The sequence below is a fragment of the Dama dama genome, chromosome 14, assembly GCF_033118175.1.
Source record: "Dama dama isolate Ldn47 chromosome 14, ASM3311817v1, whole genome shotgun sequence".
Lineage (NCBI taxonomy): Eukaryota > Metazoa > Chordata > Mammalia > Artiodactyla > Cervidae > Dama > Dama dama.
The window spans coordinates 38,899,626-39,014,610 of record NC_083694.1 but is presented as its reverse complement, the minus strand read 5'-3'; the positions used below and the strand labels follow the sequence as shown (position 1 = coordinate 39,014,610).

At 50.9% G+C, this 114,985-nt stretch overlaps 3 protein-coding genes and 1 non-coding gene across 5 annotated transcripts; 3 read left to right on the top strand and 1 right to left on the bottom strand.

Annotated features, from left to right (window-relative positions):
- The first annotated feature begins 23,862 nt into the window (after nt 1–23,862).
- LOC133069765 (U5 spliceosomal RNA) lies at nt 23,863–23,978 on the top strand. The gene has a single exon (XR_009695980.1). It is a non-coding gene; the product is annotated as a U5 spliceosomal RNA (small nuclear RNA).
- A 13,212-nt stretch (nt 23,979–37,190) lies between these two features.
- On the bottom strand, nt 37,191–42,802 carry KIAA2013 (KIAA2013 ortholog). The gene is made up of 3 exons (XM_061160384.1): nt 41,755–42,802; nt 39,225–40,078; nt 37,191–37,887 (listed from the first exon to the last, which is right to left on the bottom strand). The coding sequence occupies exons 1-3, from the start codon at nt 42,785–42,787 to the stop codon at nt 37,870–37,872; spliced, it is 1,905 nt and encodes a 634-aa protein (XP_061016367.1). The 5' UTR covers nt 42,788–42,802; the 3' UTR covers nt 37,191–37,869.
- A 5,305-nt stretch (nt 42,803–48,107) lies between these two features.
- Nucleotides 48,108–79,281, top strand: PLOD1 (procollagen-lysine,2-oxoglutarate 5-dioxygenase 1). The gene is made up of 19 exons (XM_061160383.1): nt 48,108–48,642; nt 57,137–57,228; nt 57,389–57,519; nt 58,544–58,707; nt 59,827–59,939; nt 61,670–61,733; nt 62,682–62,779; nt 64,061–64,162; nt 64,699–64,830; nt 66,752–66,873; nt 68,736–68,840; nt 70,084–70,209; nt 70,509–70,650; nt 71,565–71,678; nt 73,395–73,460; nt 74,095–74,199; nt 75,653–75,799; nt 76,657–76,782; nt 78,395–79,281. The coding sequence occupies exons 1-19, from the start codon at nt 48,567–48,569 to the stop codon at nt 78,548–78,550; spliced, it is 2,181 nt and encodes a 726-aa protein (XP_061016366.1). The 5' UTR covers nt 48,108–48,566; the 3' UTR covers nt 78,551–79,281.
- A 7,256-nt stretch (nt 79,282–86,537) lies between these two features.
- Nucleotides 86,538–113,921, top strand: MFN2 (mitofusin 2). Of its 2 annotated transcripts, none has more exons than XM_061160382.1 (19): nt 86,538–86,742; nt 88,097–88,144; nt 92,907–93,085; nt 96,691–96,826; nt 99,684–99,846; nt 100,486–100,610; nt 101,543–101,651; nt 101,764–101,871; nt 103,203–103,356; nt 103,526–103,593; nt 103,736–103,857; nt 105,301–105,427; nt 105,840–105,944; nt 106,204–106,306; nt 106,729–106,949; nt 107,551–107,706; nt 109,151–109,347; nt 110,392–110,526; nt 111,763–113,921. In XM_061160382.1, exons 3-19 carry the CDS (start codon nt 92,911–92,913, stop codon nt 111,830–111,832), a joined length of 2,274 nt encoding a protein of 757 aa, XP_061016365.1. In that variant the 5' UTR covers nt 86,538–86,742; nt 88,097–88,144; nt 92,907–92,910; the 3' UTR covers nt 111,833–113,921. The 2 variants fall into 2 exon arrangements, with proteins under 2 accessions (XP_061016365.1, XP_061016364.1); XM_061160381.1 differs by having other exon boundaries at nt 86,541–86,742; nt 88,006–88,144.
- Nucleotides 113,922–114,985: the final 1,064 nt, after the last annotated feature.

Sequence of the window (114,985 nt, the reverse complement as noted above, 5' to 3'; positions counted from 1 at the left end):
GGAGTGGGTAGCCATTTCCTTCTCCAGGAGATCTTCCCAATCCAGAGATTGAACCCAGGTCTTCTTCATTGCAGGAGATTCTTTAGGACAAACAGAAACAGCGTATTAAGAAGCAGAGACATCACTTAACCCACAAAGGTTGCTATAGTCAAAGCTCTGATTTTTCCCAGTGGTCATGTTCTAATGTGAGAGTTGGACCATAAAGAAGGCTGAGCACCAAAGAATTGATACTTCTGAATTGTGGTGCTGGAGAAGATTTTTGAGAGTCCCTTCAACTGCAAGGAGATCAAACCAGTCAATCCTGAAGGAAATCCACCCTGAATATTCATTGGCAGGACTGATGCTGAAGCTGAAGCTCCAATACTTTGGCCACCTGATGTGAAAAGCCAACTCATTGGAAAAGACCCTGATGCTGGGAAAGAGAAGGCAAAAGGAGAAGGGAGGGGCAGAGAATGAGATGGTTAGATAGCATCACTGACTCAATGGGCATGAATGTGAGCAAACTCCAGGAGATAGTGGAAGACAGAGGAGCCTGGCATGCTGTGGTCCACAGAGTCACAAAAAGCTGGACACAACTTAACTGAACAACGACAGGGATGTGTCTAAGGGTGGGGCTGGAGGGATAGCTTAGGTGGTCTGCCCACCTCTTTGGTGGTGTGTGAGGGGCCATGCACAGCACCCTGCTTTTGCTCCCAACACCCTATTTTTGCTCCCAGTTCTTCAGAAGTGGCAGTTGGAATTTTTTTGTTCATTTTGTATCTTTTTGTCCATAATTTGCCCCCAACTGCTCCTGCACACAGTTATTTTTAGTCCCTTACAGTTTGTTTGTATTTTTTTGCTCCAGGAGACGTTTGTCCAGGTGCAACCACTGCAGCAAAGGGTCCCAGGTCCCAGCCTGTCTCAAGCCCACTTGGAAAAGCCCTGAGCCCACATGAAGAGAGAGAAATGCCCCTAGCTTATCCCCTGTTGCTAAGACAGCTCAGCTGCTGTCGGCCTTAAAAACAAACAAAACTGAAGTGGACTTTTAAAAATCATCCATTTTCAACACTCTTGTTTAAATAGAGAAAAAAACGAGGCCCAGAGAGGTGAAGCTAGCATTCAGGTCACACAGCCAGCTTCCTGCCTCTGTTCCCCGCTCACTTCCTGTGGTCAGACACACACCAGGAGCCTTGAGAGCCCTGTGATCTAGTTAACATTGACTGAGCACATCCCGGGGTCCTGTGACCATGGGAAGCATCTCCCTTACGGGAGGAGAAAGTGAGCAGACCCTGGCTCTGCAGGGCAGCTCAGGGGTGGGAAAAGGAGTTCAGATTTCGTTCCTAGTGCATCGCCCCCACCTCTTCCCTCATCCACTTCCTCCCATCTCTCTCTAATGGGTCCCAATTACACCCCACCCGTTTTAAAATAATTCAATTTGTTTCAGTAAAGAGCCATCAGCTTTGAAATTGTACACACATTTTTAAGTCTGTGAAGGCAAAAAAAAGTGAGGAACAAAGCAAGCCTCTCTGATCATCTCTTTCTCTTCCCCCTTCTCCTCCTCATCCTCTCCTCTAGTCCCGGCAGCGTGCACCTCCCGCCCTGCAGCGGGAAGCCAGGTTTCTGAGCAGAAGCTGTGCTCCGCCGCCGGCCAGGCTCCTGGCTGTCAGCACCCATGGCCAGCAGGATTGTTGCAAACTCTGTCACTCTAACGGCTGATAAAGACCCACAAACCACTCGCCTGCAGCCTAGGCTCCTGGTCCTGATAAGTTGGGCCTGTCAGCACCGCGTCCACACCTTCTCCTGGCTCAGCCTCCCCGGGCCCATCCCTGCTCTGGGCTTCCTGTTGCCTGTTTACAGCCAAGCCCTGGCCACCGTGCCTAGGCCAGGCCACAGTCACCTTGAGATGACCCTAGGGAGCCAGGCTTGCGGCAGCAGATTGGGAAGGACAATTTGCTCCGGATGTGGAGGGGGTCCAACTGTCATGGACACTTTCTGCCCCAAGTACTGTTCGGGCTCCTATTTGCAAACTGGGCCATGTGGGATTCTGCCTGTCTGAGGTGGTTCAGCACCCTCCCAGCCCTTCCTAAGGCAGCCAGCTAGACCAGGGCTGTGATTTCGATCCCAGCAAGACCACAGCTTCCCTGGTGGTTCAGCTGGTGAAGAATCCACCTGCAGTGCAGGAGACCTGGGTTTGATCCCTGGGTTGGGAAGATCCCCTGAAGAAGGGAACAGCTACCCACTCCAGTATTCTGGCCTGGAGAATTCCACGGACAGTATAGTCCATGAGGTCGCAAAGAGTCGGACATGACCGAGTGACTTTCACTCACACACAAGATAGTACTGGTAGTCGTAACTACGGAAGGGGTGCCATCTGCTTCTAGTGGGTGGAGGCCAGGGATGCTGCAAACCACAGGACAGCCCTGTGACAAAGAATTATCTGGCCCCAGGCTTCCCTGGGGGCTCAGTGGTAAAGAATCCACCCGGTGATGCAGGAGACATGGGTTTGATTCCTGATCTGGGAAGATCCCTCATGCTGCAACTAAACCTGTGTGCCGCAGCTATTGAGTCTGTGCTCTAGAGCCTGGAAGCTGTAACTACTGAGCCCACTTGCCGCAACTACTGAAGCCCAGACGACTAGAGCCTTTGTTCAGCAGCAGGAGAAGCCACCACAATGAGAAACCGTCGCATTGCAGCTAGACAGTAGCCCCCGCTCACTGCAACTAGAGAAAAGCCCGAGCAGCAAGGAAGACCCAGCACAACCAAAAAAAAAAGAATTACCTGGCCCCAAATGCCAACAGTGTCGAGACTGAGAAACTCTGAGCTGGACACCATAGGGGGCAAAGCCTGGAAGTGGGGTCTGCAAATGTCTCACCCAGAAATGCAGAAGCCAAGCCCAGGCAATGCCTGAGAGCCAGGCAGAGCCCTATCCTCAGGTACCAAATGACTTGGGACAAGTTAGACTACAGCAGCATCTTCCCGAGACTGGCCCCACCAGGTCCTGCCCTTCCCTCAGCCATCAAACTCCAGTACATCCTGACCTTGCGGCCTCTTAGCTGAGCTCATCCTAGGAAGCACATAGGAAATAATAGCAGCTGTTTTCCTGAGCTCCCACTATGATGTGGGCACTAGGCCAGGCATTTTACTTCCTCTAAAGTTTCTACAAGGGGCTTCCCTGGTGGCTCAGATGGTAAAGAATCTACCTGCAATGCAGGAGACCTGGGTTCGATTCCTGGGTCAGGAAGATCCCCTGAAGAAGGAAATGACTACCCACTCCAGTTTCTACACAGCAACTCCAGGAGGGAGGGGTTATTACCAACCCCTTATAACAGACAAGGAAACTGAGGCTCAGAGCTGTTACCTGATTTACCCGAGGTCACTGTTATGGCCATATTGAAGCCCCAAACCCTAGTACTTGAGAATTACCTGATTTGGAGGTAAGGTCTCTGGGTGCATGCTAGTCACGTCAGTCGTGTCTGACTCTTTGCTACCCCCATGGACTATAGCCCGCCAGACTCCTCTGTCCATGGGATTCTCCAGGCAAGAATACTAGAGGGGGTTGCCATTTCCTCCTCCAAGGGATCTTCCCATCCCAGGGATCAGACCTGTGTGTCTTATGTCTCCTGCATTGGCCTGGGAGTTCTCTACCACTAGCACCACCTGGGAAGCCCCAGAGTCTCTGTAGAGGTGATCAGATGTAAATAAGGTCTTTGGGGTGGGTCCTGACCCCGTAAGATTGCCCTCCTCATAAAAGGGGGAAATTTGGACAGAAATGTGCACACACGCAGACCTAAAGGCAGAGATCGGGGTGATGCACGTACAAGCCAAGGAATGCCAAGATTGCCAGGAAACCACCAACAGCCAGGGGAGACATGAGAGACTACCTCACAACCTGCTGATACTGTGATCTTGGGCTTCTGGCTCCAAAACTGTGAGACAAGAAACTTCTGTTGCTTCAGCCACCCAGTTTGTGGTGTTTTGTACAATAGCCCTCAGAGGATGAATACAGTCACACAGTTGCTAGGGGTGGGCCCCTGTTGGAGCTCTGAACTGTCCAACTAAAGGCAGCCTCTGACCACGTTTCTATTACTCCTTCTGGGCCAGGTGCCCTAGCACCCAGCAGGTCCTTTAAAGCAAGACTTTGGCTGACAAAGGTCCATCTAGTCAAGGCTATGGTTTTTCCAATGGTCATGTATGGGTATGAATGTTGCACCATAAAAAAGACTGCATGCCAAAGAATTCATGCTTTTGAACTGCGGTGCTGGAGAAGACTCTTGAGGGTCCCTTGGACTGCAAGGAGATCAAACCAGTCAGTCCTAAAGGAAATCAATATTCCCTGAATATTCATTGGAAGGACTGATGCTGAAGCTGAAGCTCCAGTACTTTGGCCACCTGATGTGAAGAGCCTACTCAATGGAAAGACCCTGATGCTGGGAAAGATTGAAGGAAAAATGAGAAGGGGGCGACAGAGGATAAGATGGTTAAATAGCATCACTGACTCAACGGACATGAATTTGAACAAACTCCAGAAGATAGTGGAGGACAGAGGAGCCTGGAGTGTTACAGTCATGGAGTTGCAAACAGTTGGGCATGACTTAGTGACTGAACAACAACAACAAATTATGATTACTACTGTGGTATGACCCTGTCTTATGGTCCCAGGAAGACGGAGGGTCAGGCTATTGACGATAATTAAATATCGTCTCTGGGCCCCCCTGCCCTGTTTCCCAGCACCCCATCATGCTTCTCAGAGGTGGGAACAAGAGGACCTTGGAGATTCACCATCGGGGTGCTGGGGCCCGCCCAGCACACTTTCCTTCACATGGTTCCCTGAGGAAGTCACGTGGTTGATCACACGCAGAGCATCAAGTGCTATCAGCAGCTCTGCCACGTTCCAGGGATTCTTCAGCCCCATGTGGGACCCAGGAGAGTGTGCAGTCTGATGAGAGCCTGGGCTGCCATCACACAGGATAGCCTTGCACCCCACCCACCCCCCATGCAGAATAACCTACCCTCATGTAGGCACATCACTCTTGAATCCTATGTCCCAGCAAGTGTCCTCGCCAGGCCCAGGGCTGCTTCCTCCAAAACCTGCTGCCAGATGGAACATGTTTGCCTCCTAGTAGGAGGGCAGGGCAGCTCAGGATGGTCACCTCTAAGAGATCCTCCCAGGCCTCCTGCTTCCAGGAGACAGATTGGGTCCTCCTCCATCCCTGGGACTCAGTAAATATCTGTCAGCACCCACCATGATCCTAACACTGTTGTAAAGGATCCCCCAAATGCCCCTGATTTCAGGGAATTTGTAGTCAAGAAAGAGAGAATGACCAATTCATTTCTTGTGGTATTTTTCTTTGCTATGTTATCAAATGCTAAGGCCAGATCTCACAAATTTTCCAGCCCAAATCCAGAAATAAGTGATAGAAAAATAACCAAGGAGGGACTTCCCTAGTGGTCCAGTGGTTAAGAATCTGCTTTGCCATGCAAGGAATGCAGGTTTGATCCCTGGTTGGGGAACTAAGATCCCTACGCCACAAAGCAACTACACCTGCACGCAGAAACTATTGAGAATACACACTCACTCTGGAGCCTGGAACTAGAGAGTCGGTGTGCCGCAATAAATAAATAAATATTAAGAAAAAAAAAGAAAAATAACCAAGAAGAAATCCCTACACCACAAAATAAAAACTAAAAACACAGGTTGCGGGGAGGGGCTGGATTGGGGGAGGGGTGGCACATGACCAGCCTTTTGTTTTCTTTATTGTTTGAGAAAAAGTAACCCATGTTCACTATAATAAATAAGAAAATTGAGATAACTAGTGGGAACCTACTGTATAGCACAAGGAGCCCAGCCCACCACTCTGTGGTGACCTAAAGGGGTAGGATGGTGGGGGTGGGAGGGAGGGGACATATGTATGCCTATGGCTGATTCATTTTGTTGTATGGCAGAAATAAATGTGTATGTGTGTTACTCACTCAGCTGTGTCTCTTTGCGACCCTATGAACTGCAGCCCGCCAGACTCCTCTATCCATAGGATTCTCCAGGCAAGAATACTGGAATGGGTTGCTATGCCCTTCTCCAGAGGATCTTTCCAACCCAGGGATTGAATCCGTGCCTCTTACATCTACCTGCATTGGCTGGTGGGTTCTTTACCACTAGTGCCACCTGAGAAACCCAAATTATTAGCTACTCAATTAGTAAATTAAATTACTAGGTTTTGCAGGTGGCACTAGTGGTAAAGAACCCACCTGCCAATGCAGGAAATGTAAGAGACGCAAGTTCGATCCTGGGTTGGAACGATCACCTGGAGGAGGGCATGGCAATCCACTCCAGTATTCTTGCCTGGAGAACCCCATGGACAGAGGAGCCTGGTGGGCTACAGTCCATAGAGTCACAGACAGTCAGACGTGACTGAAGTGACTTAGCACTTATAGACCTAATGGCATAATCATGTAACATAAAGTCCAAACCAGGATGCTTTTGAGCATGAACTAGGTGGAGTTAAACCAGATGGTGGACGCTGATGGAGAGTCTGGACACCCACGTCTTAGAAGGAGTCATGAGAGGGGACCAGCTAAAGCTGAGTTAGACATAGATCAACAACTGAACACATCTTTCTGAGTGTTTCATGTATTTCCAAGCAGGTGATGGGAGGCCCTGGGGCAGGAGACACCTCAGGCCGGGATCTGAGCTCCCCTAAGCTCGGAGCCATCAGCCTTCACATCTGAGCAACACCTGGGGAGACCATGGGGGTTCAGAGGTGACCGAGTTCCCAGGCTTTGGGTAAAACTTGCACATCCCCCTCAAGATTATCTCCTAGTTTTGCTTTGAAAATTCCAGCAGGACCCTGAGCAGTGATTCAAGTTTCATCTGCTTGTTTGCTCTAGTCTTAGAGATTCTCCAGAAATCCAGGCTGCGGAGCAAGGACAGGGTAAGGAAGGCCAGGGGGGCTGGCCGGTAGGAGACGAGCTACCCCTGTGAGTGAGCCCAGGAGAAATTGCGCGCTGCCCCACTTCAGCTGCACCCTCCCCTACGTCCCCTTTCAGCCTCCCTCGTGGCCTCCATCCTCCTTTACCCGAGCGGCCAGTCTGCAGAGGGATGTTCCCCAACTTCCAGGATCCTGCTGTCCAAGAGCGACCAGGGCACTGCCCTCTCAGGGCACTGCCCACTGACGTCAGCTTGACTGCAGGTGTTTCGAGCACCTACTCTGCGTCGGACGCTGAGCACCAGCAGCAGCAGCAGCGGTACTATAGCCCAGTTTACCCAGGCTTCCATCCCCGTGGGGACCACAGGCAATGGATGTGATGAGCGTTAGCAAGGAGAGAGGGTCACAGAGAGAAAGGAGCCTTGAGCTAGTGTTGGACTTTTCTGAGGAAGTAACGTTGAAATGGAATGCTTGAGGCTCAGCGGGGCAAGGAGGAGAGGTGAGCAGGTGGGCAGGCCTCGTGGAAGGAACTCAGGGAGTTAGGGAATGGGAAAGAGGCTGTGAGGTTGGGTATGGGGTAAGAGGTAGGTAGAGCTGGACCTTGTGGGCCTTCTAGACTGTATGCCAAGAAGTGTGTGTGTGCGTGCTCCGTTGCTCAATCTGAATCTTTGCAACCCCAAGGACTGTAGCCCGCCAGACTCTGCTGTCCATGGGATTTTCCAGGCAAGACTACTGGAGTGGGTTCCTCATCCAGGGGATCAAACTCACATCTCTTGTGTCTCCTGCATTGGCAGGCGAATTCTTTACTGCTACACCCCCTGGGATCGGGCAAAAACCACGAGCAATTGTTAAAGGACTTCAGACAGGTGTGGAGATAGGATCTAATCTGTCACCTTCCCTGCCCTAGGAAACAGCTTGGGACAAGAGCAAAGGCAGGTGACAAAGCCCTGGATCCCAGACCAGGGCACTGAGGAGGGGGTGAGAGGAGCCATCTCAGAGCCTGAGGCCCACTAGGCCCCATCTCTGGCTTTTTTAGCAGCCACATCACTTAGGGTTGGGGTGAAGTCTCAGGACCGAGGGAGAAGAAAAGGAAAGAAAGCTCAGAGTATGGGCTTCCCTGACCCGCAGGCCCAGGCCCTACACTGGCTCATATTCCCAGCCCAGGTCCAGGAGCCCCAGCTCCAAGATGGTCACTTCTGAGCACCCCCCAGCTACGCTCCCCTCAACACACACCCCCAGGATGGAGCAGAAAGAATGCACTGGAGGCAAAGGGACAGTCAAAAAAGGAAGAATGCAGTTAGTTGGCGCTGGGACTGGGCGATTTCTTCCCCCTTGCTTTCCCATACGTGCGCTGGGTGCAGACAGGAAGCAGCTGGAATCAGCTCCAGAATTTCGCAGGCGGGGTGGGTGGGGGAGAGATGCCCGTGACCACCGGCCGTCGGGCGGTGCCGTTGGTCCCGCGGACTGACCTCACTGCCCAGGCCCGCGGAGCCCCTCCTGGGGTCACATTCCGCGCTGGAGAGCCCCTCTCCAAGGCCTTGGATGGCGCCAATGTCTTTTTAGGAACCAAGGGTCTAATTTTAGTGTCCCGGCCTTCGACACCTTCCTGAAATAGCTCCCTGTTTTCCCTCCCGGCCCTGCCCCTTCCTTGGAGAAGGTGAACCCCCTGCATCCCCGTGATCCGGGCTGGTGAGCGCGGGCCCACAGCCTTGTATGGGTCTCGGTAGAGAGACTCGTGTCTCTGTGGTCTGTTCCCAGTGACCCGACCCAGAGGGCTCTCCTGGGGAGGGCAGCTCAGTGCCCACCAGGCCAGGGGTCCCACAGAGCTCACTCCTGCCCTCTCCCTGTCCATTGGCCATGCTCAGGCATGTCACAGACCCGTGTGGCCTAAGCTCAGGTCCCCAGCCCCCTGGAAATCAAGCCTGCTGAACCCCAGCCTCTGCCTGTGGGAACGGTGGGTCAGCAGACACCTTGACCCAGGGGGAACTTCTGTTTGTCATTCCGTATGTTCTGTGCCATCCTTGTATCCATAACACTTATTAGTAGTATTTTCTGAGCACTTACTATGGTGTCAAGTGCTTCTCATGCATGATGTCATTTAATCCTCTCAACCACCCTATGAGGTGGGTACTGTTACTGTCCCCAAGGTATGGAGCCACCAAGTCAGGGGGCACGTGAGATTGGAACTCAGGAGATCTGACCGCCAGCCCCCTGCTTCACTGTTCCCATGGCATCTCCACCCAAACACCCCCCTGTGCCCTCACAACAGCCCTCTCTCCCCCACCTTAGCCCCAGGCCCCTCCCTGGACTACTCCATTCAGATTCTTCTAGGCTTCCTAAGCAAGCCAGGAAGGTCGTCTTGCCTGCATGAAGTCACACAGTCCACTAGTGGTGGATGAAGATTCAACCCCCAAATTCTGAGAATAACAGGGCGTTTCCAGAAGGAGGCTGCAGCTCCACTAAGAGATACAGATGTGTCGGCCACATCCAGACGAACAAGGTGGTCCCAGTAACCGCTGGGTGTGTGCATCTGGGCTGGGATGTTTTCACCAGCAGCCCACTCCCTGACAGGCCCATGTGCTCATCTGCAGAAAAGCTTCCTAAAGGGGCCACCAGCAGGCTGAGTGATGGGTGGCCAGGAAGCATGATTCAGCAGGCATCCGAGGACATGCCCCTAGGGACCCATAGTCCTGCTAGGAAGTGGACACATGAAAGGAGAAAAGCCAGAGAGGCCTTCCCAGGCCTCCTCTTGCTGCATTCAGAGCCCAAACCCCACACCCACGGGTGTCTGCGAGTGAGGCCCCGAGGCCCGGCTCCCTCCACGGGCTCCCGCCTGCATGCCGACCAGACTCAGCAGTGACCAGGGTGGGGTGGGGGGAAGCAGCAGTGCAGTGAGTCAGGCAGGACGAGTTCATCCTGCCTAACTAACTGCTCCCACCCAGGAAAGCACGTCAGGGCCTTGGGAAGTGGGAAGCACCTTCGAACCCCACACCATCCAGCTTTGTCCAAGCAGCCTTTGACTGTCAGAATAGGAAATGCAATTATTGTCTGAGTGGACCTTCTGAAACCAACAACTTTCCTTACATGCTGCCACCTCCAGAGTCAGGGCTTAGGGCCTGGAAGGTGGACACACATGCAGGGTAGAGGGGGCGATGGGAAGAAGGCGGTTGTTGCTCACGTGTCAGACTTTGAAATGGCCAGAGGGACTAATGATCAAACACTGGTAAGTGGGTGATGTAAGGAGCATACATAGCAAGCCAGGTGACAGACAGGACCTGACCTTTGGGCCAGGTGCTGAGGGTGTAACAGGGATGTGGAGGACTGTGGGGACCCGGAGCACCTTGTCTGAAGGGCAGCTCAGTGAGCCTGCGTGCCGTCTTGGGGGCGGACACCTCTATCATCCTGATGAAAAGAGTCAACTCATTGGAAAAGACCCTGATGCTGCGAAAGATTGAGGACACGAGGAGAAGAGGGTGACAGAGGATGAGATGGTTGGATGACATCACCGATTCAATGGACGTGAACTTGGGCAAACCCTGGGAGATGGTAAGGGATAGGAAACCCTGGCACGTGGCAGTCCATGGGGTCATGAAGAGTCGGACATGACTTGGTGACTGAGCAACAACAATAACAAGCTCTATTGTCAGGTGCAGAAGTAAATTCAAAGTCTTCTGAAAAATCTGATTTTTTAAAATCTGGGCCAACATAATACCAGTAAATTGTTTTATATTTGTTATATTATTAATAAATAGTATAATATGATAAAGTATTGTTATATTTTATTTATTTTAAATTGGAGGATAATTGCTTTACAGTGTTGTGTTAGTAAACATATATATATTCCCCTCCCTCCTGATCTCCCTCCCACCCTCTAGGTTGTCACAGAGCTCTAAGCTGAGCTCCCTGTGTTATACACCAGTTTCCCAGTAGCTATGTATTCTACACATGGCAGTGTATAAATTATTATCACATTTATTTTACTATATTATTAGTATTTATTTATAATGATGCCCTGAAAGTGTTAGTCGCTCAGTCATGTCCCACTCTTTCCGACCCCATGGACTATAGCCCGTCAGGCTCCTCCGTTCACAGGACTTTCCAGGCAAGAATACCGGCGTGGGTTGCCATGCCCTTCTCCCGGGGAGCTTCCCAACCCAGGGATCAAACCTGGGTCTCCCACATTGCAGGCAGATTCTTGACCATCTGAGCCACCAGGGAAGCCCATTGGTAATGATAAGAAATTATTATTGTCATTACCATTATTACCACTGAGAGTTTCTAACAAAAGGTGTCTGCAGCCCTGGAGAGGGCTGGGGAGACGGCCTTTGCTGTGAAATTATGCTTTTCTTGTTTACAAAGTACATTGTCTGGTGTAATTGTCATCCCAAGCCTGGGAGCAGCCTGGAAACATCTGTTGTGCCCATCTGACAAATTAGGGAAACCAAGGCCCATGAGACTGTAGCACTTTACAAGGGTCACACAGCAGTGGCAAAGCAGACACTTCGACTCAGGTCTCTCTGATTCCCAGAGGGTGAAGTCTGTGTAGTAAGGGAAGGTAGGGGGGCTGCCCATAGAAATGGGGGCCACTGCCTGCACTTTCACACCAGCAGAGCTGACCCCACCCAGTTACCTGAACTCCCGGCTCCTTGCTCTCAGCACCCCAGGAAAAGCTAAGGGTGGAGATAAGGTGGCCGAGGTGCTGATGCGGCATGTGACATGCAGATTTTTGCAGCTCCAAAGCCAGCCCCTACCCTCCCTGTCTGGCCAGAGGAATGCAGACGAGAAGGTCAGGTGATGGACAGGGCGTCCATGATGGGCAGATTCCAATGTCAATCCCAGGGGCTCCGGGCTGAGACCTGCCTCACTTCCGAGGCTACCTCTCCACTTGTGCGTTTCGTGTCTCTGACAAGCCCTGGCTCCTCATCCTCCAAAGGGTCCTTCCATCACTGGGGCTCACCTGCCTCTTGGGGTCCCACAACTCTGAGGTCCCAGATGTCTCCCACTGGACTCATCTGTTCTCTACAGCAGGAGCAGAAAACTTGCTGTGAATCCTGCCTTTGAGGCCAGATGGCATTATTGATGTCCTAAAGGAGACTCCAGAGAAGTTACTTGGAATCCCACCAACTCAACCCATCGATGCAGGAGACTCCAGCCTCAGAACACCCAGGACATAGATATTCTTCCAAAACACCTGTCTAGCAGTTTCCCTGGCTCTCTGTCCATCCTTCCTAGTGTAATCACTCACTGCTGTTCCCCGGGTGGGCAGAAGTCTGTCCCAAGTCGATGAGAGTCTGTTTGTCTCGGGTCCTGTCACTATCCTACCCTCCTCCCTGGGATCTCTGACCAGCCCTGGACATTCTGCTGCCCCTGCTCAGAAGCAAGCCCCAAGCCCCATGGTTTACCAGTGGGGCCAAACCCAGCCTTTCCAAAGGAGTGAAACTGAACCCCCACCTCTAGGACTGCTGTTTTTTTCAGAAATCCCTCATCTTTTATATGTTTTAACTTCATGTATTACCACTATGATGTTTGCCTTAAAACATCAAGGGTTTTTTCTAGAAAGCAAATATTTTTCAAGTAGAGTTTCTCCCTCCAACCTACTGTGAGAGAAGCAAGAGTTATTGAATGGGACTCCCCTGGTCCCATTGTACTTGTTTACAAAGTCCAGGGGTTAAGATTCTGTGTTTCCACCACAGGAGTCACAGGTTCAACCTCTGGTCTGGGAACTAAGATCCTGCATGCTGCATGGCCAAAAAAAAAAGGTATGGAAGAGTTACTGGAAAATCAGGGTGATGCACCCAGGACTCCCAAAGTGGGGACAGACATGAGTGTGGCCAGCAGTGGGCTTGAGGAAGCAGTTTCTGGGACATTCCTTGCTTGGCCCCCCAGTTCCCTCCTACCAGGAGCTCAGTTCTATCCTTACTCAGGGAACGGCATAGAGTAGAAAGAAATATAGGCCCCATGCTGGGCTCTGGCTGCTCAAGGGCCACCAACACGAGGCCTGGGAATGCAGAGAGAACAAGCTGACCACTAATTAGGATTTGGTGCTTTTGCATCCTGACCCATTTAATCCTGCCACTAACCTGAGCGTTACCTCCATTCTGGGCTTCCCAGGTGGTGCTAGTGGTTAAGAACCTGCCTGTCAATGCAGGAGATGTAAGAGATGTGGGTTCTATCTCTGGATTGGGAAGATGCCCTGGAGGAAGGCATGGCAACCCACTCCAGTATTCTTGCCTGGAGAATCCCATGGACAGAGGAGTCTGGCTGGCTATGGTCCACAGGATCACAGAGAGTCGGACACAACTGAAGCGACTTAGCACACACACACCCCCACTTTACTGGTGAGAAAACTAAGGCTCAGAAAGATGAAGCAAGTTGCCCACACTCACAGAGCCCATAAAATCAGAGCTGAGATTTGAACTGAGGTCTATGTAACTGCAAGGTCTCTGCCCTTTCAAGGCACCCAGCATGACTCTCGGGGGAGACAGGGTGAGATTGGTTCTGACTACTGTGCAGCTGATCCCAGACCAGAAGAGAGATGGGGCCTCCTGAACTATCTAGGAACTCCCACAAAAGGACTAAAATCTATCTCGCTTTATATTTATTTTATTTTATTAATTTATTTGACTGTGTTGCGGCACATGGGATCTTTTAATCGTGGCATGTGGGAACTTGTTTCCTGACCGGGGATCCAACCTGGGCCTCCTGCACTGGGGGCATGGAGTCTTAGACACTGGACCACCAGGAAGTCCCTAGAATCTCTTGTGAGTTTCCCTAGTCGGCTGGCCTTGGGCGGAGCCACTGCCCTATGTTCCCAACATCTGGCAGGCCTGCTACTTCCCAAGTTCAGTTCAGTCGCTCAGACACATCTGACTCTTTGCTACTTCCCAAAGTGAGGATCAAATAGAGCCGTGTCACCCAGGTGAACAGAGAGCCTTCAGCGCCACCTGCTGGAGATACAGTAGCAGCATCGCTAGTGGACCCTGCAGCCCCAGAACAGCCATCCCTGGCCACTGGGGAAACTGGTTGGGGAGGCACGATGGACAGCAGGGAGCAGGGCCATACTGCTTCTCAGGAGACTAGACCTACTTGGTCCTATAAACAGGTGTGGGTTCCTCCTGCCAGAAACTTAGAAAGCTGCACCTGGCGCTCAAAATACACCTGACCTTGCAAATACAGATGGATGGATGGAGGCATGTCAGCTGCTGAAGGCCAGGCTAGGAGGAAGGCTAAATAATTGCTGTATCATGGAAACAAGGCGATTTTCAGCAATTTTCTGCACAATGCCCTGGCTGTTTAAGTCCAAAGAGATGATTGGAGAGGCCAGCTGGTGACTCATGTCAACTCTATTTCATCAGCCTGAAATTTTCACAACAGTCATGACCATTAATGAGCCTACGGCCACTGCCACTATACACCTCCCCTATCTTTCCTCTCCCAGCCTGAGTGTCTACAGGGTATCCACTGAGCGGGGGGCTGGGGTGATTGGCCCCAGGAGACCGGGAGAAGCAAGCAGCTCAGCCCCAGGGAGGGAAGGGAAGAGATCCAGGCTGTTCCCCACAGCTAACATCTCTCAAGTATGTCCTTTGTGTCAAATCATGCACCTACACACTAGACATGGGATCTCATTGACCACGGCTGTGACCAATGAAGAAGGGAGGTTCATACCCAGAGGTATCAGAGCCCACACTAGTCTCTGTCTAGATGGAGGTTCCCATGACCCAGTCCTGCTGACCATCTTCTGCTGTTCAAGCCACGAAGGAGGAAGCATGATGGAGTGGTCAGGAGGCAGCCTCTGGAGCCAGACTGCCAGTCCTGCTCCTCACCAACCTGCAGTGTGATCTTGACCAGTAACTTGACGTCTCTGAGTCCCACATATTCTGCCTGTGATATAGAGGTTGTAACAGCACCTACCCAGGTCTTATTCCCTAGCTGGCACAGCTGGTGTCAGTTCTAATTGGTGACTCTGCCATATAATTGTTACACTATTTTTTATTGATTATTATTTATTTATTGACTGCACTGGGTCTTCACTGCTGCACAGGCTTTCTCTAGTTGTGGTGAGCAGGGGCTCCTCTGGAGTTGTGGTGTGCGACTTCTCATAGCAGTGGCTTCTCTTGTTGAAAAGCAAGGGCTCTAGGTGTGCAAGCTGCGGTAGTTATATTACCCCCAGGCTCTAGCGCACAGGCCTTGTATCTGTGGCTCATGGGAGCCGTGGCTCCCATTAGCTGCTCCATGGCCTGTGGGATCTTCCTGGGCCAGGGATCAAACCTGTGTCTCCTGCATTCACAGGCCGATTGTTTACCACTGAGCCACCAGGGAAGACCATCCCACATTTGATGTGTTAGTTTTATTAGCATTGAGACTGCTAAATAATTCCTAATTTCCCTTTTGATTTCTTCTTTGGACCATGGGTTATTTAGAAGGATATTGTTTAGTTATCAAATATTTAGGGCTTTTCTAGATAACTTACTGGTTTTGACTTCAAATTTAATTCTCTTGGGGTCAGACAACATATTCTCTAAGATTTTCATGTTCTTCCTTTAGTTCTGTTGGTTTTTGCTTCATTGCACTTTGAAAGTCTATTATTAAATAATCATTTAGGATTGTTATGCCTTCCCAGTAAACTGACACTTTTGTCATTATGAAATATCTCACTTATCTCTGATACCATTCCATGCCCTAAAATATACATTGCTTCATATTACTACAATCATACAAACTTTATAATACCTACTAATGCATAATTTTCCATTCTTTCAGTTTCAACTATTTGTGTCCTTATATTTAAAATACATTACTTACAGCAGCAACAAGCTGAGTCTTATCGTTTTCATCCTGTTGGATAATCTTTGGCCTTTCCTTGGAAGATTTCTTTCATTTAAATTTAATATGATCACTGATATGGTTGAGTTTAAGTCTAGCATCTTACTATTTGTTTTCTACTTATTCTACTTCTTTGTTACTCTTTTCTTGACTTCTTTCAGGCTAATTGAATAATTTTATATTCCCTTTTATTTCTTTTACTAGTTTTTTTTTAGCTATACCTTTTTATTGCTCTAGTGAATATATTATGCATTATTGATTTTCCAGAGTGTACCTAGAATTAACATTTTAGTACTTAAGGTAAAAGGTAAATACTTTAAAACAGTATAATTCCATTTAACCTCTTCCTTTGTGCTCTCAGTTTTATATATTTCACTTCTAAATATGTTACAAACTCCCAAAAACAAAATCACTAGTTTTGTTTTAAACAACTGCCTTTTAAACAAATTAAGGCAATGAAAAATAGTTTAATGTTTGGCCCTATGTTTACCTTTTCTGGTGCATTTTTCCATGAACCCCAGTTTCCAAGCCATTCCTTTCAGTCTGAAGTCCTTCCTTTAGTACATCTTGTGCAGTTCTGCTGGAGACAGATTTTTCTCAACTCTTTTCTTGTGTGTCTGAAATAGTCTTTATTTTTCACCCCCATAGTTGAAGGATATCTTAGCTGAATGTAGAGTTTTGCATTCACAGTTTTTCTTCTTTCAACACTTTAAAGAGTTTTCTAGGCTCTGGTTTTTTTTTTTTTCTGATAAGTCCCCAGTTAGCTCCAAAATGACTTTTTATCATTAGCTAGTTCAAATCAAGATACAAAAAGGACCCTCATATTGCATTTTGTCATTATAGGGATTCTTTTGTCCCTTTTAACCTGAACAGCTTTTTCCCCCAACACTGTGTGTGTGTGTGTGTGTGATTTTTGAAGGACTGGATCAGTTGTCCTAAGGAATGTCCTCATCATGAACTTGTCTGAACTTTTCCCTCGTGGTAGATATTTCTCCCTCCAAATTTAATTTGTTCCTGTATCCTCTAAGCTTCTTGTAGACTGGACCTCAGATCTGTAAGATTCTGGACCTGACTAGATTTAAGTTTATCATTTTTATATTTTATATTGCCTGACATAAAATATATTGAACAACCTCTCTCCATCTACCTCATAAGGTTGGCAGGGGAATTAAAGGATCATAAAGTATTTCCCAGCACCTAGCTTAGAGCAAGTGCACAGAAATGCTGCTAATGTCATTATTGTCATTCAGTCAGTTATGCCACTGCGGGTGCTGCTGACAGCCCACTGGTTAAATGCTGACTACAGATGTATCTGGTCTTACTTTTAAGTTGTGAATTAATTCTCAATTTTTTAAGTGCCGGAAATTTTAAATCAAATTCTAAATTTATAGCTTCTTTGGGAAAATGAGAAATAGCAACAATAGGTCCCTCTTTCTTCATAGCCTTGATCAGCTAGACCTAAACTATGGGTGCGACTCTCAGAGGGGGCCCACTTACTCCAGGTGACATTCATTGCCTCTAAATCTATGAGGGCTTGTAATTCCTGGTCCAGGTTCATCCCGTGTCTTGTCTGAAGAGCTGGGACCATTTCTGAGGTCCTTCTCCTGTTGTTTCAGTACTCTAATCTTCAGGAAGGCTGTGACTGCCACTGCTGAGAGAAGTTCCACTTCAATTCAGCAAATGCTCATTGAGTCCTTTAACCAATCAATTAAAATAATTAAAAGCCATTCTCGGCAACTACATTGTCAATATTCCAGGGCTTTCCAAAGGTTACTATCAAGAGCCAAGTGAAATAACCCTTGGGAAAAAAAAATTGATTATATCAGTAAAGTATTCCATCTCATGCTAAAAAATGGACAAAACTACCAGTTGACCAAAGGTAGAAAAATAGGAAGGACTTGTTATGATTCGTAGAATTTATTCTTTTGTATAAAATAAGACCAAGATAGAAGTGGCATCAGCATCATGATGGAGAGAGATGCGCTCTTTGTCTCTCCCCTTCAATGTACAACCAGTAAAACATTCACAGCTCAACAGAGGTATCTCTGCCCAACTCACCTGAGATTTCAACATATTTGTACATCTAACAGGGGTGGACTGGAACACACAGAGGAGGTGGGACTAGGGGAATGGTAGAGGTGGCACCTGCCATCCCAGACTCCCGGTTGTGACAGCTGAATCTGCAGCCCCAGAGAACCCAGTAGCAGCAGGGGAGGTGGTGTACACAACTCCAACCTCCTGGTCCTATGCAGCAACTCCCATGGCATCCCTCCAGCTCTTGAGGTATCCATAACTCTGGTCCCCTGCCCCCACCCCTAGTGGGAAAGCCTAAACCCGACTATATGACAAGGGATGTGTCTGACTCTTTGCGACCCCAAGGACTGTAGCTGGCCAGGCTTCTTTGTCCATGGAAGTCTCCAGGCAAGAATACTGCAGTGGTTTGCCATTTCCTTCTCCAGAGGATCTTCCCAACCCAGGGATCGAACCCAGGTCTCCTTCATTACAGGCAGATCTTGTATTGCAGGCAGATTTTGAAACACCAGGGAAGCCCTAGACATATGCATGACAAGGTATATGCACCCACAACCTGGGTTCCCCCCATCCTTCCCTTTTCAAACGCAGTGGAGCCTGCCTCAATGCCCACCATCCCGTGTCCCAGACAGAGATGCCAGTGACACCCGCAGCAGCAAGGCACCAATAGCCCCTAGAGGCACAGCAGTGATAACGATGGTGCTGGATACAGAGGCAGTGGGGGATGGAAAGTGCTGACTCTCAAATATAACCTGAGGGAGTGAAGTGAGTGAAAGTCACTTAGTTGTGTCCGACTCTTTGCGACCCCATGGACTACACAGTCCATGGAATTCTCCAGGCCAGAATACTGGAGTGGGTAGCCTTTCCCTTCTCCAGGGGATCTTCCCAACCCAGGGATCAAACCCAGGTCTCACTCATTGCCGGCAGATTTTTTACCAGCTGAGCCACCAGGGAAGCCCAAGGGAGAGCAGCTAACAAAACTCAAAAAAAAAAAAAAAAAAAAAAAAAAAACCACCACCAACTTGTGCTAGAGCGCCACCTGCTGTAAAACAAAAGAAAGGAAGAAAGTGAACTGGCTCAGTCGAGTCCGACTCTGCGACCCCGTGGACTGTATCCTACCAGGCTCCTCCATCCATGGGATTCTCCAGGCAAGAATACTGGAGTGGGTTGCCATTTCCTTCTCCAGTAACACAAAAGAAAGGCCTCTAATTTCTAATCTGTTCAATTGTTAGAGCGATATTTTTTTTTTAAAAAAAAGCTTTATGGGAGTTCCTTAAAGCGTCTGCCTACAATGCGGGAGACCAAGGTTCGATCCCTGGGTCGGGAAGATCCCCTGGAGAAGGAAATGGCACCCCACTCCAGTATTCTTGCCTGGAAAATCCCATGGACGGAGGAGCCTGGTAGGCTACAGTCCATGGGGTCGCAAAGTGTCGGATACGACTGAGCGACTTCATTTCACTTTCACTTGGCAGTCCAGTGGTTAAGACTGCGATTCCACTGCAGGTGAGAAGTTCAATCCCTGATTGGGGAACTAAAATCCCACAAGTTGTGTGGTGCGGCCGAAAAAAAAAAAAAAAAGGAAAGAAAGAAAAAAAAGAGAGAGAGATTGAAATGCTGTAAAAGAACCAAACAGAAATATTGGAGTTGAAGAGCTCAATAAATGAGATAAAGAATGCGTTAGAAAGCATCGGAGATGAAGAAAGCATTAGAAAGCACTGGAAACAGAGCAGACCATATGGAAGAGAGAATTAATGAGCTCAAACATGGAAATCTAGAAGACACAAGTAGAAGAAAAAGTAGACCCACCATAAAAGGGATGTTGAATAACATCCTCTGATCTGAAGAGGAACTTTGAGACTGAAAAACAGAGCAGGCAACTCCATAAAGTGCAATTATGACATTTATTGTAGGTAACACACCCAGGCAGGAGATAATCTGGAGGCATTTGCAGCTACACTTTGCACCAACAAAAGGGGTACAGGGGGATTAAAAGAGGCCAAAGCTAAAAATAGAACCAAGGCTAAAATAAATAAAAAATAAACATCTAAAAATAGAAACACATCTGCACAGGGAGGAACCAGGGCTGATTCCTGGTTGGGATCTCATGACCATTATTCCTTAAAGGCCATTAACCATCTGCATCAGTGAAAGCCATTCTTCCAGTTTCCTATCAGATAGACAAGGATTAAACTTGGTGAGGAGCTTATCTGACCTAGATGCATTCCTGTGAGTAAGCCAAAGATCGGTCTTGCAGAAATGGGACTGTGGTTTTATTAAAAAGGTGGAGCTGACAAAATGGAGTGAGAGTGGTTCGGCCACACAGATAGCCACCGGCCATCCGGGGTGAAGGGGCCGAGGAGGCTGGCCACCAGTAGCATGCTGGCCTTCAGGCTGACAGTAAGAAGGCAAGGCTGCTCCTAGACCAGGGCCAGGGGAGGGAAGGGTTGGCTTTCGCCCTCCAGGAAGCCTGAAATTGCTCAGAAACTGCCAAAGTATAGCAAAAGTGGGTGGTACTGTGGTACCTGGGTTCCTCCCCACCTTGGAAGCAGCTGCCAGGCCTAGAGCAGGAACATCAGGGTCACCACAGCAGCCAAGTCAGAGCTATGAGGGATTCCTTCTGGGTCTTCCAGGAGCTTAAATGGCTCAGGAATGATGCCTGAGAAAGGCAAGTTAGGCTCGGAGCTGTCAGGAGCCGGGGGCACATTGGCATGGGGTGGGGGGGTGCAGGGAGACAGTCCCTGCTGCCATAACCACGTGTTGCTCACAGACTAAGTCTGATTTTCCCCCACCCCAGACATGGTGAGCACACACCCTCCCAACTCCACCTGGCAGAGGGCCTCCATCCTCTGGGCATCAACCTGCCCAGAACCAGGGCTCAGCATCACCCAGGAGGTCCCAGCAGCAGAAGATCTGCTCTGCTTGGAGGAAGCAGATCAGCAAGACTCAGAGAACAGGCCTGCAGGACAGAGGCCCCAGTGGCCTGGTCCATGGCTGCCATTGGCCCAGGCTATTCTTCAAGTCCTCAGTTTCAAGATGACAGCCCCACCAAGGTCACTGGAGAAACTACACAGATGGTCAGAATCCACATCTGACTGGCTCCAGGGATGAACAGGAGGCAGCTGGAGATGGAAAGCATCACTGAAATGCCCAGGGATGGGCTGCTGGATACTTCAGTGAGGCCAGGGAGCCAGGAGTGGAAGGAGAAGCTAATGATTTTATAGTATTTTCCAGGGAGGGCACGGATGTATGGAAAAGTCAGGGGCCCACATGAGAGTCAGCAAAGGTCATGGATCCAGGACTATATCCAAGGTGATGGCCCTGACCAAGTGGCATTTCCTCATCTGCAAATCCCTAATGATGGTAGCATTTATCCCATTAAGTTGTGAGAAAAAAGGAAAGGACATGCACCATGGGAGCAGCTCAATAAATGGGAATCTGTAGGTTATGATTGAGGGAGGGTGGTGTCATGGTTAGGGGATGGACTCTGGGAGTCTCCTGGATTCACATCCAGCTCTGCTACTTACCACCTGTGGGCTTTCACCACTGTGTGCCTGTTTGCTCGTTTGTAAAGTGAGGATGGAACTGATAGTACCAAACTTGTAGGGTTAGTTTAAGGATTAAAAGAGTTAAAAGAACTCAGGATAATTAACACTTACCTGGTCATCCAAGTGTCAACTCATTCTCTCTTGATCTGAGGGTGGGAAGTTACCAGCAGCAAATTTCTTTTTTTTTTTCCCCTAATATTTACTTATTTTACTGAATTGAGTCTTGGTCATGGCACTCAGGATCATTGCAGCACGCGGGCCTCTCTCTAGCTGTGGCACGTGGGCTCAGTAGTTGCAGAGTCCCGAGACATGTGAGATCTTAGTTCCATTGACCAGGGATCAAACCCGTGTCTCCCACGTCTCCTGCTAATTCCAGACTCTTAACCACTGGACCACTAGGGAAGTCTCCCAGCAGCAAGTTTCTAATACTAGACCCTCCCTCTCTTAAGCCATCTTCTGAGAAATGAAGAGGAATTCTCTTATTTCTGACTAAACCAAATGTAAAGAGGAAACTAAACGACTATAGGGTCACATCATGCACTCCCAAGCCAAGGCAAAACGGTTTAAATTCCTTGAGGTTTTTGTTCTGCCCGCTCTGTCAATGTGGGTGATGGAAAGTGAACTGGGTTAGTAGCTGGGAGCTGGGGTGGGGTCAGGGAGTGGGGAAGCAGTGAAGTGGGGGGAAGCCGCCTTCCCCTGGATGCCCAGGGTCAAAGTCAGACCAACAAGCACAGGTGGAGCTGCAAAGGAAGCAGCCCCCTCTCCCCTCCCCGACAGCAGCAGCACAAGGGTCAGGCCAGAGACTTGAACTCTGCAGATTTCCCACCCTTAACCGGGTTTTGTTTTGTTTTGTTTTGTTTTTCCTGATTATGAAAATAACAGACTTCCCTGGTGGTCCGGTGGTAAAGAATCCACCTGCCAGTGCAGGGGACACAGTTCCATCCCTGGTCTGGGAAGATTTCCCTTGCTGCGGGGACAACTAAGCCCTTGAGTTACCACTACTGAGCCTGCGCCCTGTGCTGTGCTGTGCTTAGTCGCGTCTGACTCTTTGCAACCCCACGGACTGTAGTCGGCCAGACTCTTCTGTCCATGGCGATTCTCCAGGCAAGAATACTGGAGTGAGTTGTCATGCCCTCCTCCAGGGGATCTTCCCACCCCAAGGATCGAACTCAGGTCTGTCGCATTGCAGGCGGATTCTTTACCGCCTGAGCCACCAGGGAAAACCAAACTCCAGAGCCCCAGAGTTGCAACTACTGAGCCCCCACGTGCTGCAAATACTGAAGCCGTGAGCATAGAGCTTGTGTTCCACAACAAGAGAAGACACCACAGTGAGAAGCCCGAGCACTACAATGAAGAGCAGCCCCCCACTCGCTGCAACTAGGGAAAGCCCGTGAGCAGCAATGAAGATCCAGCGCAGTCAAAAATAAAATAAAATTAATTGAAACAACCCTTACTTACCGCCGGAGAAGGCAATGGCAACCCACTTCAGTACTCTTGCCTGGAAAATCCCATGGGTGGAGGAGCCTGGTAGGCTGCAGTCCATGGGGTCGCGAAGAGTCGATACGACTGAGCGACTTCACTTTCACGCTTTGGAGAAGGAAATGGCAACCCACTCCAGTGTTCTTGCCTGGAGAATCCCAGGGATGGGGGAGCCTGGTGGGCTGCCGTCTTTGGGGTCACACAGAGTGGGACACGACTGAAGCGACTTTGCAGCAGAAGAAGCAGCTTACTTATCGCTGGGAATAAATTGTTTATTATTAACATTTTAATGTTTATTCTCAAGCCTTTCATATACACACACACACTTTTTTCTACCTAACTGGAATATACTTTTGTATCTTTCTTTTTAACCGAATAAATGGTAAATATATTCACATATATTCTTTGGAGAAAAACATTTTAGTGGTTTCAGAATGGTGCATTTTATTGACCTACCACAATTTAGTTAATTGTCTATTGCTAGCTGTTCATGTGATTTCAAATTTTACTTTTATTGTATAAAGTACACTTTTCCCCCAGGTATGATTTTCTATATTTGATTATTTGGGTCCATTTAAAAAATACTTTTGCTTGGCAAAAATGATAAACAGAAAATATTCTATGGACAGAAGAGCCTGGCGGGGTACAATCCACGGGGTCGTAAACAGTGTAACACCACTGAGCACGCATGCCCCACCCCACCCCCGCTTCACACCTAAAACAGTCTTTTTGTAGCTGGATCAGGCTCAGGTCTCTAACCTTCTAAGTCTCGCCTCCGCTCTGCCCTCTGGTGGTGGTCTCTGTCCCGCACAAGAGGAATGAACTATTTAAGGAATTTCCGGAAACAGGGGCGTGACGACTGAGAGTATATTTGCATACCCACAATGCACTGCACTAAGGACAATTTTTCAATCTAAAAATGGCTATATTCTTTTTTCTTTGAACTATTTTCTCTCAAAAGTGAGAATACTTTCATAGAATTGCATGAGAAAAGATAGGTATGAACGGCTCTGTTAGTTAAATAATCACTATTACTGTGTTAGGAGTAACAGTTACCTGAGCAATGCGTGCCGCGGCGTTGGGGCATACTCTGGTTTCTCTTCAGATCGTATAAATCTTTCGCCTTTTACTAAAGATTTCCGTGGAGAGGAACAATTCTGAGTTTTTACCCAATTTTTTGAGGCCTTGCTTTTGCAAGGCTAATAATGGTGTCAAAAAATAGACTGAATTTGTGCTTAATGTAGGTAGGTAATATTTACTGTTTGTCTAGAATATACCTGAGCAGCCTTGCTCAGCTGGTGGTGCTATTTAATCATACTCAGACAGATATGGGTGAGTTTAAAAGTCAATTTTGAAAACCTGAGTGTATGTAACTCGTTGATTTTCCTATAGTATACTTGCGAAGGTTTTCTTTCTAATGATAGCTTAGTTAAAAAAAAAAAAAAAAAATCCCAGTTTTGAACTTATTTGTTTAAATTTAGGCGTCAAGAAATAAAATATATTTTGACAAACACGGCAGGAAGTAAAAATTTAACTGTCTCATTGGCCAGAACTGAGCTTCCTGTTCCCAGCTTGCTTAGCTGTAAGGTATGTTGGGAAATGTAGTCTTTCCCCTAGGCAACCGTAAGTTTTGTGAGGTTTGCGCTGGCGGTAATAAACATGCCTGCTAATGCAGGAGCGTTAAAAGACACGTGTTGGATCCCTGGGTCAGGAAGATCCTCTGAAGAAGAGCTTGGCAACCCCCGCCAGTAGTCTTGCGTGGAGAATCCCATGAACCTGGTGGGCTACAATCCATAGGGTCCTAAAGAGTCCAACACGACCCAATCGGCTTAGCACGCGCACAGGAGAGAGAGGGAATGTTGTTCAGTTGCTAAATGGTGTCTGACTCTGTGACACACACCACCCCCCCCCCCCGCCCCCGCCCACCCATGACTGCAGGATGCCAGGCTTCCCTGTTCTTCACTGTGTCCCAGGAATTTGTTCAGATTCATGTCCATTGAGTTGGTGGTACTGTAGAATCTTCTCCTCCTCTGTTCCCCGTTCTCCTCCTGCCCTCAATCTTTCCCAGCATCAAGGTGTTTTCCAATGAGTCGACTCTTTGCATCAGGTGGCCAAAATATTGGAGCTTCAGCAACAGCCCTTCCAATGAATATTCAGGGACGATTTCCTCTAGAATTGACTAATTCGATGCCACTGCAATCCAAGGGACTCTCAAGAGTCTTCACAATTTGAAAGCATCAATTCTTTGGGAATCTGCCTTCTTTATGGTCCAACTCCCACATCCATACATGACTACTGGAAAAACCATAGCTTTGACTATACAGACTTTTTTGCAAAGTGATGTCTCTGCTTTTTAATACACTGTCTAGGTTTGTCATAACTTTCCTTCCAAGGAGCAAGTGTCTTTTATTTTGTGGCTGCAGTGATTTTTGGAAGCCAGGGAAAGAAAATCTGCCTGCTTCTGCTTTCTCCCCTTTTATTTGCCATAAAGTGATGAGACAGGATGCCATGACCTTAGTTTTTTTTTAATGTCGAGTTTTAAGCCAGCTCTTTCACTCTCCTCTTTCAATCTCATCAAGAGGCTCTTCCTGCCATTAGAGTGATATATTCTTAGAGAGTGAATACTGGAGAAGAAAACCAGCTGTGTCTGCCCCAGTAAAGGAGGGAGAGAATCCATCCCCAAGTTCATTCCTTGGGCTCCATTTCTTTGCTTTCTAGGCTCCTCCCTGTGGTCATGGGCAGGGAGCCTCTCTGAGGCTGGAACAGGGTTGTGGGGATTACCCCTTCCCAGGGCCTTTTGATGTTCTTTTGTAGAGAACCAGGACACCAGGCGCAGGGAGCCTAAGGCAACTGCCCACAGTCTAGCCCTGCTCCACTGGGGAGGGTAACTTACTTTCCTCTCCCTTAGACAAACCGCTCCTCTCACAACCAAATCTGTTCAAGCAGAACTAAATGCTAGTGGCCAGTGATTTCTTGGGCTCCGAAGGCTGAGTGTCTACCTAACACAGGGATTTTAACTTGCTTGTTCAACTTTGGCAAACAAACAAAAAACCCTGTTGTAATGAGTGCTCCTAGCACCCAGATTACATTCTCCAAACACCATTCTCGATTAAAAGCTGTCTCCTTGGAGAAATGGCCGTCTGGTTCTTGGGAACCTCTTCAAGATGCTGTTTCCTGGCTCATGGCTGGAGTCAGCCATGCCCAGACAGATCTAGACAATCAGCTGCTAAGATCAGAGAAAGAGAGAACTAGATACTCTATGCCCCCAGGTGAAAGAGTGTTCTGCTCCCATTAAGTAATCTTGCCAGGAAAAATTGAAGTTGAATCTGATCAAGACTAGATCTGACTACCAATTAACAGAAGAGCAGAGCACAGTGCTTTTCTGCAGCACTGGGGGGGATGGATGCAACCAGCAAAGTCCTGACTGCAAGGAGCTGTTTGGGGCAAACCACCAGATTTCTTCAACAAATAAATTGCAAGAAGAGAGAGAGAAGAAAGGGAAACTTATATGTTAATAGGGAGTTAAAAGCAACCTGTCTCACTGTGCAGAACTTGATGGGATCCTGGTTTAAACAAACAGTATTCAAACTTTATTACATTTATGAGATGTCTTTGTTTTTTAATCTTAGTGGGTCTTTGATGATTTTAAGGAATTATTGGAGGATTTTGGATATGATTATCATATTGCGGCTACGGTTTTTGTTGTAACCGCCTTATACTTAGAAGTACATACAGAAATATCTGCAGATGAAATGAAATTATTATATCTTGGGTTTGCTTCAAAATTGTAGGACTACAAAAAATGTGCCCCACAAAAAAAATTATTTATGAAAAAAGTAATAATGTGAGTGAGAGAGAAGCAGTTGATGGTTGTTGGACTTGATGATGGGCACACAGCTGCTTAGTTGCTTCAGTCGTGTCCAACTCTGGGGGAACCTATGGACTGTAGCCTGCCAGGCTCCTCTGTCCATGGAATTCTCCAGGCAAGAGTACTCGAGTGGGTTGCATGGAATTCTCCAGGCAAGAGTACTCGAGTGGGTTGCCATGTCCTCCTCCAGGAGATCTTCCCAACCCAGGGATCGAACCCGGGTCTCCTGCACTGCAGGCAGATTCTTTACCACTGAGCCACCAGGGCAGACAGAGTTTCTTTATTCTATTAGGTCTACTTATGTATATGTTAAACATGATTCATAATTTTAAAGTTTTGAATAGATTTTTTAAAACAAATTTGTGATTGGTAACACATGTGCTTCTGTATTAATAGATGAAATACTGAAATCTAGTGGCAAATCTCACGATTACCATAATTTCAAAGTCCATAATGAACATGAACAATATTTCAAGATGCTTGCCACCCCTGGGCGTGTCATGAATGTGTCTGTGATTACTGACAATGATGCAAATGCCAAAGTTAATCAATCACAAAAGGTAAGGTTGAATTTCAGTTAGAACTTAGTGAAAAAAAAATTTTTTTCAATCCAGCTTTGCAGATCTCCTGAATGCTATCCCTGGAGCCCACGTTTAGAAGCCCTGATTTACATTCCCTGGTCTCCAGGCACACTATACAAACGATTCCCCCTTGTGTGTGGCAAAGGTTTTTAATTTATCAAAGCACTTTCGCATAGTCATTTATTTTGTGGGAATTCTTAACCGTCTTCCGAAGCTGGAAAGTTTATTAGACCCATTTTACAAGTGGGAACCTAAAGTGTATGCACTTAACTCACTTGTTGAAGGTTACACAATGATAATGACAGACCCGGAGACCGAATGCAGGTCCCCTAACTCCCAGCCCACCCCCTACTTTTTCCACATCCAGCGCCCATCCCCCAAAATGCTGCCTAGTTGCTTTTTCTCAAAGTTTTCCATTGAGGGAAGCCACAGCTTTTCTCTCCTGAACTCACCCACTCACTCTTGTCTGTTTGGTCATCTCTCAGGAGCATTATCCCGCTCAGCCCCACCCCAGCCCACCCTGCCCTGGCCACCAGCCCTCATGTTGATTCCTCTGGTGCTTGCAGGCAACCGGGAGCTCTGATTTCCAGCACTCTCCTTCACACACTAGCAGAGGTGAGAATTAACCTGCCCCCGGGTGAGTGTGTCAACCCTGCAAGGTTGTCAGTGACTTCTGGCAAGTCTCTGTCACTGTGTCTCAGTTTCTGCTTTTGTAAAACAGGGTCATGAACTGTCCTCCTTGGTTTTGGGGGAAGCTGTGAAGACTGGCTAAAGTCATGATGGTAACCAGGTGAGAGAAAGTGATCTATCCATGCGAGGAGTTACTGCCTGTAAAGTTATCATTGTCATGGATTAGGGCCAGAGCCCGTCTACCCCCTTGCTTTTTACAGATCGGTGAGGTGAACCCTCCCTACCCTGCCTCTTGTACAGTGTCACGAATCTCTGTCCATAGTTCTTCAGGCACTCTATCAGATCTAATCCCTTGAGTCTATTTCTCACTTCCACTGTATAATCATAAGGGGTTTGATTTAGGTCATACCTGAATGGTCTAGAGCTCCCCCGGTGGCTCAGACGGTAAAGAGTCTGCCTACAATGTGGGAGACCCAGGTTCGATCCCTGAGTCGGGAAGATCCCCTGGAGAAGGAAATAGCAACCCACTCCAGTACTTTTGCCTGGAAAACTCCATGGACGGAGGAGCCTGGTAGGCTGCAGTCCATGGGGTCACAAAGAGTCGGACACGACTGAGTGACTTCACTTTCTTTCTTTCTTTTGAATAGTCTAGTGGTTTTCCCTACTTTCTTCAATTTAAGTCTGAATTTGGCAATAAGGAGTTCATGATCTGAGCCACAGTCAGCTCCTGGTCTTGTTTTTACTGACTATATAGAGCTTCTCCATCTTTTGGCTGCAAAGAATATAATCAGTCTGATTTCAGTGTTGACCATCTGGTGATGTCCATGTGTAGAGTCTTCTCTTGTGTTGTTGGAAGAGGGTGTTTGATATGACCAGTGCAGTCTCTTGGCAAAACTCTATTAGTCTTGCCCTGATTCACTCTGTACTCCAAATTTGCCTGTTACTCCAGGTATTTCTTGACTTCCTACTTTTGCATTCCAGTCCCCTATAATGAAAAGGACATCTTTTTTGGGTGTTAGTTCTAGAAGGTCTTGTAGGTCTTCACAGAACCATTCCACTTCAGCTTCTTCAGCATTACTGGTTGGGGCATAGACTTGGATTACTGTGATATTGAATGGTTCGCCTTGGAAATGAACAGAGATCACTCTGTTGTTTTTGAGATTGCATCCAAGTACTGCATTTTGGACTGTTTTGTTGACTATGATGGCTACTCCATTTCTTCTAAGGGATTCTTGCCCACTGCTAACTGCTACTGCTGCTAAGTCACTTCAGTCATGTCCAAGTCTGTGTGACTCCATAAATGGCAGCCCACCAGGCTCCCCCATCCCTGGGATTCTCCAGGCAAGAACACTGGAGTGGGTTGCCATTTCCTTCTCCAATGCGTGACAGTGAAGTCGCTCAGTCGTGTCCGACTCTTCGCAACCCCATGGACTGCAGCCCACCAGGCTCCTCTGTCCATGGGATTTTCCAGGCAAGAGTACTGGAGTGGGTTGCCATTGTCTTCTCCAATTCTTGCCCACAGTAGTAGGTATAATGGTCATCTGAGCTAAATTCACCCATTCCAGTCCATTTTAGTTCACTGATCCCTAAAATGTCGATGTTCACTCTTGCCATCTCCTGTTTGACCACTTCTAATTTGCCTTGATTCCAGTTTCCTATGTAATATTGCTCTTTACAGCATTGGACTTTACTCCATCACCAGTCACATCCACAACTGGGTGGTGTTTTTGCTTTGACTTTATCTCTTCATTCTTTCTGGAGTTCTCCACTGATCTCCAGTAGCATATTGGGCACCTACCGACCTGGGGAGTTCATCTTTCAGTGTCTTATCTTTTTGTCTTTTCATACTGTTCATGGGGTTCTCAAGGCAAGAATACTGAGTTGGTTTGCCATTCCCTTCTCCAGTGGACCACATTTTGTCAGGGATCAAGACCATCCCCAAGAAAAAAAAATGCAAAAAGGCAAAATGGTTGTCTGAGGAGGCCTTACAAATAGCTGTGAAAAGAAGAGAAGTGAAAGGCAAAGGAGAAAAGGAAAGATATACCCATTTGAATGCAGAGTTCCAAAGAATAGCAAGGAGAGATAAGAAAGCCTTCCTCAGTGATCAGTGCAAAGAAGTAAAGGAAAACAATAGAATGGGAAAGACTAGAGATCTCTTCAAGAAAATTAGAGATACCAAGGGAACATTTCATGCAAAGATGGGCACAATAAAGGACAGAAATGATATGGACCTAACAGAAGCAGAAGATATTAAGAAGAGGTGGCAAGAATACACAGAAGAACTATACAAAAAAGATCTTCAAGACCCAGATACCCACGATGGTGTGATCACTCACCTAGAGCCAGACATCCTGGAATGCAAAGTCAAGTGGGCCTTAGGAAGAATCACTATGAACAAAGCTAGTGGAGGTGATGAAATTCCAGTTGAACTATTTCAAATCCTAAAAGATGATGCTGTGAAAGTGCTGCACTCAATATGCCGGCAAATTTGGAAAACTCAACAATGGCCACAGCACTGGAAAAGGTCAGTTTTCAGTACAATGCCGAAGAATGCACAAACTACTGCACAATTGTACTCATCTTACACACTAGCAAAGTAATGCTCAAAATTCTCCAAGTCAGGCTTCAACAGTATGTGAACCGTGAACTTCCAGATGTTCAAGCTGGATTTAGAAAAGGCAGAAGAACCAGAGATCAAATTGCCAACATCCACTGGATCTTTGTAAAAGCAAGAGAGTTCCAGAAAAACATCTACTTCTGCTTTATTGACTATGCCAAAACCTTTGACTATGTGGATCACAACAAACTGTGGAAAATTCTACAAGAGATTGGCATACCTCCTGAGAAATCTGTATGCAGGTCAGGAAGCAACAGTTAGAACTGGACATGGAACAACAGACTGGTTCCAAATTGAGAAAGGAGTACGTCAAGGCTGTATATTGTCACCCTGCTTATTTAACTTATATGCAGAGAAATGCTGGACTGGATGAAGTACAAGCCGGAATCAAGATTGCCAGGAGAAAAATAAAAAACCTCAGATATGTAGATGATACCACCTTTATGGCAGAAAGCAAAGAGGAACTAAAGAGCCTCTTGATGAAAGTGAAAGATGAGAGTGAAAAAGCTGGCTTAAAACTCAACATTCAGAAAACTAAGATCATGGCATCCAGTCCCATCACTTCATGGCAAATAGATGGGGAAACAATAGAAACAGTGGCAGACATTATTTTTTGGGCTCCAAAATCACTGCAGACAGTGACCGCAGCCATGAAATTAAAAGACGCTTGCTACCTGGAGGAAAAGTTATGACTAACCTAGACAGCATATTAAAAAGTAGAGACATTACTTTGCCAACAAAGGTTTGTCTGGTCAAAGCTGTGGTTTTTTTAGTAGTCATATATGCATGTGAGAATTGGACTATAAAGAAAGCTGAGCGCCTAAGAATTGATGCTTTTGAACTGTGGTGTTGCAGAAGACTCTTGAGAGTCCCTCGGACTGCAAGGAGATCCAACCAGTCCATCCTAAAGGAATCAGTCCTGAATATTCATTGGAAGGACTGATGCTGAAGCTGAAACTCCAATACTTTGGCCACCTGATGCGAAAAACTGACTCATTTGAAAAGACCCTGATGCTGAGAAAGATTGAAGGTGGGAGGAGAAGGGGATCACAGAGGATGAGATGGTTGGATGGTATCACTGGCTCGATGGACATGAGTTTGAGTAAGCTCCAGGAGTTGGTGATGGACAGGGAAGTCTGGCGTGCTGCAGTCCATGGGGTCGCAAAGAGCCGGACAAGGCTGAGCAACTGTACTGAACTGAGGTGAACCCATAAACCCCAAACCTCTAAGCTTATCACTACTTTCTTCCCTTCATGGATTGTATGCTCCAGACAAACTGATGTATTACTATCCACTTGCCTCCCTAAACTTCCCCATTTCTGTATGCTTACCCATGCCCTGCCCACTGCCTGGACGATCCTAGCCCACAGCTTCACCTAGCAAACACCCATCATGCTTCAGGAAGCCATCCCTGAGCCTCTAGTGGAGGTTAGATGTGCCAGCCCCATACTTCACAGCCCCAATCACAGTATAATTGTCCATTTTCTAATCTGTCTCCCCTTTAGACTGTCCATTCCACCAGCTCAGGGTCTGTACCTGACCTCTTTCCAATCAACAAGATTGCTAAGGGGATTTGGTCAAATACAGGCATTGAGAGCCCCACAGCAGATAAATGGGATTGGAGGTGTGTGTGCATGCTCAGTCACTCTGTTATGTCTGACTCTTTGCGACCCCATGGACTGTAGGCTGCCAGGCTACTCTGTCCATGGCATTCTCCAGGCAAGAATGCTGAGGCAAGTACCGTTGAACCTAAAGTCCTGCCCAGAGAGACTTTTGGATTAGAAAACAAAGCATCCCTGCATAGAAGAAATTGGTGCAGCTCTGAGCAAATACACAAGCAGTTATTTCCAAAATACACCCATTGTGACTTGGCCAACTGGTAGGCGCCTCTAGTTTTGGAGCTGGCAGACCTGGGACACATCCCAGACTCCACGAATTATGTGACCTAGTGCCTTATCATCTTGGGGCCTCACTTTCCTCATCTGTAAAATGGGAATAAAATTTGCCTTCCAGGATAACCAGAGGCCTGTGCCTTGCTGCCAGGCATCTATTTCCTCTCCTTCCTGACAAGAGAACTCCAAATTTCCTTTAGCTAACCATTCCTCTCCTGTGGGCTTCCCAGTGGCCCTAGTGGTAAAGAACTCACCTGCCAATGCAGGAGACATAAGAGACAAGGGTTCCATCTCTGGGTCAGGAAGATCCCCTGGAGGAGGGCACAACAACCCACTGCAGTATTCTTGCCTGGAGAATCCCATGGACAGAGGAGCCTGGCAGGCTACAGTCCATGGGGTTGCAGAGTTGGACATGACTGAAGCAACTTAACACACATGCATGTATGTATACGTTATTCTCTGTGTAGTGGTTTGAGATTGACCCAGTGCTCTGAGGTGGCCTGAACGGTCTAACCTAGTTAACATATCCCTTGCACCCTGGTCATAGTAATTGACTCAGGCATGGGCTGTCCAGTCAAAGGTGAACCTCAGCACTTTGGGTAGAAATGCTGGGACTTGGACTCTGCTGGCCTTGTTAAGAGGGCAAATGACCATAACTGTGGCCATTTTGTTTCCACAAGCATGGCCCATCTGAGGATGGAAGCCAATCTACAGGAAGTAGAGCTAAGAGATGGATCCTACTGAAATTATTTGATTCCTGCATCAAGCCATTCCTGAAGTCCTCCTGGACTATACTGTTAAGGAACCAGTACTTTTATTTTGGTTTAAGCCAGTTAGAATTAAGTTTTTATCACTTGCAACCCAAAAGTTTTAATTGAAACACCAGCGTTGAATGACATAAGGCATACAAATGTAATTCAACAAGTATTCTTTAAACACCCACCCTATGCCAGGCATTGTGCTAGTCTCTGGTCCATCCAGAGTGAAAAACAGGTATAGCCACTGCCTTCGTGGACCTTGAACTAGTGGGGAAGTGCCCAGCATGCAGATGTTTGTCAAAGGTAACCGTTGCCCCTTTTACACCCAAGGGTCAGATATAATGCAAAGCCTGCTAAAAGAATCACCATGAACATTTACTGAGTTGAATGATTTTATTTGAAGCTTCCATTGGTCAAAGTCCAGAGGAGAGGCTCTAGGAAGCAGGATTGTGAGACTAGGTAGCTTGTTCATGGTCAGGCTGTTTGGTCAACCACCACCTGCCTGCTGAGATAAGCCTCCTTTCTGCAAGGTGGCAAGTGCCCTCAGCAAGTGGGGTGATCAGCCCAATCACCAGACCCCTAAGCTGATGGCAGAAGGTCAGACCACTCCTGCTTCTTGGAGTTGGTGGGGAGCTGAAAACAAGACCCCAAAGTGCAGAGTATCTTGTTCTTAAGGGTTTTTTTAAAGGTCAGGAATCCTTTTAAGGATCGAGGAAAGTTACAGAAACTCTCCTCATGAAAAATAAGAAAATATATATGCATATATACATTTTGCAATTCCAGGGATTCACAGGTCCCTTGAAGCCAGGTTACAGACTCTTGAGCAAAACTAACTCTAAAGATTTTTTTTTTTATTAGTTGGAGGCTAATTACTTCACATCTAAAGATTTTTTTAATCTAAGACCCTATGAATGTTTGTATTCTTGGCTTATTATCACCTTGAAAAGTTGCATTCCCCCACTGGAAGAATATGCCCATCTTAGTCCATTTGGGCTCCTATGGCAGAATACCACAGACTGGGTGGCTCATAAACAACAGAAACCTATTTCTCACAGTTCTGGGGGCTGAAAGTCTGAGACCAGGGTGCCGGCATGATCGGAATCTGATGAGAGCCCTCTTCTGGGCTGAGACAGTTGTCTTCTCTCTGTGCCCTCACTCAACAGGAAGAAGACTGGGGAGCTCTCTGGGTCTCTTTTATAAGGGCACTAATCCTGTTCATGAGGGCTCCACCCTCATGACCTACTCACCTTCCAAAGGCCCCTCCTCCAAACTTCATCACATGGGGGGTTAGGTTTTAACATATGAATTTGGGGATCCCCAACACTCAGTCCATAATAGCACTCACAGGAGAACTCAACTTGGAAAAATTGCCCAGAGCTAATCATGGATGCTAATCATGGACCTCATGATTAGTGTCTTACTGAAGCAAAAGCTTGTGTGCAGGCAGCTTATTTGTAAGAGCTCCCAGGGGACAGCAGAGGGAGACTGGAAGAGGGTAAAATGGAGGGAGTGAAAGCAAATCAAGGGTGTCTTCCTGAATTCTTCACCACTGTGGGCAGCAGGGGCCTGATCCCGTCTGAGAAGCAGTTTAGGAAGTCTCTCAAAATTGTCCACCCAGGGGATGGTGGAGGGAGCACTGGCTCCAACTCCCAAGGGAGAAGCAGTGTTATCCTTGGCCTGCTTTAAGGTTACACACATGCTGAGTGCAGAACAGCTTCCTGAGGTCAGAGAGAAGCTGAGGCCAGGTGCTGCCAGGAACCCACCTTGGGAAAGAGCTGGTGGCTGCAACCATGGCAGGAGTGAAAAGTAGCCTACGAGGATGTGAGCTGGGGCATGAGATGCTGAGGAGCCTGTCGGTCTTCAGGGAGTTAATACATTTCCAAGCCAAAGTTTTAGCTGCTAGGAAGTGCTGGATATATGCGATTACATTTTCCATACCAGGTGTCTGCCCCTGAAAAGCGACTTGACCTAGGCTCTTTGGATGGCATCACCGATTCGATGGACAGGAGTTTGAGCAAGCTCCGGAAGTTGGTGGACAGGAAAGCCTGGCATGCTGCAGTCCATGGGGTCACAAAAAGTCGGACATGACTGAGCGACTGAACTGAACTTTCTCTGGTGCATTACTGGACCATGGGAGGCAGACCCACTAGGGTTATAGATGGCCTGCTCCCAACTGAGGCCAAACTGGAGGCACTGCAGAGGCTCATGGCAGAAAATGCATTACCCCACCCCATCCCTCAGGGGCCATCAGAGGAATTCGAAGGGAGAAATGGAGGGTAGGGGCTGAGAGAGGCTGGGCCAACAGCGAGCCCCAGCTTACATCCCTGCTTGAGCTGCACAGACTTGAGCAAATTATTTTTTAAATTTTATTTATTTTTGGCTGTGCTGGGCTAGGTCTTCATTGCTATACTGGGTCTTTCCCTAGTTGCGGTGATGGGGCCTACTCTCCAGTTGTGGTGTTCGGACTTCTCATTGCGGTCTTTTGATGAGGAGCTTGGGCTCTAGAGCGCAGACTCAGTAGTTGTGGCACAGGGGCTTAGTTGCCCCATGGCACGTGGAAACTTCCCGGACCAGGGATCGAACCCATGTCCTCTACATTGTCAGGTAGATTCTTTTTAGATTTTATTATTTTTGACTGCTCTGGGTCTTTGATGCTGCATGGACTTTTCTCTAGTTGCAGCAAGTGGGGGCTTCTCATCACAGTGGCTTCTCTTTTTGCAGAACACTGGCTCTAGGGCACACAGGCTTAGTTGCTCCACAGCATGTGAGATCTTCCTGGACCAGGAATCAAACCCCTGGCTCCTGCATTGGCCAGCGGATTCTTTACCACTGAGCCACCAGAAAAGCCCTAGCAGGTGGATTCTTAACCAATGGATCACCAGGGAAGTCCTGAGCAAACTATTCAGAGGTCATTTCATTATCTCTTAAATTGGCACCTTAACCCCAGCAACCTCCTCCCCACGGGGCTGTGTTGATGTAAAATACCTAACGCCCATGCTCGCTTCAATGAGACCTATAAATCACAGATACTCGTCTACTGAAATTAAACTTGCTAGGTCAGTATTTTCCAGGCACAGGGACGTAGGCTCATTTTTACATGTACAGGAGCCCACACCATGCCTTGCCTCAAGTTAAACAGGAGGAATGGGAGCCATGAAGCACTGCTCCTGTGGCCAAGTAGCTTCCAGTTGAATGCAGTGATTAGAGGCCACGTCACACTGTGAACCGCAGTCTACCTCGCCCCCTGCCAGCCAAGGGTACCCTGGCTGGAATCAGGAAGCATTCAATGCTCTGCACCCTGAGAGCTGGAGAGGATGGTACTCAGGACTGAAGCATCTCAAAAACTGGGGCTACTCAGAGAAGAGCCTGAGGCACTTTTTTTTTCCCTCTCCCAGCTGCCTGCTGGGGGCCAGACCCTTGGGACCTTGGCACCGAAACCAGGTGAGTCAAGCTGCTCAAAACACACACCTAGGAAGCAGAGTGACGGTCCCCAAGGTGGACTGCCATGCTCAGCATGGCCGCTCTGCTCCAATTCTCCCCACAAAGGATTCAGACCTTAGCTTCCAGAACTGGCAGGAGGCCTGCTTCCCAGGTGGCTCAGCGGTAAAGAACCCACCTGCCAATGCAGGAGACTTGGGTTTGATCCCTGGGTCGGAAAGATTCCCTGGAGTAGAAAATGGTAATCTGCTCCAGTATTCTTGCCTGGGAAATCCCATAGGGCCTGGTGGGCTACAGTCCATGGAGCTGCAGAGTCGGACAAGGCTAAGTGAACAGCAGCAGCAGTCCTACGGGCAGCAAGACTAGGGCAGGCTAGGGGTGAGGCACCGCAGCAGGAAGGGACCTCGGTGACACTCCTCGAGCAGCCCCCTCTGCCAGGACATGCAGCAACCCCCAAGGAGGGTGGCAGGGGCCACATCCACATGATCTGAGGGGGCTCTTCTGAAGGGGAGAGGATGTGGGAAAAGAACACTGTCACCACAGCAGAGCCTTGTGCTTCAGATTCTCCCCCAGTCTGGTGACTGAGGAAGGTCTGAAGTCTCCAGAGGTTTTAACCACACACAAACTGCTTATGGAAGTTTGAAAGAGATTTATTTAAAAACAGAACGACAAAAAAAAGCTTTGGTATTCCAAAACCCAACAATCAACAGTCACTGGAAAGTTAAACACCTCCCCTAAGGCCCAGAGGTACAAAACCACGGTCTCCACAGGCTCATGGTAAGGACACGCTGTGCAAACCCCAGGGTGATGGAGACCCACCCTCTCCACGCAAGCAGCCTACAGGGCTCCAAACCTCCCAGAAATCACCGCCAAGATTCACTACCGAAGACTGGATGCAAAAGTCATCTGGCAAAATCTCAACAATAAATTATTAATAAAAATTCATTCAAGAAAAGAACACATTAAATTAGGAAAAGAACACATTTTTTCCTAGACAAGTCTTTTCAAAAGAGGGTCTATTTCCTGGGATAGAAGAAAGGGAGAAAGTGGAAGGAGTGAGTTCAATTTCAAGTATTTTCCGTACAGGTTCATTTTATTGAATCAAAAGCTTACAAAAAGTCCATCGGCCCCTCCCCTCCCCTCCCCGATGCAAACTCCTGAACATCCACACGCACTTCTGAGTCACTGGTGTCCCCCAACAAGGCACAAAAGGCTGGGTGCTTTCACAGGATCCCTTGTTCGCAGCAGCAGGACTTTCAGTGCTGGGCATCTTGTGCAAGTGGCGACTGAAAGCAGGACTGATGTCACTCAGACACTGGGATCTTCCTGTTCAATCAACAAGACAGGACATTACTGCACACGCCAACCCCAGTGGACAGCTACAGCAATCTTGAGGGAAGCAAGTGATGGGAACACCCTGCTAGCATCCCATCCTGGCTCGCAGCCGGCTGGGATGACGGTGCCCAACCCAGAGATAGGCTACAGCCATCCTGGGCTCAGGGCCTGGGCGTCTCCTTAGGCAGGTGCAGCAAGTTCACAGGCTCTGCTCTGGCCAGGCCTGGCTTCAGGGGTGGGAGTTCACTGGGCAAGATCCGAGAAGACAGCTTGGCCTGTCCCCCTGATCAGCTGGGAACCATGGCTGGATGGGGCTAGGCCAGATTAACAGCAGAGAAGTCCACCACCCAGCAGAGAGAAGCAGCCCGCCCACCTGCTTCACTGAGGCTGCCAGACCCACACAAATGCAATGCAGCCCGTGACAGCCACCCGGGAAGGCCATCTGCACATTTCTCTTTGATCTGACTTCTGTGTTCCTCACGCTTGACAAGCTCAGACCAGCCTCTGATCCTTCTCCCACGCCTTTAGGTCAAGTGCTACTTCCTTCTCTGAACCAGAAGCCACTGGGAGCACAGACCTGGAGCTAAATGTACCCTCCACCTACCCTCCACCCCACTACAATCTAATGAGAGGAATGGCAGGCGGCCTCCCCCAGGGACACCCATCCTGAACTCCAAGACATGTTTCGATGAGAGTTCCACAGTCATCATGGCCCAAACCATGGCTTCCTGGGAGCAAAGATGTTTCAGGAAACAGGAGGGAAATGTCCTGTTTCACTTGTCCTGGCTCACTGCATGGGACTGACCTCTGAACTCGGTAACAGGCTCTCAGGGGTGGGGGTGCAGACCTCATCAGCAGTTTAGGTACAGGCTTCAAGTCCATCTAGGGGTTTGTGGCAGGTATTTTTAACTGCTGAGATTTAGGATGTGGTGACAGGACTGCCTACGTCCCTGTGAGGCCAGCAGACGTATCTACGCATGTCTGGATTCCACAGCTGCCCTTCCAATGGGCTCCTCTAAGAAGGTACTTTTAATTGTCCTCTCAAAGCATACCTGCTCCCCTCTGTGATGAGGACAGAGGACACTAGCTTAAAAGGACACTTCATGGGAGGGAGGTTCAAGAGGGAGGGGACATATGTATACCTATGGCTGATTTATGTTGATGTAGGGCAGAAAGCAACCCAACGTTGTAAAGCAATTATCCTCCAATTAAAAATAAATTAAAAAAAAAAAGGATATCCCACCACTCCCCCAGCCTCACTCTGTCCTAGACTTGGGACAGAATACAAGGCTGGGGCCCTGGGCGCTGGAGACACAGGGGCTTTCTACCTTATTCCTGAAGAAGGGCTTGGCGCCAGGCCCACAGTACTCATTGTAGATGAGCTTGAAGAGGAAAAGGTGGAAGAGGGTGATGAGGGAGGCCACGCTGAACCAGAAGAGGAAGGGCAGCCCCGGGTCCTGCTGGGCCATGTGCTCGTCGTGGGCCAGGATGGCCTTGAGGTGCAGCGTGTGCCGCAGGTCTTGCAGGTGCGTGAGGTCGGTCGAGATGTAGAGCAGCGGCGTGATGGGCTGTGTCACCATGACCGAGAAGGTGTGGCCCTGGGGTGCCGAGGTCAGCTCCACAGGCTCGTCCAGGCAGCCCGCTTCGCAGGCGTAGATCTTGATGAGCTGGCCTCGGGACTCTACAGACACGTGCAGGTACGGCTTGCCCTCAGCATCTGCGAGCACGGCCAGGTTGATGTGGTCGTTCTTGTAGCGGATGCCATGCAGGGCATAGCTGTTGTGCAGCACGTCAGGGTCGGCTTGGAACTGGAGGTGGTTCTCGGTGAACTGCAGGCCGCCGAAGCTGAGCACCATGCCCTGAAGGATGCCGGGGGCGCCCGCCCGCACCAGCCCCTTGCAGCCGCGCTTCTGCAGGGTCAGCCTCCACAGGTCCCAGAGCTGCAGGATCTGCTGGACGGAGGATAGGCGGCCTGGCCAGAGGTTCTCAGCGTGCATGGTGGCGTGGCCGCTGAAGCAGTGATCTTCGTAGTTGAGCGTTGACTCCATCTGGTCCCGCTCCCTGTGGCTCAGGTCGGGGCTGAGCAGCGGGGCCGGGGAGCAGGACAGCATGTAGTACAGCGTCAGGTTCACGGTCAGGCCAGATGGAGTATGGGCATCAGTGATCTTCTTCATTTCCACACCTGTCATGCCATAAAGGTTGCATGTTAAGGAGGACCAACACTGCTGGGAGGCTGAGGTTATGAAACAAAGATCAAGAGCAGCAGAGCTGGGGATTTCCCTGGTGGTCCAGTGGCTAAGACTCTGTGCTCCCAATGCAGGGAACAAGGGTTTGATCCCTGGTCGGGGAACTAGATCCCACATGCTGCAACTCAGAGTGTATGCTGCAAATAAAGAACCCGCATGCTACAACAAAGATCAAAGATTCTGAGTACTGCAACTAAGACCTGGTGTAGCCAAATAAATAACAAGAGCAACAACAACAAAAAGAGCAGCAGAGACACAAAGTTTTTGTCCTTGATAAAAACAGCAGTTCTAGTCTCCCTAGAGTTCGGGGGAACATTATCCTGCCTGGCTTCCTCACATAACCACGTGGAGCCCCGAGGGCCTGAAACCTGCCAGTGGGGCTCCTGCCAGAGTCCAGAAGAACACAGACTTAGCCAAGCCTATGACGCCAAGTCAAAAGGCCAGTCCCCTGTCTCCAGAACGGTCACCTATGCCCTGGCCGGTCATAGGCTGCTTCTGTCTCCTGGGCTCATAACCTCAAACAACATCTGATCAGAAGAGCTCCCAGATTTGTATGAACGCTAGCCTCAGACAGCTAACCGCACATGTGGTGTCTCTACCTGGATGTCTGACAGGCATTTTGAACCTGAAGGTTTGAATTCTTCCAGTCCCCCCCAATCCTTGCTTAAATCATCTCCAGACACCTGCTGGCACCCTCCCCACAAACTCAGGAGTCACCCTCACGTTCTCACTCTTCACTGCCAGTCCACTGAAAGCCCCAGCGGCTCCAGCTCCGAAAGTATCAGAGTCATCCACCGTGACCTCCACAGTCACAGCTCTGGTCCCAGCCACCCTCCCCTCACCTCGGCTCCTGCCAAAACCACCTATCTGGTCTCCAAATTCTACTGCCCCCCGCCCCCACTTACTGTCTATATGCTGAGACAGCAGCCAGTGGGACCCTTAAAAGTGTGCACCAGGGACTTCCCTGGTGGTCCGGTAGTTAAGAATCCACCTTCCAATGCAGGGTACGAGAGTCTGATCCCTGGTTGGGGAACTAAGATTCCACATGCCACGTAGCAACTAAGCCCGTGGGCTCTGCATCCCACAAGCCACAACTAGAGAAAACTGCATGCTGCAACAACAACCTGGCTCAGCCAAAAAATAAGTAATTTTTTTAAAAAAAGAAGCCCAAGCTTGTCACCAGCTGAAACTGTGGGGAACTGAGGAAAGACTCTGGGGACCAGCCAGGCCCTTCATTTATCCTTTACCAAGTGATCCTTCCCCCCACCCCCCAAACCACTCTGCTCAAACCAGGCTTCATCTACAAGAACAAGTAACAATAACACCTGCCCTTTACGCACTTCTCTCATAAGACTCTGCTGAATGTCTTCTGAGGTAGGCGTTACTATTATTATTGAATACAGGCCAAGAGAGAGTCAGCGCCTGGTTCAAGGTCACGCAGATACTAAGTGGTGGAGCAAGAGTCAGCCCCAGACCCAATGGCAAGCCCAAGTATGAGCCACCCTAGGACCCCCCTTCAGTGTCAGCTCTGCTGACTTTGCAGGGGCATCCCCAGGGTGGGCTGTGCTCACCCTGCTTCAAGGTGTGGACGCCCGACAAAGCCGGACCTCACCTGGACTGAAGAGCTGAGCCCAGAGGCGCTGGTGATCCTGGAGCAGCTCAGCTGCTGGCATCTCCAAGAGCTCCAGCATTTCCTTCCGAGCCAAGTCCTGGAGCACCTTGAGCTCCTTGGCTGCTTTGCTTTTGAGCACCTGGGGGTTAAGGGGGCCAGAAACGTGTACCACCCACAGCACAGTCTCGTCCAGCTGCGCCTTGGGAGCCACCTGGAGACGGTCCACTAACTTCTTGGCGGCCACCACCACCAGGTGCACCAGCCCCGTGGGAACAGGCGGGGACCGGCCAGAGTAGAGGAGGAACTGATGGTCTCCGACCTTCTCCAGGGTGCTGGTGAAGGCCCTGGGGGCCGGGCCGGCAGTGGGCCCCACAGTCTGCAGCGCGGCCACGCGTTCCGTGGGGTTGTTGAGCTGGATGCGCTGCAGATAGACGTGGGGTCGGCCACGGTGAGCGAGAAAGTCCTCCTGCAGCAGCACGCAGTCTCGGCCGGATCCCGTGAGCAGGCCGGAGGCCGAGGCGGGGCCCGGGCCGGCGGCCACAGGGCCGGGACCCGAGGTCCCCAGCTGCAAGCAACGTACTCGCCGCAGCAGCCCTTCCCGCAGAAGCAACACTGACTCCCCAGCTTCAGGGAGCGGGCTCAGCGGGCGCAGCTGCACGAAGGGCACGAAGTCCGGCGCCACGGCGGGCTCCCGCTCCCCAGGGGTCACCCACAGCCGGTTGGCGACCACGTCCAGGGCCAGAAAGCCGTTGGCCACCAGAGATGGCACTCCAGGGCCCAGGGGCACAGCCTCGCCCCGCTCCCGCAGGCTGCGCCAGGCGTGGGTGGCCGCCTCCAGACAGGCAGAGGGCTCGGCAGCGCCCGGCTCGCCGTGGGGCCAGGGCAGCAGCTGCAGGCCGCCCGCCGCCCGCCGCGCCCCGGAGCCCGCGAACCAGAGAAGCAGCACCAGGAGGCCGAGCAGGCAGAGTAGGCGGCGGGCCCAGCTGCTCGACAGCAGTCCCGGCAGCCCCTTAAGCCGCTGCTGCAGCCACATCGGGCCGCCAGGCGCGGGCGCGGCGCGGGGGCGGCCGCCGGGCCCGCCGCCCAGCCCACCGGCCCGGGCGCCCGCGCCTCACTCCCGGGCCCGGACCGCAGCGCCCACCCCGGCTCCACTCACAGGCGCCGCGGCAGCCACCACAGCTGCTTCCTCCTCCTTCTCGGTTCCCTCCGGCCGTCAAACAACACCGGCCGTCAAGCGCCGCCGAATCTTTTGCGACAGATGGAAAAGAGGCGGGTGGAGGAAGGGGCGCGAGCGGGCCCCACAGGAGGCGGGGCCACAGCAAGGAGCGGGCGGCCGCCGCCGGGGGATGGGCCACCGGTTCTTCGGTTATGCCAAGTCCGAAAGAGTCCTATCGGGGTCTGTGGAAGACTGGACGCTTCCAGCTCATGGAAAGAAAAAAGAAAAAAGCCACCGCGCAAGCCAAACCTAACACGTGTCGGGCCCCATCTGCTACTGATGGATTCAACAGCCCTAAGATTTTTAAAAAATAATTTAAAAACTTTTTTCTGTAAAAATGATCCTCACTGCAAAAATACTTAACAACTGCGCAGAATAGTACCCCCCTCCCAAAAAAAAGAAAGAAAAAGAAAAGAAAGTAACCACTGTCAATCAGATTTCCTAGTATATATTTTGTTGACACTTTTCCAGACCAGTCTGGCTGCATGTACAGTATGTATGGGACACAAACCAGTTCCAGGACACTCCATTTCTCTATCATACCAAGTCATCTTCTTCTCTTTCTTTTAGATAAATAACTTTTAATTACTTATTTATTTGGCATGTGTCAGCATGCGGCCTCTCTAGAGGGCTTAACTGCCCCGAGACATGTGGAATTTTCCCAGACCAGGGATCGAACCCATGTCCCCTGCATTGGAAAAGAAAACGAAAGCGATAGTGGCTCAGTCCTGTATGATTCTTTGCAAGTTCATGAACTGTAGCCCACCAGGCCCCTCTGTCCGTGGAATTCTTCAGGCAAGAATACTGGAGTGGGTTGCCATTCTCTTCTCCAGGGGATCTTCCCGACCCAAGGATGGAACTCTGGTCTCCTGCATTGCATTACTATCTGAGCCACCACGGAATTCTTAACCACTGGACCACCAGGAAAGGCCTCTAAGTCATCTTCTTGATGTCAGCTGTGAGTTTTAACTTATTAAATAACATAAAACACTAAAGCTGCATGCTTTGAAAATGCTTTTCATTTGTGAATTATCAATGCAGAAGAGAAATTTTGTTTCTGGGGGGAAAAAATTCAATCAGAGCACAGGAGAAGACAATGGGACGATTGTTTCCGTTTTAGTTTCAGGACATTCCAAAGTCAGACAGTGTGCTTTCCAGTTGTTGAAAATTATACGGTCATTTGAGGTGGCTTCTTGTGAGCTGTGTGCAGACGCAGATGTGTTTGCTGAGTTCTAGGGCCAGCACCCTAAGAGAAGGCAACTCTCCAGGTGATCCTTCAGTATGCTCACCTTTTTATATTTTTAAGATCATTATCAAAACATACACACAGACTCTTAACTCCCACAAGGATTTCACAAGCCCACAGGACAGCTTCATGAATGTGCAGGAATCCATAACCTACAGTTAGACAGATAGGATCCATCCAACCAACTCAGCAAGGCAGAAGTACTTGGGAGGAACAGTGAAATGAGAGCAAAGAACTAAACCAGGCTTGATCCCACCTGTAAAATGGGGATGACCAGAGAACCTGCCTCTCAGATTTCTGAGGAATAAATAAGTTAATACAAGCAAAGCAAGCAAGGTGCAACTACACAGTACATGTAAACCTATGAAATTGTTTTTGCTACTGTAAACATCTGTGTGATAGACATACAGCTTGGTCTACTTTTGAGATTGTTTCTGGGGGAGCAATTTCTGGAAGTAGATTTCTACGTCAAAGAGAAGGGTCACTGTTGGTGCTCTTAACTCCTTTGTTGTTGTCATTATTGTTGTTTAGTCACTAAGTCGTATCCAACTTGACTCTTTGCGACCCCATGGACTGTAGCCCGCCAGGCTCCTCTGTCCATGTGGTTTCCCAGGCAAGAATACTGGAGTGGGTTGCCATTTCCTCCAGGGAATCTTCCCCACTCAGGGGTGGAATCCCCATCTCCTGTATTGGTAGGTGAATTCTTTACCGCTGAGCCACCAGGGAAGCCCCCCTCTCTCTCTTAACTTCTTACCACTCTCAAACACCCCAGGGGAAGGAATCACAGGGTCAGCAATATAGCCACAACAAAGTCAGAAGGTCAGGAGAAAGGACCTTGGACTTCCCTGATGGTCCAGTGGTTAAGAATCTGCTAGCCAGTGAAGGAAACATGGGTTCAATCCGTGGTCCAGGAAGATCCTACATGCTTCGAAGCAATGAAGCCAGTGAGTCACAACTACTGAAGTCCGAGGCTCTGGAGCCCATGCCCCACAACAAAATAAGTCACTGCAATGAGAAGCCCATGGACCACAAGAAAGAGTAGCCCCTTCTTGCCTCAACTAGAGAAAGCCAGAGTGCAGCAACAAAGACCCAGCGCAGTCAAAAGTAAATTAAAAAAAAAAAAAGAGTGAGGACCCTGGCTTGAGGCTACCTGGGTTTTGAATCTTGGCCTTGCCCCTTGCTAGCAAGTCCACTAACTTCCTTGGGCCTGGGTTTCTCCATCCATAAAATGGGGATCACAAGACAGCACTGGATTGGTCTGAGACTTAAGCTGGACAAACAAGTTAAACATTTAGCATATTGCCTGGCTTAAAATATGTTCCTCAGTGGCTCAGCAGCAAAGAATCTGCCTGTGATGCAGGAGACGTGGGTATGATCCCTGGACTAGGGAAGATCCCCTCGAGAGTGGCATGGCAACCCACTCCAGTATTCTTGCCTGGAGAATCCCATGGACAGAGGAGGCTGGAAGTTCATGGGGTCGCAAAGAGTCAGACACGACTGATTGACTAACACACACATACACACACACACTGGCTTAAAAAATAACACTCATTATTTAAATTTCTTTTTTTGACTAGGAAACAGAAAACACATGTACATGATACAAAATTCAAAATATACAAAAGGGTGACACATGGACATTAAGTCTTTCTCTTTCCAGGAGCTCCAGCTAGTTAGTTTCTCTTCCTAGGTGGAACCACTGCTTCTTGTTCCTTGGATACTTTTCCAGAAATTCTATTCACTAACAAATATATAGACAGAGATCTATATTTTTTCCTTCACAGAAATTATAGCATATGATATTCACTTGCATATTACTTTTTTCATTTAAGAGAACAGCTTGGAAATTCTATCATTATTATTATTATTATTAAAGGGAGTGGAAGCCAGTGGGAGTTAGCATATTACTTGCATGTTACTTTTTTAATTTAAGGAAACAGCTTGGAAATTCTATTACTATTATTATTATTAAAAGGAGTAGGTACCAGTGGGACTCACTGATGGCTGTAAAGTGGGCGGAGGCTGAGAATCTGCCAGTAACACAGAGAATGTAGCTGTTCACTGAGACTATCACACTTCCTCCGGTCAACAAAAGAAATGATAAAAATGGGTAAAAGCAGAGGATGAAAGGGAGAACAGCCTCTTGTGGCACCAGACCACCGCCCTCTAGCCCAGCTAGCCTTTCTGTACCTTCCCAGAAAAGCAGAGTCCGGTTCCTTTAAATGTGCACAACACGTGCAGCACGTACCGGGAGTAACATCTGGGCGGCTGCCACCCCTGGCTGCTTAAAGAGACAGGCCTTCCCTTCCGATGAAGCTTGGACCGAGTTCAAGTTGCAGCAATTTAGTGAAGGGGGTTGGGGGGACAGAAGAATGGATATCGAAATTGGGGAGGTGGGGCAGGCTTCACCAGGGTGATCCTTTCTCAAAGGGAGGCCACCAGCCTCCAAGATTGAGTTCCCCTACTGGTTTGCAATGACTCTGGGAACCCCACTGCCCTAGGATTTTTTCTGTCCAGAGTACTTCACCATCGTCGAGATTCTTCTTGGGCCCGAGCAAAAGGGAAGTTAGAGAAAAGTTGCCTCCCTTTCTGTGATCCCACAACAGCCGTGTGACTGAGCAAGTTGCTCCACTTCTCTGAGCTCTGATTTCCTCATTTCACAAACAGGGGCAATACTGCCCAAATGGCAGGGCCCTGGGGAATGGGACATGAGCCAGAGCTTTGAAAACTGAGCCAGTCAACACATGCTCCTTCTCTTCCCCTCTGCTTATCCTTCCATTTCCTCCTCGAAGGAGCTGGAATTTCAGCCTGCATCCTCCTGAATTTAAAAAACATCCGGTGGATCCTGGCATCAAGTCCTGTCCCCAGCTACAGAAACTCCCCGCCCTGGGTCCCAGGTCCCATTTGGCTGGCAGAGGCCCTGGTTGGCACACATGCCTCCCTTCACTTGCCTTTTGACCTTGAGCTTGCTGCCGCGTCCCCTGGGCCTCACTTTTATCATCTTTACCACGAGTGAATCTCTGTACAATGAGATGATCTCCCAGGTTCCCAGGGACTGTACCTACTTTCTAAAAGAACATGTGGGATTTCCTGGTAGTCCAGTCGCTAAGACAGAGCTCCCAATGAAGGGGCCCAGGTTCGATTCCTGGTTGGGGAACTAGATCCCACAGGCCACAAGTAGAGTGCACATGCTGAAACTAAAGTGCGTGCTGCAAGGATGATCGTTGAAGATCCCATGTGCTGCAACTAAGACCTGGCGCGGTCAAATAAATACATACATAAATAATATGCTGACTTTGTTTGGATTGTACAAATAGTATATATTCATTGTAAAATAATTCTAAAAACAATGAAAAATATAAAAAAGAAAATAAAAACTACCTGGGAATAACATACACATGTTCCCACAAGCTGGAAATTACGACTGTAAACATTTGACTGCCATTTTCTTTTAGCATCGTGTCTGTAAGGATATATTTTTGCTGAGTGGAGTCATAGTGTATATACTGCTTTCCCCTCATGACATCCTATCAGTGGTGTATTCCTCACGCTGAAGCAGTCCCACATGCTTGAAGCACTCACTTCTGTGAAAGACCTTAAACAATTTCATTCATTGATTCATTCAACAGTGACCTCAGGGCCAAGACCTTCCTAGGCTCCGAGGTTGTCCTTTACCTCCCAGGGACAAACAGGCAGAGTAAACTGAGCCCTCATTGTGGGTCGGTGATGCGCTTTCTACATGGCCAGCAGCCAGGAGGGCCCGCAAGGGTGTGGATGCCTCTGAACACATTCCTGCCGGCCTCGCCCACTCCAGGCTCAGACCCTCACGCCCACTTTCGCTTTGAACAAGGACTAACGAAATCTGAAGGGCTGAGATGTACTGAGAGCTTATCACCGGGCTGTTCGAAGTGCCCCGTTGGTAGCAACGTCACTAACCCGTGCAAGATCCAATGCATAGCAGCCATCGTAAACCCCACTTTTCAAGCGTGGAAACCGAGGCTCACATTGATCGTTACCATCAAGGCTTGGCGCAGGGTCTTGGGTATAGAAACTGTTGCCTCGCCCCGTCTCGCCTCCTCTTCCCGGTCGAAGTGAAGCCCCGGGAGAAGAGAGGGAGCAGGGCGGCGGCGGCAGGACCCGGGAGCCGCGGAAACAGGCCGCAGGGAGCAGCTAGGACTCGGAGAAGCAGCGGATTCGGGCGAGTCTGCAGGAAACCCTGCCCCCAGGCCGCGCGGCGCGACACCGCCCCCGGGGCGGGCCCAGTGCGTGGCAGCGGGATCGCCGACCCCATCGCGAAGTTTCCAGCCTGCGAGCGCCGCTGGACCGGCCGGACGTTCCTAGATCCCAGCCATGCGGCTCCTGCTGCTCCTGGCCCCGCTGGGCTGGCTGCTCCTAGCAGAAACGAAGGGTGACGCCAAGCCGGAGGGTGAGGGCTCCGGGCCGGGGGAGTGGGAGGTGTGGGAGGGAGGCAACAGGGGCTGGAGCGGGAGTATGCGGGCAGGAGGGCTGGTCTAGGGGCTGCCTCCGTTAGGAGAGGTCTGTAGGGAAGTCCTGGGCTTCTGAGGGTTTCTGGGTTCAGGTTGCTGGTCCCCTGACTCGCTGGTGACTTGGTCACTTCCCCTCTTAGGGTTGCGGTTCCCACTTTCATGCCGCTGGAGGGGAGGAATGGCCGAAGTCCCATTAAGTACCCGAAGGGTCAAAGCACGCATAATAATAAGAACAGTAGCTACCATATATGGAGCGCTGGCCACGGATCAGACATCAGTTAAGCCGATCCCAAGCTGAAGCCCATCCTTCTACTATTCCCATTTTCCAGCTGGGCAAACTGAGGCTCTAGAGTTGACTCACTTGCCCAAGGTCATTCTGCTTGTGGACTTTGGAACCTGGATTCTCACCTAGGCCTCACAACCCTGGAGTGAGGGGCCCCTGGGCAGGGTCGGGGGTGGAAGGGTTGGCTCAAATGCCAGAACCGTTGGTACTTGCCTGTGTCCTCTGTGGTCTGCTCTGCCCCTGTCTGGTGGGTCTTAACTCTCTCTGAGTTGCACATGAGGAGACTGGGGCCCAGACAGGTTCAGTGACTGCCCAGGGAGGTTCAGCCTTGGAGTGGTAGGTCTCAGATCTGCTGGATTCCAGGTCTAGTGCTCCTTCTACATCCCCAAGGCAGATTGGATTTCAAGGTGTCCCAAGTGGGTGCTCTGTTCCTCCCCAGCTCTACCTGGACCACCTGCCCAGTGAGCATCTGAGAGCCCCCAGGGGGACACTGAAGGCGGGCAAGCCCAGCAAAGCAGAGCCAGACTGGCCACAGCCTCCATCATCCCCGTTCTGTTGTTCCACCCTCCTAGAGAACCTGGGAACAGAGTGGGGGTAGTTTAGCAGATGGCACCTGAGACAGATGGTAGTTTAGCAGACTTGGGCCAGGAGAAGGGATGGGAACCACCATTTCTTGAATACTTCCTTTGTGTCAGGTTCTACCCAAGGCCACATGTCTCCCATGGTGAAGCAGTGTTGCTTCATCTCCATGAGGCTTGGTGTTCTAGCCTGCAAAACAGGAGCGAACATACCTCAGTCCCAGAGCTTGAACAGGGATTCCGTGGGTTGAGCCCTGTTGGTGAGAGTTCAGCTCAATGCCCAGGCCATCAAGGCATTTTCTTTCTTGGGCCCAGTGCTACTTTCTGAAGTACCCAGCAGGACAGTAAGACCTGTCAAAAAATCCGATGAGGGCGGTGCTAAGCACAGGGCTGGGCTGGTGGTATGTGCAAAGGGCCTGTGGCCGGGGTCTAGTTGCTGGCCTTTTTTCCCCCTGAGTTTCTCTTCCTTCTGCTTCTACTGATGTAGGCTCCCTCCACTTTAGACCATCCCAGGAGAGAAACCCCAACCACCTATGATGAAACTCAGGGGGGTGAGTTGGAGAGACCAAATTGAGGACAAGGCTGCAGGTGCCCTGATCCCCAGCAGGTGATGAGAGGGGGCAGAGTAGGTGCAAGGCAGCCTCCGCAGAGTGTGCAGGATTCTGGGCGTTGCTGAGATAATCCAGGTAAAGTACCTGGTAGATAAGCAGGTCCCCAGACATGTGGCTAATATCAGGCCGCTCTCAAGTGGCCGCCCTGTGCTTCCCTTGTTCCACTCAGACCTTTTTGATAGCGTAAGTAATCATTGGGCCCATTTTGCAGTTGGGAAGACTGAGTTCCCTGAAAGGTTAGACCCCTGGTCTCAGGTTGTCACAGCTGGTTGGAGGTGGCATCATTGACTGCAACTCAGACCTTCTACTCATTCCTGCTGACCCCTACCTTTGGATAGAGGGGTGTCCTTGTCAGGAGATGCTGCTTGGAGGAGTCTCTCCAGCTCTCCCAGACCCAGCTGGTTGGGACCCCTCAGTCTGCTGGCTAAGAAGACAGCGGAGGATGGAAGTTTTTTCTCTAGGCCTTGCTCAAGCTGCCTACTGGCCTCCTGTCGAGGCCAGCTCCTTCCTCCCCCTGGCTGGGCGGGGCCACCCAGCCCAGCACCAGGTGGCCAGGATAGTGCAGCTGCAGAGGAAAGTTCCATGGGGCAGGCGCAGGGACTGGGCCAGATGTCCCTCGGGGGCCCAGCGAGGCCTGAAGTGGGGCCAGGAACTTGCTGTCTGGGGCTTGGGCGGTAGGGTGGAGATTCTCTCAAGAGCTTGTCCACCCTTCGAACACCCAAGGATTTGACACAGGGAGAGAAAGATGGATGGTTCTCACTTTCCGGGTGCTCCCAATCTAAGGGGGGAGACACGGAGCTCCTCATCACAGTGGACGCCCAATCCGGTGGGGGAGACAGAACCCTCTGTGCCCTCCTGTGCCCGAGGGAACAGACATTGCCCCCTCCTGGGGGAGCCCGCAGACTGATGGTGGGGGGGTACCAAAAAAGGCCTTCAATAAAGCAGGATCCAAACAAGCAAATTTGCGCAGAGCTGAGGGAGCAGGGGAGTCCCCAAAGGCAGCCCGGTCCTTTCTGCCTTTCTTCCCGGGCTCACGCCTTTCTCTGCAGGCCTTCATCTGGCCACGGAGAGGGGAGGACCAGCCGCAGCCCCGTAGGCGCTGAGATCTGAGGCTCCAGGATTACCAGCTAGGCTCTGGTGGGAGCTTCAAGCCCTGCTGTGGAACAGCGGGAAATGGAGAAGCAGGCAGACCCAGCTGGTTGGTGTGTGTGTGTTGGGAGGGGGGAGTCTGAGGAGACCTAAAGGTGTGAGTGGGAGGCCAGACCCCTGAGGAGAGGCAGGGTTGGCTCTGGCCCTGGGAATCCCCATCTCCAGGCTCTGCTTCCGTTCCAGCCCCAGGTGGGCGTTGGGGATGGAGGAGGAGTTTTCATTCATTTCCACCTCCCCAGGGAGCAGATTGGGTGTGTCCTGACCACGCCTTGAGATCCAAGACGCACAGACCGTCTGCCCCCTTGCCTGGGCTGGCATTGCTTGGGGCAAGGAGTTGGCATACCACGGGGCACAGCTGAACTGGCCTGAATCCCCAGCCTTCTCTTAGGATCCCAGAGAGATGTCTGCACTCCCACAAGCCCCTGGCTCAGCCTTTCCGGTCATTCTTGCTCTCAGAAAGGCAGCTCCCCTCCATCCTGGTTCCCCCAGCACAGCTCCCTCTGTTAGGGGAGGTTCCATATGACAAAAATTCCTTCAATCCTCACAAGAGTCTCTGGAGGAAGGTGTTTTTTCTTTTTCTGGCTGCTCTGTACAGCTTGCAAGATCTTAGTTCTGTGACCAGGGATTGAACTTGGACCTTCAGCAGTGAAAGCGAAGAGTTCTAACCATTGCTCGACTGCCAAGATATTTCCTGATACTACTGATACTACTCCCGTTTTGCAGATAGGAAAACAGAGGCGCAGAGAGGCTAAGTTACTCTCCTAGCAGTCTGTCTCTCACAGTTTGCCACTCCGCTCTGCTGTTTGGTTTATCTCTGCTGACCCTGGATCATGGGTCATCATCTCTCCAGGGAAACCACTGCTGGACTTGGAGCAGCAGGTCAGGGGGACCGAGAGCCCTGGATGGCCGGCCTCACGCGGGCCTTGGCCTCAGCCCATGGCGGCTGGCTGGACCAGACAGCAAGCAGGTGGGCGGGTCCCTGGTGTTCACGGAAGGCGAATCCTCCACGTTGTCAGCCTGTGGGCTGCCCAGAGCTCTGGCTGCGCGGTGATTTGGGAAGAGACCTCACCGCGTGACTGGAGCCGGGTGCCCATGCTGGGGAGGCCTGAGAGAAGGCGACTGGAAAGGCTGGATTCAGCTGGCAGCTGGGATTCCCAGCATTCCAGGATCTTGGACAGGGAGGTGAAGGGCATGGGCGTGTGGGATTCCAGCTCATTCCTGTCTTATACGTCAAGGTTCTGTGACCTTGGGCAGGTTATGCAGCCTCTCTGTGCCTCAGTTTCCTCGCCTGTACAAGGGGAGTAGAAATGTCACCTATCACATAGGATGGTTTTTTAAAAAATTATTTAATTGGCTGTGCTGGGCTTTCACGGCTGCCTGTAGGCTTTTTTTTGTGAGTTGCGGCGAGTGGGCTTCTCCTTGCAGTGGCTTCTCTCGTCGTAAAGCACAGGCCCTGGAGTGCAGGCTCAGTTGCCTTGCGGCATGTGAGATCTTCCCAGACCAGGATCAAACCTGTGACCCCAGCATTGGCAGGAGGATTCTTAACCACTGGACCACCAGGAAAGTCCCTGCTTAAGATGTTGGTGGTTAAATTCGATAACAGATGTGACACGCTTCAGGCAGTGCGTGGCATTGAGTCAAGGCTCAGCTGGTGCTAGTGCCTAATAGTCACTCCCGACAGGGCTCCAAAGGCCACCCTTTGCACATCAGGCCCAAGTCACACTCAGTCCCTGCCCTGGGGAGGGACACCAAGGAAATAGAGACATTGGGCTCATCATGATGAAGGGAGAAGGAGCAGGTTTGTACTGATACTGCACCTGCGGGGCACACTGAGACTGCTTGAGCTGAGGACTGATGGATATAAGGGGATGAGATTGAGGAGAGCTTCCTGGAGGTGGTCTGGGGAAGGAGCAAGTTTTGCAGGCAGGACAAAAGAATAGGGTGCCGGTTGGATTCATCAAGGCAGTTTCATGGGGATGTTGAGAGCTAGTGCCAGGGTCCCTTAGGGCACGGGCCTGCCTTGAGTTCTCTTGCTGTGAACCACCTCCCGAGCCCCTGCATGGGAGCCTAGAGTCAGAGGACCAGGGGATGGGTGGTCCTATCCAGTCAATCCTAAAGGAAATAAACCCTAAATATTCATTGGAAGGACTAATGCTGAGGCTAAAACTCCAATACTTGGCTACCTGATGTGAAGAGCGACTCATTAGAAAAGACCTTGATGCTGGGAAAGATTGAAGGCAGGAGGAGAAGGGGATGACAGAGGATGAGATGGTTGGATGGCATCACTGATTCAATGGACAAGAGTTTGAGCAAACTCTGGGAAATGGTAAAGGAGAGAGAATCCTGGCGTGCTGCAGTCCATGGGGTCATAGAGAGTCAGACACGACTGAGTGACTAAACAACGTCAGCCTTCCAGGCCCTGCATTGGAGCCTAGAGTCAGAGGACTAGGGGAGATGGGTGGGACCAGAGGTTTCTAAACGTGGCTGACATCAGAAATCACCAGGGAAGTGGAGGAAGAATCCAATCCAGCCTCCTGGCTCCATCTCAGATTGCTGGTCCTGGGACCCAGGAGTGTGGATTTCACAACCTCCTTTGTGATGCTAATATGCAGGCAGGTTTGGGACCTCCTGCACTGGGCGATCGTGGCCAGGAGAGTGGACATTGTGTTGCCCGAGGAATATAGGATTTGTAAGGTCTCCTTGCAAGACCCTGGCAAGGAAAACTGAGCAGAGACAGGCTGGGCAGGTGGAAGGGGGCATATGGGGAGGGCCTGGCTGGACCGTCTCTTTAGATGGAGACGGATGCCTGACCACAATCCAGGCCTGAGCAGGGCATGCAGGGTTAAGAGAGGGGCCTTTAGAGCCAGATGTCTGCGTCCACATCATCGTGCTGCCTTGGGCAGGTTACAGTGTCTGAGTCTTCTCCCCGCCCTGCCCCCTGCCGTCTGACTTCAGGAGCCCTTGCCAGTAGAGAATCCAGAATCTCACATAGATGCACACACTGGCTTTTTCCATCCATGAAATGTGACACTCTTCCTGTCCCCAGCAGCCCCTGCTGTCGACCAGAGGGCCTCAGAGCTAAGGCTTTGGCTCTCCTTTCCTGGGGGCAGAATTAACCATCCAGGCAGGAGTTGGAGGGAGTCCTTCCCCCGAGTGTGAGCCACGCCCCTCTTCCCTGGACCCCAGGGTCAGATGGTGAGGCCTCCCCTCTCCACACCTGCCTAGTGAATCCACCCTTTTCTGCCCCAGGTCTCCGGACCCACCCCCAGTGGATTCTTGCCAATCCTGGCCCGGCTGCCTGGCGCCATCCCCCTGCTCTGGGACCGGCAGCCTGCCTCTATGCTCAGCCGACTCTGCCAGGCTGGACCCCTTTGTTCTTTTAGCCCAGGCTCCTCCTGATTTCTTGGGGAGGTTAGGGTGGGAGGGCCTGACTTAACTGTGCTGGCCTGGCCACTTGGAAGGTCTGTTCATCCATAAGAGTGCTAAGTCCTGGACCCCAGGGAAACAAAACTCACCCAGTGAATCAATGATGAGTGCTGCAAATGATGGAGTCCTGCCTTTGAGGGCAGGAGAGAGGTCAAGAGAAATCCAAGAAGGCTTCATAGAGGTGGAGGTAGGGAAGAAGTGAGACCGGGAGGAAGGTTAGAGAAAGGGCAGAGAGAGAAAACCCTGGCAGGAGGGAGGTGCCCAGCAAGATGAGGAGCAGGGCCTGCTTGGTGGAGGGAATGAGGATGTCAAAGGCCAGTGGGCAGGGGCCCTGAATGCCAGAGCAAGGCGTTTGCTTCTCAGTGATCAGCACCACGAATAGCTCTTAGTGTGTGCCAGCATTCCAACAAAGATTTTCCAGGCCTGGAAGTGAAATGGGCTTCCCTGGTGGCTCAGACGGTAAAGAATCCGCCTGCAATGTGGGAGCCCTGGGTTTGATCCCTGGGTTGGGAAGATTCCCTGGAGGAGGGCATGGTAACCCACTCTAGTATTTTTGCCTGGAGAATCCCTATGGATAGAGGGGCCTGGCGGGCTACAGTCCCTGGGGTCGCAAAGAGTCAGACATGACTAAGCGTGTGAAAGTGAAAAAAAGTGCTCGTGACTGAGCACAGAAAGTGAAAAAAGTGAAAGTGTTGGTCACTCAGTCGTGTCTGACTCATTGGGTCCCCATGGATTGTGGCCCGCCAGGCTCCTCCGTCCATGCAGAATTCTCCAGTCAAGAATACTGGAGTGGGTAGCCATTCCCTTCTCCAGGGGATCTTTGCAACCCAGGGATTGAACCCAGGTCTCCTGTATTGCAGGTGGATTCTTTACTGTCTGAACCACCAGAGCCTGATCCCATTTAATTAGTCTAGCAGCCCTAGGAAGCAGGTACTGTTATTACCCCTGTTTTACAAGGGGGAAACTGCAGCTCAGAAGGTCAAGGACTTGCCCAAGATCACACAGTTGGTAAGGAGCAGAGCCAGGAGCCTATCCAAGCCAGCTACAAAGCTTGTTTTTTTTCCCCAACCAGCGATTCAACCTGGGCCTCAGCAGTGAAAGCCCACACTCATAACCACTAGTACACCAGAGAACTCCCAGAGCCTTTACTCCCCAGGGAATGCAGTCTCAAAGTATGGTCTGGGAGCAGTTTGTCCAGGGCTCCCAGAGGTGGCATGTGGGAGAGTTTCCAGCAGGTTCTGTTGTAGAGATAAAGCCACCCTGCAGAGCCCAGAGTGGTTCCTTGTAAAAAAGGTAGCATAAGTAAGTTCATTTATTTCACTTTTTTTAGATTCCACATATAAGGAATGCCATAAAATATTTTTCCTTCTCTGTCTGACTTACTTCAGAAAGAGACTCACAGACTTAGAGAATGAACTTATAGTTGCTGGGGGTAAGGATGGGAGGAATGGATAGGGAATTGGGGATGGACATGTACCCACTGCTCTATTTAAAATGGATAACCAACAAGGACCTACTGTATAGCACAGGGAACTCTGTTCAGTGTTCTGTGGCAGCCTGGATGGGAGAGGAGTCTGGGGGAGAATGGATGTATGAATATGTCTGGCTGAGTCCCTTTGCTGTCCACCTGAAACTGTCAAAACATTGTTAATCAATTATGTGCTCAGTCACGCCTGACTCTCTGCGGCCCCGTGGTCTGTAGCTCGCCAGGCTCCTCTGCCCATGGAATTTTCCAGGCAAGAGTACTGGAATGGGGTGCCATTTCCTATTCCAGGATAATTGGTTATACTCCAATACAAAATTTTTTTAATTTTTTTTTTTTTTTTTTGAGAAAAGGTAGCATAGCCGCTCTCTGGCCAAAAGCCAGAATTTCAAGTGAATTTCTACTGCAGGCCAACTCTTCTTGGTTCTCACGGTGTTGGGAGAATCCAAGGCCAAGTGAGGCTCAGCACAAAAATGTGTTGAGATCAATTAGCAACGTCTGCCCTAAGTGCAGGCATGGAGAGTGGAGGTTGTTCGCAGGATGATGTCTGACATTGGCCAGAGAGGTCCTCCTGGTGTTCAACATTCAGAGTGAATCCTTTCCTCTGCCCTTAAATCCAGCGAGACCCAGTCCCATAATGCAAGGTGCAGACGCTTCTGTTCTGGGCACTTCTGGCCACGTTGGTCGGTTGCCAGATGGACGGAGACCCAGGTCACGTCGCAGCTCTGACATTAACCTGCTGAGTGATCATAGGCATGCCCCTTCCTCCTTGGGCCCTGGGCCCTTGTCTGTGATGGGTTGATGTGAAGATACATCCCGTGGGATTTGACACATCCCTTTGGGCACAGTTACCCACTCCTGATGCCACCTCTCTTCATCCTCCGTTCCCTTCTGTGTCCCTAGACAACCTTTTGGTCCTCACCGTGGCCACGAAGGAGACCGAAGGGTTCCGACGCTTTAAGCGCTCAGCTCAGTTCTTCAACTACAAGATCCAGGTAAGGGGCTCCCTGGGTGGGGGCAGAGACAGCCGAGGGGAAGTGCTGGACAGATAGAAGTCAAGATGCTCTGTCTGTCAGATGCCCAGGTGGGGCTGGAAATTGAGCTGGCCAGGCTTCTCTTTAGCAAAAGCCCATGTTAAGGGGCCTGTCTCTGCAGGCGCTGGGGCTGGGGGAGGACTGGCCTGGGGAGGTGACGTCAGCAGGCGGAGGGCTGAAGGTCCGGCTGCTGAAGAAAGCCCTGGAGAAGCACGCCGACAAGGAGAACCTGGTCATTCTCTTCACAGACAGGTAGGCAGCTGAGAGGTAGAATATTCTAGAATGCGGCCCTGCCGGGACATCAGGGATGAGGTGGGGATTACTCTAGTTAGGGTTGCCTGCAGTTCTAAGGGGTCTATGCATCCCAGAAAAGACCCATTTCCACTCTTGGTGAAAAGATGGGTGGGGGGACCTGCCCAGGTATGGTGAGCTATGCTTCTTTTAATGTATATATAATATATATAATTTTATATATTTGTTTTTGGTTGCACTGGGTCTTCATTGCTGTTTGCAGGTTTTTCTCTAGCTGTGGTGAGCAGGGGCTAGTCCCTAGTTGCGTTTCACGGGGCTTCTCATTACGGTGGCTTCTCTTGTTGCTGAGCACAGGCTCTACGGCTCTCGGGCTTCAGTAGTTGTGGCGTATGGGACTCAGTTTTCTCTTTGGGCTCAGTAGTTTCGGCTCTTGGGCTCTAGAGCACAGGCTCAATAGTTGTGGCATGTGGACTTAGTTGCTCTGTGGCATGTGGGATCTTCCCGGACCAGGGATCAAACCTGTGTCTCCTGCATTGGCAGGTGGATTATTTACCACTGAGCCACCAGGGAAGCCCGCTGAGCTATCTTTTGGGTGTGAAATGGGCACAGATTATGGGGACCATGTCTCTTCCCAGGGAGGGGGTGGAAACTTGGTGGGCAGGGTCAAAGGTAACAGAGCTGATCTATTTGCCAGATGTGGCCCAGGGAGAGCGTGGGAGGAGGATAGTGTTAGTCGCTCAGTCGTGTCCGACTCTGCAACCCTGAGGCCTGTAGCCCACCAGGCTTCTCTGTCCATGGGATTCTCCAGGCGAGGATACTGGAGTGGGTAGTCATTCCCTTCTCCAGGGGATCTTCCTGACCCAGGGATCGAACCTGGGTCTCCTGCATCGCAGGCAGGTTCTTTACCGTCTGAGCCACCAGGGAAGCCTGGGCTCCTCCTGCCTGTGCCCTCCTGAGCCCCTGCTCCCCCACCAACCCCGTCTCCTCCCCGCCCTGCTCCATCTTCTCCTGGCTCTGGCCACAGCTACGACGTCGTGTTTGCCTCGGGGCCCCGAGAGCTCCTGAAGAAGTTCCGGCAGGCCAGGAGCCAGGTGGTCTTCTCCGCCGAGGAGCTCATCTACCCGGACCGCAGGCTGGAGGCCAAGTACCCGATGGTGTCCGACGGGAAGAGGTTCCTGGGCTCTGGAGGTGAGGAGCCTGGGTACACAGCGTGTGGCAGATGGGGCAGGCTCCAGAGAGGTCCATCTGCTGCCTTGGGGACGACCCCCTGGCTCGACATCCCACATGGCTATCGCAAGCTACTGAATGCAGAGTGTCCTTGGAAGAACTCCTGAGTTTTTAACCTTTAAATCAGCTCCCCTGCAGTCTTCTTTATCTCATTCATTAGCCCCCCGATCTGCACAGGACAAAACAGGGAGTCACCCCTGATTCCTCCCTCCCCTCCCCCACCTTAGTCCTTCAGCAGGTCACACCACTCCCACTCCGAGAGATCTCTGGAGTCTGCCCGCTCACGTCCACAACCCTGGCCACTGTCTCTTGGCGCCGCTGGTGTGGGCAGTAGTCTCCTGACTGCTCTGCCAGCCTCCAGCCTCGCCCCTTTCAGTCCATTCTCCACCCAGCACAGATGCGAGTCCACACACATAGCTCAGTGACTTCCTGCTGCATGGAGAGTAAAACCCATATTTTATTCTGGATTCCTCTGTCCAGCCACGAAGAGGGGTCTGCCCCAGCAACCCTGTTTCCCTATTGGCAAAGATAGTTAGCGCAGCCCAGATGGCCTGGCCCTGGCTCAGGGGTAGAGGTGTCTTCAGGGGCAGGGCCCTTTCCTGGCTGCCCACCTTTTTCTCATCCCCTCCCACCAGTCTGCATAGTAGCTAAAGAGCTGTGTGGGCTTTTCCCTCTAATGCCTCCTGCACTGTGTGACTTTGGCTCAGCCTCTGCCCTTCTCTGGGTCAAGGTTCCTGGATAACTGTAGAAAACGGGCTCCAAACCTATGCCCCACCAGCCCTGGGCTTCAGTCTAACTCAGTCATTCCCCACCTGTATGCTGCCCAGGACCTGAGCTGGTGCAGCTTAATGGACAATTTTTCTCTCTGGGCTCAGTGGGAACTTGTCACCAAGTGGCATTAACAGATAGACTGTTTCCAGCCTATAGACAGCACCTCCCCTCAATCCAGGAGGGCTTCTGAGAAGAGGCAGGGCTTATGAATAAAGAAGTGAAAGGTGGGTGAGAGGGAATGCTGGGAGGAGGCCCTTGACTCAGAGGTCAGAAGCTGAGTGTCTGTCTCTATATGTCCCCCACCCCCAGGCTTCATCGGTTATGCCCCCAACCTCAGCAAACTGGTGGCAGAGTGGGAAGGCCAGGACAGCGACAGTGACCAGCTCTTTTACACCAAGATCTTCTTGGACCCAGAGAAGAGGGTAAGCAGAAACGGGTAGGGCTATGGGATCTTGATGCTGGATCCCGCAGGTTGGGCTGCACTGGGAGCAGCCCCCGCCCCCCAGACCTGACCCCCTGGGTTGGGCATTGACACCCCACTTATCTATTCTTTGATTCACTCATTTATTCAGCAGGTATTTTAAAAATATTTATTTATAGTATTTACTTTTTTATTTTTGGCTGTCCTGGGTCTTTGTTGCTGCACTGGCTTTTCTCTAGTTGCAGAGAATGGGGGCTATTCTCTAGTTATGGTGTTCGGGCTTCTCATTGCAGTGGCTTCTCTTATTGCAGAGCTTGGGCTCTAGGACACTCAGGCTTCAGTAGTTGCAGCTCCTGGGCTCTAGAGCACAGGCTCAATCGTCGTGGTGCACTGGCTTACTTGCTCCACAGCATGTGGGATCTTCCTGGATCAGGGATCGAACCTGTGTCTCCTGTGTTGGTAGGCAGATTCTTAACCACTGAGCTACCAGGGAAGCCCCAGCAGATATTTACTGAGTTGTGTGTGAGACACTGTCAGGTATAGGTAATGAACAAGACAGTTGGGGTTTCTGCCCTCCTGAACCCTCAAACTGGGGAGAGGAGGAATTTACAGCCTCGTGTCAGGTGGTGAGGATGGTCTTGAAAGGAACTGACAACCTGAGCTGCCCCTGTCCCACCCAACTTGGAACTTGGGGGAGTTCTAAGGGACTGATGAGATCTTGACTGGACCTGGGCCCCACAGGCCAGGCCTCTGAGCCTGTGTCAAGGCAGGGATCCTTGAGGGGAGTGGAGGTGGTAGAACTGAGCAAGTGTAGCCGCAAAGCCAGCCAGTGACCTCTGGGCAGGCAGAAAACTTAGGGAACCCTTGGGGTGAGGGTCAGTATTCCTATATTCTGCCCTGCACACCCCCTCAACCCCTATTTATGCTGTGTTTCATGACAAAGGGTAAGTCATTTCCCTCTCTGGGCCTCGATTTTTATTATCCATGAAATGATGAAGTGAAGCAGTTGGACTTGTGCAGTGGAAACTATGAACTTGATCTTTGTTGGCTCAGTCCTTCCTCCTCCTTCCCCTCTGTCTCCAGTGACATTGCTAGTAGAAGCCTGTGGTCTAAAACGGTAGAGCTGCTCTCTGTGGGATGAAGGCTGAGCCTAGAGTGTCACTTGGCTTGACCTAGGTTCCTTGAGACATAGTTGCACCTGCAAGAGGTAGCTTTATGTGGTGAACATGGACCTCACTCAGGGCCAGGCTGCCCATTTCCAATGCCAGCTTAGCCAGTTACTAGCTGTGTGACCTTGAGCAAGTTATCCAACCTCTCTGTGCCTTGTTTTTAAATCTGTGAAATGCAATGATGATACTTTCTCACAAGACTGTTCTGTGGATTAAATGAGTGTGCATGTAATACTTAGAATACTGATTGGCACACAGTCAAGTGCTAAACAAGCATCTGTTATCACAATGGCTGTTGTTGAACCAGCTGTCCCCTTAGATTCCTTCCGGGTCAGAGAGTCCCTGGTTCTCTGTGAATAAAGGTGCTAGAGCAGTAAATCCCAGGGGCTTGGCCACTGACTGGCCTTCCCAGGGCTCCCAGCTGCCCTGATGTGACAGGGCAAAGTGTGTGGAGGGAGAGGAAGTAGCGGAAGGGGAGGGCTGGCTCCCCACACTGGATGGTGGAGCCCTGTCCACCACCAGGGCTTGTTCCTGGTGCAGTCCAATGCCCTCTTTCCTACAGGAGCAGATCAATATCACCCTGGACCACCGTTGCCGAATCTTCCAGAATCTGGATGGAGCCTTGGGTGAGTAGCCCCGACAGGGAGGGGGATCCTGAGAGGAGTGGTAAGGAGATGAGGATTCCAGCCAAGGAGGTTCCTCTCAGCTGTTGTGCTGGGATTTTGCCTATCTCATCCCCACGTCCCCAGAGACCACCTGGATGTTCTCTGAGGGCAGAGCTGTGTCTCTTTGGGGTGAAGAAAGGAGGGCCAGGAGGTCAGTCCAGAGAGCCTGCTGGACACCAGGGCTCAGACTGAGAGGAGCTGGGTGATGCACTCAGTGGGTACCCCATCCCTGCCCTGCGTCCCTGGTCCTTCAAGGTGAGCCTACTTCACCTCCTTCCCCTGCTCTCCCACCTCCCAGGTGAAGACTTCCCGAGCTGGGGGCAGGGAGTTGATGGATGACATGGGAAACAGAGAGGCCACTTGTCCCTTGAAACCACAAATGCTGTTGGCCTGGTCCCAAGTCAGTGGCTGGTGATGATGCTGCTTTGCCACTATTTTGCTGGGTGACCTCAGGCAAGACACATACACATACCCTCGGGTGTCTGTTTTCCCATCCTTAGAAAAGAGAAGTTGGACCAGATCATTGATTGGTGATTTAATGGGGTAAATGGACCCCTTTGAGAGTCTGAGGAGAGCTCTGGGTCGCATCCTAGTGAGGTGCAGAGACATCACACCCTTTGGTCTGTGGGTTCTGGGAGTTCATGAGCCTCGGTTAAAAAGCTGGGTCCAGACCACTTCTTGGGTGGGTCAGGGGCTTGCACCGATGGGCTCCCCTCACATGATCACTCACCACAAAAGGCCTCCCTGCCAAGCATCTTCTCAGGCCTCTGGGAAAAGGCCCGTCTGCATTTTATAACTGTCAGACAGAGCAGTCCTACCTGCTGTCTTATGTGCAGACTGTCTGGGTCAGAGCCCAGAACTTGGCCTCTGGGCCTGATGCTGGACAGGTCTCTGTTTTCTGACCCACAGATGAGGTCGTGCTCAAGTTTGAAATGGGCCAAGTGAGAGCGAGGAACCTGGCCTATGACACCCTCCCGGTCCTGATTCATGGCAACGGGCCCACCAAGGTAGGGAGGGGCCCCAGCCCCAGGGGAGAGTCCGGGGGGAGAGGTCCAGAATCCGGGTTGTGCTCTCACTGTGACCCCAAAGCTTCCCCTTGGGTTTGGGGCCACCTACCTGGGACCTGCTCACTGCCTCTGACCTCACATCTGAGTTCAGGGTGGTGCCTCCTCTCCGTACCGGGATGGTCGGTGCTGGACCACAGAGGAGGCACTGTCCCCATCCAGGCCCAGGTGGGGCTGCCTTGAGTCATCTGTACTCTGCCACCCCAGGGCAGACTTGTTCCTACATTCAGCAAACATTGCATGTTTGCACCAGGGTGTGAGGCCTCGCCAGCCCTGAACAGGACAGAGTGTTCCCTGTTCTCCCAGAGCTGCAGGAGGGGGAGGGGTGCAGGCCAGCCTCCTCTGGCCCTTGAGGGACAGGCCCCTGGACCACAACTGGTTTCTAGGAGTGTGGTCCTCAACCACTCCTTCAGAATCACGTGGACGGGAGGGGAAGGGGAGTGTGTTTAAATGCAGATTTCCTGATGCCACCCAAGTGCATGTGTGCTCAGTCGCTCAGTTGTGTCCCACTCACTGTGGCCCCATAGACTGTAGCCTGCCAGACTCCTCTGTCCATGGGGTTTTCCAGGAAAGAATACCAGAGTGGGTTGACATGCCCTCCTCCAGGGGATCTTCCCAACCCAGGGATTGAACCCGCGTCTCTTGTGTCTCCTGCATTGGCAGGTGGGTTCTTTACCACTAGCACCACCCACCCAAGAGCTGTGGTTTTGAAATGTCTGCAGGGGTGGGGCCCAGGAATCTGCATTTTACACACTCCCAGGAGGTCCACAGGGCTTTCCAGGTGCCACTAGTGGTAAAGAACCCGTCTGCCAATGCAGAAGACTTCAGAGACGTGGCAGGTTCAGTCCCTGGGTTGGGAAGATCCCCTGGAGGAGGGCATGGCAAGCCACTCCAGTATTCTTGCCTGGAGAGTCCCATGGACAGAGGAGCCTGGCAGGTTACAGTCCATGGGGTCGCAGAGTCGGATACGACTGAAACGACTTAGCACACACAGGCAGTCCACAGATGAAGCAGCACCAGTCTGTGTCCTCCCTCCACCCCCCTCAGAGCAGCTTTGGTCATCTCCAAGGGCGGACATGCTCTCCAAGACCCACCCCCAACAAAGCCACATTCCTGCCCCCTTTGGGGTAGTGGAGGGCTGGGGTGCAGGCCCCCCCGCTTGGTGGTGGCCGGGGCAGGAGTGGGACTGGCCTGGTTTCGCTCAGATCCCTCATCTCCCTACAGCTGCAGCTGAACTACTTGGGCAACTACATCCCGCGCTTCTGGACCTTCGAGACGGGGTGCGCCGTGTGTGACGAGGGCCTGCGCAGCCTCAAGGGCATCGGGGTGAGGCTGCTGGGTCCCAGGGCTGTGTCCTTGGGGTGGGAGATGGGCGGGGGGGCGGTTCTGGAACAGACTCTGTCATCTTTGGTGGGCAGTAAAGCGGTCACCTCCCTCCTTGTCCTCACCCAGGCATCTCCTCCTGGAAGCCTTCTCAGATTGCACATGGCTCTAGCTTCCTAGGAAGCCTAAGTTTTGGTTTCTTCTGCCTGGTCCTTCAGGTGCCCTTTTAGCCCTCTCCCCATCCCATGAACCTTATTCCTCATTCATGGTCCATCTCAGACCCCATGCCAGTCAACTTTTCTTGACAACATGCGGTCAACCCATCCTGGCTAGAGTCTGGACTCATACTGCACCTGGCCCCTGCAGGGACAGCCTCCCCTGCCACCTGCACATCCAGCTCGGAGCTCCTGCCCAGGGCCCCTTTCCTGCTGAGTCCTGCAAAGCCTCTGACTTCTAGCCCCTCTGGCCATCTTCAGGGCTCAGCAGCCGCTCAGTGGCTGGACATGGCTGGACCCTTGTGCCTCCCTCTCTCCCTGCAGGATGAAGCCCTGCCCACCGTCCTGGTTGGCGTGTTCATCGAGCAGCCCACTCCATTCCTGTCCCTGTTCTTCCAGCGGCTCCTGCGCCTCCACTACCCCCGAAAACGGTTGAGGCTTTTCATTCACAACCATGTAAGTAGCAGGCACTCGGTGGGGTCACCATGTGATTTGGGTCAAGGGTCCACCTTTGCAAAGTGCCCTGAGACCTCTGAGGAAGTGACTGAACCAGGGTTATCTGGGCCAGATGGAAGTGGGCAGTAGGCTGTATCCCCAATCACTGGGTTTACTCTGGAGTCAGACTGTCTGGGTTTGAACCCCAATAACGCTGCTTATATTAGCTGTGTGACCTTGGGTATCTTATTCAACCTCTCTAGGCTTCAGTTTTCTCATCTGTTAGGTCTATTCGATAGGGATACTATTAGTGCTGGCCATATGGGATTACTGCAAGTGTTAAACAAGTTGACCTCTGAAGCATGAAGACAAGCACCTGATGAATAGGAAGCACATAGTAGGTGCTCTTAGCTGACGTCACTATCATTATTTCCCTTCCTGCTCCAGTCAGTCTTTCATTCTGCCCGCCCCCCCCCCCCCCAGCCTTTTTTTTGGCCAAGCTGCAGGGCATGTGGGATCTTAGTTCCCCGACCAGGGATCGAACCTGTGTCTCATGCAGTGGAAGTGCTGAGTCTTAACCACTGGACCACCAGGGGAGTCCCAGTCTTTTCTGATTTGATCTGGTGATAGTTAAATTTATGTTTATTCCTTGAGTATAATACGTTCTGAGGAGTCGGGGGATCCGAAGGCCTGCTGCTTTGTGAATCCAGGCCTGGAATAAGTATTCTGAGCTCCTGCCTTGCCTGCCTCTCCATCCCGGCAGGATAAAGTTCCACATCTCAGCTTTTGCTGAGAGAAGCCAGACATGCTCTTAAGTCCTGCCTGCTGTCAAGGCTCTTTGTCTTCCATAGAGTCTTCTCAGCTGCCCCATCTAGGTTCACCCTCTTCTGAGACCTCTCGGCCCTGACTGTCTGCACCCCAACTCCAGGGACCTGTGGGCCCCACTCAGCTTGGCTTGTCTGTCTCACAGACATTCAACTGTGCTGCCTGGAAACAGAAGGAGGATGTAGACCCTGCCCTTGGGAAGCTCCCAGCTTCCCTGGAGTCATCAAACCTCACACACGTGAATTGTGACTTTGTGTAGAAAAAGAGAGAGCTGTCCCAGATGGTCTTCAAGGACCTTCTGTGTGCTCTTGTCTGACTTGTCAGCTCCTTGAAGTGACCCTGTGGGGAGACATGATTGCCCTTCCATTTTACAAGGGAGGAGACTGAAGCTGAGACAGGTGAAGTGACTTGTCCAAGGTCCTGCAGCTCACTGGAGCAGATCCAGGCTTCTCTCTGAACCCTGGGTTTGTTTTTAAACACCCTGCTCTTCCTTTTTCCCCATGCAAGGGGCTCCAGGTAGAAACTTTTTCCAAGTGCCATTTGAGCATCACCTGGAGCGTTTTATAGCAAAGCAGAACCCTGGGCCATACCTTGGACCAGCAGAACTGGTCATCAGTGACTGGATGTCAGGCCTGTGAGGTGAGGGTCGCTGTCCTGGTGACAGAGGCTTTTAAGAGGCCTGTAGACCTGGTCTAGTCAGGGGAGGATGGTCAGAGGCTGGCTTCCCAGGTGGCACTAGTGGTAAAGAACCCACCTGCCAAGGCAGGAGATAAGAAATGTGGGTTCGATCTTTGGTTCAAGAGTATCCCCTGGAGGAGGAAATGGCAGCCCACTCCAGTATTCTTACTTGGAGAATCCCATGGGTAGAGGAGCTTGGCGGGCTACAGTCCAGGGGTCACAAAGAGTCGGAAGTGACTTAGCATGCATGCACGGTCAGAGGCTGGCCAAGAAGGGCACTCCAGGCAGAAGGTCTGGTGATGGCAGGGTTCCAGGGAGCAGGTTGCAGCAAGTGGCTGGGGATGTGCCAGCAATGATAGGGAGCAGCCTGGGGAAGCAGAAGGCGTTGTGGGCCCAGGGGGTGGAGCCTCATCCGCAGCCTCCATCCCTTTGCCCCCAGGAGCAGCACCACAAGGCTCAGGTGGAGCAGTTCCTGGCAGAGCACGGCGACGAGTACCAGTCTGTGAAACTGGTGGGCCCCGAGGTGCGGGTGGCCAACGCCGACGCCAGGAACATGGGCGCGTGAGTTGAGGGTCGTGGCGGAGGGGCCGTGATATCAGGAGCCCCAGGCAGGGAGACAGGGGTTCAGAAGGCTATGTGGTCTCCAGCAAGTCCTGCCCCTCCCTTGACCTCGGTGTTCTTATCTGTCAAATGGGGAGATCGTTGAGCCAACCTCAGTGCTCCTGGGGAGGGCTGAGCACTGTCATTTGGGTTTGGGAAGCAAAGGAGAGACCGAGGAAGGACTGGAGGGCCAGAGGAGATAAATGCTGAGAGAAACAGTCTCTGATTTTTTTCCTTTATCATGGAAATAAACAAGTTTAATTTGTGTTGAGTATAAGATAGAAAGTGCAGATACGAGATTGGCAAACACCTTATAAAGGACCAGCTAGTAAATCTATGTAAATTGGCTTTGAGGGCTCTGCTGTGACCTCTCAGCCCGGCTATTAGAGCATGAGTGAGCGTGGCTGTGCTCCAATAACATTTTCTTTATCAACACTGAAATTTGAAGTTCATATGATTTTCACATGACTTCTTTTGATTTTTGTTTTCCCCAGCCATTTAGAAATGTGAAACTGTTCTTACAGATTTGTGATTGCCATGGGGTGGGAGAGGGATGGACTGGGAGTTTGGATTAGCAGATGCAAACTGTTATGTAGAGAATGGAAAAACAAGGTCCTACTGTGTAGTACAGGGAACTATATTCAATATCCTGTGATGAAGCATGATGGAAAAGAATATGAAAAAAATGTGTATATGTATATATATATACAACTGAATCACTTGGCTGTATAGCAGAAATTAGCATTGTAAATCAACTATACGTCAATAAAGTAAATTTTTAAAAAGTTCTTGGGGATTCTTTTAGTGGTCCAGTGGTGAAGACTCCATGCTTCCACTGCAGAGGGGCACGAGTTTGATCCCTGGTCAGGGAGCTAAGATCCTGCATGGCACATAGCACAGTCAAAAAAAGAGAAAACGGTCAAAACTCCAGGCAGTGGGCTAGATTTGCACTGTGCTCCACAGTTTGCTGAGCCTGGCACCAGTAAACAAAAAGAACATAGATTTTTAAGAAAATTTTAACTATTATTGATTTACAATATTGTGCTAGTTTCAGGATTCTTTTCCATTAAAGGTTATTACAAGGTATTGAATATCATTATCTTGCTGGCATCTGGCACCCAGTGCCCTGAAAACCGTGGCAGTGGGGAGAGCAGGCCCACAGGCAGGTTCCTACCCTGCTCGGTGCTATGGTGATATTTACTGTGCTGGACAGTAAATCCTTGTTTATTTTTTGTATATTGGTGTATATCTGTTAATCCCATACTGCTAATTTATCTCTCCCTTTCCCCCTTTTCCACTTTAGTAACTGTATGTTTATTTTCTATGTCTATTTTTGTCTTGTAAATATGCTGGTTTGTATTGTTTTTTTTAGATTCCACATACAAGTGATATCATATGATATTTGTCTTTCTCTGACTGATTTTACTTAGTGTGAGATTTTTTTAAGCTTTTGGTATAGTTGCCAAACTGTCCTCTGGAAAGGCAGAGCCAGTTTACCCATAGCACAGAGCAGTGTAGAGACCTGTCTGTGGGCCTGCTTTCCCCAGTGCCCAGGTTTTCAGGGCACTGGGTGCCAGATGCCAGGCTCTGGGCTTTGTCTTGACAGCTTTGTAGTCCAGGGGTTGGGTCTCAGAGTCGGGAGGGACCTCGAGGCGGCTGGTGCCAGCCTGCAGCAGGGCTGACCTGAGCCCCATAAAGACCCTTGGCTGGTACCTGGTGATGACGGATGTGGGCAGTGGTGGGGACTGCAGGTGCAGGGATCCTGGGTGGGGAGGCTGGCACCAGCACCCTGACCCCAATGACCCTGTGTTCCCTCCCCACAGGGACCTGTGCCGGCAGGACCGTGGCTGCACCTACTACTTCAGCGTGGATGCCGACGTGGCCCTGACTGAGCCCAAAACCCTGCGGCTGCTGATCGAGCAGAACAAGTGAGGCTGTGGGTTGGCCACGGCCGGCTGGCAGGCAGGCCTTCAGAGCTGAGGCTCACGATGGCCCTGGACCCGAGTCTGGGCTTGGGGTAGGGGGTGTGGCCCCCTCCCCTGCCTGTCTCCTCCTCCACATTGGCCTCACCTGTGACCCTGGGCTTTTCCCAGCCTGGCTATCTTGTTTTTTATACACACACACACACACACACACACAAATTTATTTATTTATTTTTCACCGTTCTGGGTCTTCACTGGTGCACGTGGGCTTTCTCTAGTTGCGGCAAGTGAGGGCTACTCTGTCTGCAGTGCACAGGCTTCTCATTGCAGGAGCTTCTCTTGTTGCGGAGCACAGGCTCTGGGTGCATGGGCTTCGGTAGTTGTACCCCGCAGCCTCAGTAGTTGTGACTCATGAGCTCTAGAGCACAGGCTCAGTAGTTGTGGTGCTTGGGCTTAGTTGCTCTGCAGAATATGGGATCTTCCTGGACCAGGGATCAAACCTGTGTCTCCTTCATTGGCAGGTGGATTTCTTTTTTTTTTTTTTTAAATACAAAACATTTAATTCAATGCATGATTACTTAGGCTCATCAGTTATTCCCTCAGCACACTTAAAATCTAGTTAGCATCTGCTGTAATAAAATTCTACAGTGTTAAACACTACATATACTCATGATGTATACTCATCAACAATAAGACGATCAAAGAATGCTGTGAAATTCAGCATGAAGATGTTAGCAGCACACTGCAGCATTACGCTTAGAAGCCTACTGCAGTTTACTTGTAAGGACTTTTCTTTTTGGTGGTGGTGGGGAAGGGAAATGAGAAAGGTATATGTGCTAACCTAAAATACTTGCCCTTAAAAAGAACTCATTTGCACTGTGTTCATCAGTATGTATGGAAGGACCTGGTGTTTTTAATCACCATAGAAGCTGCTGGCAGGTGGATTTCTTATCCACTGTATTGCCAGGGAAGTCCTGGCTACCTTGTCTTAGTCTAGGATGTTCTCCACCTCCTGGCTCCAAGTTCCAAGCTATCCCACCCCCTATTCCCACTCCTCCTCTGTGCCTTTCCTGGCTGCTCTGTGAAGGGCGGGGGGAGCTGGCACCAAATGGGCCACACCCCATCCCAGGCCCGACTCCAGGGAGATCCTTGAAGGTTGAAGGCGCTCTCCCTCCCCTTCCCCACACCTGGACCTGCCCCAACCTCCCCTCGGGCAGAGGGACTCCCTCTGAGATGCTCCCTTCCCCAGGAATGTTATCACCCCATTGATGACCCGCCATGGGAGGCTGTGGTCGAACTTCTGGGGGGCACTGAGTGCAGACGGCTACTACGCCCGCTCCGAGGACTACGTGGACATCGTGCAGGGACGGCGTGTGTGAGTACCTGCAGCATGGGGGGACACCCTCCTCTGTCTTCCTCCTGGCCCCACCTCCCCCAGTATTCCTGTCCCTGTGCTCAAATTCCTGCTGAACTGAAACAAGGAAGACTGCAGTCAGACACACAGAAGGGCTTCCTGACAATTATCCTGGGGCCGTGTGCCCAGAGTAGGGGAATCAAATTGGCACCATCCTGCCCTCCCAGCCTGTGACTTCCCCCTCGTCTGACCCCTGACCCCCAGCCTGTGACTTCACACCATTGCCTGTGACCCCCTCCATCTTCCCCTCTCTCCCTTAGGGGTGTCTGGAATGTACCCTACATCTCAAACATCTACCTGATCAAGGGAAGCACCCTGCGGGCTGAGCTGCAGGAGACAGACCTGTTCCACCACAGCAAGCTGGACCCTGACATGGCCTTCTGTGCCAACATCCGGCAGCAGGTTAGCTGGGTTGGGCAGTCAGAAGAGGCCCTTGATGGGGAAGATGAGTTACCTTGTTCCCATGGGCCCTGTGGCTTCTGAGATCCCAGCAGGACTGCTTACAGACTGCCAGGCCCTGGTGGGTGCCTTGGGGCAGCAGGCATGAGGGCTGCCCCCCGGGGTCTGTAGGGTCATTTTAGTAGACCCAGTTATCACACTGTCTTTCTCTTTTTAAAAGCTTTTGTTTATTTATTTATGACTGTGCTGGGTTTTCACTGCTGTGCGGGCTTTCCTCTAGATGCAATGAATAGGGGCCACTCTCTAGTAGCAGTGCCTGGTCTTCTCATTGCAGTGGCTTCTCTGCTTGTGGCTCTCGGGCTCTGGAGCACAGGCTCAATAGTGTGGTGCACAGGCTTCATTGCTCCATGGCCTGTGGGATTTTCCCGGACCAGGGATTGAACCCACGTCTCCTGCATTGGCAGGTGGATTCTTTACCACTGAGCCACCAGGGAAGCCCCACACGATCTCTTTTATGTACATTTCGACAGAGCCTAAAGAAAACTGAACTTTTCACATTTACTCCAAGTAATGTGCCCAAGAGATGCCCGTACCTTTTCCCTGTGCCCCACCCAATACTATTTTGTGGTTATTTTTTTTTTTAAATGTGACAGTGGGATGATGTTTTCCTTGTGCCCACAACTCACTCCAGGATCAGAACTCCGTCCTTTTCTTTTGCCTGTTCATTCTTTCACTCCTGTTCAGTCCTCCAGGAAGTCTTCCTTGATTGGCTCAGGCCTTGGGCACTTGGAAAATGGAGTGACCCACACTGGGTTGTGAATTTAAATATGGTGGGTAGAGGAGGCTTCAGTTTTGCCCACCCCAGGGGTGGGGTGTGCAGAAAGGAGGCTCTCTTCCATCCGGCCTCTTCTCCCCAGGATGTGTTCATGTTCCTGACCAACCGGCACTCCTTCGGCCACCTGCTCTCCCTGGACAGCTACCAGACCACCCACCTCCACAACGACCTCTGGGAGGTGTTCAGCAACCCCGAGGTGAGGCCCTGGGTGGGTGGGCAGGCATGGGAACAAAAGAGACCTCAGTGATCCTGTGACCTGAGGCACCTCCCTCCCAGAACCTGACCTTGGCTGTGACCCCGTGGGTCCCCCTGGCTCCCTCCACCCCAGAGGGCTTTTCAGGCAGGATTCCAGTGTGGAGAGGAGAGTGTCTCTAGAGGCAGCGCCATCTGGTGGAGAAGGGACCAGGAGTTAGAGGCTGAGGTTTGTGGTCCATCAGCGGTGACTCAGTTAAGCCTATCCACCTTTGGGCCCTCGGTTATCTTTTTTTTCTCCAGGCAAGGCTTTACTGGGGCCCCCTCTGCAGCAGTAGGGAATGAGAACTAACAACAGGTTCCCTTGCTCACTTTCCCTGAGGAGGGGTCAGCTTGTTCCTTATATAGGGCGAGAGTTGGGTTGTGTCCAGGGGTCCGGCCGGAGTGGTAGCTTAGGTGTTTTGCCCTCTGGTGCTGAGTGCAGGGGGCATGCTCAGTACCCTGCTTTTGCTCCCAGTACCCTGATTTTGCTCTCGGCTCTTGAGAAGTGGCAGTGGAGGTTGTTTAGTCTTTCCGTTATCTTTTGTCCAGAATCTGTAGGGCCTCAGTTATCTCAGCTCTAAAATGGGTGTGCTATCCCAGCCTGCCTCACCTCTGAGGGTGCTGTGCTGATTAGAGGAGGAGGAAGTTCTGACAGCATCACTAGATGTTGCAAGCCTGTGGCTGATGTGGGCACAGGCACATACCTGCAGGTGGACCTATACACACAGCACACACATGTACACACACATGCAAATATGGACTCCCGTGGACACACTTGTGCGCCCAAACAGCTCACATGACCCAGTGGGCAGTTCAGTTCAGTCGCTCAGTCGTGTCCGACTCTTTGCGACCCCATGAATCACAGCATGCCAGGCCTCCCTGTCCATCACCAACTCCCGGAGTTTATTCAAACTCATGTCCATCGAGTCGGTGACGCCATCCAGCCATCTCATCCTCTGTTGTCCCCTTCTCCTCCTGCCCCCAATCCCTCCCAGCATCAGGGTCTTTTCCAATGAGTCAACTCTTCGCATGAGGTGGCCAAAGTATTGGAGTTTCAGCTTCAGCATCAGTCCTTCCAATGGACACCCAGGACTGATCTCCTTTAGGATGGACTGGTTGGATCTCCTTGCAGTCCAGGGGACTCTCAAGAGTCTTCTCCAACACCACAGTTCAAAAGCATCAATTTTTCGGTGCTCAGCTTTCTTCACAGTCCAGCTCTCATATCCATACATGACCACTGGAAAACCATAGCCTTGACTAGATGGACCTTTGTTGGCAAAGTAATGTCTCTGCTTTTTAATATGCTATCTAGGTTGGTCACAACTTTCCTTCCAAGGAGTAGCGTCTTTTAATTTCATGGCTGCAATCACCATCTGCAGTGATTTTGGAGCCCCCAAAAATAAAGTCAGCCACTGTTTCCACTGTTTCCCCATCTATTTCCCATGAAGTGATGAGACCAGATGCCATGATCTTAGTTTTCTGAATGTTGAGCTTTAAGCCAACTTTTTCACTCTCCTCTTTTGGCATAGGCGCATATAAGCTCCCCTACTCCCACCCCCACCGCCCCCACACCCCACCAGGCCTGGGGGGCAGAACTCCCTCTTGCAGCAGCCCGTGTGTGTGAGTCCCAGCTGGCCCAGGCTTGGCTCGAGGACCCCAGCTCCCCTTCTCCCCATAGGACTGGAAGGAGAAGTACATCCACGAGAACTACACCAAGGCCTTGGCGGGGAAGATGGTGGAAATGGTAAGGCCCCAGTGCCCCCTGTGAACAAAGCTGCTGGGCTTACACCTGCAGTGGCTGCGGGGGACAGACGGCAGAGCAACAAGGCCAGCTGACCTGGGGGAGGAGCAGGAGCCACCTTCCTGTGCTCTGGTGCTGCTTGGGGCACGGGAACGTGCAGTGGGGTGCCTCTGCATCTTGCTGGCACTTTGCAGCTGGAGTCTTCAGGGGCGGAGGGGCCTGAGGCTTCTTCCCTGGCCAGAGCAGCAAAGAGGAAAATGTCCCCAGCTGTGGTCTCAGCTGTGGACTGTGGGCCTAGAGTGAGAAACAGATGCTTCCTTCTCTGCTTCTCCTGCAGCCTATGGGCCTCTGCTCCCTGGATTTGCATATTCCTTTCCTGGCTTCGGCAGCTCTGTGACCTTGGCTGAGAAGGGCCAGCTCTGAGCTCTGGTTCCTCCTCCCTTCAGCAGCCTGCTGAGCTCCTGCTCCCTGGAGACACTTGTGGGGACACGGAGGGCTCACAGACTGGGATGTGGGACTGGACATAGGCCACATGAGGGGCCTTGCCTGCAGCGGGGTCTGCAGAGGGCCATGGGGGCAGTGGGAGGACGAAGTGATGCTTCTCTGGACCCTGTGACCAAATCTCCACCCTCCTCAGCCTTGCCCGGACGTCTACTGGTTCCCCATCTTCACAGAGACGGCCTGTGATGAGCTGGTGGAGGAGATGGAGCACTACGGCCAGTGGTCTCTGGGAGATAACAAGGTGGGGGTCCAGATGCCTGGACTGCAATGGCGGGATGCTGCCCCTTTCCCATGCCTGCCCTCGGGGCTCTTTTCTTGACAAGCTAGCCAACCTCTCTGGGACTCCTGGAGATGGGGGCATTGGCAGGGGTGCCTACAGACACTTAGGAGTAGAGGGAGTGAGAAATGGGATGGAGTGTTGGTCTTCAAGTTGCCATTGCTGCTGGGTGACTTAGAGCTGCCTTCGTCTTGAATTGCTAGGTTTCCAGTTCCTGGTTTGTCATTAGAATGATTTCACTTCCTTCCCCAGGTTGGGCATGGAGATGGGGGAGGAATGAGATTTGGAAGGATTTGGAAGCGACAGCCATGTCAAGATCACCAGACAGCAGAAGCAAGGGGCATGGTGCATGTGACAGGCTGTGCATTCCCTGAAGGAGGAATTCATACCTGCAAGCCTCTTAGAAAGTTCAGGAACCATTTTTAAAGGAACATGAACCCCTGGGCCTATGTGCTGCTGGGACCAGCTAACATCTGGGCTGGCAGCTGGACTAAGCATGGTTCTGGTTACTGCCCAGTTGACACACTTGGTGGCAGAGCTCATTTGCAGAACCCAGTAACTCAAATAGCCCACATGTGGGGTCTGGTGAACCCTTGTGCTTCAGAGTCCCAGTCAGCAATGGGGCTCTAGTACCCCAAGTGACCTGTGGCCTCTGTGTTGGTTTTCTGTGCTGTGTAACAAATCACCACAAAGCTTATCAGCTTAAAACAATACCCATTTATTATCTCCCAGTCTCTGTGGGTTGGGAGTCCGGCTCAGCGTCTCCCAAGGCTGCAGTCCTGGTGTCAGCAGGCACTGGGATCCCATCTGAAGCTTGGGGTCCTTTTCCAAGCTCATGTGACAGAACTCACTTCCTTGCAGCTGTATCATTTCAGGCAGCTTGCTTTATCCCGACCAGCAGGACACAAAATCTCTGTCTTCCAGACCTTCCCTGAAGGCCCACCTGAGATGATCTCTCTTTGGATGAACCCAAAGGCAGTAGGCTAGTTACATTAATTACATCTGCTGAACCCCTTCACTTTTGTCCCATAATCTAACCTTATCCCATCAGGTTCACAGGTCAAAGGGAGGGGATTTAGACAGAGCAGGTACACCAGGGGTGGGGCTTCCTGGGTGGCTCAGGGTAAAGAATCTACCTGCCATGCTGAAGACGCAGGAGATGTCAAGAGTTCTATCCCTGGGTCGGGAAGATCCCTTGGAGGAGGGCATGGCAACCCACTTCAGTATTCTTGCCTGGAAAATCACCCATGGACAGAGAAGCCTGGCAGGCTACAGTCCGTGGGGTCGCAGAGTCAGACACGACTGAAACGACTGAACACTCACTACACCAGGGAGCTGGGATTTCATGGTGTGTGTGTGTGGGGGGGTGGCTGGATCTTAGAATTCTGCTTACCACATTCTCCTTGGTCACGTCCAGGACAACCGCATCCAGGGTGGCTACGAAAACGTGCCAACCATTGACATCCACATGAACCAGATCAACTTTGAGCGGGAGTGGCACAAGTTCCTGGTGGAGTACATCGCCCCCATGACGGAGAAACTCTACCCGGGCTACTACACCAGGGTGGGCGCGCCTGGGGTGCAGCCGGGATGAGGGTGTGGGGTGGGTGTGGTTGGGGCTTGCCAGGGAGGAAGGCGTTCCAGGCTTGGGGGATAGTTTACTGAATATTTGGTCTCCAGGAGTGGCGTCTCCTCCCATCTAGGGTGAGGCTAGGCCCCCGGAAGGTGGGGCCTCGGGAGGCGGGGTCCCAGGAGCCGGGTCATGTGGGCGGGGCCTCGGGGGTGGGTTCCAGGGGGCGGGGCCTCTGGAGTCATCTAGCTCGTAAGGGGAGGCCACTCTGCCTCCAGCCTTGACTCCTTTGCATCCTTCTCTGTGTACTTAAATCCTGCACCAGAGGCTCCTATGCTAGTCCACCGAACAAGCCCCGTTAGCTGGCCGGCATGCCCATTCCTTTAGCTCCCTCCCTCGTGTGTCTGGCTGCCTCTTTTGGCTTTTGCCCTCCTTCACTCAGTCACCTCCTCCTTGTTTACCCTGGTTTTCTCCAAACACCTGCTCTGAGTGTGCCAGGGCCTTGCCCCCAAGGAATCACCAGCCAGAAAGAGTCCTGAGGGTTATGTTCATTTCCTCTCTTCTCTTCCTCCCCGCCCCTGCTCTCCACCATCATCTTCTCCCACTCTTCCCTCCCTCCCTCCACGTCCTCCCTTTCTTCACTTTTCCTTCTCTTCTTTCCCTTCCACCCCACGTTTTAATTGAGAACCTTGTCTATGCCAGACGCTGGAGAACACAGCATAAGCAGATCTGCCGTCTTGGTCGACTTTGCAGCGATTGGATGAGGGGTCCCTTCTGTGCACTCCTGCCTTTCCCAGCATTTGGGGGCCTCTCTCTAACTCCAGTTCTCTTGTCCCGCTTCCTTGGTGCAGGCCCAATTCGACCTGGCCTTTGTCGTCCGCTACAAGCCCGATGAGCAGCCCTCGCTGGTGCCACACCACGACGCCTCCACCTTCACCATCAACATTGCCCTGAACCGGGTTGGAGTGGATTATGAGGTGAGCAGGGGGCACTTTGGGCCGGGGGCAGGGCTGACTGGGGAGTAAGCAGCTCATAGGGTGGCCAGTCAGGGTATGCCTGTGCCAGAGAACCCCAGAGAGAGGGTGCCTGGTGCATGGAGAAGGCTTCTTGGAAGAGGTGGGCTCAGAGCACAATTTGGTTGGGGGGAGAAGGCTTTAGACACAACAGAGCAAGGGTTTGGGATGTCTGGGAGCCAGACTGGCTGGGCTTGGGTCCTGTCTCCCTCTCACCAGCTCTGTGTAACATGTAACCAGGCACATTTCTTAGCATTTCCCTCATATTTTAGATGGGAAAACCTAGAGGACCGCCCCCCCCCCCCCCCCCGCCCCCGTAGAATTGTGAGAATTAAATGAGCTCATCCAGGTAATTGCTTATGTGAATCCATAATAAGTAATCAAGGAAAATAATAGCTATTAGTAATAAAAAGTTCAGGGTTTTCATCACTCTTGAAATACGAGGACAGCTTTGGGAATGGCAGGACAAGATTAAAACAGGTGTGGGGCACAGGCTTGTGACCAGAGGGGAGGATGGGGAAAACAGGAAGACATGAGAGTTCGGAGGGAGCAGTTGGGGGCCTCAGGGCCCCAAAGAAGGTTCCTAGGTGTGATCAGCTAGGGAGACCGCCGTTTATTCACCATTTACTCCTTAAGCTGCTATTTTCTTTTGAAAGTCTTTGTGGAATTTGTTAGAATATTGTTTCTGCATTATGTTTTTGTTTTTTTGGCCATGAGGTATGTGGGATCTTAGTTCCCTGACCAGGAATCTAACTCACACCCTCTGCGTTGGACAGCAAAGTCTTAACCACTAGACCACAGGGGAAGTCCCAAGCTACTATTTATAAAAGCTTCTGGGAACTCAGCCCTGGGCAGGCACTGTGAAGGATACCCATAAAACACCTATCATTTTTTTGAGAGTTTACAATGTATCAGGGGTTTTCATAGGGGACAGTGTTGCCCTCTCAGCACACATTGGTGATATCTAAAGACATTTTCAGTTGTTACAACTATGAGGATACTATTGGCATCTCTTGGGTAGAGGCCAGGGGTACCCAGGACAGCTCCCCCATAAGAAAGGGGCCCATGTGGTGATAACTGAACAGCAGTGTAAATGTACTTATTATCATTGTATACTTGAAAATGATTATGATGGTAAAGTTTATGTTATGTGTATTTGCCACAATTAAAAAATAATTATCTGACCCAGAATGTCCATAGTGCTAAGGTTGAGAAACCCAGCCCTAAGCTAGCTCTTATCGGTATCATCTCATTCTCACAACCCTGTACAGTTTAATGCCCATTTTCCAGAAGGGCAAACTGAGGTTCACGTTGGTCACAGAGTCACTGCCCAGTGCTGCCTGCCTCCAAGGCCAGTGCTTCTGATTCCTTGTTCTTTGCTGAGTGTCTTCCTTAGGCAGCTCATGGCTGTCGCTCCACAGGGCATCCCCAGGCAGGCTGTACTGAGGGGCCCCTTGGCTGCGATGGCTCAGACGGGAGAATGGGGGTGGGGGTGGGGGTGGGGTGGGGGGAGGGCCGGTGTCCCGCTGGGGAACTGGCACTTCCTGTTGGGGAATCGACACTTCCTGTCTCGCAGGGCGGGGGCTGTCGGTTCCTGCGCTACAACTGCTCCATCCGAGCCCCACGGAAGGGCTGGACCCTGATGCACCCCGGGCGACTCACGCACTACCACGAGGGGCTTCCCACCACCAAAGGCACCCGCTACATCGCAGTCTCCTTCGTCGATCCCTAACTGGCCGGGACCGGCCACCACAGACCTTTTCCTCTTGGTCAACAACCACTGCCCAGCAGCCTCCGGTGCCTCGGGCCCAGGGAACTGGATCCAGCCTCCAGGCTCTTGACCTCTCACTGCCTTTGAGCCACCTTCGGAGAGACGGGGCCGCAGGCCAGAGGCAGAGCACAGCTCTTTGGCTGGGACCTTCCTGGCGCTCTGGATGTCTTCCCAGGAAAAACTGTTCACTTTAACTGCTTTGTAGCAACTGGTCTTTTCTCACCCATCTTCCTGAAAAACCCAGTCCCACTTCCTCTGCTTCTTCCGAGGGGCAGTGCTTGAGCACAACAGGGGCTGACCCAGCTGCCCAGAGAGACTCTAGGGGTGAGAAGTCACACCCCAGAGCTTCTCCCCAGCAGAGCTGCAGCCTCGGGGCCTTCTGCTTCAGGGTTTACACTGAGACCTGGGTCAGACTCAAGTCCCCACGTGACCTTGGGACTGCAGCAGCCCCATCCTTCCTGGCTCCTGTCATGGGAGCAGAACGCTGTCCCTTGGAGATGGTGACTCGGAAAACCTCCTGGGAACAGGAAATGCATGGATGTCGCAGCTCCATCCTCTACTTGACCTTTGCTGGGGGCGGGGCAGAGTGGGGAGTGGTGTATCCTCACACTGCACTGCGTCATCCTGTCCCGGATGCCTCCAGAGAGAGGGACAGACAGAAACAGTGTTCCTATTAAAGGTCATTCAAACCACTGAGTGGGAGATGCTGGGGTAGGCGGGTGTACACGTGTCAGGGCGGGTGTCTGCAGGGAGAGGTTTTAATAGCGAGGAAGGCTGGCTGTGTCAGCAGATTGGGTGACTTGTGTCTCACACCGAGTCACATGTGGTCTCTGTCTCACTTGTATATTCCGTAAACCCTCCATGTGAGCCAGGCTCTGCTACCTTGAGCGCATGGTATCATCTCTCAAGATCCACACCAGGTGTTTGGGTCCGAAGCCTTTGCTGACCACCCTTCCTACGCACATGAACATCAGGGAACAGAGAGCTTCTGGTGGTCCTGCCACACTCTGGGCAGATTTGTAGCATCCATAACACGTCAAGGCATTTATTAATGTTATGAAGTATTAGTTGCTCGGTTATGTCTGACTGTGACCCCACGGATTCGAGCCTCTGTCCATGGGATTCTCCAGGCAAGAATGCTGGAATGGGTAGCCATTCCCTTCTCCAGGGGATCTTCCTGACCCAGGGGTTGAATCTGGGTCTCCCGCATTGCAGGCAGATTCTTTACCACCTGAGCCTCCAGGGGAGCCCATTTATTATTAATAAGTGCCAACCTCTGTCCATCCCTGCTGTGGGCTGGCCATCACGCATGTCAGACACTCAGCATGCAGTCTTCTGGGGTGGGGGCTAGCATTGCCTTTTTATAGATGAGGAAATGTAGGCTTGGAGAGGCCAAGTAATTGACCTAAAGTCACAGAAGTAAGTGGTAAGGATGGGGATTTGAATATGATTTCAGCAGAAATCTGGTCCGTGCTCCCCACCCCCACCTCCCAGGTACCCTGTAGTCATGGATGGGGACAGAAAAAAACCAAATGCAGTTCACTGTGAACCCAGGGTGATAAATGTCACAATGGCTGTAAGAACTGTGGGGAGCTTAGTTTTTCTAGGTGATTTTTGCCCCTAAGGGCCATTTGGCAATGTCTAAAGGGATTTGAGGTGGTCACAACCTGGGAAGGGGGTTGGAATGCTGCTGGCAGTAGTGAGTCAGGGCCAGGAATGGTCCTAGACATCCTACAAGACATCCTGGCTGCCAACAAAGGCTTGCCCCCAATACCAGTGGTGCTGAGACTGAGAAGCCTGCTGGTGGTGCTTTAATCATTGTGTCTGACTCTTGAGACCCCATGGACTGTAGTCTGCCAGGCTCCTCTGTCCACGGGATTCTCCAGGCAAGAATACAGGAGTGGGTTGCCATTTTCTTCTCCAGGGTATCTTCCCAACCCAGGGATCGAACCTGGATTTCCTGCATTGCAGGCAGATTCCTTACTGACTGAGCCATGGGGAAGCTGAGAAGCCTGCTAGCAGATGCCATTTAAGCTGGGCCTTGGAGGGGGAGGAGGTTTCCAACAGGTAGAGACATTGTCCAGATCAGGAGATGGAGCTGTCAAGGCATAGGCGGGACTGAGAAGCAGGTTGGCTGGTATGGTTGATGTGGAGGGGATCAGATTGCAAAACCCATTTTCAGTGGCTAAGGAGAGTTGGACTTTATTTAGTTGGAGTCATTCAGGGGTTTTTCATATGTGTCCTGAGGAGATGGTTGTTTTTTTTTTTTTAATTAAAAAAGTTGAAGTATAATTCATTGACATGTTTCAGGTATACAGCAAAGTGATTCCATTATATATACTTTTCCACTATAGGCTATTGGGCTTTCCTGGTGGCTCAGTGGTAAAGAATCTGCCTACCAAGCAGGAGACGTACGTTTGACCTCTGGGTTGGGAAGATCCTCTGGAGAAGGAAATGGCAACCCACTCCAGTATTCCTGCCTGGGAAATCCCATGGACAAAGGAGCGTAGGATCACAAAAGAGTCAGACATGACTTAGTGACTGAACAACAACAGATTATTATAAGATATTGAATATAGTTCCCTGTGCTTTACAGTCAGTCCTTGTATACAACAACAGTTGTGTTATCTGTTAATCCCAAATCCTTAATTTATCCCTTCTCTCTAAAAATAAATTTTTGTTTTTAAAATAACCCATGGCGAAGGGGCTTCCCAGGTGGTGCTAGTGGTAAAGAACCCACCTGTCAATGCAGGAGACCTAAGAGACCAGAGTACAATCCCTGGGTCAGGAAGATCACTCTGGAGAAGGGAATGGCAGCCCACTCGTGTTCTTGCCTGGAGAATCCCATGGACGGAGGAGTCTGGCTGGCTACAGTTTATAGGGTTGCAAAGAGTCAGACATGACTGAAGCGCTGAGCATGCATGCAGTTCATGCACTGTGAATTCAAACAGTGCAAGTCTTAATCTCTGTCCCACCTCTGCCCCCCAGCTTTCTAGTTCTCCCCAGAAGTGACATGTCTATTCAGTTTCTTGAGTGCCCTTTCTGAACTGGTCTGTGCCATACAAGTGTGTGTCATAGGGTTGCTTTTAAGTGTTAACCTTTTTCCGATGCCAAATGCAATTCATGTCCACTGTGGAAATGTCCGTCAAAATAGAAATAGATAATGTTGAAGAGACGTCCTGCAATTGTACCCCACCCCTGCCGTGCGCCCCCACAATCACACCATCAGCAAAGTTGGGGGAGTCTGGTCAATGGAGGCCTCAGAGCTTGATGCAATGCTTCAGAGAGAAAGGGGGGGGGGGGCGGGGGTTGCTGGTTGGAGGCTCATGCTAGAAGGCTGGGGAAGGATTCCAAGGCTTCTGCAGTGGCTCAAGCAAGTGACCAGCACCTCGGCCAGAGCTCACAGGAAGGAATGGACAGGACAGATGCTTAGGAGGGAGAATCTTCAGGCCTCCTCAAAGAAGGGAAATGGAATTTATTTCATGCCCTTGGAGAATGGACAGTTCCCTTAGCCAGGGAGTTTGGAGGAGGAAGCAATCAGATAGCTGCTCTAAGAGGCAGGAGTACAGGTTTGGAGGCAGGGTCTGGGTGTGGCGTCATAGTCCAAAGTCCAAAGATGACTCTCAGGAGGGGAGGCTACTAGTTCAGTTATGACAGAAAGGGCAGAACAGCTCCTTCTGACCTCACTGGGAGCTGATAAGCTGGTCCAGTTGTTATTCAATTGCTAAGTCATGTCTGACTGTTTGCAACCCCATGGACTGCAGCACGCCAGGCTTTCCTGTCCTTCACTATCTCCTGGAGTTTGCTCAAATTCATATCCATTGAGTTGATGATGCCATCCAACCATTTCATCCTCTGTCACTCCCTTCTCCTCCTGCCCTCAATCTTTCCCAGCATCAGGGTCTTTTCCAATGAGTTGGCTGTTCGCATCAGGTGGCCAAAGTATTGGAGCTTCAGCATCAGTCCTTCCAATGAATATTCAGGGTGGACTGCCTTTAGGATTGACTGGTTGGATCTCCTTGCTGTCCAAGGGACTCTCAAGAGTCTTCTCCAGCACCACAGTTCAGAAGTATCAATTCTTTGTTGCTTGGCCTTCTTAATGGTCCAATTCTCACATCCATATACGATTACTAGAAAAACCACAGCTTTGACTATATGGACCTTTGTCGGCAAAGTGATGTCTCTGCTTTTTAATATGCTGTCTAGGTTTGTCATGGCTTTTCTTCCAAAGAGCAAGTGTCTTTTCATTTCAACCCCATGGAAAGTATGAAAAACGCTGGTCCAGAGGCAAACAATTTGTCTATTGAGGTATCTGTGGCAAGATTATACCCTAGAGCAGTGCAGTCCAGTAGAGACAATGTTGGCTTTCCATACTCAAATACCTATTTGCACATGGAGGGAGCTGTTCTATGCCGTTTTTTATAAAGGACTTGAGCATCCGAGGATTGTGGTACCTAGGGAGATCCTGGAACCAATCCCCTGCTGATACCGAGGAACAACTGTATAATATGAACCATAAATCTGAGTGTTTTTCCTTAAACTCCACACAATACTCCACTTAAGACACTTTTGGTCACCAAATGTGTCTGAGTTTTTCCCACACCTAGCAATCCTCCAATTCTGAGTAGACACAGAAAGGGTGTCCTACAAATTTAACTCAATTTTGACACTATTTATAAAGAAGACTGAGCGCTGAAGAACTGATGCTTTTGAACTGTGGTCTTGGAGAAGACTCTTGAGAGTCCCTTGGGTTGTAAAGAGATCAAACCAGTCAATCCTAAAGGAAATCAACCCTGAATATTCACTGGAAGGACAGATGCTGAGGCTGAAGCTCCAATCTTTGGCCACCTGATGCAAAGAGCTGACTCATTAGAAAAGACTGTGATGCTGGGAAAGATTGAAGGCAGAAGGAGAAGAGGACAACAGAGAACAAGATGGTTGGATGGCATCACTGACTCAATGGACATGAGTTTAAGCAAGTTCCAGGAGATGGTGAAGGACAGGGAAGCCTGGTATGCTGCAGTTCATGGGGTCGCAAAGAGTCAGACACGACTGAATGACTGAACAACAACAAAGCATCAGATCCCATAGATCAAGGGCTCAGTCCCACTAGACTGTCCCCACTTCAAATGCCAATAGCAAGTCCAGGTTGTCACCTGTGCTTCTGACTACTAACCATTTGTAAACCAGAGATTCCCATGATCCCTCCCCTCTCAAGTTTGACTAAATTTACTACATTGGCTCACAGAATTCAGGAAAATAGTTTAGCTACTAGATTACTGGTTTATTATAAAAGGATATCATTTAAAAACAGCTAGGACTTTTCATGGGTTTCCCAGATGGCTCAGTGGGTAAAAAATCTGCCTGCAATGCAGGAGACACAAGAGATGCAGGTTTGATCCCTGGGTCTGGAAGATCCCCTGGGTAAGGACATGGCAATCCACTCAAGTTGCCTGGAGAATCCCATGGACAGAGGAGCTCAGTGTCCATGGGGTTGCAATGAGTTGGATACGACTAAAGTGATGGAGCAGAGCACAGCACAGGACTTTCCTGGTGTCACAGTGGATAAGAATCTGCCTGCCAGTGCATGGGACACAGGTTCGATCCCTAGTCCAGGAAGATTCCACATGCTGCGGAGCAACTAAGCCTGTGTGCCACAACTACTGAGGCCATTCACTAGGACCCAAGAGCTGCAAGTACTGACGTCTTTCTGCCTGGAGTCTGTGCTCTGCCACAAGAGCAGCAACCACAATGAGAAGGCTGTACGCTGCAACTGGAGAGTAGCTCCCACTGGCTGCAACTAGAGAAAAAGCCTGTGCAGCAATGAAGACCCAGCACAGCCAAAATTCAATAAATAAATGAATAAAAATTTTTAATAAAAAGGACAGCTGGATGAAAGATACATGGGACAAGGTATGTAGGCAGGAATGATGAGTTTCCATGCTCTTTCTGGGCGCACCCACCTCCCAGACCTCCACGTGTTCACCAACCTGGAAGCTCTCTGGACTGTAGTTCAGGGTTTTTTATGAAGACCTCATTATGTAAGTATTAAAGCATGCAGGTAGCTAGATAGCAGAGGAAGCACGGGCTGGATGGCAGAAAACCACACATCTGTAATGGTCAGACAAAGAAAAGTAGGAACCTCCAGACTGATAGGAAACCACACATTTTGGGGTGATAAGTGTACTGGAGGCAGACAAAGCTGAGAAAAGGTGGGAATCTCTGGTGTCTAAACCTTTTGCTCATTATATTCTCATTACAATAAAATCAGCCTTGCAGACAAGAAGTACCCATTACACACTGATGCCACAACACTTTCAATCAAGGCTAAATAAGGACAAAAATCCCTCCTCCCCCTACAGAAGGAGAAGCTGGGATGAAAATCAGGGAATATGACCCCCAAGCCTGCAGTTCCAAATGACTATTCCACCCTTTCATTTGTATGTACCACATAACCAGCTTGCTAAGAAAACTCAGGGCAGCTACTTGCCTGTGTCTGCTCTCCCTTTGAGAGCGTGATTGATGAGCGACAGTCGCTCAGTCATGTCCTACTCTTTGCAACCCCATGGACTGTAGCCCACCAGGTTCCTCTGTCCTTGGGATTGTCCAGGCAAGAATACTGGAGTGGGTTGCCATTTCCTTCTTGAGAGCGTACTTTTGCTTAAATAAATTCTTGCTTTTCTTTCTTAAGCTCCCTGTCTCTGAATTCTTTCTGTGACAAGACAAGAATTTTTCTTTTACTGGGAATATAGACACAGTTGATTAAATCATTGACCATTAGTGATCAAGTCAATCTCCAACTCCTCTCTCAGGAGGTGGAGGAGGGTGGTAGGGCTGAAAGTTCCAACCCTCTAATCAAGTGATAGGGTTTCCTTGGCAACCAGCCCCCATCCTTAGGAGCATTCCAAAAGTTGTCTCATTAACATAAATTCAGTTGTGTCTGAAAGGTATGATTCATAAAAGACAGTCATTTCACTTTTATCTGAATAGCTCTGAAGGTATTTCAGAAAAAGAGGACAAAACAAAATATAACAAATGATGGCCCTGTGGCTCTTATATAGGTAATTATCAGGTATTTAGGAGCTCTGTGGCAGGAACAGTGAATGAAGACCAAATAAATAGTTACTATTATAAACCACAATATCACAGCGAGCCAGTTGTGTGATTTTAGATTTTTAGTAGCCCCATTTTAAACAGTAGAAGGGAACAGGTGAACTTTATTTCAGTAGTATATTTCATTTAACCCAACTTATTCAAAAATACTATATCATTACACACAACATAAAAATATGAGATCGTTGACATTCCTTTTCCTACCGAGTCTTACATATCTCAGTTTGCACCGGCCACATTTCAGGAGCTTGCTTGTGGCACATGGCTAGGGGCTACCATACTGGAGAAGACAGCCTTGGAGCCTTCTCTGCCGTCGCTGAGGCCACCAGGAGCTGGTTTACTGCTGTGCCCCCAATGCCTGGCACATAATGAGGCCTAGTGATCTGCCATATGTGAGCTGCAGTAATCTCCCCTCTGAGCCAGCTGGGGCTGCTGTGAAGGTTAGAACGATATACCCTGGGTACTGTGCTCAGGGACTGTTGCTATTCTTACTTCCTCAAAGTCAGTTGAAGGGCGGCAGGCTCAGGCGTGCTTCCTGAATTTCTCTTGAGAGCTCTTCTCTACAATTACCAAACGCAAGCGTGGACTGCAGAGCAGACAGGCTCTGGCTGTTGGGGTCGGGCTCTAGGGCAACAAACGAAAGAGAAGAGCGGGAACCTCTAACCTACGCCCTTGGTTTCTTTTTCCCTTGACAGCTCGTGGCCCCGCCCACCCCAGCCCTGACCGGCGCCTGGCGGAACTACGACCCCCGTGATGCAGCGGGAGTCCTGACAGTACGTCATCGGTTTGGGACGCCCTGGCGGTGAATAAGGGCGCCAAGGCGCCTCTCCTGGAGCTGAGCCAGCTGACCCCTGACCCATAAGGGTTAGTAGGGTGGAACCCGCTGAGCTCGGAGTCCACCGACTCACTGGGACCAGAACGGCGAACCTGCGACGGCTGGTGACGCGCGCGTCCTCCCTCCTCCTTTCGCCTCTGCCGGGAGTGGCGCTCGTTGGTGACGTCGGGGGTATGATGGCCGCTGGGAAGCTAGGAAGGTGAAGGTGAGAGGGCGAGTGTGTCGGGTGGTGGGGCCCGACCCGGCCCAACAAGGCGAGTCTTGGGTACCCGAGCGTGGGCCGGTGGGACGCCGGGTTCCCGAAGGCTCAGGATCGGGGCCGGCGGGCGTCCCCACGCTCTCGCCTTGCAGCCGGGCCCTCCGCGGCCCGTGGAGGAGGGGGCGGGACTCGGGGTTCGGGACTTGGGGGTGGGGTCTCCTGAGGCGTCTTGTCACTCCCCCGCCTTCCCGCTTTCTCACCCTTCCCCGCCAGATTCTGTTCTTGCCTTTCCCCATTTCTTGTCCACTTCTCTATATTTGCCAGCACTTATTCAGCACATGATAGGTGCCCGTATTCATCATCGTAGGCGCCCCAATTTGGGCACTTACTGCCCTGGCACAGTTGTCGCTTTACTTGTTTGGCTTGTGGATGGACGGTAAGCTCCGAGGGCAAGGGCTCTCAACGGATGTTTTTTATCCATCGCTAATTCTAGCGCCTAGCATGCACGCACACATATGTGCTCACACATGCGTGCACACACACACACACACAAGGCAGACAGAAAATGTACATAATTAGCTGCTTGGACGCTTGAAGCCAAAACTGCCCATTCCCATTTCCATCTGTTGTGAGCCTTGGTTGCCCTATTTCTTTAATTTCTCTATCTGTTCTCTTTCTCTCCTCCCAGAAAGGGCTCTGACTGTCACCCTTGCCATCCCCAAGAGTCAGGTGAGGCCCCTCCACACAACTGAAAACAAGTGAGGCTTGCAGTCAATGGGAGGGAGGCCGTATCTCAGTTCCGAGCTTGGCCTCTTAGCTGGCAGTCCATAAATCTTTAAATATTCCAAGCCTGTCTTTGCACTGTGGAATTGAGAGTTAAGTAAGACGTTTTGCAGCATCTGACAGATCGAGGCCTTCAGTAAGGTCCACTTCTCTGTCTCAACTTCACCTTCCCGTCTCTAATCCTCAGTGCCCTCAAACCTAGTCTTTGAACTGGTTCTGCCCTCTCCTGTGGTCCCTCTGGATGTGCTTTTACCAGAGTCCCTGCTTGTCACCAGCACGTGGCTGAACACATGTTTGTGCACACCCAGGCTTGGCCCTGCACCCGTGGGTTGTTTTTCCCCAGGGCACTTCCTCACCTACCACCCCAGTACCTCAGTGAGTAAACTTCCCTCGGGCATGAGTTTGTTTGGCTTTTTAAACCTGATTAGACTTGTTTGGCACCATTTTTTTACCCCTGCCTGTTGACCTCTCCCTTTGCTTTTCTAGTAACTCAGAATTGGCGGAGTCAATCAGTAGCCGTCTTCAACCTGAGACAGGAGGGAGGAGAACTCAAATTCTTTTCCTCTTTTTGACCCAGCTGGTGTTCATGATGCCTACCCTGTGAAAGTCTCTCACCATCGGAAAAGTAAGTGGTGGCCGAGACATCTGGCACCCTGGAATTGTGTGGGGTGGAAAGGGGTGTACTCTGCTGGCCATCTAGTGCCGAGTCTCTTGGACAGGGGTCTCTTGAACAGAGCTGGATTTTTCCAACCTGTGTTGGAAAAAACTGTCTCCTTTCACATGATTTTACTGGTTGCCGAGAAAGCCCATTTAAAGGTTGACAGTTAAGAAAATGACTGGGGTCTCTGGGCTCCCTGAAGAACGAGTCTCTATCTCCCTCATTTGTTCTCTGCTGTGCTGGCTCCTCTGTCCCCTTCTCTGCCCGCCGGAAGTTGGGTCACTGGCTCCTTATCACAGTTCTTCTAAGAGTCTCCTCTGCCTCTTTACTGTGTATACTCTTTTGTTTCAATTTCTCAGCTTTTCCTCTGTTCCAGTTGTACTAGCAGACGATCTGTGGATCCATTTTATTTTCTCTGCTAGGAGTCGCTGCGCATGAAACTGGGTAAGGAGGTGGTGTGGACTCAGGGACTGTGCTTGGGATCCAAACACACCTTGGAGTGAATTTTGTGGCTGCTATCGCTGCACCCATGGCACCTAATCCTCCTCCACTAATAGCCTAGGTTGAGGCTGAGCTTTTCAGTACCTGCGAGTGCTAGGAGCATTTTAGAATTGGTTTTAGTTTAGTATCTATTACTACTATGCCCCCAGCACTTTTTTGTCATGGGAGAAGGAGACTACTAGGATGAATGAGGCTTTTCCCAAAGTACGAGCCTTCTCCTGTTATGTAGAAGAAGGTTTTCTTCAGAGAAGTTTGTGAAATGCAGCATTGTGAAATGCAGTTAAGTGAGAGTTGTTACAACAGGCCTTCCTTCCTAAAGTCTTTGTTGTGCTCATGTGCTACAGTGTGGGGGGTGGACTGTAGAATGTAGTGTCTTACAAATTGATTCTGCTATGGAGCCCTGTGTATATGGAACATGGGCTGCATTAGAGTTCTGTGGACCACACTTTGGAAAATGCTAGTGTTGATTCTCTGAAACCATGACCTCGGGAAGCGCTTTGAGGCGGTCACAACAGCTTGATGCGTGCCACTTGGTGGATAGCTGATACTGGAGCTTGACTCTGGCCCAGCTGTGCCTGGGGGACCGGCTCCACATGTCTGCTATGAGCCCTGTGATGAAGTAGGGGCTATCGGGGCTTTCCAGAGGAGGATCAGGAACCAGCTGCTTCCCCCCACTCTGAAAGCCTAGGAAGCCAGCTGGTGGAACCCCAAGATAGTGGTACTCAGTCTTGGAGTATGTGTGTATTTGCAACTGTGGTACATTTGTGCACATATATTTGCCCAGCTCACTCTTCGGAAGGATTACATCCTGGAATCTGACAGATTTGATCAACTCTCTTGACTCATTGAACTCCAAATACTAAGAAACAGATGCTTGGCCAAAGGCTGCTTTTTAAGAGAAAAGTAAATACATGCATTCCAGGTTTAGAAGGGTAGGAAGGTAATTCCCTTTAGGGGCACTCACTAACTGAAGCCATGTCTCTCAGTTGTGGAGGAGGAAAGTAGAAATGGAAATAGGTCACTGCTCTGTATTAGGCTGGCTTTCTAGAAGCTCACAAATTAGATGGTGAGAAAGTGTGATTTAAAAATTCCTGAAAGTCTGGTAAGGTTGCGTGGGCTCCATGCAGATGTCAAGGAAGGCTTCATGGAGGAGGTCACACTAGAGTTGGGTCTAGAAGGACAGGGGGTGTAGGCCAAATGGGTGAATAAGGGCAGAGGATTCCAGGCTGAAAGCAGCACATGTAACACAAACATAGACTCTCAACTCAGGCATGAATAAGGGCAGAGAAATTAGTTTGGAGGGGTTGGTGGTAGGGTGCACCTGGGAGGTTCAGGCGTGTACCTACAGGCTGGGGAACGTGAAAGCAGGGCAGCCCCTGGACAGGGTGCCATCCGAGCAGACCAGGTGACCTTAGAGCACTCGGCTTTAACTCACGTGCATGCTGTTGAATCTTGCACTTACTAAGCACTTAACACCTCTGGTGTCGTATCGTTTGGGCTTGCAAAGAACGAGCAGAACTTGAAAGCGCCTACTCCTAAAAGTCCTGCTGATATCTGGGAACTTGCTGCCTGCAAGCAAGTCACTTCTGGGGCGGGGCACTGCTGAGCCTCACCCCTGAGCAGACCTGTGCCTCAATCCCTGTGGCAGCTGTGGGGTGGCTGTGGGCGTGCTGGTGGTGGAATTGCCCCTGCTCGCCCCCGAAGGCTGCCTGTTCCAGGGAGAGTCCTGTGATCTTGCTGGTAGAGTTTATTACTGTTGTTGTTTTATAGTATGTAAAACTACCTTTGAGCTTGTGCCGTGTCATCTTTAATCTTCTCATGGACTCTGCATGATATCTCGTTTGTACACATGACAATTCCAAGGCTCTGAGGTTTAAACAGCCCAGAAACAGCACAATCGCGATTTGAACCCAGCTCTCTCTGATTCCAGAATCTCATCTGCAGCGCCAGCTACCTTGTGAGACCCTGTTCTCCTTCCGGTGACTTTCCTCTTCTGCTTACGTGTATCCCCTATGTCTCCAAGAGTCTTTCCTGCTGGGCCACAGGAAGCCCAATATCAGTGTACTCTCCTTTTCTGCTTTGGAGGAGCCAGTGGTATTTTCTTCCCCTTCTCAGAGCGATGCTGTCTTTCTTTTATTTCTTGATTCTATTTATTTATTTATTTTTGGCTGTGCTGGGTTTTCTTTGCTGTGTGACGGCTTTTCTCTAGTTGCAGCGAGCAGGGACTACTCTCTAGTTGTGGCACTTGGGCTTCTCATTACTGTGGCTTCTCTTGTCGCAGAGCACAGGCTCTAGGGCTTGAGGGCTTCAGCTGTTGCAGCTCCCAGGCTCTGGCTCAGTAGTTGCGGAGCACGGGCTTAGTTGCTCCTCAGCATGTTGGATCTTCCAGAACCAGGGATAGAACCCTGTCTCCTGCATTGGCAGGTGGATTCTTTACTGCTGAGCCACCAGGGAAGCCCCATCTGCTGTCTGTCTTCCTTTTTTTTTTTTTTGACAGTTAGTTGTTTATTTGGCTGCGTCAGGTCTTAGTTGCAGCACTGGGATCTTGGGTGTGTCATGCAGGATCCTTCGTTGCAGCACTGGGACTGTCTAGTGGGCTGAGTTGCTCTGTGGCACGTGGGATCGAAGTGCCCCAACCAGAATTGAACCTGGGTCCCCTGCATCACAAGACAGATTCTTAATCACTGGACCACCAGGGAAGTCCCTGTCTTTCTTACTCACGCCCTTGATAGTAGGCACCATGCTAAGAAAATCTCACAGCTATGGTATATTCCTGAGGAGGAAGGCAGAAATGGACACACAGTCACTTCTCTTTCTCATCTCTCCAAAAATCTTGAATATCGAAAAATAACTTTTAGGTTTAGATAAAACATGTGGGTTCCCATTTCCCTGTGGGTCTCTCTTTCTCCTCACTCTTTGGGACGCTTAGTTCCTAAGGGCCCGTTTTCAGTTATTAGGAATGTTTATTTTTTTTCTGCTTCTCAGAAGCCGGTTCAGCTTGCTTTGGCAGTTTCTCTGTAGATTCACTCCTGGGCAGTACCCTGTCATCTCCCAGATAGGGCGCGTGCCAGGTTGGGTGGAGAGCGGGTGGCACTGTGATTAGGGTGGCAGGGGAGGGAAGGGCCGACAGGGAAGTGCTGAGTGTTGAGGAGGGCAGATCCAACTGTACACAGCTGTGCACACCGCCCCTTATCCTTGGAAAGGCCTTTTTCCTGGGACTTGCCAGGGTTTTGAGGGCTCTGCTGAAGAAATGGCGCTATGCGTGGTGGGGACTCTGAGGAACTTTGGTTCAGGGACTGGCAGCCTCATCTGGGGACCAGCTACTCTAGTCTGTCTGCCTCTTTTGACTTTGAGTAAAGATCTCTAGGACTCTGGAGTTAAGCCTCATGGCCCCTAACTTGTTATTGCCATGTGAAAAAACAAAAAACAGGCCACAAAGATGTGCATGTGATTGAGGATTGAGTAAGAGCAAAAGAGATACCACACAGAAACAGATTGGGGTGATAAGCAACTGTTAATAGTGCCTGTTGTAGAACTGTGAGGTTATGGATTTTTTTTCCCTTTAGTTCCCACATTTTCTACAGTAGACACATTTATAATGAAAAGACAACAGTAAACATTTATAAGTATAAATTGTAGAAGTAGACCGCGTTTATTTGATGATCAGCCCTCCTTGCCATCCTCCCCACTGGCAACCAAAGATAAAAATAAACAAAACCTGATACGATTCAGGGCCGTCAGCGCTGGGCAGCAGAGTGGCCAAGGAGGGTGGTGGAAGTGCCTGACCTTGAGCATCACTTTGCTTTCACTGCTCTGAGTGTTCAGAGCCTTTTCTCTAGGCTCTGACGTATAGGAAATAAGTGTGATTTCTGTCATTCTTTTCTGCCTAAGACTGAGAGGAGGACATCTCTGTATGTTACCTTGTGCTTCCCCCATCTTTCTCTGAGGTGGGTGAGGCAGGCCTGTCCTTGTTCACCCAGCAGGGGACAACCAGAACTGACCCAAACTCAGAGCCCTGGGTCCCCACACTGTGTGATAGGAAGAGGGGCCCAGGCAGTCCCTTCCTAGTTTTGAGATGCTGGCTCTGAGCTCCCTGTCCGCAATCTGGTCCTGGAGGGCCCATGTTCTGGATGGGCCTGCGAGCCAAGCCCGGTGCCCCTGCCGTTCACACTCTTCTGCACCCCAGCAAAAGGTCCCTGGGTTCGCTCACGTCTCTTCTCTCTCGCAGCGCAATGTCCCTGCTCTTCTCTCGATGCAACTCCATCGTCACAGTCAAGAAGGATAAGAGACACATGGCTGAAGTGAATGCTTCCCCGCTCAAGCACTTTGTCACCGCCAAGAAGAAGATCAATGGCATTTTCGAGCAGCTGGGGGCCTACATCCAGGAGAGCGCCACCTTCCTGGAAGGTGAGACGGGCACCCTGTTCAGCCACGCCTGCTCCTGTCAGCCTCAGTATTTAGGGGGCAGAACTGGGGGCAGGGAGGTACAGCCCTGCCCTTGACGAGCTCACACCCAGGTGGGTTGTCACCTTCAGTGGTACTCTGCTCCTGGAATCACATGGAACTGGGCTCCAGGGAGATGGGCCAGGGAAACACAGGACCTATCCTTGAAAATTCTATAGATTCTGCTCCACTTAATCATAAGGGGTGGGTGAATCGTATCCTCACCTGAGGGACAAGCAGACTGAGGTTCTGAGAGTCGTTGATACCCTGTAAGTGACACAGTGGACTGTACCCGGGCGTCTCTTAACTCCAAAGCCCAGGTGTTTTGCTTGGCCCAGCCTGGCTGCCATCAGTCCCCCACCCTGTGTCTGGGTGTTGGTTGTTCCTGACCAGGGTGTTCTCTCTCTGATATTTTTAGATACCAGGACTTTGAATAGGAAACTTGCATCACCGGCACCTTTTCCTCTAGTTACTAATTTGAGCCCAACCTTAATCCTCACTCTGTCAGCAGAGAAGGACCGGTTCCCAGGGCCCGACTCAGTCTGAGCACCAACTCCAGCCACTGTCTTCTGAGACTCCCTGTCTAGAAGGCACACCTTGGCTCCAGGCCCTGGGGTTATCAGTGAACAGTCAGTAGCTGAATCTTACTGGTCTTGCTTTCCTCATTTGTGAAAGAGAAGCTTAGGGGAGACCAGGGGTTTCCTAATTCTGGTCTGCAGAACCCTAGAAGTTCAGCGGGAATGCCTCAGGGACATGCTTCTCTCTACTTGGTGCCTTCCCCTGGAGCAGTTTGGCTTCTGGTTGGTGACGCATCAGGCTGCTCCTTTAGGCTCCCTCTAAAGAAAGGAAGTAGTCCCAGTACTGGGGTCTGAACGTTCGTCCCTCTGTGCTCACGTGTTGGAATCCTCAGGCCCAGTGTGATGGTGTTAGGAGGCGGGGCCTTGGGGAGGGGTTACCTCATGAAGGTGGAGCCCTCATGAGTGAGATTAGTGCTCTTATCAGAGATCCCATAAAGCTCCCTTGCCTCTTCTGCCACATGAGGATATGACTAGAAGTCTCCCACCTGGAAGAGGGCCCTCACCTCACCAGGCTGGCACCCTGATCCAAGACTTCCAGCTACCACCACTGCGAGCAACACACTTCTGTTGTGTCTAAGCCTCCCAGTCGCGGTGTTTTGTAAGAGCAACCTGAACAGACTAAGGATGGACTCTTCATGCCCTGCCCTCAGCATGGTGCTTAATGCAGGAAAGGTGTTCACAGAGAATTTGTTCTGTTTAAAGATCTGAATTTCAGGGGTGTAGGATTGGTAGTTGAAATGATTCCAGTCTAGTATCTGTTTGTTTAGCAATAGTTCTGGCGTGCAGAGATGGGACAGACCAGGCTGCTCTCCCCTCTGGAGCCAAGACTAACCCTCTGTGATGCTCTGACTCACTCCCATGGTTCTGTGGAGGAACACGTGGTTCATAATGGAAGATGTTTGTGCGATGGCATCAGGAGTGGGTGTTTTGATTTCTCTTTTTGTGAAAACAGGAGGCCTCTCATACTGGTGGGCCTCCAGGGAGGAAAAAGCATTGGGGTGATCCTGAGATGTATTTGGGATTGTCCCAGCCGGGGGAGGGGAAGGCTACTGCCTGGGACTGTTCTCTAAAGGGCAGTAGCAAGAGCTTGTCAGCTGATGGCTTTTTCTTTTAAATTTTCTTTCTCCAGTCACAGGCTGGAGAGCCAGCTTCCTCTGGGGCACATTCCAAAAGCCACACCCTTGTGCCCACTTAAGGGAAGAATGTTGATGGTCTGAGTAGGGGTGACCGGTGGACGTGGGGAGGCCTCGTTGGCACCAGCTGTAGGGGAAACTCACTGGGCGGCTCTGAAATGCACCTTTCGTGCTCTGGGACCATTCTCAGGGCTGGGACCTGTCAGCCCAGTGGTTCACAAGTGCCTTAGTCTGTTTGGGCAGCTGTAACAGAAATGCCATAGACTGGGTGACTTGTAAACAACACATATTTATTTCTCACAGTTTTGGGAGGCTGGAAAGCCCAAGAGCAAGGCAGCAGCAGATTTGGTGTCTGGGGAGGGCTGGCTTCCTAGACTGCGATCTTTTCTCTGTAGCAGCTCATGTAATCACATAGCAGAAGGGGCTGGCTACTTCTCAGGTTTTCCTTTATAAGGACACTAACCCTAGGCATGAGGCTCTATCTCTATGTACAGTTGACCCTCAAATAACATGGGTTTCAACTGCACAGATCCACTTATACATGGTTTTCTTCCCATAGTAAGTACTGCAGTAGTACACAGTCCATGGTTGAATCCGTGGATGCAGACTCTGGATATAGAAAGGCTGTGCATACAGAAGCTGACTAAATTACATGCTGATTTTTATTTGGAGGATTGGCACCCCCAAGCCCCATGTTGTTCAAGTGTCAGCTGTACCATCACACTGTCATCACACGGGGCACATAAACATTCAGTCCATTGCAGCCAGGGTGTGCTGAGGGGCAGACACCCATCTGCAGTCCAGCCAGCTCAGGACCTTCCTGGCGCAAGTGCTGGATGGAAGGGGACAGGGTCTTTCTCAGTGGCTCCCATCTGTCATAACATGTTATCCAGCCGCATGGCAAGGGCCCTGGGGAAAAGCAGTGCAGTGATCCCAGGATCCATTCACTTAGCAAACACCATGTGCCTGCTGAGTGCGGGGCGCGGGGGTCAGACAGCTGGGCCCTCACGTGGCAGGTGATGCACACAGGTGAGTGGGGCAGTTACCCTATGCTGAGACAAGGGCTAAGATGCAAGAAGTCCAGGGTGCCTCGGGGACACAAACCAGGAGGACCTGACTCAGGTTGGTGGGATCAGGGCAGGCTAAGTGAGAATAGGCCAGAGCACCCCGAGGTGGTATGTTAGTTCTTCGGAGGGGTAGGGTGAGGAAGCCCCGAGCAAAGCCTGGAGCGGTGGTGAGTATGGGAATGTGGTGAGGCAGGATGCAAGGCGGAGGTGCCCAAGACCCAGCTGGAGCAGTGAGTGGGGCCAGGTCAGGCAGGGCCTCGGGAAGGTCCACAGTGACCTGGACTCAGCCCTGACCCCGCCGTCTACTAGCTCTGATGGGTACATGACGCGGATTAAATGAGGCCATGTTTGACCAGAACAGTGCCTGGCAGATAGTGAGAACTTGGTGAGTGTACGTTAAGTACAAAACATATAAGTAAATGATGGCAGTCAGCATTTGCGTCTTCATCAGATACCTGCCCCATTCTTGGCACTTCTGTGTTTTAATTGTTAATCCTTTCTCCAGCCACATGAAGTAGGTGCTGTTGTTATTTCTGTTTTAAGGCTAAAGAAATTAAGACACAGGAAGGTTCATTTGTCTGAGGTCACGAAGCCAGGAAGAGGTAAGAACCAACACTTGCACTGGAACCCAGCAGTCTTGCTCCTAAGCCAAGTTCTTTATTGCACTGGGGCCCACAGGAGTCTGGACCTCCAGCCGGGGAACAGAGTGCCGCGGGGGTGGGTTCCGCCATCCAGACTGGGATTCTGAAACTCTGACGGTGGGCTGAACTGTTTTCAATCTACACCTGCAGAAACCTACAGGAATGCAGAACTGGACCCGGTTACGACAGAAGAACAGGTTGTGGACGTCAAAGGTTATCTGTCCAAAGTGAGGGGCATCAGCGAGGTGCTGGCCCGGCGGCACATGAAGGTGGCTTTTTTTGGCCGGTGAGTCTCGAAGTCCTCATGCCCTCTTTCTTCCCAGCTGGGAGGGAGGGAGGCATGCTCTTTGTGCTGGATCCGACCACCCCAAGGCGGGGAAGCAGGCAGCACACCCCAGAATTTGGCACTCTCCCGTTTATTTTTTTAAATTTAGCAGTGGTAAAATAGACATAACAAAATTTCCCATGGTAACCTTTCTTAAGGGTACAGTTTCGCTTTGTTAAATACATTCACATTGTTACACAGCTGTCACCACCACCAGTCTCTAGAACTTCTTCCCTGGAAAATGGAAATTTACCTGTTAAATAATATCTCCTGGTCCCTTCTCCCCCACTCGCTGGTAACCACCCCTCTACTTTCTGTCTCTATGAATTATCTGACTCTGGGAACCTCATATAAGTGAAACCGCGTCTTTTTGTAACTGGCTTATTTCAGTCAGTATAATATCCTCCAGAATCATCCATGTCATAGCATTTGTCAGAATTCCCTTCCTTTTAAAGGCTTAACAATATTTCATTGCATGTATATTCCATATCTTGTTTATCCATTCATCCCCTATGGACACTTGTTGCTTTCCCTTTCTGATTACTGTGAGCAATGCTGCTATGAACAAATATCTGTTTGAGACCCTGCTTTCACTTCTTTTGGATATATACCCAGAAGTGAAGTTGCTGGATCATTCCATTTTTAAGTTTTTGAGAAGCTGCCCACCATATGGTTTTCCATAGTAACTGTAACATTTTAATTCCCACCAGCAGTGCACAAGGGTCCCAGTTTTTCTGCATCCTTCCAATACTTATTTACTGTTTTTTTTTTTTTGACAGTAGCCATCCTAATGGGTGTGAGTTAGTAGCTTTTACAGTTTTGATTTGTAATCCCTAATGCTTAGTGATATTGAGCATCTTTTCATGTGTTTGTTGGCCACTTGTATATCTTCCTTGGAGAAATGTCTGTTCAGGTCCTTTGCCTACTTTTAAATTGGGTTGTTTGGGAGTTTTTGTGGTTGTTTTATGATTTTTTGTGTGTGTTTTTCGAGTTGTAGGAGTCCTGAATTTCCTTATCAGATATATGATTTGTAAATGTTTTCCCCCATTTTGTCGGTTACCTTTCCACTCTGTTGTCTGTGTCCTGTGATGCAGTTTTTTATTTTGATATAGTCCAATTTATTTATACTTTTCTTTGTTTATACTTTTGACATTGTATCTAAGAAACTGCCAATTCCAGTGTCATGAGGCTTTCCCCCCTATGTTTTCTTCTAAACGTTTTATATTAAAAAAAAAAAAAAGTTTTATACTTTTAGCCTTCAGATCTCTTTGTTATGCTTTGAGGTCAAGTAGGCACCTCTGGAATGGCTGCTACAGTGCCAGGGAATTCTCCAGTTCTGAGTGGGCACTGACTGGTGTCCTGCACAGTGAACTTGGTTCTGACATTCTACCAGGAGGCAGCAGACGCTGCAGGTTAAGAACTTGGTGCACAGATAGCCCCACTTCAGATGCTGTTCCAACCTGTGCTTCTGATCAACTGGCTATAAATCAGAGGTTCCCACAACCTTCTCCTCGAGTTTAATCTGCTTGAGCAGCATTCACTTAGATTTACTGGCTTGTAACAAAGGATATTGTGAGGGATACAGATGAAGAGGTGCCCAGGGCGAGGTCTGGGAGGGTCCTGAGCATGGGAGCTCTGTCCCCGTCAACTAGGGCACACCGCCTTCCACCCTGAAGCTCATCAGATCTCACTGTTCAAGAGATTGATGGGACTTAATCTACAGCCCCCCTCCTTCCTTTTCCTGGAGGTAGGTGGGCGGGGCTGAAAGTTCCAACCCTCTTACTACTTGGTCTTTCTGGTGATCAGCCCATCCTGAGGCTGTGGGGGGGGCCACCTTAGTCACCTCATGAGTGTAAACAGGTGTGCTCAGCAGGGGCTCCTTATGAGTAACTAGGGACTCTCCTATCACTCAGGAAATTCCAAGGAATTGCCAGGAACTGGGGACAAAGACCAAATATATTTCTTCTTAAACCACAGCACCTTTAAAAAGTTAAAGCCAAATCAGTATGGGTTGCAGAGTCAGACACGAGGGAGCAACGAAGCACAGCACAGGGGAAGAAGGCCTCGGGGAGGTGGGGTGCTCTGCACACAGCGGCGGCCTGAGGCGTCGGCGCTCTGCCCCTCTGCCCCTCTGCCCCTCATCACCTTGCGGTGTCCTTCAGCCTTCTGGGCTGTCTTTTCATCCTCGCCTCAGAACTGTGGCCCTGGCTTTGGTGAGCTGGAGCTGATGAGTTTGCGGAGTGGAGCTGTCTTAAAGAAAAAGAAGGTAGAAAAGCGTGTGGCAGGCAGAATGCTACCATAATCTACCCTGGAGCAGGCCCTTAAAAGCTGGGAGTGACGGGTGGGGCTTCATGTTCGAGAGGAACCTGGTGCGAGAAAAGCAGCAAAATTGGCCTTCTGTAGAAAAACTTTGGGGTCATTCAGCTGAGGTCACTTAGACAGAAGAAGACACCCTGGGGTGAGTCAGTGGCTTCTGGTAGAAGAGGAGGAGTGGTTAGTCTTCCGAGTCAGACAAGTGGTCTCCTGCATGATGCTGAGAGCCTCATGTTGGTGGGGGCTCACTCAAGGGCAGGTAGTGTCTGCATGCTGGCATCACACCACAGGAGCCCGTGTAGTTGGTTTGCCATGACGAACTGGGGCATGTCACACGCACAGGCCACCAGCATTGTCCATCCATTTTCATAAGCACAGAGCACCCACTCTGCCTGTGTGGGCGCTGATGTCACTATAGAGGACAAGGCTTTGGACCTCCAGGCTGTCCCTTCTTAGTGACAACCTGAGATGCAGATGGCAGTAGCTTTACTGGGTTTCCTTGTAGGACGAGCAACGGGAAGAGCACCGTGATCAATGCCATGCTCTGGGACAAAGTGCTGCCCTCTGGAATTGGCCACACCACCAACTGCTTCCTGCGGGTGGAGGGCACAGATGGCCACGAGGCCTTCCTCCTCACGGAGGGCTCAGAGGAGAAGAGGAGCGTCAAGGTGAGAGGGCCCTGCCGGCCTGGCTTTTGGCCCGAGTCACACTGGTGGGTCAAGTCTGGGCTGAGACCAACCAGTGGGTCTGTTATGCCAGGACCCACAGCACCTCTAAGGAGGGGGCAGTGTCCCTGTAGTGGAGTTTGGGGAGCCCTGTCCTAGCCTGGCTGTTTAGGGAGTGTGAGAGCTTGAGGGAGGTTCTGGAGCCTGGAATTCACAGACCTTGTGAATTGCTGGGCAGGCCTTTTCTCTTTGCAATGCAGAGTGTGTATGCCTTGTTCTTGGGGGTGTTGCCAGAGAGCCATCCCTGCATTAGCTCCGTGATTCCCATGTTTTAGCTCAGGGTTCGCGTGCTTTCATTTTTCTGAGAGCCAGCTGCACTTTGGGTTGGGACCAGATGCTCATTTTTGTTCATAAAGAATTAATTATTGCAGAACGACATCCAAGAAAGAAACTTAACGGAGGAGTGAAGGATAGTTGGTTCTTGCTAGCAGCTCCCAACTCTTGACTTTGTATGCATGAAATGAAAGAGGGGTAGCAGATTGGCCTGCGGTCCAGGCCACTGTCCTGGGGCTAGGCTGCACTGGTCTCCAGCCCAGAGGCTCTTCCTTGACCCTGATTATCCTCTGCCTCCACCCTCATCAGACAGTGAACCAGCTGGCGCACGCCCTTCACCAGGACGAACAGCTGCATGCGGGCAGCCTGGTGAGTGTGATGTGGCCCAACTCCAAGTGCCCGCTACTCAAGGATGACCTGGTGCTGATGGACAGGTGAGAGGGCAGGTGCCTCCCCCGGAGGTGCAGACGGGGAGGGCCCCAGGTTTCCATTTCTGGGTCCTCCAGGCCAGTGTCCCCAAGGTCATGTTGTTGCTCTGCTGAAGTATATTACTTTTTAAACCAGCTTAACCACATGTTCCAGCCTTGTGGATTTCCTTCAGGGTCTGGTTATTGTATCATCTTGGCAGGCATCGACCCGAAGATCTCCCAGTGATGGTCTGTAAAGAGGGATAGGAAGGATGCTCGAAAGGGGAAGGTTCTCAGCCTCAACCCAATGTTAGTATGTTTATTGGAGGAGGGGGTGGGGCTTGTTCTTTATGAGGTCCCTGTTGTGTTTTATTTTTCTCAAGGCAACATTTTGCTCCTGCTTTGTGGACAGGCTATAACTATACCAAGAAATTTGGTACCAGGGTGCTTGCTGGACTCACAGAAATGTAGCATTTCACCTTAATTGTATATCCACAAAGTAAAATGCAGGGGCTTCCCACGGGTAAAGAACCTGCCTGCCAGCGTAGGAGATGCAGGTTTGATCCCTAGGTTGGGAAGATCCCCTGGAGAAGGGCATGGCAAGCCACTCTAGTATTCTTGCCTAGAGAATCCTGTGGACAGAGGAGCCTGGCAGGTTACAGTTAGTCCATGGGGTCGCAAAGAGTCAGACACGACTGAAGCGACTTAGCGTGCAAACATGCATGCACAAAATAAAACTCAAATCTTTAGGTTTTTATATGAGTGATAGATGCATATGACAAAAAATACATTTTCAGACAGTCTGGAAGGATATGAGATGAAAAGTAAGAATCCCTCCAGTAAGGGTGATTGCCCTCCCCCCTGTAGCTTTCTCTTCCTTTGCCTGCTGCCTCAGGTCTGTTCAGAGCAGGAAGAATAGGGCCCCGGGTCTGATGATGGTTTACCCCTGTCACCTGCAGCCCTGGCATCGATGTCACCACAGAGCTGGACAGCTGGATTGACAAGTTTTGCCTGGACGCCGATGTGTTTGTGCTGGTGGCCAACTCGGAGTCCACTCTGATGCAGACGGTAACCCATCCTCTGCATTTCCCCACACTCCCAAGATCCAGCCGAGTGGATGGGCCAGCAGGGCCTTGGCTGGCACAGCCCCTCCTTCACTGAGGTCTTTCCCCTCATCCAGGAAAAGCAATTCTTCCACAAGGTGAGCGAACGCCTGTCCCGCCCAAACATCTTCATCCTGAACAACCGCTGGGATGCGTCTGCCTCGGAGCCTGAGTACATGGAGGAGGTGGGCGCCTCTTTTATTTGGCAGCTTGGGGACTGCCACCCCATGTGTCTACCCAGACTCTGCATGCTCTCCCCAGCCGCGTCCCTGAATGAATTTCATCACCAAAGTTGTCCCATGAGGTCTTTGGGGTCACTGTGGGACCGCTTCACTTCTCCCATTCACTTTCCTGGACCCCTCTCCTCTTTTTTTTTGGAGTGTAACTGCTTTACAATGTTGTGTTAGTTTCTGCTGTATAACAGAGTGGATCAGCTGTATGTATACGTGTATCCCCTTCCCCTCTAATCTTCAGAAGGCTTTCCTTCGTGCTGAGAGGCCTCCATACCACATTAGCCGAGCCCTTGCTTTGGACCAGTGCTCTCCTTAGTTCTTGAAGAGTGAGTCAGAGGCGTAGCTTTGAAAGACATCCAGGAAAGCTTAAAAGAAGAGCAAAGGATAATTGGTTCTTACTAACAGCTCAGAATGCTTTACTTTTTATGGGTAACATGAAAGAAAAAGGAGTCACAGGTGCTATGGGGCAATGATCAAGTGTGTAGTCAGCAGATGCGGTGCAGTGTGACTGATAAACTCCCTAACCTACCCTAACTAACCCAGGTAAATCCTAACCTGTGGGCTGAGTGTAATAGATGGAGTTGTGGAGAGGATGATATCTGTTCACCTTGAGAAAAGGCCTGGCACGTGGCAGGTGTCCACCAGAGGCTGTTGTCACTTTGAAGTTCCAGCAGTGGAGCCCTAGGGCTTCAGAGCGAGGAGGGATTTTTAGGTGGCACCCACTTATTCATTAAGCAAGGCCAGGGAGGACTCAGCTTGTCAGTACAGAGTCCACGTGTGGGTTTCTGTTTTTTTTAATGTATTTCTAATTGGGGGAAAATTGTTTTACAGTGTTGTGTTAGTTTCTGCTCTACAACAACAGAGTCAGCCATAATCATACATATATCAACTCCCTCTTGAGCCTTCCTGCATGCCCCCCCACAAGTGTGGGTTTCTTGACCCCCAGCTTCCTTTCCTTCTGGGGCACCAAAGGGAGACTTTTGTGGGCTTTTAACAAGGCAGTTTGGGGCATGTGTGAACGTTTCTGCTTGTTGATACCTCAGGTGTCTTGGACAGGCTGCACCCCGAGGAGCCCTGTGACTTGGGACCTGGGGAGCCTGGTGGCTGGAGGACAGATGGTGGGACATGATCTCTGTGTGTGTGTTGATACCTTCTGAATCCTGAGCCGTGTGACTAGATTACCTGTGCTCTTAGAAAAGAGGCCACCGGGGGCCATGGGCTCCCTCAGGAGGGCCCCCTCGCACCCCACCTGGTCATACAATACCTGTCTGCTTGGGCTCCAGGTGCGGCGGCAGCACATGGAGCGCTGCACCAGCTTCCTGGTGGACGAGCTGGGCGTGGTGGATCGGGGCCAGGCTGGAGACCGCATCTTCTTCGTGTCCGCCAAGGAGGTGCTCAACGCCAGGATCCAGAAGGCCCAGGGCATGCCCGAAGGAGGTGACGATAGAACCAGCTTCTTGCTTTTCCCTGACGCTTGAGACATTGGGTCTTGTGCTAAGTCAGCTGGTAGAAATAGTTGTGAGAATGAGGTAGTGAGAGGAGCCCTGGGTGAGAAGCTCTTGGCTGCCTGAGTTATTTCTGGACTAACATGATGCACTTCTCCTAGGGGGCGCTCTTGCAGAAGGCTTTCAAGTGAGGATGTTTGAGTTTCAGAATTTTGAGAGGAGATTTGAGGTGAGCATGAGCCTTTGATCCTGTTGTCTAGAGATTCTGTGCCTCCCTGGCACTCCCCAGCCACATCCCTGGCAGTTGAATGCCAGAGCCTGGCTCTTGGCTGGTGGCCCCTGCCTCCCTTGGCACCTCTTGTCTGTTCCAGGAGTGCATCTCCCAGTCGGCCGTGAAGACCAAGTTTGAGCAGCACACGGTCCGGGCCAAGCAGATCGCGGAGGCCGTCCGCCTCATCATGGACTCTCTGCACATCGCAGCGCAGGAGCAGCGGTAAGAGCCCGGGAGCAGACTGGCGGAGGGAGCGTGGCCGTGACCCCTCACCCCCATCTGAGCCCAGGCCCAGGGCCAGCACTCAGCTGGCAGAGCAGGGTCTCAGGGTTTCCACCAGACCATGTTTGAGCCACGAGGAGCAGCCAGTGAGGAGGTTGTGGGGCGTCTGTCTGTCCCACCTGGTCTGTGCAGTGAGCTTCCCCAAAAGTCTGAGCTGGCAGCCTTGGTCCAGTGCTACGCCAAGCACTGCAGCCATTCTCAGGGCTGGAAGCAGAAAGCACTTCTTCAGAATACCTTTTTTGGGGACTGCCCTGGTGGTCCACTGGTTAGGACTCCGAGCTTCCACTGAAGGAGACGCAGGTTCGATCCCTTGGCGGGGAATTCAGATCCCACATGCTGTGCAGCATGGCCAAAAAAACCTTAAAAAGAGAATTAATAGATGCTCTTTTTTTGAGAGATTAAAATATATGAGAAAGTACAGAGAATAATATATCTTGTTTCCATTGCCCACAATTGACAATATTTGTTTTATTGTCAGAATAAAACAAATAAAACACAGAAAAAAACTATTGAATTCCCTTTGATTCTTCAGTCCCTGCCCCAGTGTCCCTCTGCCTGCTCCTCAGAGGTAACTGCCATCATTAATTTGGTGTGTAGTCCTGTCATTCAATAAAAAGTACTTTTTATGTAAATCCTGAAGAATGCACAGTGTTGCTGTGTGTGTGTTTCAAATGTACAGGTACGGGAACATGCAATACTTGGCTTCGCTTTCCACTCAGCATTGTTTTTATCCTCTGTCCTTGTTGATGCCTATAGTTGGAGTTTAGGACTTTTCTTTGAGGTAGAGCAATTCTCAGTTTCCCGTAGATTGATCCTTAGATTTCATTATTTTACTACTGTAGACCCTGCTGCTGTGGACACCAGTTTCTGTGTCCCCTGGTGTGCATCTGCTAGAGACTAGCATTAATTCCTGGAGGTGGAGTGTTCCGTCTTGGGATGTATGCGTTTCAACTTTACCCAGCTTTACCTGTGGCTTTCTGAAACATCTGGCCCTGCCTGTGGTCCCGCCAGCAGTATATGCTGGAACTCCCATTCCCCGACCCTGATCTGTACTTCAGACTTGGTGATTTGAGCCAGGCTTTTGGGTAGTGTTGTACCCCTTTTTCTCTTTTCCTTGTTTACTAGTGGAGTTTTTTCTATATGAATGGCAGAACTTGTTCTAAAGTTCCTGAAAAAGCACCCTCCCCTATCTGTTACCACCACATCCTCCGAATTTGGAAAACTTAAGAGCGAGTTGTTGGCACTGTCTCTCCCTCCTGCCTGGGAACGGGAAGAGCAGGCCTCCAGGGGTGTGCACAGAATGCCAGGATCACAGCTGGGGCCCACAGACTTCCCGGCACCACCTCCTCGGCTTAGTCGGGTAACCAGAGCTCTTTCTCTCAGGGTCTACTGCCTGGAAACGCGTGAAGAGCGGCAGGAGCGGCTGAGGTTTATTGACAAGCAGCTGGAGCTCTTGGCGCAAGACTACAAGCTGAGAATTAAGCAGATTACAGAGGAAGTCGAGAGGCAGGTGAGAAGTGGAGGAGGAAGGACACTGGGGAGATTTGGGCTCCGAGTAGAGGCTAGGCACTCGAGAAGTGAAAACACAGACATCCTTTTCCTCGGGGGCTCCTCAGCCTTCCAGGAGGAAGCCATAGTCCTGATTCAAGAACGTGGTGCCTCCCGGGGTTTGCTGTTCCATCGTGTGACCCCGGGCAAGTCTTCCTCCTCTGGGCCGCCTCCTCCACAGCTTAGATGAGTTTTGGTCAGCCAATCTCTTGTACCTCTGAATTCAAAAGCTTTAATTCTGCAGGCCATCTGTGGACACTGCAGATTTGCAGGGAGGCAGACCCAGTCTCCTGGAGCCTGTTAGGCGCTCCTGGTGCTGTGGAGTGGAGCCACCTCCCCTCGGGCCACTCACCAGCACACTTCCTTTGCTGCAGGTGTCGACTGCGATGGCTGAGGAGATCCGGCGCCTCTCTGTGTTGGTGGACGAGTACCAGATGGACTTCCACCCTTCCCCCGTGGTCCTCAAGGTTTACAAGAATGTGAGTCATTAAGTGGCAGGGGCTCCCCTTGTTTCCCGTTGGCTGTGGATGGAGTCACCACGAGACAGGGATTCAGCCCCTGCTGGTCTGAGTCAGGGCCCCTCAGCCAGGGACTTGAGCCTCAGGCTTCATTCCACCTGCCTGCCACTGTCACCTGCTGGGCCTGGGCTGACCAGCCTCTGAATGCCTGGCCCTGGGCTCCCTGGAGGGAACCACTGGTGTAAGGCGCCGCTTCCTTTTCCGTCTCTTCTGGCTTTAGGAACTGCACCGTCACATAGAGGAAGGACTGGGCCGAAACATGTCAGACCGCTGCTCGACAGCCATCACCAACTCCCTGCAAACCATGCAGCAGGAAATGATGGGTCAGTGCCGCGGGGGCTCAGGACCAGGGCTCTGGGTGCCCGAGATCAGTTTCAGGCCAGCCTGCAGAACTAATGACTTTTCCTTATCTGTCCTTTTGTGATGAGTCAGCTCCATACCTTGAGGTTCTGGGCATGTGTTGTGAGTTCATTCCATGCATAGACTAGGGGTGAGCAGGGGAGGGGGCGTCTTGTGTTACCACATGGGACTAGCAGAGGCTGAGAGCTTGGTCTGCTCCTTAAATCCACATATCAGTGGGTACGGAGTCTGAGTCTGCATACCCCACCCACAGGCCGGCTCATCCGGGCCTGGTTTCTGGGTCGCACTGCCAGCATCCTCGCCAGCGGCAGGTGAGGTGAGGCTCAGCACTGGCGAGGCACAAGGCTGAGCCGCTCTGCTTTCTCCCCACTTCTGTTCCCGACAGACGGCTTGAAACCCCTCCTCCCTGTGTCTGTGCGGAGTCAGATGGACATGCTGGTCCCTCGGCAGTGTTTCTCCCTCAGCTACGACCTCAACTGTGACAAGCTGTGTGCCGACTTTCAGGAGGACATTGAATTTCACTTTTCCCTCGGGTGGACCATGCTGGTGAACCGGTTCCTGGGCCCCAAGAACAGCCGCCGGGCCTTGATGGGCTACAGCGACCAGGCAAGCGGAGTCCCTCACCCTTGGGCATTGAGGGAGGCTAGTCTGCGCCCTGGGTATCCAAGCCATTCTGAATGGGGCTCCCGGAGGTCATGGCTGTGGCATGTGGGCCACCACCACAGTCAGGTTTCTGCCACAAATCAACCTAGTTTTATCGTAGGCACTAATATTTGTGAAATTACAAAAGCAAGCTGTATTTTTTTTTATTAAGCTTATAAGTATGTAATTATTAAGTCTAGATGACCTATCTGTCCAGATACCACCATTTTCATGTTTAAATGTTAACCCCCATCTCTGTACCGCTGGAGCTATCACCTGGGCTGCTCTTGGGCCACGTCTCAGGCTTGGGGACCTAAGCTGAGGCCTTCCAGAGTGGCTGCAGCTCATGATCTGTGGTATCCATGGTGTTTACCTTTGGGCTGGGAGGTCTGTTAGGAAGCTGAAATCCTTGTCTGCTACACGTGGAGCTCATTTTCCATTTTGGAAGGCGAAGTCACGCCCTGTGTCCCTGTTCTGGACTCTTGGCCCTGAGGGTTCCCGAGGGTTTCACGGGATGGGAGATTTGCTGCCTTCTTCTTCTTAGCCCCCCTGTTTCTCTCCACAGGTGCAGCGGCCCATGCCCCTGACCCCGGCCAACCCCAGCATGCCCCCACTGCCCCAGGGCTCCCTCACCCAAGAGGAGCTCATGGTTTCCATGGTCACTGGCCTGGCCTCCCTGACGTCCAGGACCTCCATGGGCATTCTCGTTGTTGGAGGAGTGGTCAGTGACAAGCCCAGCACGGGAAGGGTGGGGGCAGGTGGGTGGGACCGAGGGGCAATCTGGCGGGGGTCCCTGCATCAGCCCGGCACTTTACATCCACGATGACTTTTCACTATGATCTCAGGAGCCATGCAACCTTAGCCCTGAAATGTACATTTCTGGACGGAAGTCTCATTTAACATAAGGTGACATTGAGGTTCCCATCTTACAGAAAAAAAATCTGCAGTTGGCTTGCCAAGGATACACAGCTTGGATTTGAGCTTTGGCCCCATCTGACTCCAAGGCCATGTTCTTTCCCCTGTAAGGCCAGTCCTGTGGGTAGGGAAGTGACCTGAGAAATTGACAAACCTGGGTTCTAGAGAGTTGGGCAAGACCAGGAATTTCTTCTTTGTAAGTGAGGAAACAGAGCAGAACTTGCAAGGGCTTGAGCCAGAAAGAGGCCGGACTGGGCTGTGAACCCTCATTTTGCCAGCTGTGGTTTTATGACCCTTCTCTTCTACCCCAAGGCCTGAGGTCACAGGCTGCCTTCTTGATGGGGTACTCCCCACGTCTTGACCCAAGACACGCTGCAGCCAGAGTGACTTGTGCTTTGAATTTTCTTGATGATGTAGGCACGTGCTCTCTGCGATGGTCATTTGAGTTGTAGAGTGGTGGCAGAATGTAACTGATAAAGCTGCCAGGAGTTGACTTCTCAGCTTGGAAAGCCAGGGCAGGCTGGAGCTGAGGCACCCTGCTCCCAGCCTGTAGACAGTACCTACTCTGGTTCTTTTTTTGGTAGATGGTAACCTGGTAGAGGGTCATTAGCTTAGAAGCTGACACTTGACAGTTATGTAACCCTTTTACAATCAGTGTCTCATTTTACCCAAACCACCCTGGGAATTGGGAGGAAGCCATCATTCCTATTTTGAGAGGAAACGGGTATAAATAGACTTGCTGTGGGTCACACAGCCAGTATGGCAGGCAGCGCTGGAGCCTCTGTTTCTGGCTCCAAGTCCACTGCTCTTTGACTCTAACTGTGCTGCCTTGCGCCAAAGTGTTACAAAGCGGATCAAAAGAAGCCATCTGCTGAGGACCGGTACTCAGAATTCCACTTGTCATCAGTGTCACCGGAATGGAATGTCCCTTCTGAGGACTCCAGCATTTATGTTTAAGATGTCTGTGTGCCTGGATCTGTGCCTCTTGTGCTCACAACCATAGCAGTGGCCCCACTGCCTTTGCACAAGTCATGTTGTGTGGGCCACACTCCATTTCCCTCATTTTCCAGCTAGAGAGAATCCCTGCCCTTCTGGTCTCGGTGGGGCCCAAGAAGATGTTGAGAGGAGTGTTCTGAGTAGAGGCATAAAGGCCTTTTGATGCTCCTGGGAAAGTCCTGGCAGCAACAGGCTAAGAAGCTGGGTGGTGGGACGGAAGAGGGCTGCGCCCGCTGACCACTGTGCCTCTGCAGGTGTGGAAGGCCGTGGGCTGGCGACTCATTGCCCTCTCCCTTGGCCTCTATGGCCTCCTCTACGTCTATGAGCGTCTGACCTGGACCACCAAGGCCAAGGAGAGGGCCTTCAAGCGCCAGTTTGTGGAGTACGCCAGCGAGAAGCTACAGCTCATCATCAGCTACACCGGCTCCAACTGCAGCCACCAGGTCCAGCAGTGAGTGTCCCCGTCAGCCCGAGGGGCTGGCACCAGCTCCCGCAGTGCCCTCCTACACTGACCTGGAGACCAGTGGGACCCGAGCGCTGTCCGACTCTGGCCATCAGCTATGTAGTGACAACATGGAGGTTGAGAGTGGGAGAGGAGTCTCTGGGGACACCGTATGTCCAGGGCTGGGACTAAATAGGCCTCTGGTCCCCCAGGAAGGAAGACAGCAACACGAAGGGCGTTACTTGTAGCATCTTTGGCAGGTTACCTTGAAGGACTTGCGTTGTGGGCGTAGCTTTGATGTTCTAAGCCACAGCCCAGTCTTCATGGCATATCTTTGGGCAGGTGGGAGTGGTTGCTTGATCTAGGTGGTGGTGACTAAGGTGCTGGCTGCCTGCCTTTTATTGCTATGTGGCAGGCCCTCTGCTAGGCATTTTGCACCTAATACTTCATTTTCCCCTCAAACACTTTGAAGTAGTTGTTCTTATTGACACTTTCTTTTTCAAAATGAGGAAATTGAGATTTAAGAGGAATCATGTGTCTCCTACAGGCTTCCCAGATGTCACTAGTGATAAAGAACCCATCTGCCAATGCAGGAGATGCAAGAGATGTGGGTTAGATCCCTGGGTTGGGAAGATCCCCTGGAGGAGGGCATGGCAACCCACTCCAGTATTCTTGCCTGAGAAATCCCGTGGACAAAGGAGCCTGGCGGGCTACAGTCTGTGGAGTTGCAGAGTCAGAGACAACTGAGCAGCTGGACACACACGACCCTGTCTCTTGCGCTCGACTGATCAGCAGCAGAACTGGGATCTGAGTCCTGGTCTCTTGTGTCCAGGTCGGGGTGTCCTGCCCTGTGCTCCTGGTTCTCACACGATGGTGATGCTGGTATTTGTGGTGGTCGTGATGTCCACAGTCTCAGCAGGAGGTGGGGCAGATGCTGCCAAACCAGGATAGGTGGTGGCCAGTGCAGGTGACCGGCAGGCTAGCAGCTGCCCTGCCCTGAGTCTGGTTTACCCTCAACACAGCCTGGTTGATCCTGACTCTCTCCCCCTTCAGGGAACTGTCCGGGACTTTTGCTCATTTGTGCCAGCAAGTTGACGTCACCCGGGAGAACCTGGAGCAGGAAATCGCCGCCATGAACAAGAAAATCGAGGTTCTTGATTCACTTCAGAGCAAAGCCAAACTGCTCAGGTGAGGTGGCAGCAGGGGAAACCCGTCCTGCGGGGTTACAGCTCACAGGCAGGTCCTTAACTACGGTGTCTCGGCCACCTGACATGTGCTGTCCCAATCTTCAACATCCCTGCAGGGGCCTGTCATCACCTTCACTTTATAAAAAGGAAAACTGAGGCCTGGAGAGGTGTTGAGTAACTTCTCTGGGATCCCACAGTAGGTGGTTAAGCCGGGAGTAGAAGGATCCAGCCTGCTGGGCACCAGCACCCTCTGAGCCTCCTCATGTTGTTTGGCCTCTGTTGTCAGCAGGAACACTGGGCTAGACCCACCCCTCACTTCCACCGTTTCTCTGTGAGCCCAGGGATGATGGCCCACTGACACCCGTGCCCACGGGGGAGCCGGCCAGGTAGCGGGTGGCTGGCCGAGCCTGGCTCAGAACCCAGGTCTGCACAGAGTCTCCATTGAAAGTCAGAGCTTCGGGCAGCAGGTTGCTGGAGAGAGGATGGGTCCCCAGAGTCAGGAGTGCTGGCTTCTGGTCCTGGCCCTCACATTCAGGCAAATCTCTGAGCTTCCCCAAGTCTCATTGCTTTTATCTGTAAAATGCAGTGAGATTTCGTGACACAGCCACAGAGCTGCGTGCACAAATGCTCTGGAGAGTCCTTGGCTGCTCAGGCCCAGATAACATCAGCACATGGGGACTCGGGGCTTCCTGCCCTGCCCTGACGTCAGCACGGAGGGGGGCTGCATCCAAGGGCGTCCGTGGGCCTTCCCCTCCCTGCAGTGCAGACGTGCGCTCCCGCCCACTGCCTAGGGACACCTATTTTCTAGAGATACACCGCTCATCCCCAGGGGAAATCTCACGAGGCGTGGGTCTCGGGGGTGGGCGCCTCTGCTATGCGTCACCTGCAGGGACAGGGTAAACCCAACAAGGACTGCATATCAGCAGCCCAGCCCCTTGCTGACAGGCAGAACATGGTGTTCCCAACAGATAGGGGCCTTGCCGGTGGGCCCAGCGTGAAGCCAGCATGGGGCTTAAGGGTCAGAAAAGCCTGAGTTTATTTCCACCACCAATGAGTCGTGTGACTGTGGGAAGTTATTTAACCTCTCTGGGCCTCATTTTCCTCATCTGTGAAGCGGAGATTACTAGAGGAATAAAAGAGTCTGTACAAGTCAGGTGTCCAGTAGAACAACGCTTGGCAGGTGACGCCACGGCTAGTTATCAGCTCTTGCCGCTACAAGGTAACCTTTTCTCTGCAGGAATAAAGCTGGCTGGTTGGACAGCGAACTCAACATGTTCACCCACCAGTACCTGCAGCCCAGCAGATAGTGGGCACCCGGAGCCGGAGCCCCCGTGGGGAGGACAGTGCTGCCAGCACGTGGGGCCTCCCACCACCAGACCCGCGTGCAGCTCCTGTCCACTGCCGCCACCGTGAGAACGAAAGCACCCACTGTCTCCCACCATGTTGAGCCCCAAAGCACTAGTTATTTTCCCCTCCTTTGCCTGCTGTTGCAGGAAGACCTTCCAACTTGTGCCCCTAAAGGAAACTTTTTTTTTTAAATGAGTCTGGACAGCACGGTACTGGGGAGTTCAGTCTTATCTTTGCTTTGTCATGCTCTCTTGATTGAGAAGCTGCTGATTGATTGCTTGATGAGCTCTTGGGATCAGCCAGTGTTGCAGAAGGCCTGGTTGGGCCTTTAAGGGTATCAGGCAGACACCGCCCCCTCCTCTGGCCAACGCTTAACACCAACCCCCGCACACTTGCCCCCCACGCACCCCAGCTCCCGCACACCTGCCCACCACGCATCCCAGCTCCCCTGCAGAGAAAGGCCGCCTTTGTGGGGAGGCTGCATTTTCTTCCCAATGCAAACTGATTCCAAGAGTCCCAGGAGGCTTGTGGCTTTTGTGTCAGTGTGGTTCTTCGGCATTCATGCTTCAGTCTGTTTGCAGAGCCTTCCAGACCAGCCTTTCTGCATTGGCAGTGGGCTGAGTGTGGCTTGGGTTTTAGGCGGAGGCAGGCTGTCTGCCATGAGGGGCAGGAAGATACCGCAGAGGCAGCTGGAGCGCGTGGCCAGGACGGAGGTGGTGTGTGGAGCCTGTGTCCTGTCTGTGCTGGCTCGGGCGGCCAGTGCCACGATGGGGCGAGACTTGCCTCCCTTCTCGTTGTGTCCCTTGTTCTGCTTTCGGTCCTTAGCCTTGTAGTCTGGCTTCTTATTGGTGAAAGATGGTTTGGTCCAGATTGTTAAAGGATGTAGTAGAAGGAAAGATGGCGGAAGACAGGGACCTTGGTGGCAGGCTGAGGGGAGTGGACCCCATCCAGGACAGCTGAAGGATCAGTAGTTGGCACAAAACAGGGCCTTCTGTTTGACCTCACTCTGGGAGGGGCTCGTGGGGTCTGAGAGTCCACCCTACCAGTTTGAGGTTCCAAAAGAAACTTGTTCCCACCCCTCACCCCTCCTTGGCTCAAGCCGCCCCTGGCCACCAGACCTCTGGACCAAGTCTCTTGTGCCAGCCATGCTGCACACGGCCAGGAGACAGCGCAGAAAACCCAGCACCCAGCCTCCCACCCTCCTGATCCCAGAGCCTCCAGATGACATATGGGGCCTCGCGTTGCCTTCTCAAGAAAACACTTGAGAAGTGTTTTCTGTATTGAGTGTGGGGATTGTTGCTGGTCACAGTGGGGGCAGGTTCCTGTCTCCATGGTGTTAGCCGTCTGGGGCAGGCAGCCTTCAGGTGGCAGCCTCTGCCGGGCAGGTCAGAGAGCTTCCTAGAAGCCAGCAGCACCGCTCTCCCAGAAAGAGGCGGGCTTAGGCAGAGGGGTGGGGCCTGTCCTGCCCTTCTGAGTCCACCCGCCCTCTGACTTCGGGGAAACGGCTCAGCGGCCTCTGCTTGCTGGTGGGCAGCATGCAGTTGGCGTGCTCTCCAGGTGCCCACTGGTCCTTCAAACCCTCAGTCTACTCTGGTGTGTGGAACAAAGTGATGGACTTAGCCAAGGTTGTTGTACAGCGGAGGATGGCCCAGCTTTTTGCCAGACCCGGGTGGTGGTCACCTCACAGTATGTCCGGAGAAATCAGTGTTGCACAATTCCAATGAATTTTGTGCTTTGGGGGGGGGGGAATTATTTAAAATAACATGAATTTTTTTTTGAATGTATCCCCTGGGATTTTGAGCTTATACAACAAGTAAAATTGAGTTTATACCACTGAGGGCAAGACTGAAAGAATTGTGGCAAAAAGCACTTTAATTTAATGCTGCTAACTTTGTTCTCTGTCTTTATGTTCATTTACTGGAGTGCGAGACGTGCTTGACACAGTGAGTTTTTTCTCTGATGTATTTAAGGTGATAAATTTGCCTGAATTACTCCTGTATCAGTGCTGATAATATTGGACACTAAAATAAAACCTAGTTGGAAACCCTTTGTGTTTGTGTGTCTCCTCAGTTTATTCTTATGCAAACTCTCTCTGACATGAGAAAGTCTACAGGCTGTCTTTTGAAATGACCTTAACTTTACTTAGGGGAAGTTCCCACTGTAACCTGCCTGTGGGTTCCTCCTGACTCTTGGAAGGAATCTGATGCTCTCAGAAGAACAAAAGGCGTAACTGATCTTTAAGAACCAGGAAATCTAGAGTGATTTCTCTACAGATTTCACCATAACTCTAAACCATTCATTTTTCACTTAAAAAGTAATGACTCAGACTGGTCCACCCTAGTTTGCCTTCTGAGAATTTGGTTGTGACCTTTTCTTTCTTTTTTTTTTCTTTCTTTTTTTTGGAAGGGCTCTCAGCAGTGGCTTGGGCATGACTAGTCAGTTTTGCTGACCTTGCACACCTGTCCCCTGGGCTTTGCTTCACACTGCCTGCGCAGCTTGTCCACGTCAGAGGCCTCCACATGGCAGTGGATGGCATCCTCGTCCTTCCAGATTCCCAGGTCACCAACGTGGGGCATGACCCCAGATTCACTGGTCACTGCCTCTAACCTGTCAGTTTCTGTCTTAAAATAAACCTCACCCCTGACTCTCTCGTCTGCTCCATCATGGCTCTGGGCCACGTTACTGCCTCTCACTTCCCTTGCCTTCTCACACTTGCTTCAAAGCAGCAGGCCGGTTGACCTTGATGGAGGCTGGAAATAGAGCTTAGCTCATGTTTCTTCCTTGCTCAAAATACAACTCTGGCTCCCTGTCCCACCCAGAATCGAGGCCCAAATCCTTGCGGTGGCCTTTCAGGACCTGTGCTCTGACTGCCCCCTCCCTCCTCTGCTCGCTCTGCCCCGGCCACACTGGTGCTTGCTTTTCCTTGAAACTGCCGTGCACATTCCCTCATAAGGCCTTCACCAGGGCTGACCTTCATCCAGACCCCCACCCCCCTCCTCAGTTAAGATCCCTGTCCCCCGGGCTCTCCTCTGGCACTTCTGAGTACCCCTCCCCCCAGTCATTATCTGAGTAATACTGTTTGTGTCTGCACCTGCTAGAACAGAAGCCCTAAA

Bases quoted from the DNA above. Each gene is read 5' to 3' on its own strand.
- MFN2 (XM_061160382.1), top strand. From the start codon at position 92,911: ATGTCCCTGCTCTTCTCTCGATGCAACTCCATCGTCACAGTCAAGAAG. The intron at 103,858-105,300 runs GTAAGAGCCCGG...TCTTTCTCTCAG, and splicing joins ATCGCAGCGCAGGAGCAGCG to GGTCTACTGCCTGGAAACGC. The intron at 109,348-110,391 runs GTGAGTGTCCCC...CTCCCCCTTCAG, and splicing joins TGCAGCCACCAGGTCCAGCA to GGAACTGTCCGGGACTTTTG.
- PLOD1 (XM_061160383.1), top strand. From the start codon at position 48,567: ATGCGGCTCCTGCTGCTCCTGGCCCCGCTGGGCTGGCTGCTCCTAGCA. The intron at 64,831-66,751 runs GTAAGTAGCAGG...CTTTGCCCCCAG, and splicing joins GGCTTTTCATTCACAACCAT to GAGCAGCACCACAAGGCTCA. The intron at 71,679-73,394 runs GTGAGGCCCTGG...TTCTCCCCATAG, and splicing joins AGGTGTTCAGCAACCCCGAG to GACTGGAAGGAGAAGTACAT.
- KIAA2013 (XM_061160384.1), bottom strand. From the start codon at position 42,787: ATGTGGCTGCAGCAGCGGCTTAAGGGGCTGCCGGGACTGCTGTCGAGC. The intron at 40,079-41,754 runs GTGAGGTCCGGC...ATGGCATGACAG, and splicing joins GGCTCAGCTCTTCAGTCCAG to GTGTGGAAATGAAGAAGATC.